General features: G+C 38.3%; 1 pseudogene; it reads right to left on the bottom strand.

Annotated features, from left to right (window-relative positions):
- Positions 1–62420: 62420 nt before the first annotated feature.
- On the bottom strand, positions 62421–63147 carry LOC100763476 (annotated as a pseudogene).
- Positions 63148–144179: the final 81032 nt, after the last annotated feature.

Here is a 144179-nt window from a genome sequence, read left to right as displayed (position 1 = left end):
TGTTTTTTTTTATTGTCAAAGGATCTGAGTTTTAATTATTAGTGATAAATATCTCACAGGTGAGGACCAATGAATCACTGAGACAAAAATATTCTTTCTTTCCTACCAGGGCACCATACATAACTTGAAATGATGCATAATAAAATGTATAGAATATACATACACTCACCTGAGCATAAGCTGGCAGCATGTCATCTCTACACAGTTGTCTCCCACATGACCAGTGTAAATCATCCTTCACTCCAGAGAGCTAAGGGATAATTTCTGGTCAGCTGGAGTTTTCATGAACTTTCCAAATGTGTTGAGCACAAGAAACCTGTACTTGGACTGCAGTCATTCTTCACTATGCACCTGTGAAAACAAAAATTGCACCCAGGAAGGGGAGTACGGAAGTCCATCATCTGCAAAACATATTATTTATAGTCCACAACCCTCAGTCACATCTGTATGTCATAAAAAGAAAGTGGTGTTATGTGGCCTAGACACAAATAACTACTTGTGTGCCAATGTTGCTTGGTCTCCAGTGATGTTCTATATAGGTCACCTATCATAAATTGAAAATATAAGTAAAATATATATTTATCCCACATCCCATTTTGAACATAGTTATGGTTTAGCAAAGCCTACTTCAAATGATCTTAGAGTGGCCTACAGTTGGGCACCTAACAGGGCATATGCTATTTTCATAAATTATTGACTATCTCATCTATCTCATTGAATACCTGTAAGCAGATAATACAGACAAGACAGAAAGTGTGGAGTGTTTGGGTTTTGTTTTCTTTCTTACATTTAATGCATGTATACACTGTATTTTGATGACATTTGCCCCTTACTTGTCTCCCAACTCTTGCTGAGTCCCTTTACTTCAGTCTGTTACTTAGGTTCATGTTTATTTCAATGAGTATGAGTTGTATGAGTCATTTTTTTGTTATTCTTTTTTTGGGGGGGACAGGGTTTCTCTGTGTAGCTTTGGAGCCTATCCTGGCACTCACTCTGGAGACCAGGTTGGCCTCAAACTCACAGAGATCCGCCTGCCTCTGCCTCCCGGGTGCTAGGATTAAAGGCATGTGACACCAAGTTTTTAATCTTTGTATTGAAGCATTTTCTCAACTGAGTTTCCTTCTTCCTAGATGACTCTAGCTTGTGTCATGTTGACAAAAAACTAAATAGTGCACAGAATACCATTAGTTTTATTTTGCATGGTAAAATTTTCTGAAAACTTCTGTGTATGATTTACATTTTATATTGTCATATTCTGTTGTATTTTTCTATTGCAATTTTCTTTGCAGTCCACAAAATTTAATAACATTGACTAGAAAATCCATTAAAAACACAACTACATCAACATAAGTATTACTTTTATGAGTTTGTATCCTTCTCCTACTCATTCCCAACACCCAGTGGACTTTGTTGAGAGTTGGACAGACAATCTTTGCAGGCCTCTTGTTATTTGTCAATGATATTTGATCAAAATTTGTGGAATTCTTAGGGTGATATTAGTAATGACCACTATTATGTATTGATAATCTGTTATGTTCCAGATTAGATGTCAATCATCTTACAGGTAATGTCTTTTATAACCCTTAACAGCATGATAGAATTGTTGTCACATCTTTAAATGTGGAAGAAAAATCCAACAGTCTTCTAGTAATTTTAGAAACCTTGTAATTCATTCATTGAGGATTTTTTCATTTCCTCTATATGTGTTTGTGTGTGTGTGTGTGTGTGTGTGTGTGTGTGTGTGTGTGTGTTGTTTTGATTATGAACATGGAGATAACTGTGATGCTCTAGGGAACTGTACCACACATTTCTGAATTTCTGATTGTGCACATCTAGGGAGCTGTACCGTAGTTCTCCATTGTGAACATGGAGGGAACTATACCATACAGTGCTTAGCTTATTGTGAACATCTAGGTAACTACCATACAGTTTTGATTGTGAACTTGGAGGGAACTGTATCACAGTTCGGATTGTGAACATCTAGGGACTGCATTACAGTTCTGATGGTGATCATGGAGGGAACTATACCATACAGAGTTTATTGTGAACATCTAGGTAACTGTACCTCACAGTGCTGATTGTGAACATCTAGGAAACTGTATCACATTTCTGATGGTGAACATGGAGGAAACTGTACTACCCAGTTTTCCTTCAAGGACTTTTGCATTTTATCCCTGGGCTGTAACAATGTGATGCTATGAGGAGTGGTGGTGAATGACAGGTTTAAGTCTGACTGTAAGTTCCTCAGGGTGACATTTTAGATTCTATCCTACTGTTCCACTATAAAATTTAAAGCCACATCAATCTCACATACTGTACCTTAAATAGAAAATGTCTGGATCATGGGGTCTCCTTTGCAAAGGAGATGCTTGATCAATGTGAATAAAAATCTAATTGTGTCCTGTTGTTGAATGTTTGAACCTATGTATTGTATTTATACTGGTTGTTAGAGTGTGACAGATATAGCTCCAGGCAAAAGCTCAGCGTGATATCTTTCTTGGTAAATTATGGATAATTGTCATCTTTACAATGACCTAATATCTGCCTTCCAAGCCACCAGAAGGAAACCTATTTTCCCACACTGGATGTATGGACAGGTGTGTACTTCCCAAATCTGGAAGGAATTTTAGGTTCTACTTCACAAACTCACTAGCATGCCTTTGCTCTCCAGCCAGAATGATCAGTTTTCATTGTAAATGGTGAGGAGAAGGATTCATATAGACTTCAGCTTTGACAAATACATGTATAGTAATATAGGATGTCATTTGAGATAGTCTTGTCACTATACTTAACAAAACTTCCATTGATAACAACATACATAGTCTGTGTGGCAACATTATGAACACACATTTACTTTCAATATAACTGAAAGACTGTTTAATATTTCCTTTAAAAAAATACATTTTGTATTTGCTTGCCATACTAACATGAGGATTGTAGTTTGATTCCTAGCACCCAGATAAAAGTCAGACATGGTGGCATGCACTTGTAATCCTAGAGTTGGGAAGGACTCTTGGTATTTCTTGCCAGGGAATTTAATTTAATTGGTGAGCTCTTGGAGAGGGACCTTGATAAAAATAATAAGGTACAGAGCATTTGAGAAAAATGCCTGATACCAATTCTAGTCTCTACATATGCATGTGTACACATGACAACACACACCCACTCAGTCACACAAAAAAGTGCCTATTGTTTCTGCAAAAAATATGTGATTGTATGAGTCACTAGACTTATATATGTATAAAATTCCTAAATCTCAAAAATTTTTGAATGTTTAATATAATGTGTTTATCCTTCAAAACACAAATCTACTCAATATGCATTGATTGCTCCTTGATTTATTTTTCCATGCTGCTCTCTGTACACAATAATATGTATTGTTCCATCTGTTTGGCATAGAAAAATACAAACTTTGCCATGTCTCCTATTTTTATATAGATACCAAAACACAGTGTAAAAGATGCAAAAACATCTATATTCAGCTCACATGGGTATTATGCCATGATGACTGAGAAATGAATAGATTGGGAAAATGAGTTCATAATGATGTACTGGTTAGACCTGGGCCTGGATAGCCAGAAAAAAAAGAAAGAAAGAAAAGCTTTTAGTCTTGTGAACCGCATCTAATGCTGAAATTGTGTGACCTCAGTGTGAACAGCTTCCTCCCATTCACAACCTTCCCTGGGTCTATGAACAGTACCTCAAGGCTATAACTACAAGACTAGTGAGCCATAGAGAGAGGGGGGTGGATAGGCATCAAAAGTTGTATCCATACACATTCTAATGAAACTTGGTTTTGTTGTTTTCCTGCACCATCTTAAGGTTCTGTCTGTCCTAGTGGCTGGGACACACTTTAAGGGGTTTTGCTTAAGTGGTGACATACATAGATGTGACTCACCTGATATCCACAAAGCATCCTGTCTGTAGCAGTGGCAGTCAACACCAGCCTCAGCCTTCTTGGATTTATGCTGGAAGGCAGAATAAGCAGGAGATAGATAGTAAACATTTATGAGAAGTCATGTAGTACCTCTATACATATTCTATGAGCTGAAATAAATACATGATGAAAGATAAAGGGTTTCACATCCTGGCTAAAACCTCAGTAGACAGTGTTAGCCCATTCTGTCAGTATCAGATCACTTTGAAGTAGAAATGGACTCAGAATTCAGGGTGCAGGAGTTTTTATAAGTTGTCTATACCTGTGAAGGGAATTTGAAGAAAGCTGTGTTTACTAGACAAAAGTCTAAACTGTGTAAGTCTGTTTCAGACATTGGCTGATGGCCTTTTGGGGTTGTGAGCTAAGGAGGACCATAAAATACTCATATTAGATACAATGCCTACATTTCTATACCACAACCCTGCTAAGTCACTGAGTGTGGAGCCATTTAGGAAACATTTGTGTTGAGGGTATAAAAGCATCTATATTTCAGGCCTGTTTTTGCTATGGCTGACAGCTGAGGACATCTGCCATGGTACTCCTAGAATCCACTGTCTGCTCTTTCCTTGCAGCAGTATCTGCATATCTTCTTGTTTGTGTGGCATTCAGACCCTTTCTCTACTTCAATGCATTTCTCCACTTACTACTGGGCAACAGCATTTGTTGAACTTAGGGAAGCATAATTTCTTATGGGAGAACCTTAAACCAAAAAGTAATTCCAACCAGTTCTGCTGCAACTCATCCCATGTTTTAGCTGGTATATTTTTCCAGAGAGAGTATCGTGTACTTGTTCTAAGTGTTAGGATTTCATATATGAGGGAATCAACTTACCACCTAAGTCTTGTTCTAGGTGTATTCTAACTCTTAAGATACCACCATACCCTCATCTTTATCTTCCAAACTGCTTTGAGATTCTGTCCAGTGGGCTCTGTGTTATGACCAATGAATCTTGTGACTAAGACAGAATTACTACACTCTCCTTTGGTTTAAATAATATTTATTATGATCACATCATGTAGGGTATGGCATTATGCCTGTAAGTCATTAAATAGCCATGTTATAAGGGGTTAGACAAATGTAAAATACAAGTTCCTATATCACAATGTATTCCTGCAAGATTAGATTGTTGACTGTCATTATGGTGAGATACAAATGTCAATGTGACACATCCCAGAGTCATCTGTGTGGGTCTCAACTGGTGTATTTTATTGATCATTAACCAGTGGCCATGTCTGTAAGGAATTATCTTTATTGATGACTGGTGTGGAATGGCCCAGTCCACTGCTGGCACCACCATCCCTAGACAGGAGAGTAGGAGCTGAATGAGAAAGCTAAATGAACATGAAACAGAATCAAGGTGAGTAAACTACTCTGTGGTTTCTGGCTCAATTCCTTCTTGAATTCCTTCCTTGACCTCTCTCAGTGATAGAATATGTCCTAGGAAGCCAAATAAGTCCCTTTCTCCTGTTATTTCTGGTTGTGGTATTTACTACAGGAACAGAAAATAGCCTAGAGCAATCCTCCTCAAAAGAATTAAAATATAAAAGACAAGAAAAACCAAGCAACTGGAGATTAAAAAATAATAGTGTCTTCTGTTAGTTCATGTAATTATAAAGGGATGTGAATGAAAAACTGCAACAAAGCAAAAACAGTTTATTGTTTAATTATATTAAATGATGTTAATTCTTTGGTGTTCTAATTGCACCGTGGCTCTGTTTACATTGAGGGAAGCAAGGTGAATAATTTATGAGAAAATCTGCATTCTTCTAAAGCTTGTGCACATCCAAAATTAATACAAAAGTAAAGCTAGTATGTTTGGGGACCATTCTTCCCCAGCTGAGTTTTCTATATAACAAAATATAAGGCCAGTTTTAATGTTTAGTGTGTTTACTGGCAGCTACCATAAGATGGACACTTATGGAGAAGAGGAAGGAAGACAAAAGAACAGAAGGAGAAACTAAAGTGCAATAATAGATATCAAATTAACCATGTCCATACCTGTGTGTTTTTTTTTTGAGAGACAATTGCCCAATAATAGTAGTTAATATTTAACTTAACTAGGTGCTCCCCCACCTGACATGGAACTGAATATATCCTATGTGGGAGAAGGGTACATCATTAATTTGAATTTTCTGCATTTCAGGCTATCACCACATAGACTAATATCTGAGAATTGCCCAGTACAGATGAGGTAAGGATGGGATTTCCCTCAGTTAAATAAATGAAGCTAATCTATACCTATGTCCATAGTCTAGTCACACCATGTGAAAGGAGGTATGATATACTCAACAACTCCTATCAGTCTCTGTAGCTTTCAGTATTTGGTTTCATGGTATTATATTGTATTTTGGATCTGTAACTGAACACCTACTCTCCTATGGGATACCAATCTTTAGAGTTTAGCAAATCATAAAGTTAGTATATACTGATAATTTTGCTTTCTTATTATACATGATGTGAAGAATCTAGAACAAAAAGCAATGTGCAAATCAGAGTGACTTAATTACCTTTTCAGTAAGGAACTATGGGATTCTGTTCTTGCTTCCCCACAACTGCAGGCAGAACATGTGCATCTTGTATAGGACCATTGAACTTTAACAACAACAAAAAGGCTGTCATTAGATTTTAGGTAGGTAAGTTACACATTGTTTTAATACCGGGTTAATCTGATGGGATGTTCTAGATTTGATATCCTTTGGCACTTAAAAAAGCAGAGTTACAGAATGAGGATGAGAAGAGAGAATGAGAAGGAGTAAATCTAATCATTTTCTACATTTTAATCCATTATATATGCTTTTCTTTATATTTTATTTGTTATGTGTAAGATGGGGAGTGCTGGACTTGAGTACACTCCCTCTTTATAGACAATAATCCCAGAGTTTTGGGAAGGCTGATAGAGATTGTTATTGTCTTGATCAACAACTGAATGGATTTAGAATCTCCATTGGAACAAACATCAGAACACGTCTGTATTTGTCTTCTAGGTTGGCTTAATTACAATGGAAAGGCACACCTTGAATGTGGTTGGAACTATCCTTGTGGACTGAGGTCCCAAGCTGAATAATTATGAGAAGATGATCTGAGCACCAGCATTCATTTCTCTCCAGGCTTAAGACATATTGGTAGAGACAATGTGACCAGTGACCTCAAATGCCTGCTGCCATTATTTACCCATCATGGTATACTGTACTTTGGAACTGTAAACCAAATGAAAAACCAAAACCAGAACACCAATCCTGAAGTTATTTTTGTCTGGTACATTACCACAGCTCATAACACCATAACAAATACAGCAGAACACAGGGAAATGGCGTCACCAACAATATGGAGGAAAGCTGATAATATCTCAAATTCCTACACTGGTCCTTTCCCAATAAAAGCCCAATGTCAGTTAAGTCTCAATTCCCCAAACTCGAGATTGATGAATTCTCACAGAGCCATCAGGCTGGGCTACTTCTTGTGGCTCAGTTCTCTCCTGGCTTCTGCAGTCCCATGTTCTAGTGGACCCAGAATCCAGTTTTCTGTGAGTATCAACAGTGTTAACCTGACTTCCACTACTGAAGCTTCTTTTATTTTGAGGTTCCAAGATGTTCCCAGGAATCAACCTATTGTTTGAAAGAATTCCTATTAAGTTCCAAGCCAGACATCATCCAACCTGAAAGGTAAGTCCCTATGGAAGAGTCTAAATGATTCTAAAAACTAATCCAGATTCATTGTTATCAGGAACCAGGCCAGTACATATAAGTCTAGGTTATAGACAAAACCCTAAGTTCCAACTTCAATATTCTTCCCAGAAGCTGAATGATCTCCATTTGACTATGCCACAATATACACAGTAACAAAGTCCAGTTTAGTAGAGACTTCAGTGCTTGGAAGTGCCCCTCTGTGAAAGGTACCACCCTTTGCTAGCTAGAGTAGACTCAGGACTCAGGCCAGCCCCTGAATCATGTTCCTGGCCCATCCACTAACACTATTCAGCCTTTACATACATAGGCTCAAGACCCATGCGAAGTTTTATATGATTACCGTGGATGCATTTAAACACCACCTGCCTTACAGATGCTAGTGGCAGACTCAAACCAGGAGAGTGAATCAAATGGGTAAAAATCATCCAGTCCAGAATAAACTCTACAAAGATTCAACACACTCTGAGTTCAGTGGAGAGAGAGCATACTCTAATGTTGATGTTGCCCTGTGCTTGTGATCTTCATCTGTGGTACTGGGCAGCAGCATTGGCTCAGTTCTGTATTAGTCATGGCATCATCAGGCTAAAAATAATGCTCTTCAGGCACTGAGTTGTTAGGGCTTTCTATACAAAACATAAGATCTATGCCTATATTCTTTATTTTCATATTGGAAGTTTTATTGAGGGGGAGGTAAGAAAATAAGGGAAGGAAAGAGAAGAGAGGTAAAGAGACACAGAGACAGACATGGGAAAGAAGAGAAGAGGAGGGAGAAATTCTCCCCCTTCCAGGGATCAATGGGAAAAAAAACCCCAAAAACCTAGTATATATTCTTTCCAAAGTGGATGTCTAGCACCATTTATAAAGTATCATTTCTTCTGTTAAAAATCAGTTGGAAATATATATATATATATATATATATATATATACATATATATATATATATGGAATGACTATTTTCTGTTGACTAGATGAAAATATGGAGTCCCAAGTGCCTTAAAAACTGACACTGACAATAGCAAATCTTGCAGAGAAATAAGTTAGCAAACACTTATTTTAGTCAAATACTGTCACTCAGTCCATATTCAATTAGATATAAAGGAGGGTACTAACTTTTGCCTAAAGCACTACCACCAAGAGTTTTAACAGGATAATCTGATTTTAGTTTTTTTCCCTAATAAAGAAGAGTGTTTGCATTTAAAATTTTACCTCAAATGGTTCTTTTTATGTTTATCTTTTCCATCAATAATTCTACAGATAATTCTATTTCTATGATAACCCTCAAAAATAAGATGAGAGACAGATACACAGTACTGAGACCACAGACAAGCATGTCTGTCAACCAGTGGTTCTCAACCTTCCTAATGCTGTGACTCTTTAGTACACTTAGTTCTTCATGTGGTGGTGACCCTCAACAATAAAATAATTATAATATTTGTCATTGTTATGAATCATAATGTAAATATCTGTGTTTTTGATGGTATTAGGTGACCTTTGTGCAAGTGTCATTTGACCCACAAATTGGTTGCAATCCTCAGGTTAAAAACCTCTGCTCCGAACAAAGGGTTTGGGCTGCAGCTAGAAACAGGAAGATACAAAGAGAAGAAATTTTCTAGTAGCACAATACTTATGGATAATAATATGGATAGATTCTATGAGCAAACATCAGAAATTCTATAAACCAAGGAAGGCCTTGGGGGAAATGTAGATAGCTCATAGAAAATATGACTATGTTGCCTAAAGATCACATGCAAATAGAGAGAATTCTCCTGTAGAACAGAGTAAACAATGAACCCATTCACACCTGTGAAAGGTCAGTGTCTTCCAGAAACACCCATTGTGATTATAACAGAACTCCCTAGAAAATTCCAAGATCTTATTTTACAGGGACACTTGAAACTATGTGGAGTTTCATCAGAGAAATGCAGCTCTCATTCTTTTCCATGTTATGCTTTCTTACCAATCTAAGGAAACCTATTGTCACTGACATGTGTTGATTTTACAGACAGATTTCTCTTTCTTATACCAACTTCCTTCTTTTCAGCATGAATAAACTCACAGTTTCTCTGTACCAAGAAAGGGAGCCATGTGATGAAATCTTGGCTTAAATCTCTTCATTCTAAACACGGTGGGGCTCTCTGTCTTGAGTAAACCTCAACTTGTTGTCTAAGTTATGGCAACTATTTAGTGATAACACAGCAGGATCAAAACAACTTGGGGAGACAGAGGTTAATTTGGCTTACACTTCCACATGATACTCCATTACTGAAGGAAGTCAGAACAATAACTCAACATAGCAGGAATCTGGTGATAGGAACTGACACAGAAGCCGTGGAGGGTTGCTGCTTACTGACTTGCTCCTCTTTCCACTTTGCTTTCTTAGCCTGCTTTCTCACAGAGCCCAGAAATCCAAATCAATGAGTAGCCTATCCATTTGAATCACTAGTTAAGAAAATGCCATACAGACTTACCTACAGTCTGATCTTATGGAGACATTTTATCAGCTGAAGCTCCCTCCTTTTCAATGACTCCAGCATGTATCAAATTGACCTAAAATTAGCCAGCACACATTGTTATTAATAATATGGAAATCACAGGCAATAAATATTTTGAAAGAAACTGTCAGAGGTGGGATACTTTGACCTAGAATAACTTCTGTATGTAAATTTTCTACTAGCCATTTATTATTACCCAGAACTTTGTGACTGTTGTCAATTGTATTTTACCAAACTTATGTTCCTCAAGAAGACCTCATGTTAGGACTTTCTCTACCATAGTATAAAATAACTTTACTCTTGATGGCTTAGACAGCCCAAAGTTCCATATCCCAATGTGGGAAAAACTTTCACTTTCTACTTTTTAAATGGATAGAAAACTTACTTTCTATTTTAGTTTGTTATAATAAATACACCTTTTATAATGATTTATGTCTTTTTTGATTTATGTATATGAAGGTTTTGCTTGCATACTTGCATGTATACATATGTGTCCCTGGCACTGATATAGTCAGAAGAGGTCTTTGGATCTTCTGTATCTGGAGTTCCTGATAGTTATGAGCCACCATGGGTGTACTGGGAACAAAACCAGGTTCTCTGGAAGGGAATCCTGTACTCTTTAACTGCTGAGTTGCTTCTCCAACCCCAGCAAATACTACTTTGAAGGCAGAAAATATTCTCTTCATCTCTCTGCCAGTAGAATTATTTTATGGGGTTCTCTACCTACATGGTATTACTCCAGGCATAGCAGAGGAGGAGCAGGCCATTTGGGATCAGCACTGACAAGTATATTTCCAATGTTGTGTTTTCCACAAAACTGACATGGGGATTAACTGTGTGATACAGTAAAGCAGTTCCTTATGATAAATCTTGTATACACATCTCACTGAGAAATATATATTATGTATGTATATATTATACATATATGCATATATGTATATGCATGTGTATGCATATTAAAAATATTTTTGTTACTATGTCATTATTGAACATATGTTAATGCATTCTTTCATAACTTGCCAAAAACTTTTAAATAAACGAATTAGCATTAATTTATTTAGCTTTTTGGGAAGTAATATACTAAATAGTTTAATGTGAAATAAGTTTCAGCACAAACTATTACTATTATTTTATTAAACATTTATTAGATTGTTTCTTAAATTGATTTATTTTTATTTATATGGATGTGTCTGCCTGCTTGTCTGTATGTGCACCATATGTCTGCCTGGTGCATGCAGAGACTGCAAGAGGACATCAAATCCCAAACTAAGATTCACTGGCAAAAGCAGCAAGAGATCTTAACCATTGAGCTATTTCTCCAGCCCTGTAATTTATTCTTTTAGTTTAGATAAACTGTAGATGGAAGTTTTTGTCCCGGCTGGTCTCATAGTCGTTTAGTCCTAAACAAACACCTGGAGGATTATATTAATTATAAATTGCTTGGCTGAATGCTCAGGCTTCTTATTGGCTAGCTCTCTCTTAATTATTAAACCATTTCTAGTGATCTGTGTATCTTTTTGTGGCCTTGGCTTACCAGTGAAGCCTGGGACTCTTTCTTCCTCGGCAGCTACATTGCATCTTCTTGACTTGCCTACTACCTTTCTCTATCCCTGTTTGGCTTTCCCATCTGGCTAAATCCTGCTTGTCCATTGGATGAAACAGCTTTCTTCATCAACCAATTAGAGAAACGTATATTCAAAGCATACTGGAGGACATCCCCCATCAATAAAGATGTGTAAAGTGCAAGAGAAGAAATATATTTAAATGGCTCTCAAGGAGGAGGTAGACACTGGCAAACAATTTAAAAGCAAGGAATAAGAACAACCTACAGGCTCTGTCTGAAGAATAGTTTGAGAAAAGATTATGATTTCAAAGACCCTTCTTTGGGGGAAGGGTGTTCAAACTGCCTTGAAATATAAAAGTCCCTGTCCAGGTAAATGCCAAGCATCTTTCTAGGCAATGAGACACATAGTGGGACACTACATGTTCTGCTATTCTTGCTTATCATTCTGCAATGCACTTGTGGTTGGCACAGATGGAACCTGAATTACAGATATTGGGTTTCTCGTGCTCTGCTGGGATGTTTTAGACACCTTTCTCCAGGGTGATAGGTGGCCACTGGAATGGTTATAATCAGTGAAGTGACAAGAATCATTTGTTTTCCAGAACAATTGCTCTGTCAGACATATAAAAAATGGAGTAGTGTGACAAGGAAGACATGCTCATACTTTTCATCTTATTGCAATTTTATTTATTTTATTATTTTCCCCAACAGTTTTGAAGAAAACAAAAGCATCTTCAGACTCTATAAATACTATATTCAGAATAAAACTAAGCTGGTCTGTAAATTAAATAACTGTATAATTGATACCTGCTTTAAAAACAACATAAAAAAACATAAAAGTCTCAGATTAGAGGCTGTGCTTCTGACTTCTCATATGGAAGTAAAATGAAAAAAAAATAAACAAGAACCCAGATTTTAACAGGAAAATGTCTCAATGAGCAGATATAAGCTGTATGGGAAATGCTAGATTAATGGGACAATATTAGCAGAAAGAAACAAGCATTTGTTTGTATATGTGTGCCCACATACAGCTCTGCTGGGGACCACAGCTCCTTCTGAACAGAAAGCAAGATTTTCCCATTGGAAAACAATTTCATAAGTATGAAATACTGTTTGGGGAATGGTAGGAAGGGGTGTTTTCTGAGCAGCCACTTTGTAGTTCCTGCACAATTGATGACACAGTATACGGTGCATTAACTTTGAAAACAGAAAAACATTGTTGTGAGAAAGTTGGAAAACGGCAGAATTTTAGATAAGACGAAGAAGTAGAGATGCTTTAAAGCAGTATGTTGTGTTGTTTTGGGCTAGACTGTGATGAAATGCCCAATGCCCAATATCACAGATGCTCACCATCCATATCTGTGCTGTGAACGCAAGACAAAGTACAGTGGGTGAAGCTGATTTCTCTCTCTCTCTCTCTCTCTCTCTCTCTCTCTCTCTCTCTCTCTCTCTCTCTCATCAAGACATGATTTCTCTGTGTAGCTTTGGAGACTATCCTGGCACTCACTCTGGAGACTAGGCTGGCCTCGAACTCACAGAGATCCGCCTGCCTCTGCCTCCCAAGTGCTGGGATTAAAGGCATGCACCACCAATGCCCAGCCAGCTGATTTCTCTTAAACGTGTTGCCAAGGGTACTAATACTGTTAAGTCTGTTTGTGTTGTATCTCATTAACTATTCAGATACATGAAACACAAAGGGAAAACACACTATAGACACATTTAACTGGAAAATACTTGTTCCATGTCCCTTGTTTAGGATTCTCCCCCATTTACATGTGTTCTGCAGTTATACTTGATTTTTATTTGAGGTAAAATAAATTGTATAGATCTGAATGCTGAACTTTGTGTTTGTGGGAGACCACAAAGTTTGCTTTTCTTCTAAGTATATATAATGTAATATTATATAATATAGTACATTTCTTTGTAAATATTTCCACCTGGGTCATCTAAGAGAATATGTGCTCAGTGGATAAGTTCTTTACAACTTTACTCATGAGTGTATCAGGAGGAAATGCAAAATTGTTGCAATCTGTTGTAGATATTCAATATTTGTTCAACCTAATTGAATATTCTCATTTTCCTTTGACACCTATTTTGTGTAGGTATGGGGGAGATGATAACCTGTGAAGCAGACCATAGGAAAACAATAGCAAGAAATACACAAATGCTAATAAGCATCTGCTTGAAATAAGTTACCGAAATACTCTTCCATTTAGTTCTTTGTTATCAGATATGTCTACTTATTCTTTATAAAGCTTGTATGATGAGATGATATTGTAGAGCTACTTCCTCTTAACTGAACAGAGGCCAGAAACTTCATTAGCTCATAGAGTTACACAATTCACAATGTTCCTCTCCATGTTTATGCAAACAGTAAAGCATTGCTGGGAAAAGTAGAATTTTCTAAGTAGCTGCCTTCACATTAGTCAGGAAAATCCATGGACACAGGTTGTTCAAGCTGCCCTCAGGCTGGAATGGACTTAGTAGTACCACAGCTGCCTATGAGTCATCCATTTTACTGTAAATAAGCCCAGTAGATACATAGGCTCACATATTTGAATTCTTAGTCACTGGGGAGTGGCACTACTACAGAATGATTAGGAGGTGTGGCTTTGTTGGCTTTGTTGGAGGAAGTGTGTCACTGGGGTTGGGCTTTGAGGTTTCCAAAGTCCAAGCCAGACCCAGTCTCTCTCTCTTAATCCTGCCTGTGGAACAGTGTGTATAATTCTCAGCTACATTTCCAGCACTGTCTAGCAGAACATTGTCATGCTTCCCACCATGATGATAAGGGATTAAACCTCTGACACTATAATCAAGTCCCCAATTAAATGATTTCTCTTATAAGAGTTGTCATGGTCATGGTATCTCTTCACAGCAATAGATCACTGATTAGAAAAAAGGAATTACATAATGAGGCAATGCAAAGGCTTCTCAGAGACTACTTTGTTGGTCTATAGTATATCTTTTAAACAAATATGAGATGCACATAAGGTCTTCTAAACATGTATCTCAGTGCCATTCTTATTTTGCAACACAACCCAATCAGTGGCTTGCTTACTTTGAGCTTACCAAATGCAGTGTTCCTTAGCCACTTGTATGCCTACATCCAATTTAAAGTAATGTAGTGCTCATCTTTTAAATGGACGTAGAATCTCATTTTTAGTACTTTGTTCTTGTTTAGCCTTAAACCTTGAAGAGAACATAGGAAGTACATTCAAGGGTTCAGACTGTTAGAACTAGAAGCTTTGAGTGAAGTGAAGAATTGACACTTACATACTGTCCCAGTTTGCTTTTTGTCATTGTGATAAACAAGACTTTGGGAGGAAAGTGTTTATTTAGCCTAAATGCTTACAGTTCATTATGAAGGAAAGTTAGTGCAACAACTCAAAGCAGGAACATGAAGGCAGGAACTGAAGCAGAAACAATGGAGGGTTTGTTCTTCATGAACTAACCCTCAGCTTGGTACTTTTATATAACCCAAGACCTGGGCCCTCTTACATCAATCATTAATCAAGACAGTACCCTACAGCTGTACCTATGGGAAATCTAATGGAGGCATTTTCATTAGTTGAGGTGGACTCTTCATAAATGACTCTAGCTTCTGTGGTGGTGCCAAAACCCTATTGAGTACATAAAACACACTACTTGTGTGTGTGCAGTACTGTACCAGTACAGGTGCCATATATAAATGGAAAGCAAAGGAGAATGGAGGTATTTTCCTATGTTTCTGCCAGCCTTATTCCCTTGAGACCAGGTTTCTCACTAAAGTTGAAGTGGATCTGGATGTTAGCCATCCCCAGTGTTTCTTTTATTTCCATCTGCCATAGTACTAAAGTTACAGGTGTTTGTGACCATCCTTCACTTTTTTCTTGATTCTGGGGATCTGAACTTTGGTCTTCATGCCTGGGACACAAACACTTTTATCCACTGAGGCATCTTGCCATCCCCTAACAACTGGAAACTATCAATGGCTATTAGGACTTGAGTTCATGCTCCATTTTGACCTTTGATACAAGTAGTTTATTCTCTGAACATACAGGAATGAAGAAAAGTAGAGTTTCTATAAAATGAAGACTGCTTCAAAAAGGTGACAAGAACCATGGCTTCAACATAGCCTGGTCTAGGATTGGGACTGGTCTATACAATGTTAAGTGCCTACATTCCTTCTTTTCTGCCTGTGATGGTGCCAACTCTTGATTATTTTCTTACTCTGTTGTGGACCTGATGATAGTGCTAATACTACCATGGCCACAATTCAGGAGCTCATTTTGCAATATCTGGTCAAGGGGATGGATTCTTTCACTAGCCACAGAATTTATAACTGCTCTGGACTTTCATTTCAGCACACAAGGATGAAAGGGAAATGAAATAGTTTCAGGAAAACAAATGGCCTGTAAGGCCAATGTTGGAAAAGAGAACCCTGGAAGAAAAGATAGAAAGGCACTTGCTCCTGATTCTGGACAGAGGAGAATCCATTGTTTTCTGAAGATTTCCCAAATGATGTCTCAATACTGCACTGTGACAAGCCAAAACAACATATTCGGATCTGATCTGCTTCTAGCCTAGGTCTCTCCAAAGCAAACTGTTGTGGAAACATTCTTTCCCTATCTAAGATGACCCAGATAAAGATAGTGAAGAAAAAAGTATTGGTTTCTGGCATTCAGGTCTGAGAATACAGCTCACTGTGATTAGATCCAAGCTCACTAACTTGTGATTCCAATCATCATAAATGATTCTCAAGTCTCAGATTCCTGTCTGTTAAGAGGGATAGGGATTGATGCTCATAGGAAGTTGCTAATAAAATAATACTATTGAGCCCCAAGAGATAGATGGCTCATTGATTATGGGCATTTGTTGCTCATGCAGAGGATCTAAGTGCAGTTCCTGTTGAGACCACCCTTGACGAGCAAGAACGACGTGACACCCAGGAATCTTCTTCTCATAGTTTTACTTGGGAAACTTGATTTACAGGGAGTGGCCCCGGGTAGAGGAAGATGGGGCCTGATATAGCCTACAACTACCAATCACCTAACCCCACATGGCGCACCAGGATGGGTTGTCTCCAAGCAGAATTAAGAGGATACGTGGCCTTTACCAAATTAGGAGTTGTTTACCATAGAGACCACTCGCCGTTGGGCTGGCAGAAGGTGGAGACTGGCGCCATCTTGTAGGCTCGGTACTCTGCAGCTCCCAACAGTTCCCCCTTTTTGTTTTAATATTATAGGAGTATCAGTATCTATCTGTTGTCAGATTTCAGTCATCTCTGTCTTAGGTACAACCCCAGTGTCCCTATCTTACCCGTCAAAGAGTCACTGTGTCGCCCTCACAGGCTCATGTTTAAGGTCGAAGGGAACACATGTATGATTATTCACTCAGCAAAAGGGTAGGTGCCCGTCATTGAGCATGACTGATTCAGATATACATCACTCACTCAATAAGGGCGAGACAGACACCTATTAGTCTGTCAGCATGGATAACCATGCTTGAGGGGATTGTCCTGTTTCCACAGCAGCAAAGGCCTGTACCAACATTGCAACTTGGGATTTTTGAGACTTCCTGATCCTGCATAGACACCACAGGCAAACAAAAATGTCTAACAACATCATGGAAAGCATAACCCCCACCCCATCCCATTCCTTAACTAAACTAAAGGCTTGCTTAAGAGGAGTTAAGAGGGTATTAACAGTGGGCAGGCTCAGGCGTGTAGCATTCATGGCAACAATCTGTTGTGTTAAGGTGTCTGTCAGGTTCTCGAACTGTTGACTCCAATTTCCCTGAAGGTAGGCACTCAGCTGCCAACTCAGGTTGCTGTTCTCCATGAAATCGTTGGCTATCCTGGAGGTGATACATAAAAAAGAAAAGGAATGAATGCATCCTATGGAAGTTAAGGTTACTAAATCATCCACTTGCTCCTGCAACAGGTCCACTCTTTGGTTCACAGTTAGAATGCCAGCTTTTAAGTGGCCATCAATAGATCTTAAGGTATTTAATGTTGTGGCCATGTTTTCAACAATGTCATTGACTATCTCAGCTGTTTGAACCTGTGCAGCCATGGCAATAGCAGCAGTCATAGCCGCTGCTGCAGAAAGGGTTATGGCAGTAACCAATGCTGCAGTTATTCCAAAATCCCGTTTGGTTCTGATGATTTCCGTAATGGGAAATGTTCCTGTATCCACTTTAACTGGAATAGGAACATACGTAGGGACCCTCATCACTACTGCTGTATTAGCAGTACCATTCCAACATTGACTAGCAATACAGGAGACGTTAGTCGAATTACACGAGATCACGTTTTTGTTAGCATTAGTAGCATTAGAGAGCAGAAAGAAAAAGGGAGCTTTTAAACATACTGGGCTAGATGGAACAGTGAAATTATCCAAAGTTTTATGTACTGATAGATTCTTAAGAGAAGGTCCCTTCTCATCCCTAGTACCAGATACATTAAGAAGTCTTATGGTGAGATTCTGGAGAACCGCAAAAGGTTCAAGGGAAGTAAATGCTGCATGGAGAGTAATATTAGTGGCTGAATACTGGGCAGTGTCAGGATCCCAATTCACACAGGGCAGACCCAAATCACAACTAGTAGAGAAGAAGGCAGGTAAGACTTTAGATGTATGATGAACAGGTAAAGGAATTGGCCATGCTTTAGCTATGGCCCACAGGGTTTGTGGCCTGGCCTAGATCAGCAGCAGAGACATCAGACTCATCAGCAGGATCAATACTGGAGGCTTCATCTTGTTTGTTGCACCGTCTCATCAGTCTTTCTGGAATCCACACCGGATCTTGCCGATCCTGTGGAAAAACACAAACAGAACCTCCTGACCATGGTAAAACTGGGTCCGGTCCATGACATAGACCCGTGATTACATCTTTCCATTTGACATATCCCTTCCAGGTGGGGGCCTGAGTCTGGTGCCTATCAGCAGCAGAAAGGCCTTGAGAATCCAAATTCCAAAAATTCAGAGTAAAGAGAGCCAAGCATACTTGTTCCTTTGGTGTTCTACCATGGCCTATTCCCCCTTTTTGTTTTAATAAACATTCTTTCAATGTTTGATGAGCTCTTTCGACTATTCCTTGTCCTTGGGGATTATAAGGTAGGCCATGGTTTAATTGGACCTCCATCTGCTTAAGGAGGAGGTAAAAGATTGAGCTGTGTAAGCAGGGCCATTGTCAGTTCTGAATTGCTGAGGTTTTCCCCAGGCAGTCCACGCCTCAAGGCAATGTCCAATGACATTTCAAGCCTTTTCCCCACTCATAGGGGTGGCATGGATGATGCCTGAACAGGTTCCACAGACACATGGATATATTTGAGAGTTCCAAATTCTGAAAAATGGGTTACATCCATTTGCCAAATTTTCAGGGGCAATAGCCCTCTGGGATTGACCCCCACGCTAGGGGGGTACAAAAAGGTTATACACTGTTGACAATTCAATATTATCTGTCTAGCCTCCGCTCGGGATAGTTGAAACCTTTGTTGCAAAGTTTTTGCAGATACATGGAATTGTTTGTGAAATTGCTGTGCCCGCTCCACAGGGGAAGCAAAAAATACATATTCCCCTCTAGTACAGTGATCTACGATCTCATTGCCTTTTGATAGAGGTCCAGGCAAGTTGGTATGAGCCATAATATGTTGTAAAAAAAATTTCTGATCGCGATGCCAGATCAACTTTTGCAACTCCTGTAAGAGTATGCAAACTGTACTATTAGGTTTGATAGGTCCTGCAACCTCCATGGCCCTAACAGCATTCACAACATAAGCCGAATCAGAAATCAGATTAAAGGGGAACGGGCAATTTCTAAACACTTCAAGGACAATTTTACATTCAATAATCTGGGGGGAGCCAGGCTGATATTGAAAGCACACTGGGTCCTGATGCTCTATCATATAGGCTCCACAGCCTGTCTTGGATCCATCAGTGAAAATGTTTGGGGCTCCAACAATAGGAGCAGCTGCAGTCATTTTTGGAAAAACGACTGGATGTTCTTTTAAAAATGACATTAGAAGGTGTTTGGTTAATCTGATCATACACTTGAGGGGGGTATCCTGTTTGTTGCTGTGCAAAATGTCCCTGACCAAAAAGCATGTCCACATCCCAGGCTGGATGACCAGCTGCATGGTTAGCCGTACCTTGATCATTGGCAAATTCAATTTGGAAAGCCCTCCAATCTAAATACTGTCCTGGCGATAAACAAGCTCTTACCAAATTCATCCAGTTGCAAGGTGTCATACTGAAGCAATTGAGTGCTTTTACCTGGGCAACTGTGAAAGCTGCCATCACCCCATAGGTGCGTACCAACTCTGCCAGAGCTTGACTATTTTAAAGTCTATTGGCTCATGACATCTCTGTTGGTTACCATCCATAAAAACTGGATAAGCCAGTGGTCGAGCAATCTGGAACTCAGTGCGAACAGTATGCCACACTTCTGGACAGAAGGTGGAACAACCAGGAGCTCTTACTTCCTCTTGTGAGCAGTAGGGGGGAGGAGCAGTAGGGCGGTGCCCTTGCTTTACAGTTGCCATTTTAGGGCGCTGTTTTTCTGGTACTTTTAAGGAACGTTTTTCCATGGGCTCAATAATCTCCCCCTCCTCACCCTCCGTGAGGTCCTCATCCTCATATATATCCTCCTCTGATTCTGAATCCTCTCCTGGTTCTTTCAACTCCTTCCTCAACTCTCCCAGAGAAGGATAGACTCACTTCTTATTTCCTTTCCATTTTTCCTTTCCAGCCTCACTTTCTGACTGTTCTGATCTTTCTTCTTGAAGCATTTCAAGGGCAGCTTGTCCATTCGCTATAGCTTTCTTATTTCCCTCTTGATCCTCTAGACAGCTGCATACTAGTCACCATACCTGCCGAACACGCGGCTTCAATGTTCCTTGTTCCCAGGCAAAATCCTAACTTTCCCTAACTTATAATAGTTTGTGCACTCCGGAGACGTACAAGTTGGATAACACCACCAAAAAACGAAAGCCCACACTGCAATGTTAAAAAGCAGCCAAATCACCACTATAACAGCGGGGTCCATTACTTTACTCTCACTCTGCAAGTTAAAGCAGGAGTGAGGCCTTTTACTTTCGGTTTGCTTCGGCTTCGAACAGTCTTGCTCCTATCCGGAGACCTTATTGCCTCTTTATGAAGGTCCTTATTGCTCCTTACTAGAGACCTTATTGCCGCATTCACTGCGGACCTACTTGTCCCACTTACCTTGGGAACTTACTGGCGCCACCCCGACTGTGAGAAGTTCTGAGTCCCCGTACGGGCCACCACTTGTCTCGACCACCCTTGACCAGCAAGAACGACGTGACACCGAGGAATCTTCTCACAGTTTTACTCAGGAAACTTGATTTACAGGGAGTGGCCCCGGGTAGAGGAAGATGGGGCCTGATATAGCCTACAACTACCAATCATCTAACCCCACGTGGCGCACCAGGATGGGTTGTCTCCAAGCAGAATTAAGAGGATACATGGCCTTTACCAAATTAGGAGTTGTTTACCATAGAGAGCACTCGCTGTCGGGCTGGCAGAAGGTGGAGACTGGCGCCATCTTGTAGGCATGGTACTTTGCAGCTCCCAACAGTTCCCAACACCTATGTCAGCCTCCAAATAGCCTTTAATCAACTCTAGCTTCAAGTGACCTGACACCCTCTTCTGGATTGTGTGGACACCTGCATACTCAACACACACACACACACACACACACACACACACACACACACACACACACACAAACACACACACACACACACACACAGAATGCATAAACTAAAAAAAAATCTAATATTCATTATACTACTGAAGTATTATAAAATATTCCTGCCTGAGTATTATTAAATAGTCCTTAAAGAATCAAAGTATGCCCTGCAGGGAGATATTAGTACAGATAAAAGACTTTCTACTAACTCAGTATACACATACTTTAGATTGTGACTTTATGTAACTGGTACACTCATTTGAGAAATAAAATTTGTAAGTTATTAAGCATTTGGAATATAACTTGTCTTTTTCAAAGAGTTCAATAAGTAAACACATTTAAAATATTTAATAATTCTACAAAAGAGACAGCGACACTAAGAGGCTCCTGTTTAAATGATATAAGTTGAGAAGGTTGGGTCCCAGAAAAAAAAAAAAAAAAAACATAGTAAGATGTTCTCTAGTCCTCAAAACAAAATAAAAGTCATATTTTAAGAAAACTGAATTATGGCAAACAATGATAAACCTTGTCAAAAGTGTGTTCATGAATGATGACACACTTATGTGATAATTCAGGATTAGTATTGCTCATAATTGCAGACCTTGCTTACTTTATTGCATACATCTATGTCGCAAGTGTTGATATCTTCATTCTAAGATAACTTCACTTAAAGAAGTGAGATGTTTGCCTGACAGACTATTGTAAAAAAAAAACAAAAAGAAAGAAAGAAGAATGAAAAAAGAAAGAAGGAAGGAAGGGAGGGAAAGGCAGAAAGAGAGAGAGAGAGAAAGAAAGAAGAGAGGAAGGAAGACATTCTTATGAGTAGAAATGAAAAGAGTAGGGTGTGCATAATTACCAGATACTTTGATTCTGAATTTTTATTCAAGATCATGGACATTGTTCAGGTTTATGGAATTTATGCCAAAGTGAGGTATTTAATTTTGATTAGAATGGAGCTCTCTTTTTAAACTTTTACATTTTCTAAGTCCTCTCTGAAGGTTGCACTTCATAGAACATTAATTTTTGTGTTAGATTTGTTTATTTTATGTACATGAGTACTGTATCTGCATATACAGCCTAATGCCAGAAGAGGGCAGAATATCCTATTATAGATGGTTGTCAACCACCATGTGGTTGCTGGGAATGGAACTTAAGATAGCTAGAAGAGCACCCAGTGCTCTTAACAGCTGAGCCATCTCTCCAGCCTCCATAGGCCATTAATTTTAATTATATAATTAGTTTCAACATTAGTTTGAAAAAAATGTTGCTATATCTCTATACACACATATACACAGTTTATATTGCATGAGGCACAGAATTCTCACTATCACTAGGTGTCTTTACTTCTACCCAATTCTTTTAAATAAATAAGAATACTAAGAAATCTGTATTTTTCAGAATGAGACACTGGTGGGACAACAAAAAGGATAGAATGTATTCAGGAGATATAACTGACTTGTAAATCGGTAATCAGGACAAATAACTGGAATAAGTAAAAAGAAATTGAGCTGAATCCATGCCTATTCATGATGTGTGCTACGCCTATTTAAGTGATTTGGATTCTGGACTGCACGGATAGTTAATGACTAGTGAAAATTTGTCCACCACTGGTAAGTGAGTGTTGCAGTTTGGAAGACAAAATGAGATCAACTTAACTGGTAAGTCTTTGCTCCTGGTATAAGAACAAAAGGTATAAAATAGGAAGAGCAGTAGGGACAGAGGGGACAGAATATGGCTATCTACTAAGGTTGTATTTGAAGAGGCTATATCATGTCAAATCTGACAGTTGCATCCCATATCACATTGCCCCAAACACAACTGAAAGCATCAGTACTTAAGTAATAACAGAATGGAACTTATTTTATGCAAGTATATTTACTAGAGAAAACAAAAATAATAGGCTTATGCATGTGTGTAAATGAACAAAGACATACATGTAGAGACTGGAGGACTAGCGTTCATTCTCTGATACCTGGGTTCTCTGGGTTCTAGGAACCAAACTCAGTTCATCAGGCTTGTTAGCAATCAGCTCTACCCACTAAGCAATGTTACTGTTTGTAATGATAATTTATATCAAGACAAAGAGAACTTCATAATTGTATCAACCTGTTATGAGGACTCCACAGATCATAGTAAGCATAAGTTTCTCTTATACAGAGACAGAATGTAGAGGAGTTATCAGTTTACTTTCAGGTAGCCTCTCTTCTCAAAGATTATCTGATACAGAAAACAACATATGCAGATGATAAATGGACTGAGAAAGAAATCAGAGAAACATCACTCTTTACTATAGCCACAAACAAGATACAGTGTTTTCAGGTAATGCTACCAAATAAGGGATAAACCTATGTGACAAGAACTTTGAGTCTTTAAAGAAAGAAATAAAAGAAGACACCAGAAAATGGAAAGATCCTCCATGCTTTTGGATAGGTAGGATCAACATAATAAAAATGGCAATCTTGCCAAAAGCAATCTACAGATTCAACACAATCCCCATCAAAATCCCAACATAATTCTTCACAGACCTTGAAAGAACAGTTCTCAACTTTATATGGAGAAACAAAAGACTCAGGATAGCCAAAACAACCCTGTACAATAAAGAAACTTCTGGAGGCATCATCATCCCTGACTTTAAGCTCTATTTTATAGCTTTAGTCCTGAAAACAGCTTGGTATTGGCACAAAAATAGACAGGTAGACCAATGGAATCGAATTGAAGATTCAGATATTAACCCACACACCTACAAACACCTAAGTTTTTACAAAGAAGCTAAAATTATACAATGGAAAAAAGATAGCATTTCCAACAAATGGCGCTGTTTCTAAATAAAAAATATAAAAATAAAAATAAAAAACAGCATTGTAAATTGCTATGCCAAATGTCTGTTAACGAAAAGCAATGTGCAAATGAGGACAGAAATATCTATTAAAAGTGAGTTCAGCTATTTCAAACAGTCATTATTTCAAGCTGTTAAAGGAGCATGACCAGGACCTGCATGGAGGACCCAGTTCGGCAGCAGTAGGTTCCGAACACCAAACACCCAGAGGCAGCCGGGCCTCCATCCACCAGCTCAGGTAGGCCAGGAAGTGTTTCTGGTTCCAGTTCATCATCGTAGCTGCTCAGAGTCATCTGAGGCAAGCGACCTGCTTGCCAGATGGAGTTCGGCAGCAGGATCTGACTCCCAGGGCCCGGTGACAGCTTTGCCTCCAACTGCCAGGCCTGTGGGACATAGCACGCCTGAACACTGCCGACACCCGGGTAACAGTGACACCTCCATCCACTAGAAGGGGACCGACATCAGACTATTAGATCTGTTTGCATCTACCAGAAAAGAACCTTGGTCCCACACCCACCAGGAGAACAAGAAACACTTGCTATACTCACCAGAAGAAAGGATGAGAAGAGGACAACATAAAAGCACATCCAACAACAGAAAACCCAATATGACACCACCGGAGACTAGGAACCATACACCAGTAAGAACTAAACATCATGAAACAGAAGAACCAGAAAATGACTTTAAAAACATGTTCATGAAAATGATAGAGGATCTCAAAGAGCACATGAGAAAATCCCTTAAAGAAATTGAAGAAAAAACAAAACAAAAAAATACAGGATATCAACAAATCTCTCAAGGAACCAGTACAAGACCTAAAAACTGAAATAGAGACAATAAAGGAAGCACAATCTGAGGGAATGCTGGAAATAGAAAAGCTGGATAAATGATCAGGAACTACAGATGTAAGCATAACCAACAGAATACAAGAGATGGGAGAGAGAATCTCAGGAGTTGAAGACACAATAGCAGAAATAGATTCATCAAGCAAAGAAAATCTTAAGTCCAACAAAACCCTATCACTAAATATCCAGGAACTATGGGATACTGTGAAAAGACCAAACCTAAGAATAATAGGTATAGAAGAAGGTGAAGAAATCCAACTCAAAGGCACAGAAAACATATTCAACAAAATCATACAAGAAAACTTTCCCAACCTAAAGAAAGACATACCAATGAAAATACAAGAAGCCTACAGAACACCAAATGGAATGAACCAAAAAAAAGTTCACCTCACCACATAATAATCAAAACTCCAAACATAAACAACAAAGGGAAAATATTAAGAACAGCAAAGGAAAAAGGTCAAGTAACCTCTAAAGGCAAACCTATCAGAATCACACCTGACTTTTCCTTGGAAACTCTGAAAGCCAGAAGATCCTAGATAGATATTCTACCTACACTAAGAGACCATGGATGCCAGCCCAGACTACTATACCCAGCAAAGCTTTCAATCATTATAGATGGAGAAAACAAGATATTCCATGAAAAAACCAGATTCAAACAATACATATCCACCAATCCAGCCCTACAGAAAGTACTGGAAGGAAAACTGCAACCCAGGGAAGTTAACTACAAACAGAAAAACATAAGCAATAATATACCCAACTTACCAACAGTCAAAAGAAAAAGTGATAGAATCCCACACATAATCTCTCCACCATCACCAAATCAAAAACAAACAAGAATGAACAATCAATGGTAATTAATATCCATCAAAATTAATGGTCTTAACTCCCCTGTAAAAAGACACAGATTAGCAGAATGGATAAGAAGACAGAATAATTCCTTCTGCTACATATAAGAAACTCAACCTCAAACTTAAAGACAGACGTTACCTAAAAATTAAAGGTTGGGGAAAATTCTTCCAATCAAATGGACCCAAGAAACAAGCGGGGGTAGCAATCCTAATATCCAATAAATTGGACTTTCAAATCAGTCAAAGGAGATGAAGAAGGTCATTTCCTACATATTACAGGAGAAATCCATCAGGATGAAGTCTCAATTCTGAACATTTATGCCCCAAATACAAAGGCATGCAATTTTGTAAAAGAAACATACTAAAACTCAAGTCACACATAAAACTGCATACACTTATAGTGGGAGATTACAACTCCCTCTCTCACCACTGGACAGAAACACCAGACAGAACCTTGACAAAGAAACAAAAGAACTAATAGAACTTATGGAGCAATTGGTCTTAACAGAAATCTATAGAACATTCGATCCAAATACAAAACAATTTACCTTCTACTCAGCACCACATGGAACCTTCTCTAAAATCGACCACATACTTGGAAATATAGCAAACCTCAACAAGTACAAAAAAATTGAAATAACCCCCTGTGTCTTATCAGACCACTATGCTTTAAATTTAGAATTCAACAACAACAAGAACTACAGAAAACCTACAAACTCATGGAAATTAAGTAACACGCAATTGCACAATTCATGGTTCCAGGAAGAAATAAAAAAGAAATTAAAGATTTCCTAGAATTCAATGAGAATGCAGACACACATATCCAAACTTATGGGATACTCTGAGAGCAGTGCTAAGAGGGAAGTTCATAACGCTAAATGCCTACATGAAGAAACAGGAGAATAATCACACTAGAGAATTAACAGCACAACTGAAAGCTTTAGTAAACAAAGAAGCCAATACACCCCGGAGGAGCAGATGCCAGGAAATAATCAAATTGGGGTTGAATTCAATAAAATGGAAACTAGGAGAACAATACAAAGAATCAATATAACAAAAACTTGGTTCTTCCAGAAAATCAACAAGATCGACAAGCATTTTTTTTTTTTTTTTTTTTTTTTTTGGTTTTTTGGTTTTTTGAGACAGGGTTTCTCTGTGGCTTTGGAGGCTGTCCTGGAACTAGCTCTTGTAGACCAGGCTGGTCTGGAACTCATAGAGACACACCTGCCTCTTCCTCCTGAGTGCTGGGATTAAAAGTGTGCGGCACCAACGCCTGTCGATAGACAAGCCTTTATCCAAACTTACCAAACAACAAAGAGTGAACATGCAAGTTAATAAAATCAAGAATGAAAAGGGGGACAAAACAACAGACACAGAGGAAATCCAGAGAATCATCAGGTCATACTTTGAAAACCTATATTCCTCAAAATTTGAAAATCTAAAGGAAATGGACAATTTTCTGGACAGATTTCACTTACCAAAATTAAATCAAGAACAGATAAGCAACTTAAATAGACTTATAACCTCTAATGAAATTGAAGCAGTCATTAGAAGTATCCAACCAAAAAAGCCCAGGGCCAGATGGCTTCTGTGCAGAATTCTACCAGAAATTCAATATACAGCTAATACCAATTCTCCTCAAAGTATTCCACACAATAGAAGCAGAAGGGTCATTACCAAACTCTTTATGAGGCCACAATAACCTTGATACCCAAGCCACAAAAAGAGAAAACTAAGAAAGAGAACTACAGTCCAATATCCCTCATGAACATTGATGCAAAAATTCTCAATAAAATATTGGCAAATTGAATCCAAGGACACATCAGAGAAATCCATCCCAATTAAGTAGGGTTCATCCCAGGGATGCAAGGATATTTCAACCATCAATGTAATCCACCATATAAATGGACTGAGGAAAAAATATCACATGATTATGTCATTAGATGCCAAAAAAAGCCTTTGACAAAATCCAACACCCCTTCATGATAAAGGTCCTGGAGAAATCAGGGATAACAGGAACACACCTCAACACAATAAAAGCAATATACAGCAAGCCAACAGCCAACATCAAATTAAATGGAGAGAAACTCAATGCAATTCCTCTAAAATCAGGAATAAGCAAGTCTGTCCACTCTCTCCATACCTCTTCAATATTGTCCTTGAAATTATAGCTAGCACATTAAGACAACAAAAGGAGATCAGGGGAATACAAATCAGAAAGGAAGAATTCAAACTCTCACTATTTGCAGATGATATGATAGTCTACATAAGTGACCTGAAATACTCAACCAGGTTACTCCGACAGCTGATACACCTTCAGCAAAGTGGCAGGATACAAGATTAACTCAAAAAAATCTGTAGCCCTACTATATAGGGATGACACATTGGTGGAGATAGAAATCAGCATCACCCTTTACAATTGCCATAAACAACATAAAATACCTTGGAGTAACACTAACCAAAAAAGTGAAAGACCTGTAAAGGAAGAATTTTGAGTCTCTAAAGAAAGAAATTAAAGATACCAGAAAATGGAAAGATCTCCCATGCTCTTGGATAGGCAGGATCAACATAGTAAAAATGGCAATCTTGCCAAAAGCAATCTACCATCAAAATCCCAACACAATTCTTCACTGACCTTGAAAGAAGAATTCTCAACTTTATATGGAGAAACAAAAGACCCAGGATAACCAAAACAACCCTGTACAATAAAGGAACTTCTGGAAGCATCACCATTCCTAACTTTAAGCTCTACTACAGAGCTATAGTCCTGAAAACAGCTTGGTATTGGCACAAAAATAGACAGGTAGACCAATGGAATAGAGTTGAAAACCCTGATATTAACTCACACACCTACATACACCTGATTTTTGAGAGACAATCCAAATATATACGCTGGAACAAAGAGAGCATCTTCAACAAATGGTGCTGGCATAACTGGATTCAAACATGTAGAAGACTACAGATAGACCCAAGCCTTTTGCCCTGCACAAAACTTAAGTCAAAATGGATCAAAGACCTCAACACAAACCCAGCCACACTGAACCTACTAGAAGATAAAGTGGGAAATACCCTTGAGTTAATCGGTACAGGAGACAGCTTCCTGAACATAACACCAGTAGCACAGACCCTGAGATCAACAATTAATAAATGGGACCTCCTGAAACTGAGAAGCTTCTGTAAGGCAAAGGACATAGTCAGCATTACAAAATGGGAGCCCCCAGAATGGGAAAAGATATTCACCAACCCGACATCTGAAAGAGGGATGATTTCCAAAATATACAAAGAACTCAAGAAGCTAGTCACCAATACACCAAACAATCCAATTAAAAAGTGGGGTACAGAACTAAATAGACAATTCTCAATAGAGGAATCTAAAATGGCTGAAAGACACATAAGAAAGTGTTTAACATCCTTAGCCATCAGAGAAATGCAAATCAAAACAACTCTGAGATACCACCTTACTCCTGTCAGAATGGCTAAAATCAAAAACACCAATTACAGTTTATGCTGGAGAGGATGCAGAGAAAGAGGAACACACCTCCACTGCTGGTGGGAGTGCCAACTTGTACAGCCACTGTGGAAATCTGTATTGCGACTCCTCAAGAAAATGGGAATGAGTCTACAACAAGATGCAGCAATTCTATTACTAGGCATATACCCAAAGAAGCACATTCATATAACAAGGACATCTGTTCAACCATGTTCATAGCAGCATTATTTGTAATAGCCAGAAACTGGAAGCATCCTATCAGTACCTCAACCAAAGAATGGATAGAGAAAATGTGGTACATTTACACAATTGAGTACTACTCAGCAGAAAAAAACAATGGAATCTTGAAATTTGCATGAAAATGGATGGAACTCGAAGAAACTATTCTGAGCGAGGTAACCCAATCACAAAAAGACAAACATGATATGTACTCACTCATATGTGGACCTGCTTTATGATACATAGTATTGACTGTGCTTTATCAGAGCTGTTTTTAATGATGTTGCTCAGAATGGTTTCCTTCCAGATGATAATTGAGAAGCTAATTTAAAAAAAAAAATGGTGCCAGGTACCACAAGAGTTACAGAACTATATTGTTTTCTGGGATTTTGTCATTTACTTTTACTATTTTTTTTTAAAATGGAGTGTGCTGGATGTCTCTACAATTTTGTTCAAATTACTGCACAACCTGCAAAAGCTGTTGCTGTTACTGATGCATAACATACTGCCATTATTGGTCTTTTTATATAAATATAAATATAAATAAAAAAGGAGCATGACCAAATTCATAAGAGCATCAACATTTAGAGGTCTATCAACTAGTCCTCTGCCTACAGGCTGTTGGATGCACTCTGTGACATCCACCATGATAAGTGTATCTGAAATCCTACATTAATTCATTACTGTTAATTGGTGAAATTTAATCTTCTAAGAGCTTATACCTAATAAGTCAAATATCATATACAGAAGAGCTGTGAGAAAACTATCAACTTGGGGTAGCTTGATAAGAACCTAAAACCATCACAGCTTTCACCTTGATACCCATCAAGGAAATATTTATATCCTGTGTTCTTCCATGTAAATGCAATTACTCACAATAAAATCCAACTTGTGTAGGTATAGGATTGATGCTTAGCAACTTCTTCCCAATAATCTTTCTGTGTGTCTGAGTCTCTGGATTAAGAACAGCATCATTGTTATTCCCATTTCTCAGATTTCAAATCATACTTTCATCAGACTATAAAACTTTTTTTCTTTGAAAATATCCCACAGGTTTATCAATGTCTGCATTTTTTAACTTAGGGAAAGTTCTTTCCAATTGAGACCACTGTCATCCCTTTATTGAGAATTTCAATACTATCCGTGACTCCAGTTCCAGAGGATCCAATGTCTTCTGGTCTCTGCAAGCACTAGGCATATATGTGATATGTATACACACATGCTGACAAAATGCACATAAATAAGTAAAAATTTTAAAGCTCTCATCTTTCTTGCTATGTTTTCCATAAATAAATAAATACCATGTATTATTCTCCAACATAATTGTATAGCTATTCTTCTTCCGTTTGGCCTATTTTATCATTCAGTGGTATAAAGACACTGAGTTTTATACAAAGACAGGAGTAGTCACCACCACATACTCAGATTGCCACTGTTTGATTTCTGAAGGGAATCAAATGTAACTGATTTCTGAGACAGAACTTAAGTTCTTATTCTCTAGTCATCCATTCAATTTGGGATATTAAACCCTAGTTATTTTGAAAGAATTTAGAATTTTTTGAATTGTTTACACATAGTAAATAGCAATTAAACTCTTTTTTTAAATACAAAGTTACTATGTCACATTTTTAGTGTAAACCTTGAAAACCTTATATATTGTGGCTGTTAGAAATGAGGAATCTCTAAAATAACATTGGCACTTTAAAAATTTTCAAGGTATTTGCTCTCTTAATTTGCAATTTTTAACATCTGTATTTTATATATTCTATGTATAATCTAAGGTATATATGATATGTATAACATGCAAAACAATGAATACATGTTTGTTCAAATATAGCAAATTTCTGCACAGAAACAGGTGAGGTAGATTTAGCCCATTAATTCTGGTTAATGGTGCATTTCTATCTTCTTTGAATGCCTGCTTATTCATAATAAAATCACAAGCATGTTGGTTGAGATGATCCAGAGATCTTCCAGATCTTTATCAGTGATTCTGATAGATGCAGCAATGCCTACCTACATGAATTATAAATAGCATAACAGGTAAGACTTTCATATTCTAATAATGATATTGTTTCTAGAAGCCCTCATTTATGAACTCATTTATACTACATATGCATAGTTGACAATGATCCTTTCTCAGAAGCTATTAGTAAAACTCAAATAAGCAAAGCTGCTAGCCCTTGTCTATTTCTAGCTTCTGCCATTTTCATCTATTTAGAGTGTGTGCACAAAATAAATTTTATTCCATTTTCCAGTCCCTGTGCTTTAAGGAAGTGCTGCATTGCCTTCAGTAGCTCATCTGTTACCAGGAGGATCAGCTGATAGTGGAAATAGAGAAGTTGTTGCTAAATCAAAATTGATAGTTGAGTAATTGTATTCTACTGACTAGTGATAAGAGGAAGGAGAAAAAATTCTGATACTGTAAAGAGCTTGTAATAAACATTCTTGAAGAATAGCAGTGCAGCTGCCTCAGCACTTTGTTTTGTTAAGTAAATGCCTGCAGCCCTTGTAACCCTGCACGTTGGCCTATGCCTCTTAATCTGCTGTCTCGCATTGCTCAGTGAGCCTCTAGTGTCCTGGGAAATTTCCACTTCTGATTTAGTACTACAGGACCTTTTCAGGCAAATTGAATATGAGAGCTTAAAGAGTAGTTAATATAATACAAACAAATTTTTTAAAAGCCTTTATTATTGAGGAGAAATCTTTTTAATGTTCTTTGGGCAGACTGACTGTCTACAGTGATTGGCTTTGATGAAAAAGAAGAACCTGGCTGTCTACTGTCTACGGCGGGGAAGGGATGCTAGCAATTATATTATCTTGTTTAGATCTCGAGCAAACAAGCTAATGGCTTCTAATTTGGCTAATTGTTTGTCCTTTCATTATACAATGAAAAAAAGATTTTTTTTTTAATTTTCCACATGAATCTCAACACCTCATGCTCATGAGCCATGTTTCATCTTCTTCCTTTACATGCTAGAAACCACAGAAATACCACATCTTAAGTTACAAACAAATATAGATGATTTTCCTGGATCTGGTTCTGACCATCATGTCATCCCATCTTCCACAATGAACACTGTGCCTCGGTTGCAAGGATGGTGTTATACATGTATCAGTTGGAGCTAAGGAGCATGCGACCTCTTTTTCTCTGCATGTTGACTAGCTGTGGTTTTCTGTAATGATCTCTGTCTCTTATGAAGAGAAGCTTCTTTGATGAGGGGTGAGAAAATAATGTCCAAGAGGCTACACCCATAAAGTTTCATCAACATGGCTGAATAAACAAGAGTCAAACAATGATGACCCCAGTGGAAATGGGGAAGATTTAGGGTGGGAAAAACTATCTTCCATCCTCAGTTGGTTATCTGGTATCATGTGGTCAGCCCTGAAATCTAAGCATACAAGTGGCACAGTAACATATGAACCAAGCATGTTGTGTTTATATGTGTAGTAGTGGCAGCAGTTTGTGTGTGTGTGTGTGTGTGTGTGTGTGTGTGTGTGCACTTGCATGCATGTGATAACAATGAAGGAAATAGAGACCATGAATTTGAAAGAGAACCAGGACACTCCTGGGAGGCATTGGATGGAGGGAAGGGAACTGAAAATGATGTAATTATAATATCAATAAACAAAACAATTTTTTAACAAATAAATGAATCTCTACATTCTGTGAAAAATCTTTCATCCCCACAGTGAACACCACGACTTCCACTCTAGCAAACACTGAAGTCAGTTCTGAATTCCAGTGTCAGTTAGAAGAAACCCATGAAAGATCCTATGACTCTGCCTTGCTGATTTATGGCCATTGATTCTACTTACAAATGGTTACTTCTAACTTTGTGTTTATTTGTATTCCATTCTGATTTTTAATGACAAACAGAAAACACTTAGATATGTCTGTGTGACATGCCACTGAATGCTTCCGCTGGAAGGATGAACAGCAATACCTGGCTTGCTGCAGGTTCAAACCCCAGAAATCATCCAGAAAAAGCTGAGGATACACCTCCCCTCCTCCCAGGACAAAAGCCAAGTCTTGCTGTGAAATGACTAACACAGCAGCAACAACTGCTAAATTAGAGAAGAATTTCTCTATTGAGGTTTTTAGGAACTTGTTTTCAACCTCCCATTAAGGACACTTTTTCCAGTGAGAAACTTTTTCTTTGACTTATTAACCTTTGTTTTTAAAGTAAAAGACAGATAGAGTGTGATTTGAGAATAAAAAAATGATATCACTGAACTTCTAAAGCTATTTTACCTTCATATACAGGCCAATGTTCTGTATACTGTATCCACAAGCAGAAATAACTAAGTTTGTAAAATCAAGGACACATGTTTTCTAAATCTCAGTGTTGTGATTGCCAACCTGCATGCAGAAATTAAGCCTTCTGATATTTGCTTTGTGTGAAAATTCAAGCATATGACTGAGTAAAGAACCATCTATATAATGCACCTTGATTATTCTTCAGTAATTATTGAAGGGAGGGTGGGAGGGAAAATTTAGAGATCATTGATTGTAAGATGCAGAAGACCATACACATGCTGCAAGATAGTTTCTGCTAGACACGACAGGAAGATGCTCCTGTGAAATCTCAGCAATAAGGTCACCTAAGCATTACTTGCATAATAATAATAACAGCAGACATGCCAATATGGATGGGAAATTTCACAAGGTCCCATCCCTTGTGTATAGAGCACGGGTAATTAATGAATCAGTGTTCTCTAAGGTTGAGTCTCTGAAAAGATTATCTATTCTCAAGCGGTCAGCCCAAAATACACATGTATTCAACCAGCATTTAATGTGCTCAGCAGGTAATATTTGTAAGTTACAATTAAAATATATGTAACAATAATAATTAAAGAAAAGGTGGTCATAAATTCAAGAGTGAGTCAGGAAAGCACAAGGCAAGTTGGAGGAGAAAAGTGCATGGTGGAAATAATAAATTTATGGTTACTGTTTGAAATTAAAAACAAAACAAAACTAAAATATCAATAACCAAATACCACCCATACCCACCAATGAAACATCAAGAACAGCACCCTGGAAGATCTAGGTAGCTGTGTAGTTGCTGATGGTGCTTAATGAAAGAAGAAATTGGAGTTTTCAACTGCCATGAGGAGCCATAAGCTGGGCATGTGTTTGTGGTTTGTAAGAAACTCTAACACTAGAAGTCAAAAGGAATTTGAATATGATGAGAAGCTGAATGATATATCAGTAGTGAAATAAGGCTGACTGCCAAACTCATTAACTTATCCCTGAGGGCATAACAGGACCCTGTTCACTATAGTCTCAAGCCTCTCACTTGTATTGGTGAATTGATAAACTTTCATAATTTTAATGCATTTAACTACTCACATATAGAGAATTTCATTGGATACAGTAAAATAGATACATCTTAGCATAATACACATATAAAAGTTGATATTTATTGTTGTCATCTTAACAGATTTTTACCAATGATCAATATTTAATGACAGTCATTTTACATTAGAGGCACTTACAGATAGCATCAAATTCTCAAAGATACTTGGGAAAAATTGCAAATATGATCCAGTAAACAGGGCTGTGAGTCAAAGTCTTGCATAATACAGAAAGGAAATGTATGCATGGGCTTAAGTATGTGTTAAGTCCATTTACACACGTAAATTTAGATAAAGAATTAATGATACTGGACCAAACTCTATTGCCAAATGAGATCTTTTGTTTATCTATAATATATTCTGATTTTTCTTGCTAGCCAGACCTTAGCTCATTAATTACATCCTACTATGTATTATATCAGAGTACATATAGTTATATTTCATAGGCCACTATAAAATAGTAGGATTATTGCTTTCATGTCATGTTGCAATTCATCCAAAATTATTCTCCTGGCTTCTATATACTTGTATACATATTGCATTTGTAAATATTATACAACATTTTCATAAATTAAAATTATTGATTTTATATTTCTTATGATATTTCTCAATCTATGAACAGATAAAGAGCTTTAGCTTGTTTCAGTACACACATTTCATTAATGTGAAATTTATTAAAAGATGCATTTGACAATATTTAACATTATGATTAATACTGACCTTTTGATATTAACTTATATTTTAGAATATCTGCTTAAGCTCTTTTAAGATATGTTAAGTTCTACTATATCTTACAGTTTAGTTTATCTTAACACTGAGTACATTACTATATTTATCTAGTAGTCTGCAATATACATTTATACTACTCAAGATGGCTTGTTGAATTTTGAATGTTGTTTTATTTTTTCCTTTCTTACTGTGAGAGAGGAATATAGGGAACTTCTCTTGTACTTGGAAATAGCTCAAACCTGTCTGTTTGCAATCTGTCTCTGTTTCTTTGTCTCTCTGTCTCTCTGTATGTCTCTTTCTCCTTCCCACCATCCCTCCTTTCCTATGCCATTCTCCCTCAGTGTATGTATGTAAATGATTATGAACATAAACTTAAACACACTGCTTATGTGTTTAGGAAAATTTCCAAGATGTGATGGGATATATTTAGAAGTCCATACATAAGTACTGTGCTTACATCATTGCCACCTTCCCTCTTCCATTTGCAATTCTGACCATGATATTCTCTCAAACTCATCCCTATTCTTCCATAATTAAGTTCTGACACACACACACACACACACACACACACACACACACACACACACAGAGAGAGAGAGAGAGAGAGAGAGAGAGAGAGAGAGAGAGAGAGAGAGAGAGATTTAGGGTTTCTATTGCTATGGAGAGACAACATGATCACAATTCTTATAAAGTAAAAGAGTAGCACACGTACAGTTCAGAGGCTTGGTCCAATATCATCATGGTGGGAAGCAAGGCAACATGCAGGCAGACATCATGCTGGAGGAGCTGAGAGTTCTTACATCTTGACCTGCAGGCATCAGGAAACAGTCTAATTCCTGTGTGTGGCTTGAGTACATATGAGACCTCAAAGCCTACCCAACGGTAAAACACGTCCTCCAACAAGACCATATGTATTGCAGCAAAACCACACCTCCTAATAGTGCCTTCTGAGCTTATGAGGATAATTACATTCAAATACCATATATACTGTGGAATGCTTTTAGTGTTATTCATGTGAACATGTGTTATGGTGGATGACTTGGGACTTGATAACCTACCAGGGATTTTGTTTCTGTAAAAAATATATTCTCCCCTTCTAGCAGCCATACACAACTCTTTAAATTAATAATGTCAAATATTTTAGCTTATACATGAAAATTTTCTGAGGAACTAAATCCCAACAAAGACAAAACAATGTCACATGTCTTTGGAATATAGGGAGAAATGCCTCTTTAGCTTTTATGTAATTGTGATAAACCATTGGTATGAAGTATCAGTTATCTTGGCAAATAAATCCAAAGTGATAGAGCATATCTGCTGTTTGAAAATACCCATTTTCATAATAAGTCACTTTACAAGGTGAAACTGTTGAGCTTTCTCATTCATATCCATGCTTTTCATGAAAAGATAACTGGATCTTTAGCTAGTTGTTTGTTTAAAATACTTGTTCTATTTCCATTTCTTCTCTAACAATCTAAGTGCATTAATATAGCAATGGACTATATGGTATAACAAGATCAGTAATTTTAACAGATCACTTTGGAAAGGAGTCCTTAAAACTCAGGAGATGAGGCCATGGCACCTAGGCTTTTCTATTTTTAGAATTTGAAGTGAGATAACCTGGGATCAATATTTTCTATTTCTGAAGGTTCGTCCTTTGTGTCTAGTGATTGCTGAGCAGTGTCCTTGCTATCATACATCCAGGACACAATTTTAGAAGAAAAGAAGAAGAATCCCCTAAGGGCAAGAAACTCAGAATATTTGCCCAGGTGCTACATAAATGAGGGACACAAACATCATAGCTACTGGCAGAATGTGGGCTGTTGCCTCTGTAGTACAAGTGCTTTCTGAAGGATCAGTTTCCCCTTCATCCACATTTCCCCTATCACCCAGATTTATGATGTCTCACAGATTCCTAAAATGCTCTGAGGAAACAGGACTCAATTGTTTGGAATATCTTCAGCCTTCCTCTCAGAAGTAAAAAAAAAAAAAAAATCCTCTCTGAAAATTTATTTACATCAGGATGGAAATGAACATAGCTTCAGCAGTCTTAGCAAGCTTCATACATTCTTCATTCATCTTTGAAAGTGGTTCTTTGTTCTGCCTTTATTCACAGCAGAAAAGTCTTGGGAGGTCACCACTATCCATATAGACTTGTGAAGCCCTGCGTTCAGGCTATCACCTATGTCAATGTAATTGAACTTATTTTGACCTGGTTCCCAATGATCTCAAGTTTACAAAAACTTGCAAGGTATTTCTTACTCATTTTTGTGCTTTTCTGTTAAGCATGCATAGTCCAGTTGATCTATATTCTTCCAAAAGTTCCAGAGTATCTTTATATCTCTTATTTCCTCCTACATAGCTCACGCTTTTTTTTTCTTTTTCTTTTTGGTCATTACTCTTCATCATCTAATCTGAAAACATTGTAATACTCATGATTTATGGTCTCTTCTTTTTTGATCGCTTGCTTTCTTAGTGAAGATTCTATTCTCGTTTATTTTTCTGTGGCATAACATCCTGACAAGAACAACTCAAAGGAGAATGGGATTTATTTCAGGTTATAACTCCAATTTACACACTGTCAACTGAAAGGAAATAAAGGTAGAACTTAAACATCTAATCTCAACACATCTAAAGTCAACACTAAGAATAAAATAAATGTGTCCTTCCCTGCTTGCACCTAGATTTCTCCACTTCTGTTTCTTTCAATAGCTCTTTCATAGAGATTATATCACCCACAGTGGACTGGATATTCCATCATCAATTAAGAAACATAACAATCCCCTACACACATGCCCAATGGCCAACTTTATCTAACAATTCCTCATTAAGACTATACTTATAGGATATTCTTGGTTGGGTCAAGCCAATAATTATACATAGCTAGCAAAGTGACTTCATTTTGTCTCATGGTCATTTATATGATTATGCATTCTAGAAGTGCATTAAGTCAGAGGGGTCTGTTTTACATGAAATTCATACAAGTAACTTTCTACTAAATATTTTGTGTTGGGGATTTAGAGAAATTCATTGCCACTTTCTGTAACTACAAAACTCTTCCTCAAAAATCTAATATTTTATTAGAAAATGTTGGATTGTTCCACTTATACAGTTAAGAAAGAAAACTCCACAATGAACTATCCAATGAAAACTGTGTTTTCACCAACTCATTTGCTACTTGCACTTGTCTCAAACCACTGTCATCTCCCACATGGACAGATAACTCTCAGCTTAGTGTTTCTGTATCCTTTTCGTATCCAAAGAATGCATGAGTCAATGTTATCCCACTAAAAAAATGTATCCAATAACTGATTTCACTAAAAGCAAACATAAGACATTTAGTGCCACCCAAAGCATCTTCAAAACCATCTCCCTTAACAATTCTGCTGATCTAATGCTTTTTCAATGCTTGGGCAATTGACGCAAGTCATATAAACATTGTTGATATTTTACTCCCTCTGACATTCAGAACACTGAGTGCTTCTTATTTACTGACAGATATCTAAGTCTCAGATATAGGACATATCAGCAACTGTTGTGAACCTAAAGAATTTGTGAGTCTTTGATTTAATAAGAAAAGTAAGCCCAATTTCACATTAAACTCCTGCTTTATTAGGTCATTGGCCTATAAAAGGAGAACATGATAAACCTCATGAATGATAATGATCTCTAAGGTAAATGATGAAAATTCTAACATAATTGACACACCAATCTAATGGGTAGTACAGATAAGTATTGAAAATGTACCACAAAAAGGAAAATCCCAGTGGTTACATATTACTTTCTGATTATTTACTTTTGATTTCAAAAGGCTTTATTTATATCATCTCATCTACAGATAAATACCATTATGTTTAATGAAAATTACACTTTTTCCTACTCTTCCTTTCCATTAATCCATGTAACAAATTGCTCAGATTATGCTTGTTTCAGGCTGGCAGATAAATACACATCTGTATGGGAATAAAGAGAAGCATCTCACATTTTCTCATTTTAAAGATGTCAGGCTGTATATATTTTTCCCTGGTTGTAGCCAAGACAAGTAGTGAAGAGAGCAGAGTGATCTTCAGTATTCAGGGTAGCTGCAAGATGACAAGGAAGCTACAGTGTTGTATACTCATGCAGAAGAACTTTATAGGTCCACTCTCTACATCCCTATGTTTGATTTATGACACATGGGATACTGACTGTAAAATCACTTCTGAGATTGTTTCATAAAGAGCTCCTTTGGATGTGTTTATCTAATTATTCTTAATCAATAAAATAGGAAGTCAGATATTTGGGTGAGATTCTGAATGATCAGAGAAGTTTTGGAGAAGGCACCAGTGATCTCCTGTCTTCTCCATTCCCCCCTCACAAAGCACTGAGATCATCTAGAAACCCTGCCCTACTACATCCTGTTTCTTGGCCGGGCGGTGGTAGCACACACCTTTAATCCCAGCACTCCGGAGACAGAGGCAGGAGGATCTCTGTGAATTCGATACCAGCCTGGTCTACAAGAGCTAGTTCCAGGTCAGCTTCCAAAGCCACAGAGAAACCCTGTCTCAAAAAACCAAAAAAAAAAAAAAAAAAAAAAAAAAAAAGTCCTGTTTCTCTATCTTCAGTCCTCTAAAACCTCTATGGTTAGTTTTGTTCAGCTACTGGCTAGCTCTGCTGTCTGATTAAAAACAAGCTTTATTGTCAGAATTCAATAAAAATATCACACATTTCCTCATTTTTGTCTAAATGAAAATAGAAGGTTTTAACTCTATTATAGTAAAATATTATACAACAAGTGTAATTATCAGGTAAGAATTACATTCACAAGGTCCATTCGATTTGTATTTAGCAAATTCAGAGAAAATACTTCATTATCTATTTTATATTGGTGAGCCCAAAGTTTCGTACCTTATTTACTTTCTATCCTAATCTTTATTACCAATCACTTAATGTCTCTCAACATTATACATGTTACACCTTTTTTTTTCTGTTCTGAATTTATGACAAAATTTTGTAGCTATAACTAACTAGTCTTCAACTCCATCAGAAATCTGAGAGTGATATAATATTACCTGAGTAAACAGGAAATACAAAGAAAACATTTTTCAAAACTAAGAAATGACAGAACTAGCTGGCTGCCTAGACAATCACCCAAGGTTTGTCTATAACATTGGGGCATCCATCCTAGGCCTACAGGCCTAGAATATCTGACAGGCCTTCTGTGAAGCTGGAGTTTTGAAGGACTCTCCTGCCTTGGCAAAATTTGACAGTCTCTTTTGTGTGCTGCTTGTCCAATTTGAGCAGCATATTGTCAGCAGTTGAGGCATGAGCAGTTTCTTAACTAATGGATAACTTTTTTGCTACAAAGAAAGCAAACTCTAAATGGAGTTTCTTTGATGCCCATCATCTTTTTTGAAGAAGACTAGTGATGCCAGGATTAGACAAGTCTCATTGTCATAAAAAGCCTCATATTATTAAAAAATCTTAAATTCCATGGTCTGTAAATCTCTGAAGAGTTTGAAGACAACCTGTCCATCTAAGATATGTCTCTGTTTGACCATAAAAACATACCTAACAGGACTAAAACTTGATTGTAAAGCTTGATCTTCCTAGCTTTAGTAGCCAAAATAATTTGTACTAATAATTTTCAAGGTCTAGAAATTTACATTACATTGTTAAATGAGCTGCATAGGAACAATACCTTAAATAAGATTAGAAATGTATATATAGTAGGTTCTAACAAAACCTAATTCTAATTAATACATTAAAATTGTATCAATGTACAAGTCTATATTAAATAAGAATAGAAAAATATATAGAGTAGAACAAAAAATTCTTAAATTTGTACCAATATACAAAAATTCATACCAATGTAAAATATTTAAAACTAGTAGTTGCTACTTTAGTTTAAAAGTAGATTCAATAGTCTATCATTTTATCTTATCATTTTTATATCTTCCTTTATCTTTTCCAAAGGAGATCAATCTAATCTCCTTTGCTCAGCTTTTTTCCTGACCATTACCAGTAACAACTTGTAATCAACCCACCTAAACTATGACAAATATCTATAACCAATTGAATTACCAAACCCACACAGCCCACCCCTTGGGAATGTGGGTGTCATGTACTCTAGATTGCTTCCCGTTGTTTTGGGTGCAATGGATTCTCTGAGGGATGGTGAGAAAATTGAGATAATTTTCACGTCCTGGGAGAGCTAGCTATGTCATTTGTTGTCCATTCTCTGTGTAATGGGTAAGTGCAAGGTTTAGCTCAAGTCATGGCTAGAGTAGTCTGTGAGGCTGCACTATCTTAACTAGTTACCTTGAAATTGTCCTGAGCAGTTTGTAGTCCAAAGATGATATTTGGGTGGTGTTTCTCAGCTGATTGGCATTATAACTATTCAGATGGAATCTTTTTGTTCTGGAGCCCCATCATCCTTTTGTAAGTCACTGGTATGAATGGCCACAGTTCACTGCAGAAATTTTAAGCAGTTTAAATGTCAGTGGATACAGATCTCAGAGAAGTTAAAGGCACAAAATTTGTTAAGAGCATCTGGAATATACAAACTTAATTCCTAGTTACCTGATTCAGACTCAAGCCCAAAATCATGTATAGGAAGCTAGATTAAGCCTTTTCTTCAATTAGTAATCTATATGACCATTAACATCACAATGGAAGGTGTATATGTATATACATTATATTCATACACATACATTTTTTAAATGTTGAGATAATATTTATACCTTAAAAAATTTAAAGATTCAAAATAAAACCAAAGGTTTATGAGATTGGTGGCAATAGAATAGTACCTTAATTTTGGCTTTTCTTCTGTCCTGTATCAGATGGCTCTTCTGACATGAGACAGAGATTTTCGATTTTCTTTTAATAATCATACTCAGTTTTAGACAAGGAAAAATTCATACTCCAAACTCCAAAGGCAGCTTTGATTTCTTTTAATTTAAAATAGAAACAAACTTGTTTTACATGTCAATCCCAGTTCCCTCTCCCTACACTCCTCCACCCCACTCCTTCCCGGGCCCCCAACAGCTCTCTATGGAGAATGAGGCCTTTCATGGGGATCTTAAAGGTCTGTCATATCTTTTGGAGCAGGGCCTAGACCCTTCCACATGTGTCTAGGCTGAGAGAGTATCCCTCTATGTAGAGTGTGCTCCCAAAGTTAATTCATGTACCAGGGATAAATACTGATGCAGTATCAGAGGCCCCATAGAGTGTTCAGACCTCCAAATTGATAGCCTTGTTCAGAGGGTCTGGATCAGTCTTATGCTGGTTTCCCAGCTATCAGTCTGGGATCCATGTGCTCCCACTTGTTCAGATCAGCTGTTTCTGTGGGTTTCTCCAGCCTGGTCTTGACCCCTTTGCTCTTCACTCCTCCCTCTCTATAACTTGATTCTAAGAGTTTGTCTCAGTGTTTAGCAAGCTTTTATTTTTAATTGAACTGGGGCAACAAAGAGACCATTCAGCTTACATGTCTGCAGAGAACAGCAGAAACAAGCATCTGAGAAGATTTATGAAGTTTTATCATGTTGGAATTGTGCCATTTCCATTAGACCAATTTATTCTTTTTGTTGGGACATTTTCTCTGGATGATTTGTCCTTTTTTCTTCAGAAGTCTTATTTGTCCATTGGTCTTCAGATTCCTTAGCTGGATGTCTTCACTCTCTTGGAAAGACAAAAACAAAATCCTGCCCCAACCCTAGCTTTTGGAAATATCATATTTGGCAAAGTATATATCATCAAAGAAAAGGCATTTGGTAGTCTTATATGTTAGTTTAGAGTGATTCGTCATGGTGTTTGATGAACTATCACCTTTTCAATCACTAGGTCTCTCCTGCTTGAATCTAATCTTTATCAATTTTGATGGTATCTATAGCTTTTTCCCCCCACTGGAAACAAAAGCAAAACCTCTCATCCAATGAAACACATATCCTGGTTTCAATTCTGAGGTCAACACATTTTTAAATTATAAAGGCTCATTTAATTCAGCAGTTTTTTTTTTTTTCTATCAGCCCATGTCTTTACACAGCCATTGTTCCTTTGTCATTAGCATTTTAAAAGTTTAAAATGAATTAACATTGTGCAATCTATCTCTAGGGGGTCTTTAAAATTCCTTTCTATTTATTAAGCATACATTTTAGAGTTCAGTTAGATCTTTCTATAACTGCTTGCCCAGTAGAATTGTGTGATATAATTGTAATATGCAAAAACTGCTTCATTTTACTAAAGATATATACTAGATGTCAGTCTTAATTTGTTCATGTATATCCATGACGGCCATAATTTTAAATAAATGCATAGTTACATGATCAGACTTTTCAGAATTTGATACAGTTGCTCATTGAAATCCTGAATCTATGCTTTGATGCACATATTTTAATTTTCTAAACTCTGCAAAATGAATCATATCCATTTGCCAAATTTCAGTTCTACGAGTGCCCTTTGGGTTACTTCCAGCAGGAGTGGAATTTGGTTACACAAAGAATAACTATGACATTTCCTTATATTTTTCTTGGCTTGTTGACAAGTGTTAGAAAAATCTTTTGTTGTTGTTTTTCTTTTTGTTTTGTAATTTTTTTATTAGTTCAAATTAGGATCAAGCTTGCTTCACATGTCAATCCCTCCTCCCTTTCCCTCTCCTCCCCCAACCCTCCCGCCCAACCTCCCACCTGTCCCCCATCCACCCTCCACTACCCAGGCTGGGTAGGGCCCTCAACGGGGGATCCCCAAAGTCCACAACAACATCACATCGTGGTCTGAGCCTAGGCCCTCTGCCATGTGTCCAGGCTGAGATGTGGGATGGGCTCTCAAAGTCCCTTCTTACACCAGGGAAAAATACTAATCTACTTCCAGGGGCCCGATAGAGTTCAGAGGCCTCCTCATTGACATCCATGTTCACAGGTTTGGATTAGTCCCATGCTAGTCTCCCAGGCAGCAGTCTGGGGTCCATCTGCTCCCCCTTGTTCAGGCCAGCTGTTTCTGTGGGTTTCACCACCCTGGTACCAATCCCTTTGATCTTCATTCCTCCCTCTCTGCAACTAGGTTCAATATATATCTGTCAGTGTCTGCATTTTCTTCCATCAGCAACAGGATGAGGGCTCTAAGATGGCATAAAATGTAGTCATCAGTCTCATCATAGGGAAGGGCATTTAGATTATCTTCTCCACCATAGCCTAGATTGTCAGTTCATGCCATCCTTGTAGATCTCTGGAAATCTCACTAGTGCCAGATCTCTCCTCGGACCTATAATGGCTCCTCTGATATGGTATCTCAAATTCTGCTCTCTTCTATTCTTCCCCCAACTCAACATTTCTGCTACTCCATTTCCTCCTCTCCCCTGTTTTCCTCCTCCTCTATTTCTGGCAGTTCCCTGTCCCTGTCATGCTTGCAATTAGCTCAGGAGATCTTGCATCTTCCCGTTCTAAGGGGTCCATGCATTTTTTCCCTTAGAGTCCTTCTTGTTTCCTAGTTTCTTTGGTGAAGAGGATTGTAGGCTGGTAATCCTTTTACTCTATGTCTAAAATTCATATATGTGTGAGTACATACCATATTTGTCTTTCTGTGACTGGGTTACCTCACTCAGGATGGTTTCTTCTAGTTCCATCCATTTGCCTGTGAATTTCAAGATTCCATTGCTTTTCTTCTGCTGAGTAGTACGCCATTGTATAAATGTACCACTTTTTCTCTATCCATTCTTCAGTTGAGGGACATCTAGGTTGCTTCCAGGTTCTTGCTATTACAAACAATGCTGCTATGAACATGGTTGAACATATGTCCTTGTTGTATGGACGTGCATTATTTGTATATATGCCCAAGAGAGGAATTTCTGGATCTTGAGGTAGACTGAGTCCCATTTTTCTGAGCAACTGCCATACTGATTTCCAAAGTGGTCTTACAAGTTTGCACTCCCATCAGCAATGGAGGAGTGTTCTTTTTTCTCCACATCCTCTCCAGTATAGATTGTCATTGGTGTTTTTGATTTTAGCCATTATGGCTGGTATAAGATGGTATCTCAGAGTTGTTTTGAGTTGCATTTCTTTGATGGCCAAAGATTTCGAGCATTCTCTTAAGTGTCTTTCAGCCACTTCATATTCTTCTGTTGAGAATTCTCTATTTAGTTCTGCACTCCACTTTTTAATTTCATTGTTTTGTGTTTTGGTGGTAGCTTCTTGAGTTCATTGTATATTTTGGAGATCAGCCCTCTGTCAGATGTAGGGTTGGTGAATATCTTTTCCCAGTCTGTGGGCTATCAATTTGTCTTACTGACTGTGTCCTTTGCCTTAAAGAAACTTCTCAGTTTCAGGAGGTCCCATTCATTAATTGAAGATCTCAATGTCTGTGCTACTGGTGTAATGTTCAGGAAGCAGTCTCCTTTGCCAATTTGTTCAAGGGTATCTGCCACTTTCTCTTCTAGAAGATTCAGGGTTGGCTGGATGTATGTTGAGATGTTTGATCTATTTGCACTTAAGTTTTTGTGCATGGTGACAAATAAGGATGTATCTGCAATCTTCTGCATGTCCAAATCCAGTTGTGCCGGCACCATTTGTTGAAGATGCTATCTTCTTTCCATTGTATAGATTTAGCATCTTTGTCAAAAATAAGGTGTTCATAGGAGTGTGGGTTAATATCAGGGTTTTCAACTCTATTCCATTGATCTATCTGCCTATTTTGTGCCAATACCAAGCTATTTTCAGAACTATGGCTCTATAATAGAGCTTGAAGTCAGGGATGGTGATGCCTCCAGAAGAACTTTTATTGTACAGAATTGTTTTGCTATTAGGATGGTGTTTTATGACATTCTGAGGCTTTTAACACATTTCCTACCAATAGCAGATCAACTTCATCATTACCTTGTACTAGAGGGCCTAGTAGACCTGTATGGGATCTAATGTATGTTATATACAAGGGATGATTCCTATTTCTTACTATGTATTGCTGTATAAATAACAAAGTTAATTTTGAATCATCTGAAATAAGTTCAGCAGTTTCAATATGTAAAACATCTCTTTCTGCATATTGAGAGTCAATAACTATTTTAAGATGCTCTGGAAAATTCTCTATTTGCATATTTATTTTAATGAGAAATATAGGAGAATTCCAAGGATTGGTCATTTCCTCAATATTTTGAACATCTAGCTGCTCTCATACAAACTTTTCTAATGCCTGTAATGTTTCTGTTTTTAAGGGCCATTGTTCCACCCAGACAAGTTTGTCAGTTAACCATTTTAAAGGTAGGACTGTTGGTACCTTGAACATATATAAGCAGCTGCTGTGCCCTACTTATATGCAGAAACTGAATGGTTGGTGACCATTCTTTATAATACCTGTTAATATTTTTCTCAGAAACATATGCTAGTTTATGATTTGTTTCTGGGATTGGAGAAATGTTAATCTTCTTATTCCATTCTTATAACAAATCACATCCCCATAAATTCACTCCTATTTTAGCTACATATGGTTTTAATTTTCCTCTCTGTTCTTCTGGCCCTATAAATTTCACCTGTCTTGTGTTTTTTACCTCTGATAATGTTCCAATCCCTTAAAAGCTAAACATTTACCTACTGAAGAGGCCAATTTTGATACCAAGATTTTGCAAGTATTATTAAATCTGCCCCCATATCTACTAAATCTTCAATTTCAATGCCATTTATCTATACTTTTAACTTTAGTCTATGATCTTTTATAGAACTTTGGCAAAATATTTTCTTTATGGTTTCTACTGAATTTTTTTTATCTTCTAAAGCTGTTCTGCCATCCAGAGCAATATGGTTTTCCATAATAGGTATTAAGTTGTTTTTAATTGTTCTGTAGAGGAGTTTCCCCAATGCTGACAGAGAATGATTGAATCATATTTGACACTGTGGCCTATGGATGCCCACAAAGGCAATTTCCAATGACAAATGGGTTCCTATCCTGCCCCAACTTGATCTGCATTCATTAGTCTAATGTAGACCTTTGCCACACCTACATATTCCAGAAGACTGTTGTCTTCTATTTGGATTATCTCTAGAAAAAAAAATCATTGTTCCTAGGAACACCTTGCCTACAATCCCTTTTAATATGACATGGTTTACCAGAATTAAAACATTTAACCTTTTGATTTTTCTTAAAATTTTTAGAAACAATTTCTCTTATCCAAGTATCATGATAAACATGAGATCCAATATCAGCTGTATTTATCCATTCATCTATGGGTGCCTGATCACCCTTTTACATACTGAATTAGTATTTTCAAAAGCCAAAGATTCAATTAATATTTGTCTAACTTCTGGATCTGATATCATTTTATTTACAGCTGAAATCAATCTTTATTAAAAAAAAATCAGTGAAGGATTCTTTTTAGCCTTGTATAATTTTAGCATATGGGTCAGTCCTCTTTCTTCATTTTTCAATCTTGTCCAAAGCATTCAAAGCTGCTAGATAGCATAGGATGAAGGTGAGATTATCAAATGTAATCTTTTATTCCTCAGCATAATAACCCTCATCCAGGATTTGATCTTGGGAAATCTCATATACTCTATCCATACCTCATTGTTTGATGATCCTGGCTTCATCTCTCCAGCATGTTCTTCACCTTCACTGAGGACTAGCTTCCAATACTGCTATAAATAATTCCTTTGAGACATGCAGAACAATTGTGTTCCAAGTAGTCCATTAATTTAACATATCCTTCCCAACACGTGAATGCCTACCATATGAAACTATCATTTCCATAAATTGCTTCAAATCTAACATTTCCATAGGATCCCAGTTAACTCCTGAATAACCTTGTGGGTACAAATCATCTGGTAGTTCTTCTTGAATGGTAACTGGATAAATTAAGGCTAGTTTTCTAATAACTTAGAGCCATTCCTCTTCAGTTTCATAATGCAAATGTGCAGTAGCTTCTGTTTTAAACTCTTCTTTCTGTGTGTGAATATTTTTCTTAGTTTCATTAGTATGTCTTTCTAAGGATTGTATCCTATCTGTCAATTTTTCATGCTTGGCACTGTTAGCACACAACAGTTTTAGGGGTAAGGATGAATTAACAAAATGATATGATTATAAATTGACATTGTGTCAATTATGTCAGTCCTAGTTAAGTTGATTATCCATTCATCTAATTTTTCCATTTTCAAACCATCCATTATGGAACTATCCAGAGACCTAATTCCCTGAATCATAATGTTTCCCATTTTTTAATGTGGAAAATATTTATAAAAACTAATTCCCAACCCCTTAAAATTTCCTAGTTGTCTCACTATGTCTGTTGACAATGACAGTGAAGTGTGAGGCTGATTGTCATTCTGTAGCAGGGCTGGGCAGAGAAAAAACAAAAAAAAACAGTGTACAGCCTGACTGAGGGCAGCTACAGCCAACAGTGTGTGGCAGTTACAAATACAATAGAAGCCTGAGTGGGTATCAAGGTGACTTACCAGGTGTGGCAGTGTCCCAGAGGACGGTAGCCAGGGGAAGCCTGTAACCAGGGGAAGAAGGAGCCTGTTGTCTGAAAACGAACACAGGGGAATGTGCAGAAGAAGCACATGTTATAAAGTGATAGCACAGAGCTGCCCAAAGGCAAAGCCAGCAGTCAAGGGCTGCTAACTACATTGGAGCCCAGAGACCTGTGGAGTTTGGGCAGTAGCTGGAGGGTGTTATAGGGAAGCTGCAACAGGAAAATCCTAGACTTGCTCAGAAGGCTTGTGGAAGAAAAGAAAAGCAGTGGATCCGGTACCTGTGGCTCCAGTGGCTGCAAAGTCAGGGGCGAGTGGCTATCTCATGATTTTGTTCCCTGAATTGAATGCCAAATGATGTGGTTATCTAATTATTCTTCATCAGTAAAACATTGGGAGACAGATATCAAGGTAAGAACCTGAGTGATCAGAGAAGCAGCAGAGAAGCCATCAGTGACCTCCTATCTCTTTTATTCTCCATCCAAAAGCACTAAGATCCTCTCCTAGTCCCGTCTCACTATTTCCTGTCTCAGTGTGCCCTCAGTCCTGCAAAACCTCTATGCTTAACTTTGGTCAGCTAAGGGCTAGCTCTGCCCTCTGATTCAGAGCAAGCTTTGTCAGAATCCAATCAAAATATCACACAACACCTTTTGCTTAATTGTTTACACATGCTGCCTTACTCATCACACCTACATTTTCTGATGAACATAGGATGACATCTCCAGTGAGATTTAAACATCATCAGTGCAAAAAATTCGTCTAAAAGCTCTTATGTCTTTGTGACATGATTAACGATAGATATGGAAATTCTAAAATGAAGAACATCAATTACTACTAGAAAAAACTTAAGCTATGTAGAAGCACATTTACATTCTTTAAAAAAATGATGGTTTGGGACATATAATAACTGATTAATAAAGCTGAAAGGGAAATATTGATTAACTCACTCAATTACTACCAGCCAGTATTTTCGAACTTTATATTTATAAGAATAAAGTAGTCACACTTAAAGCATGTGATTCTAACAAGGTAGAAAAGATAACAACATAGTCATATCCAAATGTATAAAGGCAAATATTAAAACATATTTCAGTTATAGTAATTGTGAGTAAGCAAATCATGTTTTTAATTACAGCAATATATCTGAACTAAGCATACATAAATAGGACAATTTGACTATAAGTGGTACTTGCTTTAAAATACGCAAATATACTATATATGAAATCAGTTTATAACAACTTTGTAGCAAACAGAAGGTCCACCAAAATAACTAAAGGATGCCCTATTTCTGTGAGCTATTTTACAGATCATAATATAATTTAATAGCAGGAGAATGTGTACAGAACAGTGGGAATGTATCCATACTCTACATTTCTCAGTGTTTTAGGTACTGATATTTTTACTGCAGGACATTAGCTTCAAAGTTTGGTAAACATTATTCAGTAAGCAATGAAGACTGATTATGTTCATGGCAGTTCTCACTGTTGTTAACCATCAATCAGGGCACAAAGCTAATGTTGATATTAGTGGCCTGATCTGAAGATCAAATTAGCCTGTGATTCAGACTATCTTAGTGATAATTAATACATGATTTAATCAGATGTGTGACTTTAAAATAAGCAAATTGCAATGCGAATTACATGGAAATTGTACTCTTGCTAGAAACAAATTCATATTTATAACCACCTGTCGGATGTTCTGCCCTGTTGCAGCAGGCTGATAGCTTCCGAAGACGTCGGTGACTGATTTATCTCAGATTGAGACACACATTTTCTTTTTTTCAGGTTTTATCTTCTTCTCTTTCTATCTGTGCTAAATGTACATATTTCCTCCTCACTTGACACAAACTGGAACCATGTCTTTGAAATGATAACAGGGTTCTCACTACGTAATGACTTCTAACCGCAGTGAAGAAGGAAACGAGAGGAAAGAGAGCCTCACAGTCTGATCAGGCATCACTCAGCTCAACTTTTCTCTTCTGGATTTTTTTCCCGAATTTCTCTTATAGTTACTTGAGATGTCAATGATTTCTTCAAAGATACCAAATAGAGTTTTGCCTCTAGTCATTATTGCACATTCAAAACAAAGTAAAAACAAAGTATCACCTTAAAAACAATAGGAAGAGCACAACTGAACCATGCCTTGAAGTCATACAGGAGCAGATCCCTTCACATCAGCGCTCACCCTGTTTGTCACTGTCTTAGTATGTTTGTGAAGCATATAAACCTGGATTGACTCTAACACAATGGCTAGACACGAATGGGTTCGGGTATATTGAGATTAAAGTAACTATTCCTCTGTGTAAATTCATGCTGATCACTCCGGCAATCTCACAGGGCTCATTCATGAAGCAATAGTAACAAGTATTTTATGGAATACTATGTGAGAAGTATTCAGCAAGGCAAACAGTTTAATCAACCCCTTGATAAATGGTAATACTGGATGCTGATACCTGTCCAATTGGATGAGACTGGGAAGTGAAATACAGGAGAGCACCACTATACCTGACTGTACTTAAGAAAATTTCTGTCACATTTTCTTTGTTTTATCCTAAAGCCTTCCTTACAATGCACATGATTGATATTAGCATGGACATCCATCAGACAAAGGTAGCAAAGCTCACTGAGATTATAACTCACTAGAGTACATGCCTTTAATAACATCATCTCCTCAGTTACATTCCACTCAGTTCCTAACTACACATCCCCACTTCTCTGGTATTTAGCAGTAACTTTCATACTGCAGAGACATCCTGGGATCCCACCATAAGAGTTTCAGTTCGGGAGTTAATAGCATGCTATGCAAGCTGCTCCTGACAAGTCACTATAAAAAATACTTGGTAACTTGGTTTCACATCAGAGGATGTGTAGAAGTCAAATATAAGCAGTCTGTAAGCAGTAAGTTTTGCTGCAGAAACAACTCTAAAGCCTTGTAAATGGTTATGTGGGGAACTCTGACATCCACAAGTGAAATGGGAGTGGATTCTCACCTCATTCTATACACAGAATGGAATGTCCTTTGTACTAGAATAATTCATGGAAACTTCCCAAACAGGAAATTTAAAATTATACTCTAAATACAATTTTCTTCCCTTCAGTGTGGGAAAATTCCTTAAAATAGGCAGAAAAAATAAATCCAATTAAAAATTCCTTAAATCCCCAAATATTTTAAAGACAGGGAAGAGACAATAGAAGAGAGAAAGCTGTTTTTAAAAATGTTGACAATGAAGAAAAATTCAGACTATGTTAACAATTTCTACCTATCAAAACTTTATTAAAATCGGCAGAGATAAGAAAATTCTAGATACATTTTTAGAAATCTAGAGCATATCAAATTAATAATCATTAAAATCCACATATTCCAATAAAAATCAAAGATGTCAAGTCACACCTCATACATATCAGATAGAAATGAAAAATTGTAAAACTAAACATGATAATGGAGTCTATTCATACATTTGAAAACAATACAAATTGAAGATGGTTTGACAGTAAGTACAAAAGTTGGACATGTACATCCCATAAAAACAAGAAAAACTCAAGGAAGTTTCCAAGAAACATATACAATCGTGTTTATGGAAAAGTTCTCTACAAGAGTGAAGAGACTGAAAAGGACTGGTTAAAAACAGCATTGCTGAATGAACTGCAGTATGTTCTCCCCAGAGGATTTCAAATAAAAATTGACAATAGATTAAAGAATGCTACAAAATCAAAATAGATAAAAGTCCAATAAAATATTAGTGAATTAAATACACTAAAGAGGAATGCACACACTGGGTATTATTCTGTTATGAGCAATTTGATAGTCCATTGATAATTGTTGTAGCTAAATTTATATCAAAGAAAACCTTCAAGTCATGGATGTAGCTTGTTCTAAATACTAGCAATAGAATGGGAAAGCTGGGTGTGTAGCCATACACTGGTAACTGGGAAAACATTTGTGGGAAGAGGCAGGAATATCACCTTGAATTCAAGGACAGTCTAAGCTACATAGTGAATTCCAGGATAGCATAACCTACACTGTGTCTCTCTGTCTCAAAAAGAAACAAATATTAAATATATAAATAGAAATTAAAATACAAAAGGGAAAATTCTGGAGTTAAGTAAAAGTCATCCTATTTGTTTTGGTGTTTTCAAATTAATGACTTGTTCATTTTAGTTTAATTAAAGGTTTCAACAACTGTGGAGTCAGAATAAGAGCTGTTAGCTGGTTATGAAGAGATAAAATTTTAAAGAATATGAAAGTGGATAGATGTAGAGAAGTGTAAAAATAAGAGAAGGAAGAGAGCCTTTCCAGACAATATTTTTGTGAAAATGCAAATTATGTCACCTTTCTCTTGGGAGGTAGAGGAGGAAGGGTCAGAAGTTGACAGCCACCCTCATACACAACAGAAATGCAGGCCAGTCTGGTCATGTGAGGGGTGTAAAGGGGATAAAGACAGGAACAAAGATAGAGAGACAGATGATAATAAATTCTATAGAGTACATTATTTTAACTCTGATATATTCAAGACAAACCTTGATAGATCTTAGACTCTAGACATTAGAAAGACAAATTCATTTCTGAATAGAAAACAATTGCTTCTTGACCCTGTGACTTACAAGGGCCCAGCTTGTTGACACTCTTATTTCCTACCCAATTTAAAGACTTTGCCAGTAGATATAGGAGTGGGCTCCCCTTTGATAAACAAGAATTGCAATTCTGGTTTCTTGCTTGAAACAAACACTTTACTTGGCTATCAAGAGATTCATAGTATTTTAGGTTATACACAAAATGCTCAGATCACTATCATCAAATCCTGATCTAAAGTGGATTAAAATGCACTAATGATTCATAGCTACCTACCAGATAAATTGAGGTCAGGAGCGTGGAGCATTCTAGCACACACAAATAAGTGAATAGCTTTATGAGAGATACCAGTGACATAAAACCTGCTCGTTGTTCTAAAACCTACCAACATATTTTTCCTTTAGTATCACTCCTTAAATTTATGCAGGAAATGGATAATGTGGCTTGAAGATCAACAGCTTGACAGTTAGCTAGGAATTGCATCAGTGATGTTTCTATCACCCTGGAAATTTTTAGTGTCATTACACAGTGAAAGGATGCTGTGTAAGCCAGGTGCACTTTCCTTAATGCTTTGTATTATAAGTATAGATGAGTTGTGAAATTCTGAATCTTTATCTCCATGTCAGGATAACAGTGAGTATCATCACTTAATGTGTTAGTTTCCTTTCCATATTTGTTCAGATAAACAAAATACTAATACACCAAGTGCTTGTTGCAAACTGAACTCATACAGTACAAGGCACCAAGATATAGTTTTCTGAACTTGTGTGTTTGCTGTGGTTAGTTACAACAGGGTGGGTAATCCCAAGGACTCTAGATGACCCTACAATGGGTGAGATGGCACTGAAGATATAAGCTGTGAGCTCCTCGAGGATTTGAACATTGCCTGTGGACCCTAGCATCTCTTTTCTCCAGCAGGTGCCATTCCTTGTGTAACCTTGCAGAGGAGGAAACTTGGTGAATGTCATGAGTTTCAATATTTTCTTCATGGGCCTGAAGGGCCTTCATCCAGGATACAATGCTTCAATTCAGAGGAAATAGTGTAATCCTAAGTATGTATTTCTTACAAAAGAAATAAAGATAAAAAAGTGAAAAAAAAAACAAAAAACACTGAAGCAAGGAAAGAACTACACAGTGAACTTACTGTTTGTTGAATAGTTTTCATTATCATCCTTAGCTTGATATTCTGTGACCATTGGAGCAGTTTAAGGTTCTCTGTGAACTGATAATCACTTTTCTCAATAACTTTGTTTTCAAATGGTGTCCCTCATAAATTAAATTTCTGTGACATTCAACTCTCAAAAAAGTTCACTCTAAAATCAAAGCATCTTCACTTTGAGAGTAGGTTTTCACAGTCATTTCCCCTTTAGGATGCTTTACTTCCTCTCCCTGAAGTACTGCAACTGACTGTGTTTAGTTGCATTTTACTCATGTTTTTTCTTCTACTTATTTTTAATGAGTTGAATATTTGGTTTTGAGATTCTAAAACAATCCTTTTAGTAAGAATTTCTAAAGACATTTTTCCTGTGCATAATAACTCTTTTGTCTCCTGATCCCCCAAATCACATCACTTTCAAACTGTCCTTAAAACATCTAAAATGATGCACTGGTATAAGTCACCATTGTCTCATGTACTTTATTGTATCAACCTGTTGACCTTCCTGCATTTATTCTTGAATCCTTTCACCAAAATGTTAAAATTTGAAATTTATTTTGAAATGATTGCAGATATATAGGGTACTTGCTAAGAATTTTAAGACAGATTCCAAGAATGGCACCTATCATCTCCAAATCATTTATATCTGACACCAATGTAGTGAAATATAAAGGACAGGAAACTGAGTTGAATGCTTATTTGCATCATTTCACCACCACACAATGATATGGTTTGCATCAGCAGAAACTGAAAGGCAAACCGGGTCAATTTAAAACCCAGCTAATCATGTGACTTTGCTGAGCCCTACCATGGCCTCTGCTTCCTCCACCTTTCCTCTTGTCTCATCCTGTATTTTCTTCTATTACTGATATACACCAGATGTCATTCTATAACACATAATCTGTTCCATTCACTAGAATACAAGCTCTGAGATGTCTGGTCAGTCGATTAATAACATAATTTGAAATACTGCTTAGATAAAATGACATAATAAATAATCTAACAAATTTAGTTTTCTCAAAATCTTTAGTTTATCTGAACAACAACTTTGATTCACAACATCTCGCTTTCCAGTGTGTATGATTAGGTGCACAGGATGTTCACAAGATCAAATTCCAATTTCTTGCACCAACACTAGACCCACTGTTTCTGTAACACATGATCTATGCTTGAAATACTGAGGTTATCAACCCTACCCAGAGGTGTCTCATGACTTTTTCTAGGCTGTTATGGACATTTGTTACTTTTCACTTTTGACATCCACTCCATCTCTGTTCATCTTTTTATATTTGTTACTAGAACTATATGTATGAGCATCAATTTATCTATGTTGTGATGAAATGACTACGTATATATAACAGGAGTCTGTGCCTAATCTTTAGTACTCCATCATAAATCAAAGAGCCGTACTTATTTAACTCAAGCAAAAGTAGTTCACAGCACATAGTTAGATGCCTAAACCCAAATAACTACAGCAGACACTCAATCTCCCCAATGACTCTTGTAGGGAAACTGTAACCACGCCTGCTTAGAAAATTCCTATTTTCTTCTCATTGTTATATTCTCAGCACAAAATAGAGTACCTTAGTTATAATGTTAGAAATATATCAAGTTTTTTCCCCATTTCTCAGAGCAAAAATTTATACCCAAACTTCATGGAGTTTAGAGATTAGCAATTAAAAGTCATTTTTTTTATCTCTGCCAGCAAAATGGTTTCAAGCCACAAAAGGAGTCAGCCAGAAGGACTCAGTCATCACTAAGCATCTAGCTGACCATGTCTCTTAACTCTTGTTCCACAGAAGAGATGTTGAAAACAGAAAGCCAATGCAGAATCAGCAGAGGGAAACTCATCATCTCCACTTTTGGAAGTCATGTTTCTTTGGCTATTTGGCAGTGTGCCAGATTAATTCCCATGACCTAGTGGATAGCTCCATCTGGAAAGTTCTCTGAGAAGCTTTCTCTTCACAGACATCACACTCTTGAGTTTCTTCAAGGTACTGTCAAATTTATTCAGTAATTAAGCAATGAGAAAAACTTAGTGACATTAATCTTCTCTTGACACTATGCTGTCGGGTAATCCCAAAGTCAAGCTCAAATCGACTTAAACAAGAGAAAAATAATTGGGAAGGCAGAAATTTCTACGGGAGATATTACTGTACTGACAATTAATATTTTGATGGTATTTTCTTTTCTCCTTTTCATTTCTCCTTTACACCCTGTTAGGTTCATTTCAGGCATGATTTCCCTCCTTAGAAGCCCTTTCAACCACTGGCATCATTAATGGAAGCAAATAGTCTCTTTTACATTAGTTCCAAAGGAATTTGAGAAATGACTCCCATTTATATTTCCCAGATCCCATTGCCCTGTTTGAATCATGCTCTGTGGTTGCAGAGTGTAACACTCTGATTGGTGATTTTTGGGATACAGAGGCTGCCCAATAGTCAGGAGCCATGAAGTAGGTCAACCTCATCTGATTCTGATTATTTAATTTGAGGAATGTTATTTCTCAATGGAAAAAAACAAGCTTTTCTTTGTCAGAATGAAAGTAATGCAGAAGAAGCAGCTAAATTAAGCAACTAATTATCTTATATTTTTCACATAGAAAAATTTCATATTCATGCCTTGAGACCCTGGTTTTGGAGCTAGCAGGAATTTTCAGTTCTAATCCTCTGTCCCCTTTTGATGTACTAAACACTGTCTTCTGTGTAGCTGTCTGGGGCCGCATGACACCTTTCTGTGTCCTCAGGAGCTCATGTGAACTAGAGTGACATCTCTTCTAGCTCCCATTGTTTCTGTGGAAGGGCACAAGGTGTGTATGCATACACACAGTCTAAGTTTTTTAAGATTTTATTCTAGTGAAAATAAAATTGAAATGTACATACTAAATGCCAAAGTCATGAAAATTTTTGCAAGAAGAAAATCTTTCTGTATTCAATAGTCATAACTAAAGCCAAAATTAATTCATGAGTCATGTTTGTTAGATTTTTGTTTTCTCTCTCCTCTTCTCCTCTTCTCTGTATGCTTCTGCTTGTCTTCTCTCTCTCTCTCTATGGTGACTGGCCATGGGGGTCAGCCATTAACCACATTCCTCTTCTCTCTTAGTCTCTCTACTCTGCTGGGCCTATAATAAAGTGCTTAATATGTCTAATAGTCTTTTGTCTCTTCCTCCTCTCTTTCTTTATTTCTAATTTAAACAAAAATCTAACAGTGTTGTTTCTGGTGTATTGTTTCTGGACATTCAGGGTGGGCACTATAGATTGCATATCCTATCACCCCACACAACCAGCAACTATTTAGACTAGTGTGTTCTCAGCTACAATTTTCCCACTTTTACAAAGGCAGAAAGACTTTATAGAAGAACATAATAGTTTAATTATAAATATATAAGACAACTTGTTTTCTATTGTCACTCCTTTGCATGGAAATATAAAATTATTATGTTTTTTGAGTGTTCTGTATTATACTTGTAGATTATGTAATTGTTTGAGTGGTTGACTTTAGTTTTTCAAAAAATGTTAAATGAATTTTGGCTTATGATTGGTAAATAATTACTAGCAATTTCTGAAATGGCCCTAAAAAGAATAAATCAAAAATATCAATCAACTCCTAAAAGCATTGAATATGCTCTGTTTGCCATAGTAATAAATACTCAGCCAATATTTTTTCCATAAAAATAACAAGCACATCTCTCTATCCAGAATGCAAATTTGACTTTAGTGTATTAAGGCATAAAATCATACCTATACTGAATTGTTTTAAACTAAAAATTGTTTGATTCATTGTGAGCAAAAATTTTATTTGCATTTGTATTTTATGTACCTACATACCCAATGTAAATCTTCAATGGGCACAAGACAATTAAAACTAGAAAATGCCTAAGAAGTCCTGATTTATGTAAACAAATGGAAAATTACAGTATTTTAGAGGCTTTGAAAAAGAGAACTGACATTGCTAAGACACAGCTCAGGGGAGAATTCACAATTAAAATTCAAGCATTTCAACCCATTTTTAACTTCAAGGTCAGTGATTAATTTCAAAAGCAAATACAAGTGTAAATATGCTTCCTATTCCAAATTACTTTGTAAATAATCATAATAAAATGTTTTGGCTTTCATTCTGTGAGGGGGAAATATCTTTCAGGATAACTCATTTATTTAGTCAGGTTGAAACTTACCATTTAAAGTCTGTAAATGATTTGTCCATTATACACCTTCCTCTCTTTGTCACCCCCAGGTACTCTTTAGTGTTAGTATAGGAGTGGCACTCACTACATGTTTTTCTAAAGCTTTCACTCCTCTTCCAATGAATCTGCTAGATATGACATAGTTCACCTGATGCAATTTCTCAAACAAAAGATATGTGGTTGGAATCTGTAGACTTTCTATATTAGGAGTGGACACCCTGTTATCTCATTACTATGCACACTCTCCTTTATTGAGTTGCCTTTTATCATAACCTTAGCACTTATAATGAGATATTGACAAAATGAGCCTTATGAAAGCATATTTTGCATTTGCTTTAAAAAGATGGCCAGAAGCACTATCTAGTTGCTCGTTCAAATGTTGTATATTTTGTTTCATGAGAAAAGTGTTAGAATTGTGAGGGGGAAATAATTACACAATCCCACAATGAAAACATGGAATTGGTAAGGGATGTTTGAAAGCAGGACACAATTGACTTGGTTTCTTCCACAAGAAGAAATTTCCCATCTAAATTTCCTAGTGTTTCACCCCAATAGCATCAATGGCAGAAAATAAATGATATAATATCCTATAAGCATTTCATATACAAATCAGAGCATCGTGTCCCTATTTCCACACCGAGATCTTGGCAAATACCTCTCTTGCATGTATTTTTAGCCAGCGGGTTATACAGGAGGGAAAACAAAGGTAGGCAAGCATTTAAAAATTTCACTTCTCTCATGTAGTCAGTCTCCTTTTTAAGATTGGCACAGGTGCTTTCCTCCTCATCATCTGTCCTCTGTAGCTGGGGAGTGTTTGAGAACAATCATTTTCATGACACCAAGACTGAAGTTTAATTTCTAGTAAACACATCCTGAGCAGTGTGTTCATATAGATCACTCCCTACATGTATGAAGTGCACATGTGCCCTTTTGTGTCATGGTCTTGACAGTGTGCTTTGGTCTCTTTAAGATACAGTGACATAGTGAAAACCCTTCCTTATTAAGTGGGGACTAGGAATAAGGGAAGAAGGTACAGCTTCAGAGCAAGACATAAGCTGTAGAATGAAAGCATTCTGTCTCCTTTACATGCAGCATAGAAGACATGGGATGTCATGAGATAGCTTCAATATGTTTGGAAGTGTCATCAGCTCTTGCACTCACAGCACATGTGGTTTCTCACATGCTTCTGATTGCCAGTGACTTTCCTCAACAGATATTCCACACCCATACATCTCCAGCACTCTGATTTGTCCACGAGAGCTTAAGGCTTCATCCATACAACTTTAGGAAACCACTTGCCAGGACTTCTTACAGAGATCCTATCCTGGCATACAGTGCCTGGTCTATAGGCTCTTACTTTGAAACTTGAATAGAACCCTCCTGATATCAGAGTTCTTGCATTTGGCATGTCTGACAAAACACCACCTGTCTATACCAGAATCTGCCAATAGAATGAACAGTGGCTAAGAGAGGACTATAGACACCTGGTGAGTTGATCCTGGTGGAAGTATATTTGGGAAACACTGTTGTGTGGGAGTAGAACCTGTTGGAGGCTCTGTATTCCCAGATGAAGGCCATTCTTTTTTGTTTGTTTATTTGTTTTTTGTTTTTGTCAAGCTTTTTTTCCAGATTTTTTCATTTAAATCACTAACAAGCTTGTTTTACATGTCCATCCCAGTTCCCTCTCCCTCCTCTCCTCCCCTGCCTCCTAATAACCACCTATCCCATCCCCTTTTTACTCTCCAGGGAGGGTGAGGCCTTCTGTGGGGAACTTCAAAGTCTGTCACATCATTTGGAACAGGGCCTAGGCGCTCCCCCATGTGTCTAGGTTCAGAGAGTATCCCTCCATGTGGAATGAGCTCACAAAGTTCATTTGTATACTAAAGACAAATACTGATCTATATTTTGTGACTGGGTTACCTCACTCAAGATGGCTTCTAATAGTTCCATCTATTTCCTGCAAATTTCAAGATTCCATTTTTTTTTCTGATGAATAGTGATCCATTGTGTAAATGTACCACATTTTCTCTATTCATTCTTCAGTTGAGAGGTATCTAGGTTGGTTCCATGTTCTGCCTTTTACAAATAATGCTGCTATGAAGATGGATGAACAGATGTCCTTGTTGTATGAATCTTTTGGGTCTATGCCTAAGAGTAAAATTGCTGGATCTCATGGTAGATTGATTCCAAATTTTCCTGAGGAACTGCCATATTGATTTCCAAATGGCTGTACAAGTTGGGACTCTTACCAGCAATGGAGGAATGGTCCTCTTTCTCCACATCCTCTCCAGCATAAACTGTTGTTGGTGTTTAAGGAATGGTCCTCTTTCTCCACATCCTCTCCAGCATAAACTGTTGTTGGTGTTTATGGTTTTAGACATTCTGACAAAAGTAAAATGGTATCTCAGAGTTGTTTTGATTTGCATTTCCCTTATGGCTAAGAATGTTGAGCACTTTCATAAGTGTCTATCAGGCATTTTAGACTCCACTATTGAGTATTCTCTATTTAGTTCTATACCCTGCTTTTTAATTGCCTTGTTTGGTGTTTTGGTGACTAGCTTCTTGAGTTCTTTGTAAATTTTAGAGATTAGCCCTCTGTCAGATGTGGGGTTGGAGAATATCTTTTCCCAGTCTGTGGGCTGCCATTTTGTCTTATTGACTGTGTCATTTGCCTTACAGAAGCTTCTCAGTTTCAGGAGGTCCTATTTATTTATTTATTTATTTATTTATTTATTTATGTAATTTATTTTTGCACCAAACACATTCACATTTATTTTCTTTATTTAAGCAAATGACAAAAACCCAAATTACCAGATTTTTTTAAACCTAAGCTTAACATTACATATTTAAACAATTGTCAGAACTGATGATTTTGCCAGCATCTATGCACAACTAGAAAACATCGTTAATTAACACATTTGTTGCCATTGATGCAGTAATAGTTTTGTTACTAAATACTGAAGATAAAATTGAAATATTTCTGTAGAAGCTTCATCTGGCAATGTTAACGTCACAGCAGGTTGATATTACTTACTCACGTTTCAACACAATGGGAAGCAGATCCAGGCTGGTGTCAAAGAACAATCTTGTCCTAGCACTATTTAAGAGTCACAGGGCTCACCTCAGATTACGTCTTGTTTTGTTTAAAGCAAAGTGCATACAGAGATTACAACAATTTTAAAGACAAAAAAATGGTCCTATTTTGTAGCCCCAACAATGAACTCAAAAGTCTATGACAAATAGGGGCTCCAATGAGCTGTTTTATAAATACTTTAGGTATAGTTATACAGAAGTCGAGTTCATTTGAAATCTTCAAAAAGGTTTCTGTTTTTCCTCAAATGGTGCTGGTTATGGTTTTAACATTTCTGTGAAATGTGGCGTTGAATTATTTGTTATCCAAGCATAGAAGGTGCTCCTTACCATTTATCGCCAAGGACTTTAACTGTCCATCTTCTTCAACTTCTACTTTTTCTTGACCATTCTCCACAATTCTCTTTGTAGTGATTTTTCTGCCATTAACAATCTTATTAGGAGTTGTTATTAATTTGAAGTTGCCCTTGCCACTGCCACCAAATGATGCTGAAGAGAATGAAGTGAGACCCTCATGTCCGTGACCCAAACAAAGTGAATCCTGTATCAAAAACAGGAAATCCACCTCCAAAAGAAGGAAATCCACTGAAGGCAGAGAAAAACGAGCCTGCACCTCGGTTTCTATTTCCTCGGGAACTCCTTCGGTTCCCCCCAAAAAAGTCATCAAATGGGTCTTCAAAGAAGTCAAATGAAAACGAGTCCCTTCCACCAAAAAATTCCCTGAAGACATCATCGGGATTCTGTAATGTGAAGTCAAACTCAAATGGACTGTCAAAATGACTTCCACCTCCTCCTCCACCACCATTTAATCCTTCTTTGCCGTATTTGTCATGGATGTCCCCCTTTTTTGCATCTGATAACACGTCATATGCCTTAGCTACTTGTTTGAATTTCTGCTCTGCCTCTTCTTTTTCAGGAATTTTGTCAGGATGCCATTTAAGTGCCTGTTTCTGATATGCCTTTTTAATGTCCTCAGTTGAGGCATGTCTCTGCATGCCCAGATCTTCATAGTAATCCACCATGTTTTAACAGATTGTTGGAACGAATCCAGTCTCCATTGGCTGCGGTGGCAGCGTCTCCTCGAGCTTTCCTTTTTCTCCTTTTCTCCAACAAAGAGGTCCCATTTATTAATTGTAGTTCTCAGTGTCTGTGCTACTGGTATTAGGTTCAGGAAGCAGTCTCAAGTACCAGTTCCTTCAAGGGTACTTCCCACTTTCTCTTCTAAGAGTTTCAGTGTAGCTGGATTTATGTTGAGGTCTTTGATGCATTTGGACTTAACTTTTGTGCCTGAAAATAAATATGAATTTATCTGCAATCTTCTACGTGTCAGTATCCAGTTATGACAGCACCATTTGTTGAAGACGCTTTCTTTTTTCCGTTGTATAAATTTAGCTTCTGTCAAAACTCAGGTGTTCCTAGGTATGTGAATTAATATCAGGGTTTTCAATTCAATTCCATTGGTCTACCTGTCTGTTTTTGTGCCAATACCAAGCAGTTTGCAGGGCTAAGGCTCTGTAATAGAGCTTGAAGTCAGGGATGGTGGTCTCTCCAGGAGTTCCTTTATTGTACAGTGTTGTTTTGGCTATCCTGGGTCTTTTGTTTTTCAATATGAAGTTGAGTATTATTCTTTGAAGATCTGTGAAGAATTGTGCTTGGATTTTGATGGGGATTGCACTGAATCTGTAGATAGCTTTTGGCAAGATTGCCATTTTTTACTATGTTGATCCTACCTATCAAAGAGCATGGGAGATCTTTCCATTTTCTGGTATCTTCTTTAATTTCTTTCTATAAAGACTCAAAGTTCTTGCTATGCAGGTCTTTCAATTGTTTGGTTAGCATTCCCCAAGATATTATTTGTTGTGTGTGGCAATTGTAAAGGGCAATGTTTCTGATTTCTTTCTCAGTCTATTTATCATTTGTATATAGTAGGGCTACTGATTTTTTTGAGTTAATCTTGTATCCTTCCATTTTACTGAAGGTGATTGTCAGCTGTAGGAGTTCCCTTTTTTCAGGACACTCATGTAAACTATCACATCATCTGCAAATAGTGAAAGTTTGACTTCTTCTTTTCCAAATTGTATCTCCTTGATCTCCTTTTGTTGTCTTATTGCTCTAGTTATAACTTCAAGTACAATATTGAAGAGATATGGAGAGAGTGGACAGACTTGTCTTGTTCCTAAGTTTAGAGGAATTACATTGAATTTCTCTCCATTTAGTTTGATGTTGGCTGTTGGTTTGCTGTATATTGCTTTTATTATTTTCAGGTATGTTCCTGTTATCCCTGATCTCTCCAGAACCTTTATCATGAAGGGATGTTGGATTTTGTCTAAGGTCTTTTTAGCTTCTAGTGAGATGATCATGTGGTTTTTCTTTTTCGGTTTGTTTATATTGTGGACTACATTGACAGATTTTTGTATGTTGAACCATCCCTGCATCTCTGGGATGAAGTCTATTTGATCATGGTAGATGATTTCTCTGAAGTATTCTTGGATTTGATTTGCCAGTATTTTGTTGAGTTTTACTGTATCGATGTTCATGAAGGATATTGGTCTGTAGTACTTTGTCTTAGTTGTGTCTTTATGTTGCTTGAGTACCAAGTTAATTGTAGCCTCAAAAAGAGTTTGGCAATGAACCTTCTGCTTCTATTGTGTGGAACAATTTGGAGATTATTGGTCTTAGCTCTTCTTTGAATTTCTGATAGAATTCTGCACTGAATACATCTGGCCCTAGCCTTTTTGGGGGGGGTTGAGAGACTTTTGATGACTGCTTTTGTTTTATTAGGGTTTATAGGTCTATTTCAATTGCTTATCTGATTTAATACTGGTAAATGATATCTATCCAGAAAATTGTCCATTTCCTTTAAATTTTCGATTTTTATGTAGTACAGGTTTTCAAAATATGACCTGAAGATTCTCTGGATTTCCTCAGTGTCAGTTGTGTCAGTTGTTATGTCCCTTTTTCATTTCTGATTTTGTTAATTTGCATGTTCTGTCTTTTGTTAGTTTGGATAAAGGTTTGTCTATCTTGTTGATCTTCTGGAAGTACCTACTTTTGTTACATTGATACTTTGTATTGTTTTCTTTGTTTCTACTTTATTATTTTCAGCCCTAAATTTGATTATTTGTTTCTGGGTGAGTTTGCTTCATTTACTTCTAGAGCTTTCATGTGAGCTGTTAATTCTCTAGTGTGACTATTCTCCAGTTTCTTCGTGTGGGCACTTAGTGCTGTGAACTTTCCTCTTAGCACTGCTTTAAAGTGTCCCATGACTTTGGGTATGTTGTGTCTTCATTTTCATTGAATTCTAGGTAGTCTTTAATTTCTTTCTTTATTTCTTCCTTGACCCAGGAATGGTGCAATCGAACCTTGTTCAATTTCCATGAGTTTCTGGAATTCTGCATTTGTGTTGTTGAATTCTAACTTTAAAGCATGGTGGTCTGATAAGATAGAGGGGGTTATTGCAATTTTTTTAACCTTTTGAGGTTTGCTCTGTTGCTGAGTAGGTGGTGGATTTTAGAGAAGGTTACATGTGGCCCTGAGAAGAAGATATATTCTTTTGTGTTTGGATGGAATGTTTTATAGATATCTGTTAAACACAATTGGGTCATCACTATGTTTTTGTGAGTGTAGTTAACTTCCTTAGTTTGAAGCTTTCCTTCCAGTACTTTCTGTAGGTCTGGATTGTTGGATGTGTAATGTTTAAATCTGGTTTTGTCATGAAATATCTTATTTTCTCCATCTATAGTGACTGAAAGCTTTGCTGGGTATAGCAGTCTGGGCTAGAATCCATGGTCTCTTAGTGTTGGTAGAATGTCTATCCAGGACCTTCTGGCTTTGAGGATTTCCATGGAAAAAGCAGGTGTAATTCTGGTAGGTTTGTCTTTATATGTAACTTGACATTTTTCCTTTGATGCTCTTAACAAGCTTTCTTTATTCTCTATGTTTGGTGTTTTGAATATTATGTGGGAGGGAATTTTTTTGTGGTCCAGTCTGTTTGGTGTTCTGTAGGCTTCTTGCACTTTCATTGGAATGTCTTTCTTGAGGTTGGGAACGTTTTCTTCTGTGATTTTGTTGAATATGTTTTCTGCACCTTTGAGTTGGGTTTCTTCACCTTCTTCTATACTTAATATTCTTAGGTTTGGCCTGTTCATGGTGTCCCATATTTCCTGGATAGTTTGTGGTAAGAATTTGTTGGTCTTAAGATTTACTTTGTTTGATAATCTGTTTCTCCTAGTGTATCTTCAATGCCTGAGATTCTCTCTTCCATCTCTTGTATTCTGTTTTTTATGCTTGCATCTTTAGTTCCTCATCATTTGCCCATCTTTTCTATTTCCAGCATTTCCTCAGATTGCTTTTTTATTGTCTCTATTTCTGCTTTCAAACCTTGCACTGTTTGCATTGTTTCTTGCAATTTTTGGTTTGTCTTTTCTTCCATTTATTAAAAGAATTTTCTTATTTTCTCTTTTAGGGTTTCCATCATCATGTTGAAGTTGTTTTTAAGGTTGTTCTCTTTTGTTTTATCTGTGTTGCTGGTGTAGAGTCCCTAGACTCTGGTGATGTCATGTCATATTGGTTTTTCTGTTGTTGAATGTGTTCTTATATTGTTGTCTTCCTATCCTTTCTTCCAGTGGCTGCAGTTGGTATCTCTGTCTCTTTCTCTTCTGGTGGTTACTGGTCCAAGGTTCTCTTCCAGTGGGGGCAAGCAGGTCCAATAATCTGATGGGTGGCTGCAGGTGGGTCTGAGACACTCCCTCAACTGATGGATGAGAGTGGGACTAGCACAGCAATGTCAGCAGACTTGCTGTTGCTTGGTCCTCTGGGGACAACTTGAATTTCCTTCAGTCTCCAAGCCAATAAATTCCAGAGTGGGCAAGCAGAAGTCAGGCCTGAGACAAGAGCCTAAGCTCACCTCTCCCCTGAGTGAGGACAGGAGTAGCACAGCGATATCAGCAGACTCAAGATTGCTTGATCCAATGGGGGTGAGTAGACCAGCCTGTAGTTCCCAGGCCAGGAGATCCATGAAGGCCATTCCAATAAGTCCATTTTTCTATGCCATTTAGACTGTTGTGTGTTGGTTATGGTCATTTTATAAAATAGTGCCTTTCCTATTGTCCCCATGGAAAATGATTGGTTTATGTGTGATAATCTCTTTAGAAACTTCCATTTTTTTCCTCCTCTATTTTTAAATTTAAATTAGAAACAATCTTGTTTTATATGTCAATCCCAGTTCCTTCTCCCTCTCCTCCTCCCTTGCCCCCACCAACCCCCTAACCCATCCCCTTTCTGCTCTCCAGGGAGGGTGAGGCCTTCCATGGGGGATCTTAAAATCTGCCATATCATTTGGAGCAGGGCCAAGACCCTCTTCCATATGTCTAGGCTGGGAGAATATCTGTCTATTTGGAATGGACTCCAGCTTTAACCCCATTCCTTTATTACCAAAGCACACATTTTGTAAACCTTTTTGCCACAAATTCTCGCTGTAAATCTATCAAAGAGCAGCCAGCAATACACATATGCTGGATTGCTGGGCTGTTTCAACATGTTTTCAGCCTGATTAATTCATCCATTGCTTAAAAATCAGCCTCCCTTATATTTCAGTATACAAAGTACAGTAGTGTGCTTGGGTCTGATGCCCAAGAAGTTCTGATTCTGACACTGTATGGATCCCTTCTTTATCTTCCATTCTGGTTGGTGTTTTGCTCTGCTGAGCTCCTACCAGAAAAATCCACAGAGTTGTTGCCACACCCTTATTACTGCTGTTTCTTTCACCCCTTCCAAATTATTCCTTCAACTAAGGTCCAAAGCTTTAAAACCATGAGGTTTAGTCACAGGAACTGTGCCCTTCCCCAGCACTCACCCTCTGTGTTAGTCAGGTTCCATATTACAGTGACAAAAATACTTGATGAGGGGTATATTTCAGCTCAATTTTAGAGGCACCATTCTTATGTCCTGTGTGTGTGTGGTGTAGAAGTATACCATGTAAACAGAGGCCAGTGCATTGTTGCCATTGGTTTTTGTTTGTTTGTTTTTTATTTTACTTTCTTTGCTCTTTACTCTTTGGGGGGGGCAACTTGCAACTCCCAAATAGGTCATACATGGGGGCTTGCTCTTTCTCATAAATGCCAAACGTCAATTCGGCTTTTCTCTTGCCAGCTTTTCTTAACTTGAATTATCCTCTCTACCTTTTGTCTCTGTGTTTTTACCTTTTTCTATTTCTGTATATTTGTGTTTTGATCTGGAGGTTTCTTATTAATGTAGAGCTCAAAACATTTTCATGTACCAAATAGTTAACATACCACCACGAATAACTGCTGCTATAATATGAGGACATCTAAGCGGAATTTTTTCTTTTAATTTAAATTCTTTAATTACTACTCATATTTACATATCTATCCCCCTCATTCCCTTGCCCTCCTATCCTCCCATGTTCCCCACCAATCTCTCCCAACCCATCTTTCTTCTTTCCTGTCTGGCTGTGTGGGTGTGTGTCTGTGTTTCTGGCCCCTTCTTTTCTCACTCCTTGATGCCTCTTCCCAGATTTCTCCTATTTTTTCCTCTCTGCCTAATCCTTTCTCCTTACTTGCTGTTAGCTATTCAGCTCTTTATTAGACCAATGGGTTGTTTTAGACAGTTACAGAAATACAGTTTCACATAGTTATACAAATGCAATGTTAAAGAATGCAACATATATTTGCATCATTAAACAAATGTTTCACAGCATAAACAAATGTAACACACCTTAAAATAATACTTCACAACAGGCATGTAGAGAAGAAGGTTTCCACCTTGCAGCATACAAGAAAGGATAGAAAGAGTACACTCAGTACCAGACACTTTCTTTAAGTGGGCCACACTCCTAATGGTTCTGGAACCATCTCAAATAATACCGTTGGCTGAAAACCAAGCTATCTAACCACATCTCTATAAATGAAGATATTTATATGGATGATAGATAGATAGATAGATAGATAGATAGATAGATAGATAGATAGATCAATAGACAGACAGACAGATAGATGACAGACAGATAAATGCTTTGAGGGCCTTATCTTATTTGATGATTAATTTAATAGCAGTAGATGTTGGACACTGCTCCTTACTCTAGTTTTAGTTATTTGGTGCAGTGTACAGAAAATAGCAAATTAGGATATAGCAATGAAACGCTGATCCAATTCTCTCATGGTTTTTGCAGTAATTCAGTGTTGCAGTCATGTTAGAACCCTGTGAGTAGTGTTTGTTTTAAAAATGCATCAACTGAGAAACACCTGTGTTTGTTTGAATAAGAATGGTTCCCAGAGGCACACATGTTTGAATGCTTTGTCTCCAACTGGTGTAGCTGTTTGGGAAAGTTAAGGAGATATGCCCTTGTTTGGGGGGGTATTACTGGGGGTGGGCTTTGAGTGTTCAAAAGACCATGTAATTCCCAGTTATCTCTCCATCTGTGGCTTTTACTTTTAGAGCAGATGTAAGTTGTCAACTATAGATCAATCACAATGACTCTAACTATCAGGAACCATGAGCTCTAATCAAATATTTTATTTTATGAGTTGCCTTGGTCATAGCATTTTGTAACAGTAATAGATAAGTAACAAAGAACACATGTTTCTGAAATCTTGTGTCAAATCCAATAATCAAGTAGGGGAGTGTCACACTAGAACACTGTATGCCCTTTGCTGTAGAGGCTTGCCAATAATCTGAGCTGTGCACAAGAGGGGAAGTCCTTATGTTCACATGGAAACATCATTAAGGAGTAAAAGTAATAGAGAAAATGTCAAAGCTGATAGTAGAACATAATAATAATATTTCAGATGTGCAATTGGAAAACATTTTCACAATGAAATTCTTAGAGAGATTAGGGATACCAAGGACATTTCTCAACATAATAAAATCAGTTTGCAAAAATCTTATAGCCAATATATACTTAAATGGAGAGAAGCTGAAAATAACTCTGTTAAAATCATGAAAAAAAAACAATTTTGGCCTCCCTTTCCAGACATATTCAATATAGTACTTGAAGTCTTCTATAGAGCAACAAAAGGGCTGAAGGAGATCAAGGAGATACAAATTGTAAAGAATCTTTATTGGCAGATGATTTGATAGAATACATAGGTGTCCCTAAAAGTTTCAAGGGGAATCTCCAACAGCTGATAAACACTTTCATCCAAGTAACTGTATACAAAATAAACTCACAAAAATCAGTTGATGTCAAACTTTGCCTAGACTTGTGTTTAAAAAGAAAATTTCATACCATCCTTACAAGAACCAGCGTTCATAAGAAAAGAGATTGGTGTAAAGACAGTGATTCTCACAGTTTTCCCTTCACATAGATTTTACATCAGAGCACACATACCCAGAACTTAACAGTTTGTATATTATATATATAATATATATATATATATATATATATATATATTCGCTTGGCTGATGTCACAGCTATTACAGAGTAAGATGTGAGGCAGAACACAGAGTAACTGTGCCAACCCAGAAAGATGCCTCAGTTCTTACTGTCAGGGCAGCAAAGTTTAAATGAATCATTAAGATAGTTTCAAATATAACACAGAGAAATATCACAAGTAGATATTATAGAAAAATCCATTGTGTCTGAAGAAGATAATTAACAACCATGAGCAATTGGAAAGAAATCGCAATCATCTAGTACAGAGCACACATTCATTTCAATTGATTTAAATGTCAACAATTCTCAGATGATTAAGTTAAGAATCTGTTATTTTATAACAATCCAATTAGGAAGGAAGTCCATAATTAAATATTCTTGATAAATTACAACTAAAATGAATGATGTAAACAATTCTTCATAAACTAGGGAAAATCGATATATTATTCTGATAGAATATACAAATATAGAATCAACAAATATAATAGTTTATATGATAATAAAAGCTTTGTTTAGAGAATAATAATAAATCAAAATTATTTGTCTTCACCAATTCTATTTAACACTATACATGAGTCTTTGGTCAAGAAAGGAAGAAAAAAATGAAACATAAGATTCATGAAGGAAATTTGTTTTTATTAATCTTAAATATTATCTGGCACAGAAAATTTACAACTGTCAACTGATAAATTATATCAATTTATCTATTTTGTTTCAAATTATCTGGATAAATAGTCAATTGGTATAGAATAATGACCAATTCTCTAGCCAGGCCCAGTGCCTCTCTATCTTCCTGCTATTTGTGGACCTGGATGTAGAACTCCCTGCTATTTCTTTAGCATCATGTCTGCCTGTATGTCACCATGCTTCCTGCCATGCTTCCTGCCACACTGATAATAAACTAAGTTTTTGAACTGTAAGCAAGCCCCACTGAAATGGTTTCTTTTATAAGTGCTGCTGTGGAGCCCATCTTGTGCCACTCAGCACAGGTGGATAAAGGACACCCATGGGCCAGTCTGGGTCATTATAGTCCTTGCAGCACCAGGTTGGCAGATGCCATTATGATGAGAAAATATGTGGTGGAGAAATAGGAAAGGAAGAGAAGCAGAATTGTTCATGTGCTGTAGAAAGAGGAGGAACTGAAGAATTGAAAAACAAGCTGACATTAGTGGACTATTTGCCACCTGGGGCCAGGATGATATCTGGGCCCAGGCTGCTGCCAAGAGCTATGTGTCTGTCCATGATTCTACCACAGCAGGGGTCTCTGTTGACATCCATAACCCATGTTACCAACAAAGTGTTGTGCCCAGATTTCGGAACCCCAAAAGAACCCACCAGCAAGGAGATGACTCATCGAATGCAAGGCAAAGTTTTCTTTATTGACTCAAGAATATGAGCTGCAGCAAGACCCCATTGTTCAGGAACAGATGGAGTACCCACTTTCTACTGAGGGGTGTTTTTACAAGGCAAAATTGTAGGGCTGGAAGCCCCAAGATTACAAAACTTCCATGGTTACAGAGGACAGGACAAAGATTGTATGTTTTGGGCAAGGTGCAATTAAGCAGGATGCTGCAGAGGAAACGAGTTTGTTAATTGTCTCCTGGGCTGGGGACTTCTACTATTGATAACTATCTGATTCTCTTTGGACCAAAGGAATGTGGACACTATTCAAGGGTGTGATATCTGGTCTAAGGGCTTGAGTCCTGTGGACCTTTGTTTAACCTTGTCTGCTGAGCTGCCTTTTTGGGAACTCAGAGTTTTCTTTTTGGGCTTTGGAATCTGGGTTTTAGACATTCATTAATTTTCCCCTTTCACACAGGCCACAAGAATGCCTGGAGTCCTAGCTTTCACCTGTGGCCATGGTGGTGCTTGAGGGCCATGCCATTGCTAGGATCATGCTGATATGGTTAGCCTGTGCTGCTACTTGGTGACATGATGACATCTAGACCAGAGCTGCTGCCAAGGCTATGTCTGAGTCTGTGACCATATAGCAGTGTAGGTAGGTCTATGCTGATGTCCACTGAAGGGCATGTGGATCAGCCATCTGAATCAATGTTGGTATCTGGGGGCTGTGCTACCTCCCCTCCTTCAGGCCATGGTGACATCTGCTCCCAGGCTGTGGCATATGGTCATGTCTGGGTCCATGGTCCTTCTGCATCAAGGGTCTATTTTGATATCTATGATTCATGTTACCACCAAAGGCTATGCAAATACCTGAAGACTTGACTATCACCTGAGGACAGGAGGGTCATGTTGCAGTAGGAGCCATATTGAAAGACCCTCAGATCGAGGAGTCTCCACAAATCAGACGGTCCCCCAAAAAATCTCAATGTCCAGTCCAGCTGATGTAAAAACAAGAGGTAAGTTTATTGCAGGATGTTTGCACAAATAGGCCTCCCAGACCAACAGACAAAGGAAGCCCCATTCCTCAAAAGCAGGCCTCTTTTATAGGAGGAAACCACAAGCTTTTAGGGAGGGGAGGGGGTTTGGGTACATGACCGAGTCATAGGTCCTTTGGAGGTCTCTTATCTTTGGGGCCGGATGGTCTCCTGACACAGTGGGATAGTCTGTTCTTATCTTCATGACCCCAGGGCAGGGTGGCCTGCTGGAAAGTCTTGGTATTTAGTTAAGCTATCTTGTGGCCTTGTAAGGGAGTTATTGCTGCAGCTAGGAAATTCCAGGGACTCGGGTCATTGTGACTTTGGTTAGATTTTTAAGTCAGGCCACCCTGCTTTTAGTGTGGGAGGTTTTTCTAAGTCTCCTTATTTTATTTCTTTGCTAATTTTTAAGTCCTTCAATAATATATCTGAGTGCCCTCAGTTGCCACCTGGGGCCATGGTAACTTCTGAGCCAGGGATGCTGCTAAGCACTGTGTCTGGGTACATGGTCCTAGCATAGCAACAGTCTGTGTTGACGTCCATGACTCATGTTGCCACCAAAGGTCACATGGATGATCTAGGCTGTAACCTGTGTCCATGCTGGTGTTTGAGGACCATGTCACTGCTGGGGCTATGCTGATCAGAGTAGCCTGCATTACCACATAGGGCCATGGTGTCCGTTGGGCCTGTGGCTGCTGCTGTGGGCCATGTCTGCATCCATGGTTGTCTGGGTGCAAACCTTCACTCTATTTTCAGGAGCCTGAATCTCCCATTGTCTTTCAGATGTCTGGCGAATTACTGCTGGATGGCTTGGTCTCAGTGGAGAATGTCTCCTACTTTGCATAACAACAGATCTAGGCCTTGGGTGTGCCCACACCTGTTCTGAGAGCTTTGTTTACCTGCCTAGGGTCTGTTTAGGTTTGCCTCTAGGATTAAAAGAATTTTTTGATATCAGCTTTATACAATGAGAGTGAAGGGACTAGCTCCCCATTTCGGCAGCCATGACAGTAACACGTGCTTGCCATAACCTTGCTTTGGTCACATTTGTGGGCTTGTCCTTGATTTGGGACCACTCCTCACCTGAGTGGATTCGATCTTGGAGGTAAGATGATTCGAGCTCGAAACTTATATGTTCAATGTTACATGTTTGCTTGTTATGTCTCTTGCTGTTTTGTTGGTTTGGTGCTATGACTTGAATTTGATCTGAACCTGCACAGGACTCATATTTGTAATTTGTACTGGTATTTGAATTTGTAATTTGGACCTCAGGGGGAAACAGGCATGTTTCAAGACCCAGAGATCCCGCTTTGGATGAAAGTCTGAGTGTCGTTTGATTTGGACCATAGGGAAAGCAGATGTGTTCTGGTGAAAGACCTCAGAAGAGGTACTTTCGTAGGAGACCCGCACCCAGGAATCAGCGAAACCACGAACTCTGGATGTAAGAGCAAGAGGCTTTATTAGTAGCGCTGGTACCCCGGGGCTTAGCTTTTGGGTAGGCTAAGCCCCGAGCCAAGGGAGAGGGGTCCTTATATAGCTAAAAAGCACAGTGCAGAAGCGAAAAGCATAGTTACAGGGATTCTATTGGACAATTTAATGAGGTACAGAGTTATCAGTATATTCTCAAGGTCTGCACCTGGTACAACAGACCCAATTCCCCCCTCCGCGTCCAGATGGCTGACCTTGGGACGGAGGTTCCCCATGGGGGGGGCGTCCTCTCCCCGCTCGGCCCCAGCCCCGGGGCGCGGCGCCAGGCGGGCGGGCCTGGGTCGAGGGCCCCCCGCCTGGGTGAACCGGCTTGGGAGGGAGCCAGCCGCCAGGCGTGTGGGAGTGTGCGCGCGTACGGGAGTGTCACCGAGAGAGAACCAGCCAGGGGGCGGGGTCTTTCATTCCCCCATTTCTCTTGTAACTGAATGGAATCTTTCATTCAGAGGTCTCTGGTTAAGTCTTTCTATAAGCTTGGCCATGCTGTCTCTAACTATTCCTGTATGGTCTGTATAAAAGCAGCATTCTTCCTTGAGGGCAGCACATAGCCCTCCTTTCTGTCTGCAGGACTACCTCAGAGAGTGATGTTAAGGATTTCTCGAGTGCACTGACTGACTCTTCTAGGATCTGGATATCTGTGTGCATGGCTTGTTGTAGAAGCTTAAAATGATTAATTCCCTGTAGGGCAACGGTTCCGGTCCCTATGCCGGCTGCTATGCCCCCACTGTTATCCCTCCTAATAATAGGGCCACGGTAAAGGATATTGGCTCCCTCTTATATCGGGTTGATTTCCCTAGTACGCTGTAAACATATTCAGGTTGGTGGTATGTGACTTTGGGCCAAAGTTCTATCAATATACAAAAGTCAATGGTGGTGTTGAGAACAGTGGTAGAGACACAGGGAGTCAACCCAGTACTGCAAGCCCAATAAGTTCCATAAGGGGCAACCAGGCATCGGCTGTCCTGAGATAATGGCTCTGTTTGGTTACATAACTCTTGATATGAGGGAGGAACCCTGCCTATGCATAGCCCCTTTCCTGAGACCTCAGACAATGTGAGCTTGTGCTGCATGGCAGTTTCACAACTGGTAGGCGCTGAGGTCTGGTGACGCCGGACCCAGACAGTGTCCCCGATCTGGTAGGAATGGGGAATGGTAGGATGGTCCCTCTGGTCTTTATAAGTTTTTTTTTTTTTTTTTTAAAAAAGGTGTGAGCCCATATGGCCTAGGGGTATGCTAGGGGGAGTAGGAGGGCCCAGTCTCTAGTGTCCCCATCAGGGAGTGATAGGTACTGGCATCCCCACGCAAGGGAGTTCCCTTTGACTTAGCACTTCAACCAGGGAGAATGGACGGTGAAATTCTTTTCCAAACTGCTTCCTGCTGACTTTGGGACGAAGTTAGGGACCCCAGAAGGTTGAAATGCTAGTCAAAAACAAAAAGGAATTTAGGCAATGGGGAATCCATCAGGGGCTTCTGGTTAGCAGACATTGTTGCAGAGATAGGGGGTGTCCATATCAGCAGACTGGTTCACATCCACAGCAAGTTCAGGGCTCGCAGTCTACTTGGAACAGCCGGTAGTCTGCAACTGATATTCAGATGTCTGTCAGAAGCAGAAACCTGTTTAAGACATATTTAAACTAGGAACAGAGGTTAAAACTTATTTATTGAAGCCCACAGTGTAGAAAAAGCAGATATCTGGATATCTGTTCAAACAGCAAGAACATATTTATAACTTTGAGTCCTAGCAAAAACTACAGATTTGGGCTATAAGCATGTACATTTTTCTTCTGTCCAGAGAGCCAGGTATGGATTGGACAGAGGTGCCTTTGGCCTGATGAAAAGCCCTTTAAGTTTGTACTTAGATGACAACCAAAATAAACTTAAAAACCTTGAGCTTGTGCCTGAACAGTAGATAGTCATTATTTTATCAGCTAACATACTGACTAGTCTATAGTGGATCTGACTGTCTGATGCTGTCAAGCTGACAACCAGTAATATTTCAGAGATCTGAGAAGGGTATATTTTATCCGAATCTACTAAAAAGTGACAGAAGCCAGTTAGAAGCAAGTCCATATACAGTTAGCCAAACCCAAGTTTCTCCATCACCGTTGGAGGCAGCTGTCTCAAAGAACAGCAATCTTCGCCAGGCCTATATTGTGAGAGGTTTTATTTTCTCTCTGTGGAAGAGGGACATGGAAAAGACTGACCTTGTTTTGTCTAGGCAAAGGGGTACAATCAATTTTCCAGTGTCCAGCAGCTTTGTCCACAGTCTCGGCCAGGTTCTGGCAGGCGGCAGGTTTCATATCTGAGCATCTGCTCATTGGTCCAGGTGCAGGAACTGAGGTGCCTGTAATCTTCGGGTCATTGTCAGGATCTGGCAGTCTGTCTGACATTATAAACTTTAAAGATAACAATTTAAATGCCATATTCTGAAGATCTCTGAAGCATTAGAGGTCTGTTTGTCTGTTTTAATTACTTGCCTTAAGCACACATTAAGTATACAGGTGGCTAGGTAAGGTCTTATTTCTGTAAATAATTTTTAGTCTGACTGTAACTGGTTTTAACTTACTAAGATGTTTGAAACAGCACAGCTGAACTTAAAACTGCATAGAGCTACCTTATATTCAGTAGCTTAACTTCTTTCTTAGGCAGGGTTTTTCTGTGACTTTGGAGCCTGTCCTGGAATTCGATCTGCCGGACCAGGCAGGCCTTGAACTCATAAAGATCTATCTGCCTCTTATTCCCGAGTGGTGGGATTAAAGGCATGTGTCACCAATGTTCTAAACTTAAGGCGTGTGTTACCTACATCCTGAGCTTAAAGGTGTGTGTTACCAACATCCTAAACTTAAAGGTGTGTGTTACCAACATCCTAAACTTATTTCTAAAATATAAACTGTAATATCATATAATAGATCAGCATCTTTCATAAAACAAAAACTTTATATTGTCAGGCTTTGCTCAAAAATAATTTTAAATTGAAGCTCTTTAAGTACAAACATTAATAAAAACAAACATAAAAAAAAAACTGGTTTTAAAAAGAAATTTAAATTCCCTTAAGGTCTTTCTGTAATATATAGAAGCATTAACATTGTAAATCTCAATTGAAAAACTTGTTTCTAAGATGGTACCTCTAATTTCCATGCGGTCATCTTTAGTCAAGATGGCGGTTTAAGTATTCTTTTTTTTTTTTTTTTAATTTTAGCAAAATGGCGACCAGTCAAGTCATATGAACATTTTAAAACAAGTATATATAAAACAGAATTAGCTTAATATGGTTAAAATTTTAGACATGAGAAACCATAGCACAGTTTACATTTTTCTCTGACTTATAATAACCTTTTTTCTGATTTTTAACAACTTTCCTCTGACCTTTTACAACTTGCTTTGACCCTCCATAACTTTCTGTAACAATCTTCTCTGCTATGACTTGCTTGCTTTAATTTTCTATAACCTTTTAGTTCATTTCTCTGACTCTCTTAGACATTCCTAGACAAATTTCCTTTTTATTATTTAAGTTTCCTACATTTTTTTTCTCATTTTTCAGTCAACATAAAAATTTTGTCAAAGTCCCCTTTTCATGAAGTATAGCAAAAAGCACATTGATCCCTGTCCAGGTCGCTGGTGGCCTGCCCTGGATCTTCCGGATCATAGGGAGTATACATCCTATATATTTCTTTTAGTCTCTCTAGAAAAGCGGCAGGTGATTCCTCCGCCCTCTGCATCATCTGCTTCACCTGGGCCAAATTGGTGGGTCGGTGTCCTGCCCCCCCCCCGAGACCCGCTGCGAACACCCGGTGATAGAGACGTCCTACCTGCTTCAGTGGTAAAATCCCATTCAGGTCTTTTAAGAGGGCAAGCTGCATCAATTTCATTGGGCAGCTGTTTCTCCTCCGAGGTTAAGGGGACCTGCAGGGGCCGCCTCCGCCTAGGCGGCGGCGGCCGCTTCTGCCTCTGGCGGGGGCGGCGGCGGGCGGTTAGAGGGGGAAAGGAAGGGGGGGCCCTTGGGGTGTCTTTTACCTGAAATATAGTTTGGGGGTTAAAGGTATCATCCCGCGGCCAGCCCACGTCAAAGGCTGGCCATTCTGAGGAACAAAGAGTAATCCATTTGCCTTTATGCACATCAACTACAAAACAAAGACCGAACAACACAGAACAGGCTTTCGCAGCGCAGTTTCGACAGAGAGTCGAAAGTAAAACTCCAGAAAACAAATGAGCCCACTGAAGCTCCAAGCGCTAAGGCATCTACCCTAGCCAGAAAACAAATAAGCTCACTGAGGCTCTAACGCTGCCAGGACGTCTCCTGGAGCCGCGGCCGGGAGTTCCTCCTCCGAGCCGCCAAATACGAAATGTACTCAGCTGGGTACTGCAAACGCAGGCGCAGTTCATAAGACGGATTCAGACAGACAAGACACAAGACGAGACAAGACAGCGGATCCGCACAACGCTTACCTCCCAGACGTGGGTCGGTGGTCCCTGGGCGGGTCTCAATCCCGGACCGAGCCCCCAAATGAAAGACCTCAGAAGAGGTACTTTCGTAGGAGACCCGCACCCAGGAATCAGCGAAACCACGAACTCTGGATGTAAGAGCAAGAGGCTTTATTAGTAGCGCTGGTACCCCGGGGCTTAGCTTTTGGGTAGGCTAAGCCCCGAGCCAAGGGAGAGGGGTCCTTATATAGCTAAAAAGCACAGTGCAGAAGCGAAAAGCATAGTTACAGGGATTCTATTGGACAATTTAATGAGGTACAGAGTTATCAGTATATTCTCAAGGTCTGCACCTGGTACAACAGACCCAATTCCCCCCTCCGCGTCCAGATGGCTGACCTTGGGACGGAGGTTCCCCATGGGGGGGGCGTCCTCTCCCCGCTCGGCCCCAGCCCCGGGGCGCGGCGCCAGGCGGGCGGGCCTGGGTCGAGGGCCCCCCGCCTGGGTGAACCGGCTTGGGAGGGAGCCAGCCGCCAGGCGTGTGGGAGTGTGCGCGCGTACGGGAGTGTCACCGAGAGAGAACCAGCCAGGGGGCGGGGTCTTTCACTGGGAACCCTTGGTTCTGCCCTGGACGAAAGTCCAAGGGTTGTTTGTAATTTTGGTTTGGGGCACCATTCCTTTGCCTAGCGGTTTGTCTTGTCTGATGTCTATCCTGTTTTTGCTGTTTGTGTCTGTCTCTGGACTAACCACTCCATCCTTGGATTCCACCTCAACTGTGATCAGCAGATGTTCCAGGAGGATTACAGACTGCTGCTCTGAGGACACCCAGGAGGAACGAACGGAGGCCAAGGACACTTGGACCCTCCTCAGTTAGCGGCAGTTGTAGCTGCCTGGTTCTGCCGCCGGTCTTCCTGGCGCCATTGCCTTATAAGCGGTGCAGACGCATTGGGTTGGCGGCTATTATGCCTGGAGGGTTAGAACGGGCTGGGTGACTGAGCAGGTTTGTTATCTGGTGTGCTGTAGTCCACGCCCTCACCGCCTGCTTGTGTGTCAGTTTTACTATTTCTGTTAATTTTGTGAATTTGGAGGTCCTATGTTGGGGTTTCTGGCAAAATCTGCAAGTAGGCGTACAAGAATTGTTTAGGGTGGAGGTTTGGGTGGCAGCCTTCTGAAATCTATAGGGGAGACTTGGTTTCGAACCAAGTTGATCTCCATGGGGCTAGCCATCTGAAATTCCGAATAGGACCCTAGTCTATGTTAACATCTCTTTTTGTCCCTACTGCCCACACACATGGCATGCATGGGTCAGGGGTCTTTTCTTGATGCTCTGAGCACGTGGTGCAGGACGGGACTTTCTCTGCCATACACCACGGGTTAGGGTTAGAATGTGCTGCGGCAGAGTCCTCTGAGGCTGCTGCTCTGAACTCTTGACAATTGCTGTGGCACTAACAGCTGAGCCTGGCCGATGTAGGTGAGTTTTTCTATCCCCACCTGTGGGTCTATGAGGCATGCGAAGTGGGGCTGTCTCTGCCCCAGCTGCCGTCCTGCCATGGGTCGTGGCCTGCCTCGGGAGTTTCCATGCTCTGAGGGAACATGGCTGCAAGGCCGCCATCTGCATGACTGCCTGGCCTTCTCTGTGCTCCACATACATGGTATACAGGGGGGCTGCGGGGGTCTTTTTCCCACCCTTACATTGGCCGAGGGTCTGGGGTTACCAGCAGCACCCCCACCTCAGGTCTCTTCCCTGAGCACATGGAGCTCAGGCGGGTGAACTATCTGGTCTGATTTATATGTTCAAAAAAAAAAAATTATGGAAAGGACTTTGATAAAAATTTTTATATTGACTGAGACATGAGAATGTACGAAAGTAATAAAGAGAGGGAAAGAGAAATTTGTCTAAGAATGTCTAAGAAAATCATAGGAATGAACTAAAGGTATATAGAAAATTATAGAGAGTTAAAGCAAGTCATAGAAGGTCTGAGAAAAGGTTGTTAAAAGTGAAAATTGTAAACTGTTTGCTATGGTTTCTCATGTATACAAATAGTAAATTTTAAAAATGGTAATATAAATTAAAATTTTAACCATATTAAGCTAATTTTGTTTAAAAAGTCCTGTTTATTTCTCATGTAATTTATATATACTTGTTTTAAAATGTTCTGTTTCCTGGTATAACCTAAGTTCTGTTAAAAGCATGTAGCTAAATAAATGGTGCAAGTTGCCTCCATTTTGTAGCCAGCCACATGGCAAACTGGTCACATGGCTGACTGGTAGCCATTTTGCTGAAGTTGAAAAAAGATACTTAAACTGTCATCTTGACTAAAGGTGACCACATGGAAATTAGAGGTACCATCTTAGAAACAAGTTTTTCAGTTAAAATTTAAAATGTTAATGCTTCTATATATTACACAAAGACATTAAGGGAATTTAAATTTCTTTTTTAAACCAGTTTTTTAAAAAATGTTAGTTTTTATTAATGTTTTTAGTTAAAGAGCTTCAATTTAGAATCATTTTTAAGCAAAGCCTGACAATGTAAAGTTCTCATTTTATAAAAGTTGCTAATCTATTATAAGATGTTACAGTTTATGTTTTCAGAAGTTAAGTTTAGGGCGTTGATGGCATACGCCTTTAATCCCAGCACTCGGGAGGCAGAGGCGGATGGATCTTTGTGAGTTCAAGGCCTGCCTGGTCCGGCAGATCGAATTGCAGGACAGGGTCCAAAGCCACAGAGAAAACCCTGTCTCATTTGAGCAAGCTGCTAAAATATGTACCTATAGCTACTGTTTAAGTACTATAAGGTAACTCTTTGTAGTCTTAAATTCAGCTGTGCTAATTTTCAAATACTTTACTAAGTTAATACTTTCTGCCCAGTTACAGTCGGGCAGAAAATTAATTACAGAAGTAAGACCTTACCTAGCCACCTGTATGCTTCTTGAATGCTTAAGGCAAATAACCAAACAGACCTAATGCTTCAGAGATCTGCAGAATATGGCATTTAAATTGTTATCTTTAAAGTTTATAATATCAGACAGACTGCCAGATCCTGACAGTGACCCAAAGTCTCCAAAGAAGATTATGAGGCACCTCAGTTACTGCACCTGGACCAGTGAGCGAGATGCTCAGATGTGATATCTGCCTTCTGCCAAGACCTGGCCAAGACTGTGGACAAAGCTGCTGGAAACTGGAAAATTGATTGCACCCCCTTTGCCTAGACAAAACAAGGTCAGTCTTTTCCATGTCCCTCTTCCACAGAGAGAAAAAAAAAACCTCTCACCTTATAGGCCTGGCAAAGATTGCTGTTCTTTGAGACACCTGCCTCCAGCGGTAATGGAGAAACTTAGGTATGACTAACTGTATATGGACTGGTTTCTGTCACTTTTAGGAGATTTGGATAGAATATACCCTTCTAAGATCTCTGAAGTATTAATGATTGTCAACTTGGCAGCATCAGACAGTCAGATCCACTATAGACTATAGTCAGCATGTTAGCTGATAAAATAGTGACTATCTACTGTTCAGGCACAAGCTCAAGGTTTTTAAGTTTATTTTGGTTGTCATCTAAGTACAAACTTAAAGGGCTTTTCATCAGGCCAAAGGCACATCTGTCCAATCCATACCTGGCTCTCTGGACAGAAGAAAATTGTACATGCTTCTAGGCCAAATCTGTATTTTTGCTAGGACTCAAAGTTATAAATATGTTCTTGCTGTTTGAACAGATATCCAGATATCTGCTTTTTCTGCACTGTGGGCTTCAGTAAATAAGTTTTAACCTCTGTTTCTAGTTTAAACATGTCTTAAACAGGTTTCTGCTTCTGGCAGACATCTTAGTATCAATTGCGGACTACAGGCTGTTCTAAGTAGACCTTGAGCCCTGGACTTGCTGTGGATGTGAACCAGTCCAGCTGATGTGGACACCCCCTGTCTCTGCAACAGAGTCTGCTAACCAGAAGGTCCTGATGGATTCCCCATTGCCTAAATCTTTTTTTGCTTTTGACTAGTATTTCAACCTTCTGGGGTCCCTAACTTCGTCCCAAAGTCAGCAGGAAGTAACACAGGAAAGAATTCACTGCCCATTTTCCCTGGTTAAAATGCTAAGTCAGAAGGGACTCCCTTGCATGGGGATGCCAATATCTCTCACTCCCTGATGGGGTCGCTAGAGAAACAGCAATTCCATGATTGGAATTTCCAAAAAAGAAAATGGGGGAATGAAGGGACCAGCTCCCCATTTCAGCAGCCATGACAGTAACACATGCTTACCATAACCTTGCCTTGGTCACTTAGAGGTCACATGCCTGCCTCGTGACAAGGAATCAATCAGAAGTTAGCTGGTGGCGCTATGCTTTATGACCCTGGGTGTACTTTACGGGCAAGCACACAGCAAAGACACACAGAGCAAAGCAACCGCCCTGGGAGGGCCTATGGACCATAACAACTAGTTGGCCAATCAACACAGGGCAAGCCCTCCAAGCCTGAAGGCACACCAATCGTGAGCCTGTGCGTACCCCTAGACACTCCCCTTACACTGCCCTATAAGATTTCTCGGCAGCTGGTTCAAACTGTCTTTTGTAGCTAACCGCCATGGTGGGTGGACAAAAGACCTGAGCTAACATGGGGTTAGCTTGTTAATTTACAGTAAAGCCTCATGCAGTTTGCAGCAAGCTCTCTAATCTGCCTGGTGATTGGGGTGACTGAGGTCGTGGCCTGGGACCCCGGATACCTGAGTTTCCGAGGGTCTAACAAGAGCAGATGTCTTCTACAGTGACCCCCACTGTTGGAAAGCTATTTAAAAGGATGCTTGAATAAACCAGAGACTCCAGTTTCCTGCATGGACTGAGAGCCCTCCTGAGATGACAAGATGTATCTGTATCTCATCCTTAATGCCAAGGGGTAGCTAGGCGTTTTCCCAGGTCCACACACCCCCACTCAGGGATGGACCTGAGGCTGTTCTGATGGCTCCAATTACAGAACCAAAGACATCAGTCCTGAACAGATTGCCTATGTAGCATGGGAATGATACAAGCCAGGCCCCGGCACATGGTAATACGGTAGCTATGTCCATGATTCCTGCTACCACTGAGGGCCTTGTTAGTGTCTTGGGTCTGGTCAGCCACCTGTTCTCATGTTGGTATCTAAGGGACATATTGCCACCAAGGAGGGGCATACATTTCTGGGTGACTTGTACTACCACCTGGGCCATCATAGCATGCAGGCCTGAGCTTCTGCCAAAGGCAATGCCTGGGTCAGTGGTCCCACTACAGCTGACGTCCATGGCACATGTTACCACACTTCACTGGAGAGCTGGCATCCTACACTGGTGAAAGATAGCCACATCCCTCACCACAGGCATGAAATGGCTGGTCTAGATGGCATGGGTATTCTACTTACCTGAGGGTGGTGGTCCCAACTCAGCCACTACCCAGACCCATATACTGGGCTTTGGGTTGGCCCACCTTAATATTTAACCCATCTATGACCTGGTGGAGTGTATGAAGGGACTGGTCCTGTGGAAAGATAACCATGAGATCCTCATGACATGGGACAACAGCAGGATATATTGCAGGAGATTTGGTGACAGTCTGTTGATGATGATGGTGTACCAGAGGCCAGAGGCCTTTATCTGAAACACCCCCGGAGGCTCAGGCCCCCAGGATCTCAGTCCAGGACCCCGACGAACCCAATCACCAGGTAGAGGAGAAAACTTGATGCAAACAGCATGAGGCTTTATTGTAGTAGTTTAACAAGCTGTTATGTTTTTGTAGAAAAAGAGGAAAAGAGAAAGGCAGATGAGACATGTTAACTAGTTTATTATATGGGCCCGGCAGAATAGGGAGACTAAGAGAGAAGAGGAACAGGGGTAATGGCTGATGGCCATGGCCGGTCGCCATAGCGAGGCAGAGAGAACTCGTAAGTGGGAGAATATAGAGTGAAGCAGAAGCAGAGAGAGAGTTTAGAGAGTAAAGATAAACTGGGAAGTTATAGCTTTTAAAGGGAAGACTGTGCATGTGCACTGATGTTTCCCACATGCCCAGAGTCCTCATGCAGGCCGTAATGCGTGGCGGGTGACATGGTGATGACATAGCACATTTTCTTGAGCGTAACCCTGACTGTTGTCAGGGGGTGGAGTCTGTCTCTTAAAGAGATATTGTTGATCAGCCTTAAAGCATGAACCTTTCAAAACCCCATGTTAGTTCAGTTCTTTCATCCATCCACCATGGCCGATGGCTAGGAAAGACAGTGAGAAGCCATTGCACAGAGATCTTATAGGGCAGCATAAGGGGAGTGTCTAGGGGTATGCACAGGCTCAGGATTGGTGTGCCTCCAAGCTTGGAGAGCCTGCCCTGTGTTGATTGATAAACTGGTGGTTATGGCCCATAGACCCTCCCAGGGTGGTTGCTATGCTCTGCTTGTCATTTCTGTGCACATATCCGCAAAGCACACCCAGAGCCGTAAAGCATATCACCACCAGCTAACTTCTGATTGGTTCCTTGCCACAAGGCAGGCATCTGACCTCCTAGTGACCAAAGCAAGGTCAGGCAAGCATGTGTTAAGGCTGCCAAAATGGGGAGCTGGTCCCTTCAGAACCAGACAAGTAACTTATTGTAATTTGGTGGTGGGGTTGATTGGACAAAAGTGTGTGTTGTCTGATACAGTGCAGCTCCCAATACCACTAGGACAAAGTAGGAAGTGATTGGGAGATGGAAAATAAGGAAGACAAAGATGATTTCCTGTTTGTTTTGTTTTGTTCTTAATTAATTCCAGCGGTTTTGGGGGAGGACAGTTGAGGGGTGAGGGGAATATGTGGAGGAACTCAGAGGTAATTGATATTGGGGTGCATGATGTGAAAAAATCAACAAAGAATAATTGCTTTTCTATATACCCCAATGAAGAGACAATAAATCAGAAATTATAAAATGTAACACTTATGATGTAACACTTATGATATCAGAATATTAAAACCTTCATAAGAACTCAGGTATCTTGTATTGAGTTTGCAGTATCTCTGTTTATCCTCAGGAAACCCAAAAGATTGAGCAGAAACATTTTAACACTAATAAAGTATGTAATGGCTGAGCTTGTGTTTTATATATGTATATACTATTCCATGTAGGAGTGAAACTCATAGGAAAGCACCTATTAATTTCCCCTGTTCATGGACATATGGATGCTAGATTTCAGCTGGGTTAGCCAGTCACAATTCTATCTTTAATTTTAGAATAATCCATGAATGTGCAAAGTTAGCCAACTAATTTAATTCTATATTTCAACATAATTTAACACAATAAACCACATACTAAAAGTCTATTGCCAAAGGATAAAACTTTTCAAATTATCCTTTAATAAAAAGCTTAAATTCTAACACTTTGGATGGAGAAGCACATGGACCTCAATGTCTTGAGGCCGGCCTGGTTTATACAGGAGATTCTAGGTCAGTCAGGGCTACATAGTGAGACATGACAGAGAACTTGCTGAATACCAGATTAAAAAAAATCAAGTCACAGAAATGTGAAAACAAGACAGATTGCCCAGAGGTATCTCAGAAATTACAAAAGTTAAATGGGCTTTTGTGTTAAGCTAAAGGATATAATGTAATAACAACAGCAGGAATATATATATATATATATATATATATATATATATATATATATGAATATATATATCAAACACCCAAAAAATTGTGAATAATTTGTTAAGGGCATTAATTAGAATCATACCAACAGCTAACGAGGGATATTAGTAATCAGTGAGGTTAAGATATCCTTTATTAGATAAATGCCAGCCAAACATAAGCCAGAACGTGCCAGGGGCAGCAAGGCAGGGAGGCCAGAGAGAAGGGGCTCCCCTTTGCCTTGTCTGTCACTTTAAACCCTATCTTTCCTCATCCTGACCTCATCCTCAGCACACCCTGACATGCATTGTCAGGCAAAGGAGTCAAGACCATGATGGGGAAACCCACAGAATCCACTGACCCAAGCTAGTGAGAGATCACTGAGTCAGGTCTGACAAATGGGAAACCTGCCTAAAACCAAACTAGACTCCCTTAATATAGGTGACAATGGTGTGACTGGAACAATATATGAGGTTACTGGCAGTTGGTCAAAGATCTAACACTAGTACACAAACTGACTTAGTGGAGCCCATTCTATACGGGGAGATATCTTGCCCAACCTAGACTCAGGGGTGTGGGGGTGAAGAGGTGCCTTGGTCTTGCCTCAACTAGATGATGGAACAGACATTGTAGACTTCCTGGAGGGAGGCTTTCCCTCTCTGCAGAGCAGATGGGAGGAGGCAGGATTGAGGAGAATGAGAGGAGAGGAGGGAAGGGGAACTCGGATTGGAATGTAAAAAGTAAATTAATACAAAAATATAAACATACCAATCTCCCACTAAAAAGCTAGAGTTGACACAACCACTCAATATCTATAAGAAATATACTTAAGTACAGATTGATGAAGGTAGAATGGTGGGAAAATATAATTCATACAAAATTAATAAAGACTTAAGTAACTAGAATCATTACTAGAGGAGAAAGTGAAATAGTTCAAAGATACTGTGACTGTGTGTATAGGGAAACACAAAGGCAGTCTGGGCATCTGCAAAGAAGCTAGTGACTAAGTGTAAAGAAAAAAGAAAATCTCAGGCCGGGTGTTGGTGGCACACGCCTTTAATCCCAGCACTCGGGAGGCAGAGGCAGGCGGATCTCTGTGAGTTCGAGGCCAGCCTGGTCTCCAGAGAGTGCCAGGATAGGCTCCAAAGCTACACAGAGAAACCCTGTCTCGAAAAACCAAAAAAAAAAAAAAAAAAAAAAAAACTCAACAGCACTTTCATTATTCAGCTTGCAGAGGGTAGGTTCCTAAACAGGAAACCTGACAGGGTTTAGAAGACTTCATCAATACTGTACACAAAGTCAATCACTGACAGGCAGTTGCCTTGTCTTTGCAGATATTTTCCTTCTGGAACACGGAACACTCAATTTGGCTGTGGGCTGAGCTGCAGAATCACTGCTTCCCTTTGAATTTCCCTTTCAGCCACTCCCCTAGGGCCAGTAAGCAGGCCTCTAATGTTCCTTGCAGACCTCACGACTTGCTACTCCCCAAGCCCCCATCTTGTCCTTTGTCACTGTCCTGTAGCTCTCTCAGCATGATGAGGGCCCTTGCTGATTCCCTGTCATCTCTTGCCTCAGGACTCCCTAAAGCACTGGCTGCTGCCATCCAGCTATGCTCAGCTGTCCTGCCAAGAGCCACAGATACCTTAGTAACAGTCCCACACGAGAGCAATGTAAGTAAAACTAAGGGCCAAGAACTAAAAAAAAAATATAAATCTGCTCACAGAAGATAGGGGATAAGCATTTCAATGACCTCACCGAGGATGGGAATGAAATGTTTGGCAACAGAGAAGACACCAAGAAGCAACTGAATGACATAAGGACGATCCAGGCTTTCAAAACAGAAGTCAACAGAGTTAGAAATACCAGAGAACACTCAAAATAAAATGAAGGTGGAAATTTTACAATTTAGTTAAATAAAAATAAAATCAGAACCTGCCATGGTGGTGGATGGCTTTAGTCTCAGCACTCTGGAGGCAGAGACAAGTGGAGCTTTGTGAGTTCCAGGACAGTCTGTTCTACAAAATCAGTTCTAGGATGGATAGGCCTGTTACTCAGAGAAACTGTGTCTCAAAGAAAAATAAATAAATAAATAAATAAATAATAAAAAATAAAATCAGTGAAAAGCTTCACTAGCAGAATGAATCACAGAAAAGGGAAAAATGAGGGTCTGAAGATACTCAATAAACCCCTGAGGGATCAAGGCCACTGCAGGTGTCATACAGTGATGCCCAGTGAAGCCCTGAGAGCTGGGTCACTAAAATGCAACTTCAGGTTTGAGAAATTGCAGGAGTGAGGCACCAGTTTCATACAGATGCTAAGTGAAAGCAGTTCAGCCTGAGAGGAGACAGCTGCTGCTATCTCCCATGAGGGCCTAGGCTGTTTATTTCTCCACATAGTTTCACTGAGAATGTAGGATAATACTGTCTTCTCTCATCTCTTGGAGTTACTTGGGCATGGTTACCTTTCTTGTTGGTTAGTTTCCTCTTCTGATATGGGGCTATCTTTTCTCGTCTGCACTCAAATTGCATTTTGGAAGTACTTTGTTTTCCATGATACTCAGTATCATGGGAAAAAATATATTTGCCCAGGGATGCATTGTGCCTTGAGTCTGTCTCATATTTAATTTAGGCAGCACTGTAGATTTTGAGCTTCTGAGTTTGTGAAATAGTAAGTGAAGACTTTGTGGTTAATAAAATATAATCAATATTTTGTATGTGAAAATTACATTCAGGGGACCAACAATGTAATGTTAGGGTACAGTGTGTATTCCAAAGCCTCAGGTGTTGGAAACTTTGTACCTAGTTCCTGACTATACTAAGAATCTGAGCCACTAAGATACATGTGAGCTGTCTTCATCAGTGGATCATGGCCAGAGAAACTTTTCACTGCCACAGGAAAAAGATGAGTTTAGCCCCACTCTCTGTTATGTATCATGATTTTATTACTTGTTGCCTTCGGTAGCAGAAAGGCCCTGTCAGGTCCAGGTCCATCAACCTTAGACATCCCTGTCCACTTGACTGTAAGAAATAGCTGTCTGTAATCTTCCTGGTCTCCAGTTCAGTTATGCAGTCAACAAAATGATGTTATACACATATAAAATCTGAAACATTACACTGGTGCAAAGCAAAATTAGAACATAGGCCTCTGGGGACTTATTGTGGGGATAGGAAGATACAGTCAACAGTCTAAAACTCACAACAGCTCAGTTTTCAAATGTTTTAGAGATCTAATGATGCCCTGATGACTATGAGTACTAACAGTACATTGGGCATTTTAAAGTTAGAGGGAGTGTTATCACTCTCTCGAAACTGCAAGTGTATAAGGTAATGATTGTATAGTTACCTCCATTTAGTCATTTCTCCAATCCTAATATCAAACACCATGCAATATACCATAAATATGTATAATTTTCTCAATTAAAATCAGTAAATTTACATGGATTAAAATCATTTAAAGTATGTTTTCAAAACACCAAAGAACTAAGTTATGAAACAACAACTACAGAAATGTCAAAATAAATATAAGCTAAGTGAATCTAAATAACACTTGAGCAAGTGAAATTCAAAGTGAAAAAAATTAAAAAAATGTTCACACACATATATGCATATACATATGTGTGTGCTCATCCTATACTGTATAAGTAGGGCTATTAATATTCAGAACCTGTTTGTTAACTAAACTGCCAGCAAACTGTAAGGACTTGTTTAATGACATAGAACTTTATTCACAAGAATGTCCCATTTTCTATTCCCTTTTTCTTGATAATGATTCATCCTTTTCACCAAATATTTTTTTCCAGCTAGAGCCCTTTATGGTACAAGTGTGAAAAATAAAAACTGGTCTGTCAATTAAGTGTACTTGAAAAATTAGATGGGAATTAAGCCAAATATATTTTCAAACTAAGAGATCCATGAAGTTAGGAAAGTTGGGGCAGTTCTCAGCTGGTGGAGTGGTTTCCCAGTATGGAGGAAGCCCAGGTTCAATTCCCAGTATTTCATGAGATAATGCATGCTGTTGAAAACATGGATGCCATGGGCTATCTGCAGAAACCATATCTATGGATTTCTTTCTTAAAAAATAAGTTTTGCTAACTACAACCTGATTCAGTATGCCCTTAAAGACAAATAGAGACATCATGCCATATTAATGGCAGTGAGAAAAATGAGATGAAAATTATCTTCTAAATATTATTTAATAGTGTTCAAAATTCCTATATTTGACACAGATGTGATTGCTGCTCTCTTTCTCTCATGTGAATCTACTTTGCACATGTGATAGTATAATGTTTTTTTTTATGGAAGATAAGTGTGCAATCTAACTTTGAATGTTTTTTTTTAACCTGAAATAAATAAGGATGCATACTGAGGCTCTGCAGTCCCCTTGACAATAATGTACTTTAAAAAGCTTAAATACTAACTGCAGTATGAAACATATGCAGTTCTCATGGAAATTCACTAAGTGATTCTTGGCAGAAGATGCTAACCTTTATAAATAGAAAGACTGTAGGTTTCCAATGGTGCATCTCATCTCTCTAAGTCTTTGAGAAGCAGATGCGTAAGCAATGAGCTCTCAATATTACTGATATTTGGATTTTCTGCACATTTCCAGTAAGCCCATATGAACATGAATCCAAAAACACTTTAAAATACCAGCCAAGTCAGGCCAAATATCTTAATGAATAATTGAAAACTCAAATTAAGAAGAGCAAGAAAAACTAATCCATGCACTTTAGGTGGCTGAAGTGAGAGGATGTTCAGTTCCACCAATCTAAATCCTAGGTGACAGAATGACTTGTTTCCAAAAAATAAGAGCCACAAAATGTAAAATACAAATGAGAAAACTATACAGTGCCGAGGACAAGTCTTCTTGGTAGTTGTTAAACAGTTCACTGGTTCAGGTGCAGACCCCATATAAATCTATGCAAGTGAATATATCTATTCCATATAGATGCAAAGTCAGACCAGTTAGGTGGATTTTGTTAGTGTGGTTCTGTTTAAATTTGTCTTCCCAGATGTAGCCCTAGTCTGTGAGCACCATTGTGTCTCCCCTACTGCTGCCCACATCCCTTCCTCCTCCTCCTCTTTTTCCCATCTCTTCTCTCACAATCAGCATTTACTAAGTAAGAGGATGCTTTTTAGTAGAGAGGACATGTTGATGACTGCAGCAAATATCCTATATTAGGAGCATGAATAATATAAGCAGCTTCATTTAACATGGCTTGTGTTGTACATATATTTATCAGGCTTACTGTGAATACAATATGGGCTTTACATGCATAGAAATAAACATGAATATCACAAAAGTTGCAAAATTATCTAAGTGAGGGAGATTGGTGATTTTCTTTGACCAAGACTGTAGTTGGAATTTTCTTTGGGCTACCAATTATTTCTCCCAAAATGACACAGAGAACTTTTATTAATTATGAATGTTCAACCTTACCTTAGTGTTCAAAATTCCTATATTTGACAGAGATGTGATTGTTGCTCTCTTCTTCTCATGTAAATCCACTTTGCCTCAGGACTTGTTTGGTTTTTTTTGTTTTGTTTTGTTTTTGTTTTTTTGAGGCAGGGTTTCCCTGTGGCTTTGGAGCCTATCCTGGTACTTGCTCTGTAGATAAGACTAGCCTGAAACTCACAGAGATCTGCCTGCCTCTGCCTCCCATTGCTGGGATTAAAGACATGTGCCACCACCACCCAGCTTGCCTCAGGGCTTTTTACCTTTCATTCTGTATTTTATGCTTTCCTTCTTCTTCCTTGTCTGGCTGGCCCATGGTGTCTCCTTGGTGCCTCCCACTCTCCCTCTCTCTCGCTGGAGCCTAGATTCCTCCTCATAGTTACTCTCTACCTGAAAGTCACTCCTATATTTGCTTATTCACTATTGGCCACTCAGCTTTTTATTTCATCAGGTGCCTTAGGCAGGCAAGGTCAAACAGCAACACATCTTTACATCATTAAACTAATATTCCATAGCACATGACACCTATCTACCAAGAATGATTTGAAAGTCTATGAAAATATTTACAATATTTGTCCAGGGTACATTAAAATTTTATAAACTGGGAAAAAATTATCTTTCCTTGTAGCATGTTTTAATTTGTTGAAACTGACCACCACAGGTCCTTCAGTTAGAGGTAAAAAATCACAGTTACACCTTGAAATACAAAAGTCAATTGAAATGGAAAGAAATCATATAAGAGGCAGATGTAAAGATAATGCTTAATTAATGCTAAATTTTAAAGAGAATATATTTTTCTAATTAATAAAATGTTCATTATATTCTTATAGATTTTTGTGATCTGTGTCTGTTAAGGGGTCTGGGGAATTAATAAATCTTGATTGAGTAAATGAATAAACATATGAAATGTTATGCCAAATAGCCTTTAAAATAGAGATATTCTATTTACAAAAGTATACTAAGAGTCCATCTAACTTGGTGGGGTTGAAACAGTCAGCTTCCCTTTAGCCAGACTAAGAAGCAGAGCAGAAAAAACATCTGATATATCAGAAGCAACAAAGCCTGAGGTGCTGGCTCATCAACAGGATAAATAAAGCCAAAATATGAAAACATATTGTCAAATTCCCTGAGTAGCAGCCTTAGTGGAACTCTCACCACAGCACCAATGCCATCATCATGGGCTACTCTTTCCCATTATGTTTTTGAATACATAGCTTGATGTGAGAATTTATTACTTTTCAAGATCAACATAAATTTTACAAGATAGCATAAATTGTGGTATTTCCATATGAACTATTGTAAGAAAATAAAAAAATCCTTCCCACCCAGTCAGGTACATTTTATTTTCATACTAATTTTAACATAATTGATGTGAATATATTCCTCATACTTAAAAACTAAGACTTGTATGTACACCTTCTACATACCCCATATACCTGCACAAGATGGCCATATTTCTTGTATTTTGTAATAATTGATAAAGTATCTATCTTTGATTCAATGAAAGGCCTTGAGTTCATGTTCCACCATTACTTTTGTGTCTCTCATATTTTCAAGGATGTCATGGCCCCTACTACTTTCTTTTCTATATTACATCTATTCATCCCATCAACCCCCACTGCACCCTAAAGACATCAAGTGAGTCAGTAGATATCATCCTTTTCCAGCTCTGTTTTTTTTTCTTGTTCACTGTAGAAAGCTTTTCATTAAATACTTCAGTACTCCAGTGCATTAAAATAATATTCTGTAATCAAAAGAAAGAAGAATAGAAATTTTTCTATATTGAAACATTGAATATACAGATATCAGAATCTACTTTTAACTAATGGCTAATGTTATGATACTTTGTAGTGGTTTAAGAAAAGAAAATAAAACTTTATTCTATTTGTCTGAGAAAACTCATTAAACAAAGAAGAAACAAGTGGTGTTTCTTGTGTGGTGAGGTTGAGAAGATGATCCATAGAATCTGTAAATTGCACTGTCATTGAGTGTGGATATGTGACGTCTACTGGCATGGCTAGCAACTTCTATCATGTTTTATTTCTAAAACACTTAGTCAGAAAAGCTCAACATGGCAGCAAGAAGATTAGTGTCCTATCATCTCTGGGATAATAGACAGCTTTGTGGTTTATTCAAGAAAGTTAATTGATAAAAAATGTCATGGATAAATATTTATTTCTAGGGATGTTTGTCTTTATTCTAAGTTGGCATGGTGAGTGGGAACTGATCAGTGTCAGAGCTCTCCCCAGCATTTCACAATCCCTTTATCTTTTGGGGAAGATTAATGTACTATTAAGATGTTGTTCACACACAGATAACTGGGGGTTTGGGATGTGTGGGGGCAATAGTAGATATGAGCATTTCCTCTTTATGTGTTGCCCTTCTCAGAGCTAACAATGGCATTGTCTGACTTTCTATTAAAAGACACCTGTGATGAGTCCTCAGGGTGAAGCTTCAATCTCTGATGACTTCATAAAGAAATTAGAACTTCAGCTTGCAAGTCTCAAAGGTTTCCTTACAGGTCATGTGGAATCCTTCTTGATTCAGATACTTTTATTTGCAACCTCTATGAATAGCAACTATACAGACCTTGTCAAATCTAAACTAAATCACCTCACTCCTTTTAAATGACTGTCCATTAAGTTTTAGGTGCTTTATCACATAATTCAAAGTAGCATATAAACTGACTTTGACCTTCTTGTCTACAGTCACCTATGTCTCTCCTTCATTATACTCAAGAATTCAAACTTTTCGAAATGTCTACAAAATTGAAAAAGACAGCCAAGAACATTTTTATAGCACCCTAGGAAAACTAGAGTTTTCATGACCAGTAATTCCATCACAGAAGCCTGGAACACAGACACCTGCTCTGAGGACTCAGTCCACAGATTTCCATCAATCTAAGGTATGTTTATTCCACGCTATTTGGACTTGGCAATTTAGAGGGCCTGCTTGTCCTTATGTTTTCCTACAGTGTCAGGCTTCTTCTATTGTTAACATACTCAAAGATGCTGTCTCCTATAACTTAGATAGGTTCAAGGTCTGTGCTTAGTTCTCTACTAGATCCCACCTTTGGTGGGATGTCACCTTGATAGAAACTATGTCTGACTCTTAGTAAAAAAGCTTTTGGTTCTTCTCAGCTTAATGCAGTGTCCTGCCTCATCCTATTCCTATTAGTTCTGGCACAAAGTCTATCTTGTGTGTCACATTTTATTTGTCATGTTTCTTGTATACAATTAATGTGATGAAAGATGGGATCATGTCTTGTTCATTGTTAGAGTTCCCATCTCTACCACAGTTTTTCATATAAAAAGGTGTGCAGCCTTTGATAAATTCTACTTCTTAGACTCTTTAAAATTATTTCCTTCATGAACTCTTTCCAATGTTTTCAAATTAAGGTGCCATAAAAATGCTGTAGTTGCTCTACTGGGTCATAATCTATATGGTGGATTATCTGTCTGCATTGGGATGGATTTTTTACAATGACATGATATCAGGGATCAGCGAGATCTTACAAAAGAAATGCCAGGCAAACTGACTTTGTCTGGGAAACAAATAAACTGATTTTCCTGAAAATATTTACTGCCTATTTTTGAAGTCCTAATAGACGTGTCCTGTGTTTTAACAGATTTTTTGTTGCTATTACAGATATCAAATTGAGGACTATATATTTAAACTACAAACAAAAAAGTCATTCTTTTCAAATAGGTTTATAATTCATGGTGGTTCATACTCCTTAGACTTGTGGTTGGGCCACAATCTTTATGCTTGTTTGTATGGAATCCAGAAATCAGGATGGGCATGTCTATAGCCATCCCTAAAGGAACAATTCACTTACAGGATTTTCATACACTACTCTCTTAGATGACTGGACTGAAGTAGTGGACCTCAGCCTCAATCTGCTTCTCTTAGAGTTGTTTAACTTTAAGGGAACAACATTTGTATTGCCAATTTGAAGCATTGACACAAGCATTCTACAATTGTTGTCAAGATATTCAGGTATTCATCCTGACTTTATTCTATCTTCTACATTGGCAAAGAACCTAACAATCTTTAGCTCACCAATAGAATTGAACTCAGATTATGAGCCTAGGTAGCATATCCCTTTACCAATTTAGCCACCTCCCAGCCCCAAGAGTCAACTGGAAATGCAATTGTTAATCTTCTTGAAGTGAGTGTAAGAAACGAACATCCTAGAGGTGGAAATGTATGTAATATTATACCAATGCAAATAATAAAATTTGAAATGCCCCTAGGACTGATATCACAGGTGATTTTACTGTATCAAGCTTGATATTGTTCTGATTTGATTCACAGCTTCATTTTTAAGATATAATTTGTTTTCAAAATCATTCAAATAGGAGATTATTTCACCAAATCCTAACAGATAATCTGTCATCAAAGTATTGAGACTAAGACTAATTGAGAGCATTAAACAATGTTAATAACAAATGCCTATAAGACAGTCTTCTTTAGTATTCCATCTCTACAAGGATATCTTGACTATTATATTTGGTCTTCACTGATAGAGAATTGCTGGTGGTTACATACTCTCCACTAATAATTATGTATTGTTCTGCGTGCAGTAATTTGAATAATTAATATGCTGAATAGGAATTTAGATTATACTTTTACATTATGATTGGACCTATTATTTAAACTTGACCATATCATGTTCTTCATCTGCACATATACACAATAATTGTTAACTGTATCCTTTATTCTGCTAAACTGGGCTAATAAATTTCTATGATTTCAAGTTGTGCCACTTGTTATAAGCATTGAATTAGTGGTGGTTGTTGCAGCATTAGTATTGCTCTTAGAGACTCACATACATCCCCTTACTTAAAACCTCATCCTTCCACTCAACCAGACTGTCGTAGTTATGCTTCCCATTGCTGTGAAGAGACACTATGTCCACAGCAACTATTATAAAAAAAAAACATTCAGTTAGGTGCCTTACAGTTCAGAGATTTAGTCCATTGTCATCATGGTGGGACATGGCATGATGCAGGGAGACATGGTGCTGGAGAAGGAGCTGAGAGTTCTATGTGTTGATACACAGGCAATTCTAAGTGATCTGAGACAGTGGGCATGGCTTGAGCATAGATGAGACCTCAAAGCCTGTCTCCAGAGTGACACACTTCCTCCAACAAATCCACACTTCCTAAAACTGCCGCTTCCTTTGGGGGCAATTTTCCTTCATACTAACACATTCTATTCCTTGCCCCCCAAAAGTTTGTAACAATATTATAATGCAAAACTGCATTCAGTCCAACCTCAAAAGTCTCCTAGACTATTATAGTCTCAATTTTATTCAAAAGTCTAAAGTTCAAAGTCTGTTCTGAGTTTCATGCAATCTCTTAACTGTAATCTCCTATGGAATCAAAATCAAAAGGCAGATCACATACTTCCAACATATAATGGCAAAGGACATACATTACCACTGCAAAATATGGGGAAGGGAGGATAGTGAAGAAATATTTGAACAAAGCAAGATTGAAAACCAGCTGGGCAAACTCCTAACTATGCATGTCTATATCTTATGTCAAAATGCTATTCAGATTTCCAACTCCGTTCAGCCTTGTTGACTGCAACACACTTTCTTTCTCTTAGCTGGTTATACTCCCTGTTAATGAAGGGACCAGCTCCCCCTTTCAGCAGCCATAACAGCCAAACACGTGCTTATCTGACCTTGTCTTAGTCACTAACAGGTTAGATGCCTGCCTCGTGGCAAGGAACCAATCAGAAGTTAGCTGGTGGTGCTATGCTTTATGGCTTTGGGGTGTGCTTTACAACAGGTGCACAGCAATGATGAGCAGAGCATTGCAACCACCCCTGGAGGGCCTATGGGCCATAACAACCAGTTGACTAATCAATAGAGGGCAAGCCCTCCAAGCCTGGAGGCACACTAATCCTGAACCTGTGCATACCCCTAGACAATCCCCTTACACTGCCCTATAAGTTCTCTATGCAGACGCTTTGAGCTGTCTTTCCTAGCCATTCGCCCTGGTGGGTGGATGAAAGGCCAGAGCTAACATGGTGTTAGCTTGTTAAACAATAAAGCCTCATGCAGTTTGCATCAAGCTTTCGAATCCTCCTGGTGATTGGGGTGACCTTGGTCCTGGGCTGAGATTCTGGAGGCCTGAGCTTCCGGGGATCTTACATTAGCAGATTTCCTGGACAGGTACCCCATGGCTCTGGCATCTCCAACATCTTGGGGTCTGTAAGGCAATCCAGGCTTCACTTTCACAGTTTGACACAACAGCATCTCCAGACCTCCACTCAGGGGCACCTCTAATTCATGCCTGACCTCTGTGGCGTCCCTTAGTCTCCAAAGAATGTCCATAGCCTTCTTCTATCCTTGACTCTAAAGCCAAAACCATGTGGCCAGAACTGCCAAGATTTGCTGTTTGTTGGGGTTGGAACATGGGTATCTCATTCAACAAAATCTTCACCAGCTTTCTGTTTCTAATGGAGTCCTTATCAACCTAAGCTTGGATTACCTGAAACTTGCTTTGTAGACCAGATTTGACTCAAACTCAGATATCCACCAGCTTCTGCTTTTCAAGTGATCAGATTAAAGACATGCACCACCATACACTTCCTTAAGCTTTTCTTTAATCCCTTTTTACAAGTTGTAAATTTAGCTTGGCGGGATCTAGCCCTGAGGTCACCACTCCCTATACGCCATTTCTTAATATGTTTATCTGTTTGAACACAGGACTTACCTCCATTCTCTACTTGGTGTTCCTTTTCTCATCAAATTGTATATTTTCTAGTTTTCTTTACTCAGCTTGCTCCTTTTTATCATGAATCTTTGCAAGCATGAACACTAGTAGCCATACAGCAGAGGCAATACTAGGCTCTTTTGAGATTTTCCTTTGCCAACAGAACTAATCCAAATCTCTCCTCTTCAGCCTCAGATATACTCTTTAGAAAAGGTCACAAAGTAGTCTGGTTCTTCATCAAAATATCACAGGAACATTCTCTAGACCACATATTAATATTCTCTGTAACCTCTTGAGACAGCACTCCACAGTACAAATAACTCTTAGCATGTCTATCTTCAATGGTCCTACTAGTATGGCCCATTAAGTTGCACTTAAAGCATTCCACTGCTTTGCTAACCCAAACTCCAAAAGTCGATATTCTTCTAAATAGTAACATGGTATGGCCTACCAAAGAAATAACCCAACCCCTGGGAACAACTTCTGTTTCAATTGCTGTGAAGAGACACCATGGTCATGGTAACTCTTACAAAGGAAAACATTTAATTGGGTAGCTCACTTATAGTTCAGAGATTCAATCCATTGCTATCATGTCAGAATATGGTGGCCTACAGGCAGACATGGTGCTGGAGAGGCATCTGAGAGTTCTACATCTTGTACAGACAACAGGAAGTGGTCTGAGACACTGGGTGTGGCTTAAGCATATATGATACCTCAAAGCCTACCTCCAGAGTGATGCACTTCCTCCAAAAAGGCCATATTTGCTCCAGCAAAGCCATACCTCCCTACAGGGAGTGCCAGTAGTAGTACCACCCCTACTGGGGGCTGTATTTTTAAAACCATGACACAGACCTAGCCCTTGTTCAATTTATTTTCTTATTTGTAGTATAATTATTCATCATTTAAGCAAGCCATAAACTGAATGTATCCCCTTTCCTGCAAAAGATTTATGCATTTATTTTCCTTAAACCCAGCCACCCTCCTCTTTCCTACTTTTTTTCTGTCTTCTATATTATTTGCTATAATTTTAAGGAAAGTGGGAGATATCTGATGTTTTCCATATCTTCATATATTTCTGGAACACAACTATAAATTCAATGAACTATGTGTTGTTCTTCCAAGTAATTCACTGAAGTTCTTCCTTAGGAGTATTATTCTGCAGTTCTCAAGCCTGGTGATGCTTCCAAATTGTTCCAAAGCTTTCAGCTTGGTTCTTCTAATGTGGCTTCTATTACCAACATTCTTTACTTGATTATTCTTTCTGGACCTTGCCTTGTTTCTTTTTGATTTTTTAAATTCTCTTAATTTTATTGAAGTGTATATTCTGTCAGATAAACTGGTAGGTAAATTTTCTTTTCCTTTTCTTTTTAATGTCCTTAAAATGTGTATCCTAGGATCAATATTCCTGCAGTGGCTGTCTCACTTCATTTCAGATTATTCTTGAGATTAAGGAAATGGTCATTTTGCTTTGTCACCACCATCCTCTGCATAGGCAGGTCTTGTAGCCTTTCTGTTCTATAGCAAGCTTCTTCAAGACCCTGATCCCGTTGTACATTTCATGTCGCATCTAAGCCTACTTGTAAATATTTTAGGTTACTTGACTTTTGTTATGTTACCTACTGTTATCCTCCACTGAATATATGTTCATTAAAAAAAAAAAAAAACATGAACTCCAGACTTGGCTACAGACTTCTTTAATCTGTTGTATTGGCTGGCTTTGTGTGTCAACTTGGCACAAGCTAGAGTCCTCAGAGGAAGGAGCCTCAGTTTAGGAAATGCCTTATTGAGAGCCAGATATAGGGCATTTTCTCAATTAGTGATCAATGGAGGAGGGCCCACTCCATGATGCTGTGATACCAAACCTTGACTGTTGGTCCTGGGTTCTATAAGAAGGTAGACTGAACAAGCTGTGGTGGGAAGCAAGCCAGTAAGCAGCTGCCCTCCATGGCCTCTGTATCAGTTCCTGCCTCCAGGAGCCTGCCCTGTTTGAGTTCCTGTCCTGATTTCCTTCAGTGATGAACAGAATATTTCCTCCTCAACTTGCCTTTTGGTGATGGTGCTTCATCACAGTAATAGAAACCCTAACTAAATTAAGTCAGGATGAGTAAGAATTTGAGGTCTAGATGACACACTGAGATCTTGCCAACAAAAAAATTAATCAAGCAGTAGCAACAATATCCTGATAGACCATATGTGCATGCATATACTTATGTATAAATCAGGTTTTTACAGACAGGTTCTCATTCTGTGGTACTGGATAGCCTGCAACTTGCTGTATAGATCAAGCTGTCCTTAAAGTTGCCGAAATCTTCCTGTTTTACGATTATAAAAATGGATGCCATCTTTAGCTTGAATCAATTTTCCTATGGCAAGGACAAGATATCTACCTTTTCAAAATATCAAAATATTGGTTTTTACACAGCTATGTTGGAATATTCAGAGCTTGCTCTAATAGGATAGCTGGGCTCTCTTGGTGCCATATTGCCCTGGTTGTTGTTGACTCTGTTTTTGCACTGGCATCTAGGCATTGGGTTTGGGATGTTTAAAGGTCTAGTTGACAATTTATAAGTTTGTCTTTGTTGGATGGTATTTCTTTTTTTTTCTTTTTGGTTTTTAGAGACAGGGTTTCTCGGTGTAGCTTTGGAGCCTATCCTGGCACTCGCTCTGGAGACCCGGCTGGCCTCTAACTCACAGAGATCTGCCTGCCTCTGCTTCCCGAGTGCTGGAATTAAAGGTGTGCGGCACCAACGCCCAGCGTGGATGGGTATTTCTTCCTTCATTTATGTTTCTCCTTTGTTCTTCTGGTCTTTGTGGCCTGGATTTCTGGTAACCAGATTTCTGGCATAGCAGGGAGTCTCTGTCCAAGATTGTGTCTAGATTTCTGTTTGCTAGCTTGGCCTTTGGTGCCTCAAGGAGCTTTCTGACTGAGGTTTGTGGTGGGTCAGGATGATGGGAAGTGAAATGGGATTGGGGATAGTGAAACGAAAGTGGGTACTGAGAGATTGGAGGAGGTCCACAGGTGGGCTGCCCACCTAAGGTTCTTGGGGCTATCATGTCCTTTGGTCCAGCAGTGAGTCTCTGCCTTAGTTCACTTACGTTTTTCTTGCTAGTGTAGCTTTTACCTGTTCTCCTGACTGGTGTGATATGCTGCAGTGTGAGCCATGTACAGCGTCACAGCCTTTAGCAACAGCAAAGGCCAAGGATATCAAAATGCCTCAGGGCCAAGGACACCAATAGGATCCCTATGGCAGCATGAATCACAGATATCAACATGGCTTCAGGCACATACATCTACATGATTTTCAATGGTAACATGGGCCACAGACATCAAGAGTCCCTGGATGCAGATGTCATGGGTATCAACATGGATTCAAGTGGTAGCACCTACCAGTGGCATGCTCAGGGCCCTTGGTAGAGTTCTGCCTCTCTCCACCACATACATCTCTCCATTCCTTCATATTTCTTACCTCTTTTTTGCATATTTGTTCCTTGTAGTGGCATTGGAAACTGTAGTGTATCACTGTATATACTTTTCCCCAAACAGATTTACATGGAATTCTTCATTGAGATGAGTTGTTGGTATGGTTCAAGGTTTCTGATTTCTGTTGTACCATATATCCTGAACAGTTGCAGGGTCTCATCTTAGATACCTTGCTGTTGTCTAAAGTCAGGGTAATCCTGTGGTTAGGCAAAGATTCTGGGGCAGGTTTTGTGGGAGCTCCAGACTGCTGCATAGCTCTCTACCCTGATGTCAGCCTCCCTGACACTTGCTGAGGTCTACCTTTGCATTTGTATCCTTCAGGCAGCACCATTTCCCCATGCTCTCCATCTTCCAACAGAGCAAGAAGCACAGGCTCTAGTCAAAGCAGGTCCAAACTGGGGGCCAGCCAATCAGCCTAAGACTGGCCCTAGTCAGGGACAACAGGACTGGCCCCTCCATGAGCTCTTTCAGTTCATAGAATGAGTTGATGTTGGAGTAGACAGACTCAAAGAGTTGAATGTGAGTCTGCAGAGCAGCAGATTTTGTCAGCCTGGGCCTTAAGCCTGCCACCACCTCAAGTATCTTCCTTTGCCTAAAGTTGAATAAGTTGGATTCTTGATTCATTAACTGCTCTAAAAATCATGAGTACCCTTAGAACTATAACTTGCTCCTTATATGAGCTCTTGTATTACATATAACCTCATGTGAGCTTTACACTTAGATTAAGTAATCTAGAACACAGTAATTTTTAGAGGAAACAGAAATCCTGGGGGCTAATTTGTATTTTGAAAAGCTAAATAGCACAACACATTTTAAAGTACTTGCGATTATAATTACGTTTTCTGTCTTTTCCTCCCTCTAAATCCTCCCAAATACCCCTCTCCAATCTCCTTAATTTTTTTGTCTCTTTATTCAGTAATTGTTATTGCATGCATATATGTATTGTACGCATATGCACACATACATATGTATAAGTATAACCTGTTTCCCATCCCTAAGACTCTTGGAACATTGCAAAAGTGCAGTAATAAAGGTTTTAGAAGCCAGAGGATCAGGGTGTTTGTTGTGAGGTGGTGTCTTTTAGAACTGTCAGATGCTACACTCATAAAATCTCACCAACGTTAGTGTACAAGAAGCTGTACAATGTGAATGACACCAGTGGACATGCCAAACTGGACTGGGAACATCCCGCAATGTCTCACCCTATAAAAAGACAATAGGCAAATGAGGAAAATTGGGAGTTGGTGGGTATCTATTGACTCTCCAGTGCCAAATGCCCAGCCCTGAAAACATACATACAGTTAACAACACATTTTAAAATATTCTAATGTTAGAGTCAGTTGGTTTTTAAATGGAAATCAGTTATTTGATGTGAAGAAATCTTTTGTGTGTGTGTGTGTGTGTTTTGATGAAGTGTGGTTAAAATTATCCTGGATTTTTAAAAATATTTTTTATTTAAATTAGGCTTAGAGAGTATCCCTCCATGGGAAATGGACTCCCAAAGTCCAGTCATGCACTAGGAATAAATACTGGTTCCACCACAAGAGGCCCTATAGACTACCTAGGCCTCCTATCTGTCATTCACATTCAGGGGGTCTGGTTCAGTCTTATGCTGGTTCTCCAGCTGTATGGCTGGGTCTATGAACTTCCCCTTGTTCAGGTCAGCTGTTTCTGTGGGTTTCTTCAGCCTGGTCTTGACCTTTTTGCTCATCACTCCTCCCTCTCTACAACTGGATTCTAAGTGTTGTGCCAGTGCCTAGCTGTGGATCTCTGCTTCTGCTTCTGCTTCCATCAGCTACTGGGTGAAGGCTCTAGGATGGCATATAAGGTATTCTTCATACTCATTATAGGGCAAGGTCATTTAAGGTAGCCTCTCCAATATTAGAGAGAACTGGAGTCAGACAGAGTCATCCAGTATCTGCCGCCAGTATCTATCTTGGACTGGCACCCAGTGGAAGAGGTGACTGCCAGGCTTTTTCCTGCTCACCTTTCCCTGTTTGAGTCTCCAGAACTGTGGCCCCTATTCCTGTCCTGCCACTGAATCCCCCAGAGAGACCTGGAGTCAGATTTACCCTGGATTTGTGATTTGATTGTTTATCCTTTTGAATGATGTTTTTCTGTGTTGCCTTTAACATAATTTTAGTCTATTTAGTCTAAATACTGATTATTTCAGTAATATGCTAGATTTTGCAAATTTTTTATTTTGCCTGATTTAGCTTTCTTTCATTTAAATTCATGTCTTTGTAGTCTATATATTGTAGCTGAGGGTATACTTAGGCACTTTTCTACATGATGGTCATGCAGTTAAAGTGTGTACCTGCTATACTCAATAGTAAGTACTATACACAATGAGTTTGGAGCAAGACACTGGATAAATGAAAATTTTTCAGAGGATATTACTCCATGCTCAACTCTGATACTGAGGATTGTAAGATAACCTGATTTTGGAGAGAAAGCTTCTGTCTAGTCTTAGATACTTGTGATGAGCACATTCCCTTGGTTTCTAGATTATAGTATAGATACCTGCCACTGCCAGCTCTTCAGTGTTACAAAGAAGAGATTTTCAGAACCAAGAAAACTCCAAATGCAGCATGAAAGCCAATATAATGTGAGCAACAATGATTAGCACACTTAGTTGACAACTACTATTAATTTTTAACAATAACTTTCTAAGATTAGTGTGTACTAATTTGTACACACTAGTGTGTACAGTGGCACAATTTGTACTGGGTTCAAAATTTTTCCAGAAGGCTTCGTGTGCTATATATAATCTTGGCCTATAATGAAGTCACGTTGAAAGATGGAGGGACCCTTGAAGGGTGTCTAGAAGGATGCAACTAAATAGATAATTAAGCGCATCTCTTTAGAAAAAATATTTATGGTGGAGTCATCTTCTGGTTTCCTGGATAATTAATAGTTACAAAAGGCCAACTGTCCGACTCTCCCTTTCTTAACAGAGTAATATGCACTCAAGCCCTTGGTGTCTGGGAAGCCATCCTCTTTGGACCCTTACTGGAGAGGGATGGAAAGTAGAGATGACCATTATACATGACCCATCCTCAAGTATTTCAGTTTTTCTGAGAAATCATTCCTAGTGAGTACAGAGAATTCTAAGCAATTTATTATAAAATTATAGAAAATAGTCAACATCTGTGAGGTTATGTAAATTTAAATAGCATACTTAAGCTTTTCAAATTCTTTATGTTCCCAGGGTTACTTTTGATTCTAACTTGTGTTTGAGTAACACTACCTTCCCAATTTTTATTACACAACCCTTCTTTTATGATCTCAGTAGTTAAAATTCATGTGCTTAAATTATTGGCAGACAAATTTGGCATCTCATTGCACAATCACTCAGTAATACATTATTGCTATTTAAAAATCTGGACACATAAATTGAATTTTACATTTCAATTTTTCTCTGCTTATTTACTAAGTGGAATGAATATAATTCTTGTCACCAGCTAACATGATTATTCTGAATCTTTTGTGAGTTACATAAAAAGTTGATCCAGACATGATGGCCTCCACCTGTCACCCAGTGCTTGTGTGGTGTAAGATGGGGGAATCGGGGCTTCAGAGCAAGAATCCTGACTCAAATAGATCCAGCAAAACAAAGCAGAACTGGAATAAAAACTAATAATAATGTCAGGTAATTCATTACCACTTTCTGAGATCTGGAAGTAGTGCAAAAGGAAGGGTATAAGAGAAAGAAAGAAAAGTGAAGAACATATCTCTAGACACCTATTCCATCTTTAAAGAAAAATTACATGGATATATAGTTTATTCCTTCCCCTGGTATAAAATGACCATGTGATGTGATGACTTGTCTTGCTTTTGATATTTCTATATGTACTCCTATGCCATCATATAACTAGAAATATCATCCAATTTAATGTTCAAATATGCTCCAGTTGGAATGAAATTTTAAATATTAATTTTTCACAAGTCTGTAAAAATATTTGAATTTGTGTGTTGAAATTCTGGGGATTTTTGAGAATGATACTATATATGTAAAATATATCCATGTGCAGGTGACTGATGTGTCCATAGTAACAGAGCTTAATGAGGAAACAACTTTGAACTATTCCTACTGTTTAAACTTCGTCTGGTTGGAATGAGTTTTGACATGCATTGTGATTGCTACTATAGTCAAAGATTTACCATGTTTTTTCTTTTCCAGGCATTACTCTAGATACTCAAAATATTTTATATCAAGGAAAATCTAAATGTTAAAATAGTTAATTTCATAATGAACTTCCATACAGCCAACACATCTCTCAACCTTTTTGTTACTTGTCCAACATTTCCCACTTTGATTATTCCTCTTGCCCTATCATGTCCTTTATACATGGGATCATTATAAAAATAAAAAAAAACTGTACTTGATGTAAGCTTGTGTGTAGATAGCTTAATACTCATCACTCTCTAACAACTTTATATAAATGTCAAATAATGAGACTATAAAATACAATCTTAGTTGAATTTGCATAATTGCCTTCAATTTTTCTCTATAAAATATTCTCTTATACAACAATCAGATGCTTACCCAGAAACACTTGGTCAGGTGTTTATATTTCAGTCTGCCTAAAAAAGCTAGAAGGCATGTATTATACTCATTTTATATTATTCTGTGTAGAAAGGTGAAGGAAACTCTTGGGATCTTAATTTCAAATTCCTGTCCCTGCAGTGTTTCCTACATCACTCTTTGTAAAGCAAGACTCAAAAGGCACATTAATTCAGAAGACATATATTTGCCTCAAATAAATATTTCCAAATGTCCTTTGATCACTGGTAATAATTACAACTTATAATATCTGGTTGTCCTTATAAACCCTTAAGCATATATTATATTTGACCTCCCTTTTTGATTTGAGTATTGTATCATTATTTCATCAATGTTAAAAGCTAAGGCCAAAGATTCTACTTCTTGGATATTAAATTCAGAAGCTCTGTAGACCCTCTTCCCAGAAGTATAAACAAAGATGATAAAATTATTTCCAAAGCTCACCTGTTTATAATATTAAGAGTATCAAGTAATTAGATATTTTATTAATTGTTTCACTTATTAAAACAATGTGTGTGTGTGTGTGTGTGCGTGTGTGTGTGTGTGTGTGTGTGTGTGTGTGTGTGTGTGTGTGTGTATGTTCATGTGTACAATGTTCATTCAAGTACCATATATTTTCAGAAGAGGCCACAGGAGTCCCTAGAACTGAAGTTACAGGTGTTTTCAAGCTTCCATGTGAGTTATGAGAACCAGGAAGAGCCCTGCTTCAAGAGCAGCAAGAGGTCTCAATTCATGAGCCGACCTTTCAACCACCCCCCAAAAAATCCAGCAATTAAGAAAAAAATACTGCATAAATAAACTAAAATTTAGTAAAAGATCAAGTTTTGGTAGTATTGAGCCCTGTCCCAGGTACTGTGGATACTTCTCAACTTCATAGAGCCTGGGGTTCTCCTCCATGGGTGCTGCCAATGCTTCACAGCTATTAAACCAAGCTCTCTCTATTTGACCCTAAAGACACAGCTTGGGTGAAACTCATCCCATCCAAGCCAAAAACACTAAGATCTTGACACCAGCAAGTGAGAAGTGACATATCTTCCTTAAGTCCCCAGTCTCTTACTCTATAAGCCTGATGATTTGGGGGAATTTCAGGACTACAGATGTAGAGTTAAAGTGTTGGTAGTAGTAAATGGTATCAGAATGCAAAAAATCCAAAAAATTGATTTAAAATTAATTTAAAAAAGGAATGGATCTGAAGTGTATCTACCAGTGTTTTATCATGTAAATGCACTGAAATAGCATGTATCAGTACTAGCCTGATGACTGTGAATACTGTCTGAAACTCTTCAGCTTGAATTCAAGCCTGCTGTTTGAAATGAACTACAGTGCTCTTACTAACATACAAATATTTCTCCTCTTCCAGAACCATAATAACATACATAATGGTTTACTTGATATCTATCTATCTATCTATCTATCTATATAGATATAGATATAGATATAGATATAGATATAGGTATAGATATATATTTACTAATTCTTGGGACTTTATTTTATTTAAATGCTTAATTCTGAGACAGTTGTTTGAGTTACTTATTTATATAAATTTTTGGGTTGCAAATTATATAAATTTTGGGCTTGTATTAAAAACAGAATTTGTAACAATTTCTAAAATGGCTATAAATATATTTCTGCCATTTTATGTATGCATTTCTATGAGATAGCATCCTCAACATTGACAATCATAAAATGAATATACTGATCAAATATCAAAGATGATTTAGTAATTTGTTTAAAAAGACAGTCACACCCAGTATATTAGTATGGAAGTAGCCTTGAAATGGTTGGTTTCAGATTCCAGGCAGGAACACAGAAAGAAAGGAAAGATCCAGCCCCAGCCCGAGCTAAGCTATGCTCTGGAGTCTTCATCAGTACCCTACTTCTGAACTCCTGCCTGTATGTAGGGGTCAAGGTGTATAGACTAGGAAGTTTCACCTGGATTTGAGTAAAAAATAAAAATTATAGTGGACATAGTTGTATAAGACACAAGTAAATGACTAGACTTTATAACTGCCAGATGAGTAAGGTTCAGTTCCCCAGTGACATCATGTTTACCTACCAGTCCCTGGTTCTGATGGAACCTCCTCAAAACATGTGCCTATTTTTATTTTGTCAAAATTTGTCATTCAGCTCTTATGTCTAGTCTCAGCATAATAAAACATTAATAAGTATTTCTCTCATTTAATTATTTGATGTTTTGCTTTCCTTTGTTAACAAAGTGCCTTCTATGTGCTGCAGGATTACCTGGGACATGCTGTGAAAGCAAGAATGGCTTCAAACACAAGATTCTTTATAGATGATGTCCTGAGTGCTGAGAAAATCCCTTAAGAAATGGAAGAAAAACCAACCAAAAAATACAAGATATCAACAAATCACTCAAGGAAACAGTTCATGACCAAAAACTGAAATAGAGACAATAAAGAAACCAAAATCAGAGGGGAATGCTGGAAATAGAAAAGCTGGGTAAATGATCAAGAACTACAGACATAAGCATAACCAAAAGAATACAAGAGATGGAAGAGAGAATCTCAGGAGTTGAAGATAAGGAAATCTTAAGTCCAACAAATCCCTAACAGAAAATATCCAGGAAGTATGGGATACATGAAAAGACCAAACATAAGAATATTAGGTATAGAAGAAGGGGAAGAAATCCAATTCAAAGGCACAGAAAACATATTCAACAAAATCATAGAAGATAAGTTTCCCAACCTAAATAAAGACATGCCAATGAGAATGCAAGAATCCTACAGAACACCAAATATACTGAACCAAAATAAAAGGGCTCCTCACCACATAATAACCAAAACACCAAACATACAGAATAAAGAGAAAATATTACGAGTAGCAAAGGAAAAGGTCAAGTAACTAATAAAAGCAAACCTATCAGAATTACACCTGACTTTTCCATGGAAACTCTGAAATCCAGAAGGTCCTGGAGAGATAGTCTACCTACACTAAGAGACCATGGATACCAGCCCATACTACTATATCCAGCAAAGTTTTCAATCAATATAGATGGAGAAAACAAGATATTCCATGACAAAACCAGATTCAAAAAATACATATCCACAATCCAACCCTACAGAAAGTTCTGGAAGGAAAACTACCCAAGGAAGTTAACTACAACCAGAAAAATGTAGGCAATAGATAATCCCACTTTACCAACCACCAAAGGGAAAAAGAGATAGAATCCCACACATAATTTCACCACCATGACCAAATCAAAAACAAACAAGAATGAACAATGAATGGTCATTAATATCCATCAAAATTAACAGTTTTAACTCAATCTTGACTCAGATTATCAGAATGGATAAGAAGACAGAATCTATCCTTTTGTTGTACACAAGAAACACACCTCAACTTCAAAGACAGACAGTACCTAAGATTTAAAGGTTAGAGAAAGATTTTCCAGTCAAAAACACCCAAGAAACAAGCAGGGGTAGCAATCCTAATCTCCAACAAACTGAATTTTAAACTAAAATCAATCAAAAGAGACAAAGGAGGTCACTTCCTACTCATCACAGGGGAAATCCATCAGGATGAAGTCTCAATTCTGAAAATTTATGCCTCAAACACAAAGGCATCCATATTTGTAAAAGAAACATTACCAAAACTCAAATCACATATGAAACTGCACACACTTATAGTGGGGGAGTTCAACACCCTACTCTCACCACTGGACAGGAACACCATACAGAAACTTAACAAAGAAATCAAGGAACTAATAGAAGTTATGGCACAATTGGACTTAACAGATATCTTTAGAACATTCCATCAAAATACAAAACAATTTTCCATCTGCTCAGTGCCACATGGAACCTTCTGTAAAATCGAACACATAATTGGCAACATAGCAAATGTCAACAGGTACAAAAAAATTGAAATAACCCCCTGTATCTTATCAGACCACCATGCTTTAAAGTTAGAATTCAACAACACCACCAATTTCAGAAAACCTACAAACTCATGGAAATTAAGTAACAACCAATTGCACAATTCCTGGGTCCAGGAAGAAATAAAAAAGAAATTAAAAATTTCCTGAAATTCAATGAGAATGCAGACACAACATACCCCAACCTATGGGACACTTTGAAAGCAGTGCTAAGAGGAAATTTCATAGCACTAAGTGCCCACATGAAGAAACAGGGGAATAATCACACTAGAGAATTAACAGCACAACTGAAAGCTTTAGAAAACAATGAAGCCAACACACCCCAGAGGAGCAAATGCCAGAAAATAATCAAATTGACGGTTGAAATCAATAAAATGGAAACTAAGAGAACAATACAAAGAATCAGTATAACAAAGAGTTGTTTCTTTGAGAAAATCAACAAGATAGACAAACCTTTATCCAAACTTACCAAACATCAGAGAGAGAATATACAAATTAATAAAATCAGGAATGAAAAGGGGACATAACAACAAACACTGAGGAAATCTAGAGAATCATAAGGTCATACTTCAAAAACCTATATTCCTCAAAATTCGAAAATCTAAAGGAAATGGACAATTTTCTGGACAGATTTCACTTACCAAAATTAAATCAAGAACAGATAACCAACTTAAATAGACCTTTAACGAATGAAATAGAAGCAGTCATCAGACGTCTTCCAACCAAAAAAAAGCCCAGGGCCAGATGGCTTCAGTGTAGAATTCTACCAGAAATTCAAGGAACAGCTAATACCAATTTTCCTCAAAGTATTCCATACAATAGAAGCAGAAGGGTCATTGCCAAACTCTTTTTATGAGGCTTCAGTAAACCTTGATACTCAAGCTACACAAAGACATAACTAAGAAAGAGAACTACAGACCAATATCCCTCATGAACATTGGTGCAAAAATTCTCAATAAAATACCTGCAAATCGAATCCAAGAACACATGAGAGAAATAATCTACCATAACCAAGTAGGCTTTATCCCAGGGATGCAAGGATGGTTCAACATATGAAAATCCATCAATGTAATCCACAATATAAACAGAGGGAAAAAAATACATGATCATCTCACTAGATGCTTAAAAAGCATTTGACAAAATCCAACACCCCTTCATGATAAAGGTCTTGGAGAAATCAGGGATAACAAGAACATACCTCAACATAATAAATGCAATATACAGCAAGCTGACAGCCAACATCAAATTAAATGGAGAGAAACTCAGTTCAATGCCCCTAAAATCAGGGACAAGACATAGGTGTCTACTTTCTCCATACCTCTTCAATATTTTCCTTGAAGTTCTAGCTAGAGCAATAAGACAACAAAAGGAGATCAAGGGAATACAAAGCAGAAAAGAAGAAGTCAAACTCTCACTATTTCCAGATGATACGATAGTCTACATTAATGACCTGAAGAACTCTACCAGGTGACTACTAGAGCTGATAAACACCTTCAGCAATGTGGCAGGATACAAGATTAACTCAAAAAAATCTGTAGCCCTACTATATACCAATGACACATTGGTAGAGAAAGAAACCAGGAAAATATCATGCTTTACACCTGCCACAAACAACATAAAATATCTTGAGGTAACACTAACCAAAAAAAGTAAAAGACCTGTACCTTAAGAATTTTGACTCTCTAAAGAAAGAAATTAAAGAAGAAATAAGAAAATGGAAACATCTCCCATGCACTTGGATAGGCAGGATCAACAAATTAAAAAAAGGCAATCTTGCCAAAACAAATCTACAGCTTCAATGCAATCCCCATCAAAATCCAAACATAATACTTCACAGACCTTGAAAAAACAATTCTCAACTATACATGGAGAAGCAAAAGACCCAGGATAACCAATACAACTCTGTACAATAAAGGAACTTCTGGAGGTATCACCATGCCTGAATTCAAGCTCTATTACAGAGCTATCATCCTGAAAACAGATTAGTATTGGCACAAAAATAGACAGGTAGGCCAATGGAATAGAGTTGAAAACACTGATATTAACACACACACCTACAAACACCTGATTTTTGATGAACAATCCAAATTTATATGCTGGAACAAAGAGAGCATCTTCAACAAATGGTGCTGGCATAACTGGATGTGGACATGTAGAAGACTACAGTTAGACCCATGCCTATCACCATGTACAAAATGTAAGACAAAATGGATCAAAGATCTCAACATAAACCCAGCCACACTAACCCTATTAGATAAAGTGGGAAATACCCTTGAGTTAATTGGTACAGGAAATGGCTTCCTAAACATAACACCAGTAGCACAGACACTGAGATCCACAATTAATAAGTGGGACCTCCTGAAACTGAGAACCTTCTCTATGGCTAAGGGCACATTCAGCAAGACAAAATGGCAGCCCACAGACTGGGAAAAGATATTCACCAACCACACATCTGACAGAGGGCTGATTTCCAGAATATACAAAGAATTCAAGAGGCTAGTCTCCAAAACACCAAACAATCCAATTAAAAAATAGAATACAGAACTACTCTCAAATTCTCAAAAGAGAATTTGAGATTAGACAATTTTGAGATTAGACAATTCTCAAAAGAGGAATCTAAAATGGCTGAAAGACACATAAGAAAGTGTTCAAATCCTTAACCATCAGGGAAATGCAAATCAAACCAACTCTGAGATACCATCTCACTCCTGTCAGAATGGCCAAAATGAAAAACACCAATGACACTTTATTCCGCAGATGATATGGAGAAAGGGGAACCCTTCTCGACTGCTGGTGGGAGTGCCAACTTGTTCAGCCAATTTGGAAATCAAGTGTGGAGACTCCTCAAGAAAATGGAAATCAGGTTACCACAAGATCCAGCAATTCTGCTTTTAGGCATACACCCAAAAGAAGCACATTCATACAACAAGGACATCTGATCTGATGTTCATAACATTGAATTTGTAATAGCCAGAAACTGGAAGCAGCCTAGATGCCCCTGAACCAAAGAATGGATAGACAAAATGTTATATATTTACACAGCAGGGTACTACTCAGTGTAAAAAAAATGGAATCTTGATATTTGCAGGAAAATGGATGGAACTAGAAGAAACCATTCTGAGCGAGGTAACCCAATCACAAAAAGACAAACACGATATGTACTCATTCATATGTGGATTTTAGACATAGAGTAAAGGATTACCAGCCTACAATCCACACTGTCAGAGAAGCTAGTAAACAAGGAGGACCCTAAGAGAGACACACATGGTCCTCTGGAAAAGGAGAAAGGGTCAATATCCCCTCATCCAATTGAGAGCACGGGAAGTGTGGGCGATCTAGGAGAATGAGAAGGGGAGAAGAGGAGGGATGCAGAGGACATGAGGGAGCAGAAGGGTTGAGTCAGGCAAAGAATAGAAGATAACAAGAATGGAGATACCATAATAGAGGGAGACATTTTAGGTTTACTGAGAAATCAGGCACTAGGGAAATGTCTGGAGATCTACAAAGATGACAAGAGGTAACAATCCAAGCAACAGAGGAGAGGCTACCTTAAATGCCCTCCCCTGATAATGAAATTGATGACTGACTTATATCCCACCCAATAGCCCTCATCCAGCAGAAGTAGAAACCAACACCCACAACTTATCACTGAACTGAACTGGAATCCAGATGCATAGAAAGAGTGAAGAGCAAAGGGTTTTCACCAGGCTGGTGAAACCCATAGAAACAACTGACCTGAACTTCTGGGAACTCTTGATCCCCAGAGTGATAGCTGGGATAACAGCATGGGACTGATCTAGACCCCAGGAATATGGATTTCATTGAGGTAACCTTGGAAATTTACAGGACCTCCTGTAGTAGTTCAGTACTTATCCCTAGCATATGTTTGGATTTTGGGAGCCCATTCTACATAAAGGAATATTCCCTTAGCCAAAACACATGGGATTGGGCTAGGCCCTGTCCCAAAGGATACAATAGACTCTGATGACACCGTATGGAAGGCCTCACCATCCATGGGGAGCAGAAAGGATATGTGATAGGTAGGGTTTTATTTAGGGGGAGGGGTGGTAGGGGAGGATGGAAGGGAGAAGGGAACTGGGATTGTCATGTAAAACAATCTTGTTTCTAATTCAAATAAAAAAAATCTGAAAACAATTCTCCGTCAATAAATTCTACCAACATTCTTAAGTTGTTTCCATGGCAAAATCAGTAAGAACAGTACTGAGCATACATGCTACTCCCAAGTATGGCAAGTTAGCTCCTCAGGTTTATATCCTCACCCCTGACATAAACTCCTTCTGTTGCTCCTGTCACTTTTTTCTAAATGTGTGGCTATTTATGATATGTGATGATAACAAGCAACCTGTTATGCTACATTGAGTAAGACTTTCATAGGCATATTGTATATTTATTTACTGCTTCTTTGAAAGAATCAATGTGTTATACTCTGGTTTACAAAGGTGGGAGGCTATGGTACAAGAAGCTGTAGAAGTCATTCCATGGATTACTGCTGCTAGGAAGTATTAGTGCCCTGTTTGACTGAAGATGTATGGGACAGATTTTTTGAATGAGCTAATTATCTTCGGAGAAGATGTATCCTCAAAGGTGTGTATCAGACCATCTCCCTAACCAACACCTTGACAGCAGTATTTGAAGACACCATTCAGAGAAATCACATAGACCACACAACTCCTAACCTCCGAAAATGAATGAAAAATAAATGTAGGGCAAGTTAAGCTACTCCATTTGTTATAACTTTACAGCAATAGAAAATAAATATATTTAACTTCTGTGGTTTGTATTCTCTTTCTTTTCTTGATTTCATGTATTTTGAAGATTGGACAAATTCTTCATTATTTGGACTGTTTGGACTCCAAACAGTGAACATTATTTGATGCGTGGAATATATTAGATCTCTTTCTTTCCCCCTCTCTCTCCCCCTCATTCCTTCTCCTGCCCCATCACTCCCTCTCTTGCCCCAACTCTCTCTGAGCACACACACAATAGTACAATCAGAGAGAATCTTTGCTCTTTCACAAGTAATAAAGGCAAAGTTTAAGACTTAGAAATAGCCACATTAGCATGACCTAGGAATTAAACAAAGTTGGTGACAAGATCCAAACAGTCAGGTAAAGTCCCGACCCTATGTGCTCATGAAGGGTGGATTTAAAGAACATGTTCCACATCCTTAAAATTATGACACTATGCTTTCCATATGCAACTCTGGAAAGAAATTGAAATAGTGAAGGAAACTAATCATCGAGCAAATTTCTCTGCAAACTCTCCCATTCCACAAAATTCACAATTTGATTATCCAGTTGGCATGTCAAGTGAGTATGGGACCTGTGAGGCCAGCAAAGCATAGAACTGAGGCTTTTGCCTGTGACACCAGTCATCCAAGGTGATGTCATATTAGTACCAGGATCTCCTGCTCACTCTTAAGAAGGTCCTTTCTCTACCATGTTATGTTTTGTACAGGTAATACATTCCTGGTACAGGGTGGCATGGACCTCCACATGAAACTTCCTAGCAGGTTACCAATTTAGTTTGCTGATATTTAAATGTTTCTTCTTATATCAATAGATGCCTGTAACTTTATACAAAGTAACTAAATATAAATTCAAAATCACTACCTTCTTACTTGTCTGCACTTCATTATTGAGCCATAAGTCAAATGCTGCTTATTTCCCATATGTATTCTTTCTGTATGTTTATTCATCACAATAAAATGGAAGAAAAGAGTGATAAAATTCAGAAATTTCTCTTATGTAATAGCATATATGGTTCATTATTTTAGAGATATTTGAGTGGAAGCAAGTAAAGCTTTGTATGATTTTTTTTCTCTCCCTTAGCTAAGAAAGCAAGCACAATGTCATAGGATTTCTATATGCTTTGCCATGGATCACTTCAGTGTTTGTGGTTTGTACATGGTCTTCTACATCCTCTCAGTAAGAGAGCCTTTATACTCCAAACAGAGGTTTCAATTCACTATGTTGGGTCAGCATGAGGCCATTTTAAAGGATGTGCACACAATGTGTGGGCTTGTTATTCTCCAGAAGAAGAGTCTAGTTCAAAGGAGGCAATGGTAATTCTCTCACCATGCTTTTCTGAAGTTGCATGGCCAAGGAGAGGATAAAGGAAGACAAAATATCTCAAATAACAAGAGTTACCAAGGACTTGTAGAATGGTTTAGGCTTTTTTTCTTCTATCTGAGGCCTGTGCCTAAAGCCAAGTACCAGAAACTTGTTGTCCTAAATAATCTTTTTCAAAAGATGTGTTTTCATTTTTAATTCCCTGTTTGCAGGTTTCTTTTTCACATAAGTCCAGTTGTCCATGGAGGCCAAAAGAAAGTGTTCCATCTCCTAGAATTGGAGTTGCAGGTTGCTGTGAGCTGATAATGTAGATGCTGGGAACTCAAATCTTAAGCAAGATCATTCCAGTTCCCCAACTACTCAACCATGTCTCTGATCTTGGAGATAATCATGAATCTGCTTAGCATCAGAGCCCTGTGACTAAGATTGGGATCTTGTCACTGCCCAGTCTCTTGTAACATTTTGACTTTTGAGCATCAAACAGTTCTGTTTCTTGCAAATGAGAACGCCATGCTGAAAACAGACACTGTACATGTTGAAGTTCATCTGTGAGAACTTTATGTTTGTGTGCAGCGAGATAAAGAGGAGAAACAAGAGAAGAAATGGTGGAAGCACTTAAGATCCTGAAATGCACATGAGACAAATTGTGTGAAGCTTTTCCATAAAGAGGTACATGGGGAAGCCTGACATTCGCATGTGCTGCTCCCACATTGTTCTCTCAGGTTTTTACCTGCAGCCTGGGATGTGAGCCCACAGTTTGTTGTCCCACTATGCCTGCTGTTAGCATGCAGCAATCATGAAATCTAACAATCTGGGTCCATATACCCAAACAAACTCTGCTTCTAAAAGTTGCTTTGGTTGTGATCTTTTACCATGACAATAGAAACATCAAACTAAGGGTGCTGGTGGCATATGCCTTTAATCTCTGCACTTTGAAAGCAGAGACAGGCATATTTCTGTGAGCCCAGGACTGCTTGCTCTACAGATCCATTTCCAGGAGAGGCTCCAAAAAGAACAAAACAAAATGAAAATCAAACTAAGCAGAAATTGCTGCCAGTGACAGCTGTTGCAGTGTCAGGTCTGTTTTGTTTTGTTTTGTTGTTGTTGTTTGTTTTATTTTTGTTTGTTTGTTTTGTTTCAGAATGTGGAAAACCTGGTACTTTGGATTAGAAAGGTTGCTGAACACCGAAAGAGGAGCTTATGTGGCAATCCTAATAGCAATGTCATTTGTCTCTTTCACAAAATATCACATCTGTTGACTGTACTGATGAAGGAGGAACCAACTACTTTGGACTTGGTTACTCTCATGCACATCAGAGAAAGAAAATAAGTCTAATAGATTACCTCAGTGAAATTTCTAGGAGTTGTTATTAGTGCTGGTCTAATGAAGATATATAATGAAAAGGAGCAAGCTGAGAAAGGAAAAATAGAAAACGTACAATTTGAGAAGAAAGGTGGACTGGAGCTATGTCCTGCAGTCAAGGAGATAAACAGATGAAGAAATTGAATATAAAGGGAGTTGTGATTTCAGGGCAAGAACCCACTCAGAAGAGACTTTGAAATTTAGACTTTTAAATAAGTTTGAGACTGTTATAGACTATGGGGACGTTTGAATTTCTACTGAATGCGTGTTTGCATGATGATATGGCTATAAGCCTATGGGGGGCAGGGAGTGCAATGTGGTGGCTTGGAAAAAATGGCCCCCATAGAGAGTGGTGATATTAGGAGCTGTGGCTTTGTTGTAGTAGGTATGGCCTTGTTGGATACAGTGTGTCACTGTGGGGGGCTTTGAGGTCTCCTACATGATTAAGCTATGCCCAGTAACACAGCTTACCTCTTATTGCCTGCACACAAGGTATAGAACTCCCAGCTCCTTTTCCTGTACCATATCTGCCTGTGCTATGATGATAACGGACTTAACCTCTGAAATTTTTAGCTAACCCAATTAAGTGACTTCCTTTTTTTGAGTTTCCATGGTCATGGTGTCTCTTTACACCAACAGAAACCCTAACTATGGCATTCATAATTGTGACATTTAGATGAAGAGTGAGTGGGTACTTTCAAGAATATTGGGTAGCCAGCCATCTGCTATAGTGGATGGATGAAAGGCCCAAGCTAATGGGGTTAGCTCGATAAACAACTGCAATAAAGCCTCTTACTGTTTGCATCAAAAAGAAAGAAAGAAAGAAAGAAAGAAAGAAAGAAAGAAAGAAAGAATACTGGGTAGCAAAGTAAAAGCCCAGCCCCCATTCTGAGACAGAGCAAGTATAACAGAGGTCCTTCACAAACCTCTTTAAGATGTCTCATCTTCAACTTTGTACTAACAGAAGAGAAAGTGAGATAGTTAGGATGTTCAGTACAAAGCATTTGTTTAGAACTGTAATTTCTGAAGGCCTCCTCAATCATGAGTTCTGCTAATATATGGTTTCAAGAAGAAATAGATGATGTAGCCACAGGAAGTGAAGATCCAACAACATGTTTTAGAGAAGATTAAAATAAAAAAGAGCTGCCTTCCTTCCCATTTTATAGAACCTCCTTCTTTTGTGAACAAGACTTGAAATCTGCTCAGTTAGGTTTATGACAAGGACCTCGCCAGTCAGGTGCAATTCTGGGAGTATCCCTGATCCTGTCAACAGTTCTGTTCTTGCTTTAGTTTGATAGTGCCATAAATTAGATTCAGGTTTCCGGTTTCTTGTTACCTCTTTGTTGTGTGAACACTAGTGAACAAAAGCTAATCATAGCATATGACTGAATATGAGAGACACCTGGAGACCTCATTGTAGCTAACTAGACTAACTCCCTTCCCATTCCTCACTGCTGTTCCTGCCACCTGTCTTTCTGTCTTACATTCTTTTCTTCATGTATGCAAGCACTATGTTGAATTCCTCATTTATTGTCCCTGGACTAGGAAACTTATCTTCACCTTCAGGATCACCATTCCCTCAGAGCCAGAGAGAACTCTACTCAAATTCAGAGGCAAGGAAGGGACCAGACCTGAAGATTGCTTATAGCACTGTGCTCACAGCACAATGTATAACACCTTGCCAACACAGTGTCACATATCTGCCAGGTCTCAGCCATGCTCAGATGAGGCTATGGAATACATGCATTTGGATAATTTCAACTCAGATTCCCCATGCCTACACAAAGCCACCTGTGGCCATTGGGCATATTTCCCAATCTCAGCTTCTTCCATGGGCTTCCACCCTGGTAGAAGTTTGTTTGTATCTAGGAACTGAGCAAAACAAAGTCAGGACACATATCCTGGTGTCACAGGAAAGAAAAAGTGACTCCCTCATTTAGACTGAAAACCTGGAATTTCTCATCTCTTTCTTTTTCCTTGCTTTGCTGTTACAAATCACTTCTTCGATGGGTTTTGGTGGTGCACGCCTCTAATCCCAGCACTCAGGAGGCAGAGGCAGGCGGATCTCTGTGAGTTCCAGACCAGCCTGGTCTACAAGAGCTAGTTCCAGGACAGCCTCCAAAGCCACAGAGAAACCCTGTCTCAAAAAACCAAAAAAAAAAAAAAAATACAAATCACTTCTTCATTTTCACCATTCCGAATCCTCTGTCAACTGATATATCGAATCTACTCTAATTTAGGATTTACTCCACTTTTCAAAAATTTACTCAAAATTTACTCAAAATTTGGCAGCAATGTTTATGTAATGTTTTATGGTTCTCCTATTGTTAAGACATGATAAGCCCAATGCATTTCCTGTATCAGATTAAGCAGGCAATACCACATGTACAGTGTGGCTTCTTTTAAATTTAAGGATTATTTCACATGCATAATGTTATCTATGATATCCTAAAGGAAACTTAAGAGATTTCCATGTACCACACTTCACTTTTTGGGTTCCCTCTCAGTCATTCCACATCCTTACAGAAAAGGAAGTACTAACATAATTGAAAGATAGTCATTTATTTTATATTACCAAGGTAACTTGTGGGTCCTGACACTCACTATCTAAGAAGCTTAATATGTGTTTGGAGTAAGTTCATCTTTTCAAAATTTCCCAAAGTTTTTGGGCCTTTGTTATAACCAACCAAAGTAACCGTAGAATTCAGCAATGTCGCTATTGCTGAATCCTAGTTCTACAGCTTTTCTTCTGAGCTGTTTTCCACCAATGGTTTATTTTTTGTAAACTAAGCAAAATGAAGAATACAATCTCATAGGGTAGTAGAGTCTACATAAAGGTTACAGCAATTCTAAGGGCTTCACCTTCCTCCATTGTCATGAGGAGGGGAGGGAACATAGATGTCTGGATCTTGTGAGTAAGTATGGATAAACTAAAAAGGACCCTTCTTTCCTCATGGTCACCAGTAGCAGAAGAGAAAAGGAGCCATCAGAGAACCTGGTGATTGGGTGCAGATAAGAAGGAATTGGGAGTTAGCTTAACATTCCCTTTTACTTGTGCAGATGGAGAGCCCTTCCTTTAACCCTCAGACCTTAACAAAAATGCTGGCATATTTCTGCATTGAGCCTAGCCTAAACATAAACAAGAGGATGCAGTAAAACTGACTCCAGAAGAAAATATCAACTATTGCACTGTACTAACCTACAATCTGATCTTTGGTAGAAAGAGGGCAGTCATATATTAAGTTGTCATTTTGACAGCTGCCACATTGCAAGCACATGATGATTGTGGATGGAGGCTTCCAAGCACTCATCTGAAGTCTATCCACACAGGATCTGGTCCTCCTTGATCATCAGTGTTAGCTGCCACATATCCATGGCCTTATAAAACTTATGAGAAAGTGGCATTTCCAAAGCAAATAATCTTTCTCTGGTAAAACCAAGAGTGAGACAAGGTAATTCTCTGCATGATCCTGGTATCATTAACCAGTGAGCATAACACAGGGAGAAGAGCAAATGCAGACAAAAATGTCCTCAGTGATTGCAAGAAAAGCAGCATGGTCAGTGCTCACTGAATCATCCCAACACATGGCACAAACAGAAAAGTTTAATGGGCAAGGAGCCAAGTAGCAAATAACCCCTGAGAACAGACTTTGATTGTTTCTTCAACAGGTTTTGATTGTTGACAAAATGGCTAAACTTGGCCAGATAATGCTCTTTAACACCCAATAGAAAAATAAAACCAAAGATTTAAATGACTGTTATTCTTTTTTTTGTATGAAATTTTTTATGTTTTTATATATTTGAATTACAAAAAAGTTTGAATTACATGACCATCCCAGTTCCTTTCTCCCTCCCTTCCTCCTCTACAACCCCCCCAACTAAAACCCTAACTGTCATATGTCCTTTCTTCTAATCTACACCTGACTCAAAATTTCTGCTTCCTCATGACCTCTGCATCCTTCCTTTTCTTCCCTTCTTATTCTCGTAGCTTCCTCTCCCCTCTCCCCATGTTCTCAATTTGCTCAGGGGATGGTGACCCTTTCTCCTTCTCCAGGGGACAAAGTTTGTCTCCTTTAGGGTCTTCTTTGTTTACTAGTATCTCTGGCAGTGTGGATGGTAGGCTGGTAATCCCTTAATCTATGTCTAAAAACCACATATGAGTGAGTACATATCAAGTTTGTCTTTTTGTGATTGGGTTATCTCAGACTGGTTTCTTCAAGTTCCATCCATTTTCCTGCAAATTTCAAGATTCCATTGTTTTTTTTCTGCTGAGTAGTACTCCATTGTGTAAATGTACCACATTTTCTCCATCCATTCTTCAGTTGAGGGGCATCTAGGTTGCTTCCAGTATCTGGCTATTACAAACAATGCTGCTATGAACATGGTTGAACAGATGTCCTTGTATGAATGTGTTTCTTTTGGGTATATGCCTAGGAGTGGAATTGCTAGATCTTGTGGTAGACTCATTCCCATTTTCTTGAGGAGTCGCAATACTGATTTCCAAAGTAGCTGTACAAGTTGGCACCATCAGTGCCAACTCCCACCAGCAGTGGAGGAGTGTTCCTCTTTTTCCACATCCTCTCCAGCATAAACTGTCATTAGTGTTTTTGATTTTTGCCATTCTGACAGGAGTAAGGTGGTATTTCAGAGTTGTTTTGATTTGCATTTCCCTGATGGCTAAGGATGTTTAACACTTTCTTATGTGTCTTTCAGCCATTTTAGTTTCCTCTATTGAGAATTGTCTATTTAGTTCTGTATCCTATTTTTTAATTGGATTATTTGGTGTTTTGGAGACTAGCTTCTTAGGTTCTTTGTATATTTTGGAGATCAGCCCTCTGTTATATGTGGGGTTGGTGAATATCTTTTCCCAGTCTGTGGGCTGTCGCTTTGTTTTGCTGAATGTGTCCTTTGCCTTACAGAAGCTTCTAAGTCTCAGGAGGTCCCATTTATTAATTGTTGATCTCAGGGTCTGTGCTACTAGTTTTATGTTAAGGAAACAGTCTCCTGTGTCCATTAATTCAAGGGTATTTCCCACTTTATCTTCGAGTAGGTACAGTGGGGCTGGGTTTATGTTGAGGTCTTTGATCCATTTTGACTTAAGTTTTGTGCAGGGCGAAAGGCATGGGTCTATCTGTAGTCTTCTACATGTTTGCATCCAGTTATGCCAGCACCATTTGTTGAACATGCTCTGTTTGTTCTAGCGTATATATTTGGATTGTTTCTCAAAAATCAGGTGTATGTAGGTGTGTGGGTTAATATCAAGGTTTTCAACTCTATTCCATTGGTCTACCTGTCTATTTTTGTGCCAATACCAAGCTGTTTTCAGGACTATAGCTCTGTAATAGAGCTATAAAGTTAGGGATTGTGATGCTTCCAGAAGTTCCTTTATTATACAGGGTTGTTTTGGCTATCCTGGGTCTTTTGTTTCTCCATATAAAATTGAGAATTTTTCTTTCAAGGACAGTGAAAAATTGTGTTGGGATTTGATGGGTATTGCATTGAATCTGTAGATTGCTTTTGGCAAGACTGCCATTTTTACTGTGTTGATCCTGCCTATCTAATAGCATGGGAGATCTTTCCATTTTTTGGTTTCTTCTTTAATTTCCTTCTTTAGAGACTCAAAATTCTTAGGGTACAGGTCTTTCACTTTTTTGGTTGGTGTTACCCCAAGGTATATTATGTTGTTTGTGGCAATTGTAAAGAGTGATGCTTCTCTGATTTCTTTCTCCACCAATGTGTCATCCGTATACAGTAGGGCTACAGATTTTTTTGAGTTAATCTTTTACCCTGCCACTTTGCTGAAGGTGTTTATCAGCTGTAGGAGTTTCCTGGTAGAGTTTTTTCAGGTCACTAATGTAGACTATCATATCATCTGCAAATAGTGAGAGTTTGACTTCTTCCTTTCTGATGTGTATTCCCTTGATCTCCTTTTCTTGTCTTATTGCTCTAGTTAGAACTTCAAGGACAACATTGAAGAGGTATGGAGAGAGTGGGCAGCCTACTCTTGTTCCTGATTTTAGAGGAATTGCATTGAGATTCTCTCCATTTAATTTGATGTTGGCTGTCGGCTTGTTGTATATTGCCTTTATTATGTTGAGGTGTGTTCCTGTTATCCCTGATTTCTCCAGGACCTTTATCATGAAGGGGTGTTGGATTTTGTCAAATGCTTTTTGGCATCTAGTGAAATGATCATGTGATTTTTTCCCTCATTCTGTTTATATGGTGGATTACATTGATGGATTTTCATATGTTAAACCATCCTTGCATCCCTGGGATGAAGCCTACTTGATCGGGATGGATGATTTCTCTGATGTGTTCTTGGATTTGATTTGCCAATATTTTATTGAGAATTTTTGCATCAATGTTCATGAGGGATATTGGTCTGTAGTTCTCTTTCTTAGTTGTGTCTTGGTGTGTCTTGGGTATCAAGGTTATTGAAGCCTCACAAAAAGAGTTTGCTAGTGTCCCTTCTGTTTCTATTGTGTGGAATACTTTGAGGAGATTTGGTATTAGCTGTACTTTGAATTTCTGGTAGAAATTCATCTGGCTCTGGGCTTTTTTTGGTTGGGAGACTTCTAATGACTGCTTCAATTTCATTGGAGTTTATAGCTCTATTTAAGTTGCTTATCAGTTCTTGATTTAATTTTGGAAAGTGAAATCTGTCCAGAAAATTGTCCATTTCCTTTAGATTTTCAAATTTTGAGGAATATCGGTTTTCAAAGTATGACCTGATGATTCTCTGGATTTCCTCTGTTTCTGTTGTCATGTCTCCCTTTTCATACCTGATTTTATTAATTTGCATGTTCACTCTTTGTTGTTTGGTAAGTTTGGATAAAGGTTTGTCTCCCTTGTTGTTTTTCTCGAAGAACCAATTTTTTGTTATATTGATTCTTTGTAATGTTCTCCTAGTTTCCATTTTATTGATTTCAACCCTCAATTTGATTATTTCCTGGCATCTGCTCCTCTGGGGTGTATTGGCTTCTTTGTTTTCTAAAGCTTTCAGTTGTGCTGTTAATTGTTTAGTGTGATTATTCTCCTGTTTCTTCATGTGGCAATTTAGTGCTATGAACTTTCCTCAGCACTGCTTTCAAAGTATCCCATAGGTTTGGATATGTTGCATCCGCAGTCTCATTGAATTCTAGGAAACCTTAATTTCTTTTTTTTTATGTCTTCCTGGACACATGAATTGTGCAATTGGTTGTTACTTAATTTTCATGAGTTTGTAGGTTTTCTGTAGTTTGTGTTGTTGTTGAATTCTAAATTTAAAGCATGGTGGTCTGATAAGACACAGGGGGTTACATCATTTTTTTTTATTTTTATTTATTTATTTATTTTTACTTGTTGTGGTTTGCTATGTTGCCAAGTACATGGTCGATTTTAGAGAAGGTTCCATGTGGTGCTGAGAAGAAGGTAAAATGTTTTGTATTTGGGTGGAATGTTCTATAGATATCTGTTAAGACCAATTGCTCCATAACTTCTATGTTCTTTTGTTTCTTTGTTAAGTTTCTGTATGGTGTTCCTGTGGTAAGAGTGGGGTGTTGAAATCTCCCACTATAAGTGTGTTCAGTTTTATGTGTGATTTGAGTTTTAGTAAAGTTTCCTTCACAAAAGTGGATGCCTTTGTGTTTGGGGAATAAATGTTCAGAATTGAGACTTCATCCTGATGGATTTCTCCTGTGATGAGTAGGAAATGACCTTCTTCATCTCTTTTGACTGATTTTAGTTTAAAGTCCAATTTGTTGGATATTAGGATTGCTACCCTCGCTTGTTTCTTGGGTCTGTTTGATTGGAAGATCTTTCCCTAACCTTTAATTCTTAGGTACAGTCTATCTGTGAGGTTGAGGTGAGTTTCTTGTATGCTGCACAAAGAAGGATTCTGTCTTCTTATCCATTCTGCTAATCTATGTCTTTTTATATGGGAGTTAAGATTGTTAATGTTGATGGATATTAATGACTATTGATTATTGTTAATTCTTCTTTGTTTTTGATTTGGTGATGGTGGCAAGATTATATGTGGGATTCTGTCCCTTTTTCCTTTTGGCTATTGGTATGTTGGGATTATTTATTGTCTATGTTTCTCTGGTTGTAATTAACTTCGTTGGCTTGCAGTTTTCCTTCCCGTACTTTCTGTAGGGCTGGTTTGGTGGATTTGTATTTTTTGAATCTGGTTTTGTCATAGGATATCTTGTTTTCTCCATCTATAATGATTGAAAGCTTTGCTGGGTATAGTAGTCTGGGCTGGCATCCATGATCTCTTTATTCTGTATGTTTGGCATTTTGATTATTATGTGGCGAGGTGACTTTTTTTTTTTTTGGTTCAGTATATTTGGTTTTCTGTAGACTTCTTGTATTTTCATTGGCATGTCTTTCTTTAGGTTAGGAAGGTTTTCTTCTGTGATTTTGTTGAATATGTTTTCTGTGCCTTTGAGTTGGATTTCTTCACCTTCTTCTATACCTATTATTCTTAGGTTTGGTCTTTCCACGGTATCCCATATTTCCTGGATATTTTGTGATAGGGATTTGTTAGACAAGATTTTCTTTGCTTGATGAATCTATTTCTGCCAGTGTGTCTTCAACTCCTGGGATTCTCTCTTCCATCTCTTGTATTCTGTTGGTTATGCTTATGTATGCAGTTCCTGATCATTTATCCAGCTTTTCTATTTCCAGGATTCCCTCAGATTGTGCTTTCTTTACTGTCTCTATTTCAGTTTTTAGGTCTTGAACTATTTCCTTGAGAGATTTGTTGATATCTTGTAATTTTTGGTTAGTTTTTTTCTTCCATTTCTTTAAGGGATTTTCTCATGTCTTCTTTGAGGTCCTCTATCATTTTCATGAAGATGTTTTTAAGGTCATTCCCTTCTGGTTCATCTGCATTGTGATGATCAGATCATACTGGTGTATGATTCCTAGTCTCAGGTGTTGTCATATTCTGTTTTCTGTTGTTGGATGTTCTTTTACCTTGTCCTCTTCTCATCCTTTCTTCTGGTGGGTGTAGCAAATGTTTCTTGTTCTCCTGGTGAGTGTGGAACCAATGTTCTCTTCTGGTAGATGCAAACAGTTCCAATACTCTGATTCCGTCCTCTTCTCTTGGATGGAGGTATCACTGTTACCCAGGTGTCCACAGTGTTTGGGTGTGCCAGGTCCCACTGGGCCAGCAGTTGGAGGCAGAGCTGTCACTGGGCCTCAGTGTGTTGGATCCAGCAGCCCCTGAACTCGATCAGGCACACAGGTCACTTGTGTCAGATGACTCTGAACAGCGAGGAAGAACAGGAGCCAGAAACAGCTCCTGGCCTACCAGGGCCAGCGAATGGAGGCCAGGCTGCCTCTGGGTGTTGGATGTTCAGATCCTCCCACCATGGAACTCCCCGCCACCGCTGAACTCAGTCAGGCATCCAGGTCACTTTGTGTCAGATGATGTTTTTTATTCTTTTCTTTGTTTTTTTGAGACTGGGTTTCTCTGTGTAGCTTTGGAGCCTATCCTGGTACTTGCTCTAGAGACCAGGCTGGCCTCAATTTCACAGAGAACTGCCTGCCTCTTCCTCCCAAGTGCTGGGATTAAAGGTGTGTGCCACCAAAACCCAGCTTAAAATGATCGTTATTCTTTTACATAGTCCATGTAATCATAGCCTCTAGACATTTGGACTTAAGTCCATATTAGATGCAATATGGACAACTATTTCTCATTCATGATATTCTTTTTGGTGAAAGAACTGTTGCCAAGATACTAGACCTCATGGCTTTGTCTCAGCCACAATGCTACAACCAAGAGCAAGGTAACTATTATTTTAACCTGTAGCTCAAATGATAGTTAATTCCTTTCTTTCTTTTCCCTTCCTAAAGCCCACCTGGCTGGACTTCACACTGTCACTCTAGCCAATGCAAAAATACTTGAAAGCAGATCATAGGCTCATCACTGGTGAATCAAGCCTTGGAGAACAACAAGATTAAAATCAAGCAAACAAACAAAACAAGACAAAACAGAACAAAACAAAACAAAAAACCCTGAAAAGATAGGTGTGGTTGGATGCTCTTTAGAGCCTACAGAGAAAATCTGATTGGTTTTGGTATGGGCATTTTTAAATGTCCTTAATCAGACTTTTCCTAGTTCTTTGGCTAGAGCTTATAATGTTAATGCTTTTACCAAAAAATAATGCCTGCTCCCAGAAGGATAGGATTGTTTCCTCTGCCTATAGGGTTCCAATCTCACCCTGCCTTCCATCCTTCTCTTGCTTTTGCCCCCTTTCCTTGTATTTATTAAGACACTTTTCTGTCCTTTTACCTTGATGTGAAGTACATCCTTGAAGTTAAGGTTTGTCTCTTGGCTGCAGCAGAAGGGCAGATCCTGTTTGTAATCTATTCTGTTAGTCTCTGTCTTTTTATTGGGGAATCAATTCCACTGATGTTGTTCATGTTGTCCTCTCTGCTTGTTAGGAGGGTGACTATGTGTAGCTTGAATAAGTATTCTTTTGAGAAGATGCCAGTTCTACTTCCTGAGCGTTCCATGAAGAATGTGTTTCTAGTTATTGGGATCTTGTACTTAAAAATGGAAATAAGGGGTTAAGGAAGTCCACAAGAAGAAGGAAAGCTGGTGTTCCACCTAGACTTGCTTAGTTCCCTGAGAATGAAGTTAGAGAATGAGGTGAGGATGCAATAGCTAGTCTGCTACAGACCTAGAGATGAGACTATGGGGTTGCATTTAGGGGAAATGATGGAGAGTGAAGACCTGAAGCTATCCTACTTGCTTCTCAGGCCTACTTGGTGGGCTTAACTGGAAAGTTCCTAGGAAATTTCTGTTGGAGTTGGGATATGGCACAAAGGGTAAGTGGGAGGAAGAATGGATAAGGTCTGAGTGATCTGTTGAAAGTGAGGGCAGAGGAGGGGGCACTCCAGTAGGTGGTGTGCCACAGAGCTGGGGATTTTACTGGCAGATTGGATTTGCAGAAGAAGAAGAAGGAGAGGTGAAGATCTGTATTTAGCCTACCCACTACCTACAGTGGTTGCCAGGTCAGTTCCCAGGGAATGTTTGCTGGAGTTGGGGCCTGGGTAACTGGGAACAGTTGGAGGAAGCAAAGCTTTAATAGAAGAGGTGTATGATTTCTGCTGAGGAGGTGGCAGGTTGCTGCAGTAGGTGCTATTCAACAGAGATGAGACTGCAACTGAGGAAATGGATTTGGAGAGGACTAGGGAGTGTGGTGATGTCTTGCTCACACAAAGAAAGCCTTTCTGAAGGTCAGAGAATGGAGCATGCCACTAGCTAACCATAGAGGCTGGAGGTCTGTCCAGACAGTAAGGAAGTAAGGTAGCTGGGTGGAAATGGGATATAAGCAGGGAGAAACAAGAATTTGTTATCTTGTCTGCTGAGACACAAAGGAGCTAAGGTATGGCAGTGCTAGCTCCTTCTCTCTGATATCTCTGCATTTCCCTCTACATCTGACTCCATGTTTTTATTATCTAGACCAATTAAGAAGTCCATTTTCAAGGGAGAGGTGAAGATCTGAAGCTAGTATGCCACCTTCCTTGCTTGTGTTCTTTTCTCTGGCAACACCAAGAAGACAAAGATTACAATTGCCTCTCCTTAAGAGTAAAAGTCTCTATATGAAGCTAGAGATATCAGCACTCATCTATCAAGAAGAACCGTGAACTAAGTCACCAAGAGATTGACAGTACCAGTCCTTCAAGCTTAATATATGATTGTTAGGTCTAGGTAGCTTTAATTGTATTCTTAGGTATTAACTGTGTAAGTTTGTTTCAGATTGATGGAGACCTCAGGACACAAAACCACCTATATATCAATAGCTTCTATTAATAATTAAGATAATGCATTAATATAGCTATTGTAATATAATCTTTACATATAGATAACCGCACAAAATAAATATTGTTCTATTGACAATTCATAAATAATTATCTTTCATAGTTTTTCTGGGAATCCCAAAAACTATAAATATGCTGTGTTCACTTTAGATAATTGTAGAAAAATATTTTTTTATGAAAATCAAGCTATTTGACTTTTGAACAGAGAGCACTGTGCCACCACTGACCTTCTATATTAGTTACTTCTCTTTCTGCAACAGAATGCCTGACACAAAATGTGTTATTTCAGAAAAGGCTTAGTTTGGCTCATAGTGTTCTTTTAGTTCTTCATGGCATTGTGGTGGGGAAGGCATGTTGGTGTAAGCATCATGCAACTGGTTGCATTTTCTGCAGAACTGGGAACTATAGGGAGACAGATGCCAGTACTCAACTTCCTTTTTATTTTATAATCAGTCCACAAGCTCAGTCCATGAAATTGTGGCACCCAGATGAGGGTAGGTCTTCCCTCATCATTTAGTCCAGTCTAGGAAACCCCTTACAGACATGTAGGGTAAGCATTCCTTCATCCATTAGCCCAGTGTAGAAAATCAGAGACATTCAGGGTAGGTCTTCCCTCATCAGTTAGCCCAGCTTTGGAAAACTGCTTACAGACATGCCCAGAGGCTTTTCTTACAATGGTTCTAGATCTTATCAAGGTGTCAATCAGTATTAATGAGTACATGTCTCAAGATTCTTAGGGACCCTTATTTTAGCACCTGTACCTTGGTATTCCCACTATATTTCAATCACTCCATCATTATCCTAATCAAGGCAGATTAAAGACAAATCTTATATAAGATGTGTAAATCTTATGAAATAGTGTGACTTTTTGTTCTGCACTCTGAGACACTGATAAGCTTATCATTTATTCTCCTTAAATATCTCAAGTTTCATTCCCGCTGTCTTAGAGATTGGCTGTGTTTCCAGGAAACTAGAAATCTACAATATTATCATGTTAGTTTTCTTTATGGTGGCACAGGCCTGCAATTACAAGGATTTAGGTAACCGATGCCAGAAGATTTGCAAGTTCAAAACTATAGCCTACAGAGGAAGTTCAAGGTCATGATAAAGGAAATTATGGAGGCTTGTTTTAAAATAAAAAGGTAAAAAAGAAGTTCTAAGGGTATAGGTCAGTGGCAAATAATGACAGAACTTTAATCTAGAAAGCCAAAGGCCCTTAGTTCAATACATACCTTCACAAGAAACAAAATCTGAAAGTCATAGGTGGGTCAAGTTTGTTCATGCTCCTCCTTCTACAGTCTAAAACTTAGAAATCTGAAGTAGTAGATAAGAGAGAGCATATGGTTAACTTATACACATGCTATACACACAGAATCATTGTAAGAATAAAAAGGGGTATTTGAAAGGACAAATACATAGACATTGTGGAATTATTTTCTCTTTCTTTCTTTCTTCCTTCCTTTCTTTCTTTCTTTCTTTCTTTCTTTTTTCTTTCATCTTTCTGCAAGCTTTCTCCATGTAACCTGCACTGTCCTGGCACTGGCTCTGTAGATCAGGCTGGCCTCAAACTCACATAGATCCACTTGCTTCTGCCTCCCAAGTTCTGGGATTAAAGGCATGCACCACCACCTGCAAACCCCGTGGAATTTAAATGTGTTGGTTTGTGTTACCTGTTTAAGGCAATGTAACTACAATTTGAGGAATCCAGTCTCTTGGTTCCTGGGATGTTAATTCTTAGTATTTGAAGTCAGTGTTTGTGAAAGAAATTTTGAAAATTAGGCATTTTGATCACCATCAATATTATCCATTCATTCTGTTTATATATTTTACATGCTGATTACAACATTTGCAAACTCAATTATTTCATTCATATATGAATTTTTAGAGTAAGGAGAAAGTCATCCTCATATTTACATAATGCTTAGCATGGATTCAGTAAATTAAGTATTCAATAACCATTTCAACTCAGGAAATGAATTCAGGGAGGGAATACAAGGGTTGAATTATGGTGTACACTCCATAATAATGATGCATTCTGTATGCAAAGCTCTGAAGCCTATGACCTGTCAGTTTTCACTTACCAGAAGGAAAGTGTTGAAATATATCTACAAGGGATGACAAAACCGATCGTAAAATGTTTTGGTTATCACTGTTGCTTTCAGTGCTGTTTACTCAAAAGCACTTTTGACATTAGAGCAAAATTGAACATTTACCATTACAAAGGAGACAGACTGCCTTGATAATACAAGTGACTGCTGCCCTCCAACTGTGTTCTGATAAAGTTAACTCTTAAATATGCAAATGCAAATCAAGTCAGAAGAAAAATTTTCATACCAAGGTTAGGAAAGGCATTTTCCTTATTTATTTTTGAGGACAACTTTATTATTTAAAACAGGATATAAACATAAATGAAGAAATTAGTATGTATCAATTAGATTTTATTGTAGAAATTATTGCTGGCTTTTTTGACTATAGAGCAGTCAGAAATCATTTCTAAACAGGAAGCCTGTCAGCCTCAGTGCCCAATTGAGAACATTTTATTTAAAATGGGCAACAGCAGGCTAATTACCCCACTGAATAGAGAAATTATCATGTCGTTGCAGAAATATTGTCAACAAATACTTATTGAGCATGATCATCCTTAGTGTCACATAGAATAGTATTATAGATACTGTTTTCCCAATGTCTATGAGTTATTTTTTAGAAATAACTGTTATGCAGAGCTATGCAGATGTATAAACCTTATGGTTTAAAGATCAGATGGATTTCAGTATATGTTATTAAATAAACTATCTTTTCTTTCACAATTACTCCCAGTAAGTCTATTTTCAAGTAGAAGCTTTATTAATTTTATTTATTTGTGTCTTTTTCATAAGCTTTGAACTCTCTATTTGATTTTCAAGTGTGGCATCTTAGATATGAAATAAATTCATACCACTGAAAGATTCAAAGAGATGAGAAATGTCTTGATGCCCCTTTACTGTGCAATAATATTTTGCAATTTTATCTTAAATTATTGGAAAAACAAAGTCAGTTTTCCTCAATAATCTGTTTCAAGTCAGGTTTTATCAATTTTTCAAATCATTTTGCTAAATTTGTGAGGCTTATGTGGATGTGGAAAGTATGGTCAAAACTAAATGGGTAAGAGATACAGAGAAAATGGATTTCTGCTCTGGGTTAAACTAATTTACCTATTTTTAAATTGAAACTGGAAAAGATCATAATTTATAGCTTTACAACAGGCATTGATAATAAAGCTGTCTACTAGCACCATGTATCTAATGTGGTAGAGATTACATGTTATAATTATCTCATCTCTTCCTAGTTTTTCATGTGCATAGTATATGTGTGTGCTGATGGTTGTGTGTTTGTGTACATGGATGGGTGTGCAGCTGCATGCACACATGTGTGAAGACAAGAGGTCAATGTCACTCTCCACCTTCTTTTTGAATAGGGTCTGTCATATAACCTGGTACTCACAGAGTCACTTAAACCTATTGAACACTGAGTTCAAGGGATCTGCCTGTCTCTGGCTCCCAAGGGATGGGATTATAGGGACACTGCCCAGATTTTGTTTTGGTTTATTTAAGATTTCTTTGTATTTCTTTGTATGGTTCAATATTCTTTGTATAGTTCTATATATATTTGTTCCATGTGCATGTATATTGTGCTAGGAGGCCAGAATAGGATGTTGGATCACCTAGAACTGTTTGTGATACACCTTGTATCCGCTTGGGTGCTGGGAACTAAGCTCAAGTTCTCCACAAGAGCAGCAAATATGCAGAATTACGGACCCATCTCTCTAAACTCTACGTGCCCAGTTTATATTTTGTTATATGAGTTCAGGTGATTTAACTTAGGTCCTCAAGGTGAATGCTAAGTACTTTTCAACTGAGCCATCTTCTCTTCCCTAAATATGTTTTAGCATTTATAATTGCCTCACCTAATCATGTGAAATCATTATTGATTATATTAATGGAATAATCCCTAATCTCTAAGACTTGATTTTCAAAACAAAGCAAGTTGTAAAAACCTAACCCAGGTGAAAAATCATAAACCTAAGTCTTAAGCCATGGCATTTCCAAGCTTTTAAATATGGACTCTAGGGAACAGGGATGTAGCACAGCTCACAAATCCTTTGCCGAGTGCATGAGGATCCTGGGTTGATGCTTTTCACTGCAGGAACTGGGCATAGTGATGCAGTCCTACTCCTGGGGAGATGCACACTTAAGGATCAGGAGTTGAAGGACAGCCTCCGCTAAATAATGAGTTCAAGGCCAGGTTCAGCTACATCAGACTGCACATAAATAATAAATAACAAATAATACAAGCCTTAGTTTTAGAGTAGTTTTATGGTCATAAAAATATTAGGTAGGAAGTACGGAGAGTTTTTGCATTCTCTTTAGCCCTACAGGCATTGTTCCCCTCACCATCATCAGTAACTTTCATAGGGTCATGCGTTTGCTACAATTTACTAACCCAAATTAACCAATCACTATTATTCAGCACCTTGAAGACGTCCTTTTCCTGGTCATTTGCATGCTGCTGGTTTTAAAGAATGTGAGATACGCTGGGCATTGGTGGCAAATACGTTTAATTCCAGCACTCGGGAGGCAGAGGCAGGTGGATCTCTGTGAGTTCGAGGCCAGCCTGGTCTCCAGAGCGAGTGCCAGGATAGGCTCCAAAGCTACACAGAGAAACCCTGTCTCGAAAAATCAAAAAATAAAAAAATAAAAAAGAATGTGAGATACAGTGTATAATCTGCTCTATTTTTACAGATAGTCCCTTCACTGGGCCTCCTCTCCATTGCATTCACATTCTACCTATTTGTATAGCAATCTACTGTAGGCTATCAATTTGTCTTTAAAACCTGAACCTTCCAAACTGCCATAGCTGGACTTCTACAGCACACACAAGATCTGCACAGGTTCAAACCAGCCAAAATACAAACACTGAGAAACAGAAGTGGACACAAAATCACACCCATACCAAGGAATTATTTGCAATTGATACCTGCTGGGAAGAGGAAATTAGTTTTCTCCAATGGAGTGTCAGTTCTGTACTCCAGGGTAGTCCCAATAGAAAACAGACTCCAGAGTATTTATGGTTATTTTACTTCATTTTGATTTTTTTTGTAGTTTTGTTTGTCTTAATATTCCTTTCTGTTGATTTCAGAGAGAGAGGACATAAAGTAGGTCATAGAGCAGAACTGGGGGCAAATCTGGAAGGGGGAAGAACATAATCAAAATATATAGCATGAAACAAACTTAAATATAAAAAGAAGACAAAGAAGAACAATAACGGATTCTATTCAGGTATATCTCATTGCATAGGCTATCTGTTTTGAGATCTTGGATGGTGTATTTCTGCTGCTGTGATAAAACACTATGATCAAGACAACTTATAGACAAGTTTATTTTGCTTTACTGTTCCAGACAGTAAAGTATGGGGTCCATCATAATGGGGGAGCCCAGTAGCAAGTGGAAGGCATGGCAGAAGCTGGGAGCTCACGCCCTAAAACACAGAGTGAAGCAGAGAGAGTAAATTGGAACTAGGCAAGAATTTTTACTCTCAAACTCTGCCCCCAGTGAAATATTTCTCTAGCAAGGCTGCAATAGCAAAAGCTCCTCATGCAGGGGCAACCACTTGGAACCAAGTGTTCAAGTGCCACAGACTATGGACGATATTCACAGATGGAGGAACAGCAGTGTAGATAAGTTGACATCTTTGATTACTTTTTTTTATGTACATCCACTCGGGAAAATTCCACAGAGAATGCGAACAAAATAACTTTTCCATGCAAATGTAACAGATTATTTTTCTTGAAAGTTAGATAGAACCACATCTCAATTCTTCTGCATCTCACTGCTATGTTCAAGACACAGTTTGAATTTTAATTCGAAACCATTTTCTGTGAGTAGGTTGTATATTCACTCTATGTGGAGCACTACAGCAATGTTTCTAATTGCCTTATGTAGCCATTCTCTCAACCACCAAGATGAAACAGTATATTTATTCACATGATGGAGTTAGAATGTGCAACTGAGTGAATAATAATGATATATTGAAATGTATGCACACGTATAGTTATACTGTATTGTTTGAAAACTATTTTCACAATTTGATTTGTACATAGCAGATGAATAATTAATATGGGGGATAGACATAGTAGGAAAAAACATCTCTAACATACCACTCAAACATGTGCAAAGAAGGGATGTGAGGATAGGAGCCATGAAGGAGTCCTTTCAAGGTTAGCATGTCCAACAAATGAGCCTTGTAAAAGCAACTTCCGACTATGAGAATAAACTGAAATGATTAGTGTAAAACTATTAACATGGTCTATTGAATGAAAATGTTCATTTCACTTAGCACTGTGCTGTTGTTACTATTTCATCTGTTTGCTCAGTAGCCATCATCAAGTGACTATGGTGTTGGCAATATTTGAGCCTTGCTAGAGAGTTGGATATTTTAAGTTATTTTAAAGTAATTTTACAGTAGCCTAAGCATGCAGTGTTTCGGGTCTTCCGTGCACAGCAGCAACTGTGACAGAGAACTATGAGCACCATTGAAACTATCAAGGAGAAATGCAAGTGTCTATGCATAACAAAGATGGACATCAGTTCTCAGACACACCCCAATATTAAAAATATTTTTTTAAAAATGATCTGGGGTGGGTAGCATTATGACAGATAAATGTTCAATAGGTGGAGTTACCTGATGTGATCAATATCAAATATAAAAATATATCCATATTCAAAAATTCTTCATACTTCATACATGTTTGATGGTTCCATTAGATTGAAGTGAAGCCAAAAGTTCTTATATTGTGCAAGGAAATCATTGGGATTAATTCACATGCTCACGATAATACTGATGTAAAGATATTATAATTCCCCCAATTATGTAAATTTATTGCATGCAAAAATCATGCATGTTATGTAATACTTGATAATATACCATGGTACTAATCTGTATTAGTGATACACTATCTTTTTTTATTAGACTGCACTCTATATGTGTGTGTTTGAAGTTTCACATATATTAAATAGTCCCAGGTAAACCATGATTCTCCAGAAGAACCAGAAGAAGCCACTATGACAGGATGTGGTACAACCCTGATGACCATAAGCAGATATGGAAGACAGATAAACATGATTTTGATCCTAATATCTAAGCTTGTGTCTTCATTTTTATCAAAAATTATTCAAAAGTAAGATATGTAAATATAGAAAAATAAAACATAATAATAGAATACAGATATAAAAAGTAGTTTATTATGGTGTCATACATTGTTTCTTTCAATCTAAGACTTAGTAATTGGACTCAGCAGACTAAACAAGTATATCATGTTAGGAGGCAGGGTGTGTGGTGAACCAGGGTAGCGATGGGTGTAATCAAAATTATTGTATATATCTCTGAAATTCCCAAAACAAATCATTAAAAGAAAGTCTATGAAGTAAAAAGGACTGTATATAGTTATTAAAGTCAAAGTCTACTCTAGGCTAAAACAAAAAAGCTAAGAATGGAGTTGAAGTTATTTTAAAGTGATTTGCCAGTAGCCTGAGCATGCAGAGTTTCTGGTCTTCAGTGCACCGCATCAACTTAGGCGCTCATCTCCTGTCATTATCCTATCATTGACTAACCCAGTACTACTTCCAGGCTGCTTCCTGCTTCCTAATCTCCTTTCAGAGTCACTGACCTATACATTGGCATAATTTTTATCATATTACTACATTTATGCCACACATATATGTTTGCATGTTCTTGCATACACTAGTCCCATTGTGTTATGATTTTTAACAGTACTCACTATAGTTACATGTAATTAGGAGGGATACCCCAGAGTGTAGTGACTACTCCACCCTGGAATGTTTGCAAGACAAAAATGTCACAGGTAAGTACATTTCTCATAAGGTATCCCAATTGTTAAATGGCACATGGTTTTATCTATACATTATGCAGAATGATAGACACCTATACCGATACATGTATGATTTATCTCAGTATCTATATTGTGGCCCAAAACCTAACATTCATGAGAATTTGTGTCTTATATTGATGGAGAAATTATTATGTAATTTATGCCAATGCCCCATTGTGGAATGAATATTTACCTAAACAGGAAAAATATGTATTCAATATGGATAAATAATAGGTTTGAGCACCAATTTTTAATAAATGCCCTGCTGGTAGTTAGTACAAAAGAAAGGCTATGATGCTTTGATTGTCTCCAATAATATAAAAGAAGATAGATGTGTTATTTTGAAAGAGGGTAGTCTCTTAGAGCCCAGCCCAGCTCTTGAATTAAGCCACTAGAGGAAACTACAGGCTGCTGAGAGAGAAGTAAGCCTCTTAGATGAATCCTTAATTAGCTGTCCAATTCCAAGTTGTCAGCAATGAAGTCAAACACACATGAGCAACACTAAATAGATTCAGTAGCCTGTATTTATATATTTATGCATTTACATATATGGATAACAATAGCAATCAAAGAAAAGGAGACCATAAAGGTATCAAGGGAGTAGGGTAAGTGGCAGTGTTTGCAGAGAGGAAAGTGTAAGGAAGAAATGTGTAATATTAATATAATTTAAATATATAATTGTCACCGGCACCAGAGCCAGAGACCAAAGAACCAAACCAGGCGAGAGTCTGCGGATTAAGAAGGACACAACTCGGGTCATTCTGTAGAAGTGAATGCCATCCATTTATTGTAGCCAGCAGCTTATATGCAAGGGGACATGGGAAAACATAACCTGCTAGCAGAATGCACTCCCACACCCTATCATAAATAAGGAAACCAGAACACCCACCCATGGCCAATGAAGCAAGAAGGGGATGGGGGCAAGGCATAATGTTTCAATAACAAGAAAGATTCATAACAGGATGCTAGTGGGCGAGGCTTAGAAAAACAGGAGGTACCTGTGGTTATGCTGGAAAACAACTCATGGAGACCACTTGGGGGCTGGGTCCCAACATATAATAATGAAATCAAACTGCTTAGGCAATTTTCATTTTGTCTATGGCTGGAAATAAGATAATTTCAAAGAGAACTATTTGTGAATTATATTGATATGTAAAAGAGAACTTTAAAGATGAGTGTGCTGGAATTCCTCTCTAATTCCAGTAAATTAGAAACCTAGGCAAAAGAATCTGGTGTTTGAAGTCAGCCTAGAAAACAGAAGTATGCCTGTGACATATAGTGAAAGTGTGTCTCAAAGAAAAAGAAAGCCTAGTCTCCTATACTCACTGAATTAACAAATGAGGAATGTGAACTGTGACCAGTTGAAAAGACTTGCTACATTCACTTGGCACACAAATATGATGGGTTGGCTAAAATTCATGTTCTAAAATGCTGCTGTTATCACTTTATTTTCTCATTTGCAGTGTTCCAATTCTTGATATACAGCAAATCTTGTTTTTCAGACTAATTTACTAAGAGGATAAATCAAAAGATTATTTCGTTAGAAACATTAAAATATGAAATTAAATTAGGATATACTTTAATATAGATGTTGTTATTTAAGTTACATGATTAAAATAAAAAAATGCAACTAAGAGAGGAATGACTAAAACAGAAGTAGGACCGACATAACAATGTGAAAGCCTTCTATGGGCATACCACCATGGACACATGTGATATCATTTGTTTAAAGTTTAAATGAATTTAGTTAGAGAAAAGCAACAGTGATTCAAATATAGGAGCTTACAAAATGAAATATAATTGCTATAAAACCTGGAAAGTCCCAAGACACAGTACTAACCATGTTCAATGTTCACTACAGAGAATTATATCACTGCAAGATAGTACTCAGGCCACAGACATAGGGGTTCTGGCACTGTATTTAATGATAATAATGGTGGACATAGTTTGTTTGGGAGAAAGTCATTGATATTTCAAATGCATTAATTTGTGTATTACTGTATTAAAATAATATTTCAAGTTTTGCTTAATAATTTAAGCATGCAGTTAATGGCTAAAAGACCTTAATGACATTGGTAATAAAAAATAGTCACTAAAATTTTAGAGGTAAAGTATAGACTAGTTGGCAGACAGAAGACAATTGGAGGATTAAAATTTTAGTAGTAAGCCATTTATAAGGTCTCTGCTAAGTACCAGAAAAATTTCTAAGTATTTTAGTCAGTAACTTAAATGATATCTATCTATCTGTTTGTCTGTCTATCTATCTATCTATCTATCTATCTATCTATCTATCTCTATTGTATATCTATCCATCCAAGGATAAGGAAATACAAGTTAAAAAATGTCCACCACTAAAAACAACAACATCAAAACCTATTTGATTTAGGTTAAGAATGGGTATCTATAATGTAAACAAGTTCTGTTTCTAGACTCTGCATTCTGTGTTCTTAAAGATAAACCTGCATTTACTGATTTAGGTTGAGAAATGACTGGAAAATTCACAAGATGGACACAGCATACATCTTCTCTTTCAGCATACAAACTGAGCACTTGCAGTATACTCACCACCAATTCAGGAAAGAGCTTACATAAGCTTTACAGGGAGAGGAGGCAAAAAATACCCTAGCATGAAGTATGGGATGTTCACAACATGATAGAAAGGAATGTTGGAGAGTAGTGCAGAGGATGAAGGCCTGACTTGTGAAGTTTCTGGAGGTTTTAAGAATACTATCAGAACCATTTGTGGTTCATACAAAGTGGTTCTGGTTAGATGGGACTGAAGAATCATTGATAAACAAGATGACCAGAACTACAAAGTGAACCTTTGAGTTACTGGGACAATTGATGCTGGTTGGCTGAGCTAATATTGATGGTGTGATTAAGAAGAAACCAATCATCATTGAATCTTCTGTGAGATGTTAATGAGAGTAAGAGAAATATGTTTCAGGGGCAGCCTCTGTACGTTGTGCTGGCATCCAGACTTGGTAATGTGTGTCACCCAGGTAGTACTGGTTTTGACAATATGAAGGGGTCATGGAGAGAACCTGTAGCTTGTCACTCTGAGATGCCAGGAGAGGCCATTAGTGAAAGAACAAACTAGTTGAAGCAGAAGATCCCAACATTTTGGAGATGTCTGTACCATGGGATGACCACCAAGGACAACATCAGCAGTAGAGTGAAGCCAACAGGAGCCCATCATACAATCTTTGTGTGGTATAGAAGGTAGAGCCAGAGAAGTGACACAAAACCTTTGCAGGAGTCCAGAAGATCTTTTATGGATCCCAGAATTTGGTTTTGCTTTGAGTTGATTGTGACTGTGGCCTGATTTTCCCTCTTGAAGTAAGAAAATATTTTACTGGAGCCCACAGTTGAGAGGTTTTGAATTTTAAAGACTTTGTTTGGATTTTTAACAAGGTTGGCTATTTTAAAGGGACTGAAATTTTAATGTGTTTGAATTTTTAAAGACAGTGGGAATTTTAAAGTTATGTATGCTTTTCATAGCAGGTTGTGGCTTAAAAGTGAAGTGTTTTTGTGTCAAGTTGACAACATGCCAGTTGTAATGGCTGGTTTAATGTGTCAACTTGACACAGGCTTGAGTCATCAGAGAAAAAGCCCCAGTTGAGAACACACCTTTTAAAGATTCAGCTGTAAGGTATTTTCTCAAATATTGATTAAAGAAGCAGTATGACATGTATGTGGCAAATGTTAGTAAACAAGTCTAAACAATTACAAAGAGCTCATAAAATAATCCCTAGTGAGTTGTTTCTTTTGCATGGAGTTTGTACTCCAGGCATAGTTGATCAGATATTAGGATCAGTGATGGAATGATTTTGGAAGGATAAAAGATTCATGGCTTTGAACACTTGTCCAAAAGTTCTACACAGTTTATTGAAGCTCAGTTCACTTGTGATAAGTTCAAAACAGTGAGATTTTTAAGCAAGCTGCATCAAATTTAAAGAACGTAATTTATGCCCCTGAAGTCTGACTGTGAAAGCAAAATGTCTAAAAAATATGGGTTATTTTACCAAAGTTATGGAGATTACTGATAAGCAAGGAAAATGATAGATAAGTTATCTTGGTTGACTAGCCCACTTCAAGATAACATATTTGCATCCCATAGCTATATGGAACACTTTTCAACTTAGTAAGAGAAAGTATTTTCAATTTTCCTGACAGAATTTTGAAAGTATTATGTAGTCACTGATTCTGTCATTCACAAATTATCCAGTTTATTGTTTCTCCAGTTCTAACAGGTTTTCTATTCAGACAATTCAAGTTTAGTGTCCATTTCCTTCTCCTTCTGCAAATACCAGTAGACTTTTCAGAGGAATATCTATACTCTAGTTTCTTACTCAATAGAATTATCCAATCTCTGACATATCCTATTCTTTAATAATTTCTATCAAATCATAAAGTCCCTATATCTTAATTAGGGGTCCTATTGCTGTGAGAAAACACCATGACCATAAAGCAATTTGGGCAGAAAAGGGTTTATTCAGCTTACACTTCCACATTGCCATTCACTACTGAAGGAAGTTAGGACAGGAACTCAAACAGGGCAGGATCCTGGAAGCAGGAGCTGCTTCAGAGCCATGGAGAGGTCCTACTTGCTGGCTTGCTTCTCCTGGCCTGCTCAGACTACTATCTCACAGAACCCAAAACAAGAGTACAGGAATGACACCACCCACAATGGACTGGACACTCTTGCATTAATCACTACTTAGTTTGTATGTGTGAGAGAAAGAAAGAGAGGAGAGCAACATAGGCTTTTAGATATCTAACAAAAGAAGATATTAAGAATAAACCATTCATATTGTCAATGTATTCTTGACATAAAACATTTTTTTACTCTATGCTGATGTCAATTTTAATTGGCTATTTTCTCACTCCTACTTATTGAATTCTCTATACAATTCCAATGGTGTAATAGCCAGGGAACAATTATTTCATATTTATAGAATTGCTCTTATTTTACAATCATTTTACTGAGCAATTATCAAAATAATTTACTTATATGTATTGTGCCCATGTACGCATATGCACAGGCCAGATGTAGGTTGTCAGGAACTGAAACTGGAATAATAAACAGTTCTGAGCTGTCTATCCTGGGTGTTGGAAACAGAGCCTAAGTCCTCTGTAGGAGCAGTAAGAGTTCTTCACAACTGAGTGGTCTCTATAGCATATTAACCTTATCATTTGTAAGAAAACAGATCAGGAATTACAATAAGTTAACTGTTGATTTCATGTGCTGCAAAGATCCCCCAGGAGAAACATGACCCTGAAGAGTTGGTCAATCTAAAAAGCAGAATGTCAGAAATGATAACATTTAAGACATCTATGAATAAAATAAAGAGTTAACAAGTAAAACCTCCACAGTAGAACTAAATATTGCTTCTTTAGAGCAATCAAAACAATTGACAAATTACAGGGAATTGAACAACAAAAAGGGAAAACAATGTGAAGAACAACAAAAGAAAGATATTGTTAGGCTATTTTCAAGAGAATTAATTGTAATGAAAGAAACTATGAACAGCTCCATGCCATGAATATAATGTATTAAATAAAATGGAGACTGTCTTTGAAAGAATTTCAGGGAAAATGTTCACAGAAAAGTCTAAACTCCTAAAGGCAAAATGTGTACAAAATCGCTATTTTAATATATATATGAGATTCCCAAATAAAGAAGCAAGCCAGGTAGACTCCCTGATGACTGGTTACATATGTATAGGGAATGGCACATGTCATTGTGTTAATACCACTTCCAAACCATGGAATCACCAGGAAAACACCACAACTCATTCTGGAAGGCCAGGATTACCTCTGTTCCAGATGCAGGCAGGTCAAGGTGACAGATTTGCTCAGTTGTGTTGTAATTGCCTTCCATGCACAAGGTCCTGAAACATCCATACAATGTATTGTTACTTTGTAAAAGGAATGAGATACAAAGCCATCTAAGAAATGAGTGGGACTTAAAACTTCATATTGCTTAAGAAATATAAAAGTCTGAGCAGCTATGTACTTTATGAATCGAAGCTGATGACATGCTGGGAAGCCAAAGTTAATGGAAACTCTAAAATGACGGCTTTACCAAAACGACTCTAAGGAAGAGGGCAGGACAGAGCAAATACAGCACCAGGCGTGTGTCTAGGGCAGGGTAGATGTCCTGCATACTTCTGTAATGGGGATGCATGACCATGGAACAAGACACAGAGAGCTGCACAGAAAAGGCGATGGTGCAGTGGGAATTTTTTTTTTTTTTTGAGCTACCAACCAGCTCCCAAATAAAGATATGGAGACTTATTATTAATTATGTATGCTCAGCCTGAGCTTAAGCTTGTCCCACTAAATTTTTCTTTCTTTCTTTCTTTTTTTAGAAACAAGCTTGCTTCACGTTAATCCCTTCTCACTCTCCTTCCCCTCCCCACAATCCCTTTCCAGTCCCCCACCTCATCCCCTCTCTGC

The sequence above is a fragment of the Cricetulus griseus genome, chromosome 4 (assembly GCF_003668045.3).
Source record: "Cricetulus griseus strain 17A/GY chromosome 4, alternate assembly CriGri-PICRH-1.0, whole genome shotgun sequence".
NCBI classification, from domain to species: domain Eukaryota; kingdom Metazoa; phylum Chordata; class Mammalia; order Rodentia; family Cricetidae; genus Cricetulus; species Cricetulus griseus.
The sequence above is the reverse complement of the archived record's forward strand: the minus strand, read 5'-3'. Positions and strand labels throughout refer to the sequence as shown.